General features: G+C 40.2%; 1 protein-coding gene across 1 annotated transcript; it reads left to right on the top strand.

The window, feature by feature from the left end:
* Window positions 1–29,244: 29,244 nt before the first annotated feature.
* Window positions 29,245–142,893, top strand: LOC126234445 (sialin-like). Its single transcript, XM_049943139.1, has 10 exons — window positions 29,245–29,312; window positions 57,968–58,209; window positions 78,080–78,310; window positions 93,472–93,556; window positions 100,356–100,576; window positions 105,042–105,188; window positions 110,084–110,216; window positions 117,993–118,148; window positions 124,763–124,848; window positions 142,004–142,893. Exons 1-10 carry the CDS (start codon window positions 29,300–29,302, stop codon window positions 142,232–142,234), a joined length of 1,545 nt encoding a protein of 514 aa, XP_049799096.1. The 5' UTR covers window positions 29,245–29,299; the 3' UTR covers window positions 142,235–142,893.
* The last annotated feature ends 1,286 nt before the right edge of the window (window positions 142,894–144,179 follow it).

Raw genomic sequence — 144,179 nt, 5'->3', positions numbered from 1 at the left:
ATACTGGTAGCCCTGCGGGATACGATCGGAGACAAAGAGAGGGACGCGAAGAGCTACATTATGTGATCAAAAGTATCCGGACACCCCCCAAAACATACGTTTTTCATGTTATGTTCATTGTGCTACCACCTACTGCCAGGTACTCCATATCAGCGACCTCAATAGTCATTAGACATCGTGAGAGAGCAGAATGGGGCGCTCCGCGGAACTCACGGACTACGAACGTGTTCAGGTGATTGAGTGTCACTTGTGTCATACGTCTGTACGCGAAATTTCCACACTTCTAAACATCCATAGGTCGACTGTTTCCGATGTGATAGTGAAGTAGAAACTTGAAGGGATACGTACAGCACAAAAGCCTACAGGCCGACCTCGTCTATTGACTGACAGAGACCGCCGATAATTGGAGAGGATCCATGTGTAATAGGCAGACATCTATCCAGACCATCACACAGGAATTCCAAACTGCATCAGGATCCACTGCAAGTACTACGATAGTTAGGCGGGAGGTGAGAAAACTAGGATTTCATGGTCGAGCGGCTGCTCATAAGCCACACATCACGCCGGTAAATGCCAAACGACGCGTAGCTTGGTGTAAGGAGCCTAAACATTGGACGATTGCACTGCGAAAAAACGTGTGGAGTGACAAATCACGGTACACAATGTGGTGATCCGATGGCAGGGTATGGGTATGGCAAATGCCCGGTGAATGTCATCTGTCAGCGTGTGTAGGGCCAACAGTAAAATTCGGAGGCGGTGGCGTTATGGTGTGGTCGTGTTTTTCATGGAGAGGGCTTGCACCCCCTGGTTTGCGGGTCGCTATCACAGCACAGGCCTACACTTATGTTTTAAGCACCTTCTTGCTTCCCACTGTTGAAGACGAATTCGGGGATGGCGATTTCATCTTTCAACACGATCGAGCACCTGTTCATAATGCACGGCCTGTGGCGAATTGGTTACACGACAGTAACATCCCTGTAATGGACTGACCTGCACAGAGTCCTGACCTGAATCCTATAGAACACCTATGAGATGTTTTGGTATGCCGATTTCGTGCCAGGCCTCACCGACCGACATCGATACCTTTCCTTAGTGCAGGACTCCGTGAAGAATGGGCTGCCATTCCCCAAGAAACGTTCCAGCTCCTGACTGAACGTAAGCCTGAAAGAGTGGAAGCTGTCATCGAGGGTAAGGGTGGGCAAACACCATATCGAATTCCAGCATAACCGATGGAGGGCGCCACGAACTTGTGTGTCATGTTCAGCCAGATGTCCGGATATTTTGGATCACATAGTGTATTCGTGTCAAAAGGAAACACCACCAGCAAGATAAGATAATCGGTAAGTGAAAAAAAACTACAACAGACAAGAGACAATCAGGACCATGTGTGTATTAATCTGTGCATTGGATCTCTAGTCCTTCGTCATTGTCAGTGTTTCCAAGAAGTAATCGTCATTGATGCTAAATATGGCACGATGAATGCACAAATGATTTTTACTTTCCCCAAGAACTGTGTTCCAATAGGTATAATCAGTGGACTGGAACGTGAAATCTTGTCTTAAGAAAACGATTACGTCGGCCTAAACAAGTGTGCTATGTCGTGAAATCTTTGGACTACAGTTACCGTATTGTCCATTGTCCTCCTGTTACGTCCAGTACTGTTGGAAAGTCTAGATTCTGAGGAGAGGTGGAAGCGTGGGTGACTTTAGGAACTTATGAAAGAGGGAAGAAGATTTTAAAATTGCCATTTTTTATACAATACATTCGGCGAGTGAGAATTTGGCGTGCTGTACAAAAAAAAAAAAAAAAAGATTGACAGGGTATACTCAACTTTTATTGTATCTCAAAGGATTGACTCTTAAAAGGGTAGCATATATCTTTACAACCTCCAATGTAGATCTTTTTACACAATTAATATGGATACTACGTTTTTGATCTAACGATTTGAAAAGACATCATCATGTGACCGAAGCCAACACACCCACTGAGCTGGGAAATGATGCAACAAACTATTCACTAAATATATTTGCATTCATATATCAATGACGATAGATTGACAAATAATATAAAAAATCTTAAACACAAAATAAATTTGACTGATTGTAAAAACCCTGTTCGATATTAACAAAAATTGCTATCAAAAGATACCATCGACTAATGGAGGAAATAAACTTTGAAAAACGATTATTTATCTGTGATAAAACTTCACGTCTGATCAGTTTAACGGATCTATGGCGTTATTTTCATGCTAACCACTTTTTTGTGTTGACCGGTATACTTAAAGCTGGACAAAATGTGTTTTGATTGTCTTGATAGAATACTTTTCTGGGTCATTTGGCTAAAGTGAGACAACAGTCAGTAATCAAACCTCCCGAAATAAAACTGAAATTATCTGGGGCTAGCTTAGGATTGAACAGAAGATTGTCCTTGTCTTCCCAGTTTGACAGGTTATTGTGCAATCATTCGAAATAGACTGCACAGTTCGAGAATGTCTCAGCTCTTGGAGCAGACATCTTTTCAACCTTGAAAATCCAAACTTTTATACTTTTATTCCGTCTTTTCTAAACAAATGCTAAAATACTGCTGTGGCCTCATGGAAATTAGGGGCTGATGTTGGCAGTTAATTGTGGCAATGATTGTTTTATGCTGGGAACTGGCGCCAGAATCCGTATGTCAGGATGTTGGAACGATTCATTCCTACAGCTTCATATGGACTTAACAAAAAAACTATAAAAAAAGGACCGGCGACTCTACTTCCACCATTTTCTGCAATGGTTCGCACCTGCCTTGAGTGAAAAAAATGGTTCAAATGGTTCTGAGCACTATGGGACTTAACTTCTTAGCTCATCAGTCCCATAGAACTTAGAACTACTTAAACCTAACTAACCTAAGGACATCACACACATTCATGCCCGAGGCAGGATTCGAACCCGCGACCTTCACGGTCGCGCGGTTCCAGACTGTAGCGCCTAGAACCGCTCGGCCACTCCGGCCGGCCCTTGAGTGAAGGATAGGGTCAAAATCATCTGCGCGAAAAGGAAACAGTACGATTTCGCGGGAACAGTCTGAAGCCCCACAAACCCATGTTAAACAGCGAGTGTTAAGCAACAGGGTTTCCCATTGCACTCGACAATGTTATATATGCAACGTAGTAGACTCACAGGCAATATTTTCTGGAAACTCGTAAAAATTCTGTAATGAATAGAAAGTCTGTACTAAAGATTCCAGGAGGTGGCAAACGTCCCGTCGTGCAGATGCCAACTGATGGAAGCTATGAAACAATGTGCTCCTCACAAGGAAGTTTACAGGCGTTACAACGACCGAACATATTCTTATGGAGTTATACATCAAAATGCCGAAGAAGCTTAACTGCTCTGGAATCAAGCAGTCACATTTTTTTAAGATCAAGATCCGAAGATGATGTTATTCAACACCACCAACAATGACCACACACATGCAATAATTGATGAGTCCGAGATGATGTTACAAACTTTCATGGATGATAGAGGCGGATAAATGTATCAATTTCAGGTAAGGGTTATACCTTAAGAGCTATGAACATTTGTTTAATAGGTGAGAGGTGAGTCACATTAACGAGTACGAACAAGTGCTTATAGCTCATCAGGTATGCAGTTTAGAGCCCATGTTTAATACACATTTTTTCATGTTTTGGTCCACACCACCACCTCTGAAAGGTGTATACCCCACATTCTTAGCAACAACAGTTCCGATAAATGTATACCCCTGTCAGACAGAGGTACCATAATGATTTTCTCTTGTAACTTTCGGACCGAGCGAGGTGGCGCAGTGGTTAGCACACTGGACTCGCATTCGGGAGGACGATGGTTCAATCCCGTCTCCGGCCATCCTGCTTTAGGTTTTCCGTGATTTCCCTAAATCGCTTCAGGCAAATGCCGGGATGGTTCCTTTGAAAGGGCACGGCCGATTTCCTTCCCCATCCTTCCCTCACCCGAGCTTGTGCTCCGTCTCTAATGACCTCGTTGTCGACGGGACGTTAAACACTAATCTCCTCCTCCCTCCTCCTCCTCTTGTAACTTTCGAAACATTTATGTGTCTACATCATCCTCGAAAGTTTGTAATATGATCACGTAGTCGCACTGTATATACAGGGTGCATCAAAAAAATGTATACACGGTTTCAAGCGTCATAGAAAATTTATTTCCCGTTCTACATTGTTAAATTTATGGTAATGGAAAGCTTAAAGTCCAATTGGAAAAATAAATGTACTTTGCAAATGTGATTAATGTTCAAACAGGTGGCATTCAGCATCAATACATTTCTGAGTACGAGTGACCACTGATTCCCGTACATCGTACCAAAGTGTCCAATGACATTTCTGTGGACACCGCCTGAATCTCATTCCAAAGTGTGTCCAGGTTACGTGGTTTACGTTTGTGCACCTCATCTTTTACTGTGCCCCATAAGAAGAAATCCAGCGGCGTGAGGTCTGGAGAGCGTGCAGGAAACTCGATTGGTCCCCTGCTTCCTATCCACTGGCCTGGCACATTGTGATCCAGGTATGCTCGTACGTCCCTGTGATAGTGCGGCGGGGCGCCATCTTGTTGGAAATAAAACTCATGATTACCGTATAATGCACGAATGGCAGGGAATATGGAGTCAGCAAGCATTGTTAGGTACGTTTCTCCAGTAACAGTACCTTCAAAGCGGAAAGGCCTAATGAGTCCCCTTGCAGACAAACCACACCACACATTTACACCAGGCAAATTCACAGCCTTTTCAACTGTAATGTGAGGATTATGTTCAGCCCAGTACACACAATTGTGCCTATTGACAGTTCCATTGACTTTGAATTGGGCTTCATCCGACGAAATTATGGTACCCATAAATACCGGTTCACATTTCACCATCTCCTGAACCCATTCACAAAGTTCTAACCTTCGATCTGGATCGTCGTCACTTAGCTGTTGCACCAGCCTTGGAAACTTGCCTTTCTTCAGAATGCGTAGCACACTACTAGCACTTACATTACTCTCACGTGCCGCTTGCCTTGGAGATTTTTGAGGCGAACGCTGAAACAGTTCCAAGACCGCAGTTGTGGAATTATCACTTGTAGCTGTACGAGGTCGCCCTGATCGACCTTTATGCACATCACACACTGTTCCATGAATTTCGAATTTGTCTCGTAGACTTGTAATTGTTAACCTTGAAGGTGGTTCTGTACCATACTCACTTCTCCACTGTCCTCGAACTGCAGCTACATTCTCAAACTTCCAGTACCACTTAATTATCTGCTTCCGCACTTCAAAGCTCAAACGCACGTCCGCCATGTTGCAGTTACTTCCTTGCCACTGCTGCCACCTGTTGAAGAAACATAACATTACTTTCTCACAGATATTTAACCTTGTAGAACGGGAAATAAATTGTCTATGACAGTTCAAAGTGTGTATACACTTTTTTGACGCACCCTGTATATACTTACAAGTGTTGGAGCCTATAACTTTACCGCTCTGTAGCGGCCTTGAATGACGTTCCAGGTGTGGTTTCCTATTCAAAATATTGATGTACTCACACCCCTCTACAAGTCCTAGAAGTTCGTTACAGGAATTCCTGAACACATGTATAAATTCTGATAGACACAAACTAAAAATCGTCCTGATCTGAATAGAATATGAGGAAGTCAAAGTTCGACGTTATGGCTACCGCTTGGCACAAGTTCACAATCTAAGTTCCTCAGAAAAATATCAGTGCAAGGACAGCGGGTCCTGGGAAAAGCCAGTGTCGGAGGAGGCGAAGGTTCCAAATCTGACAGTGGCTGCTCAGTGTGGTTGCTGCTGTAGAGTGATCTTCTCTCGTCGCTGCTGGAGCGGCGTCACGGCTTGGTGTAGATACACAGGATGGACTCAGTGGGACGGAGCATATGGGCGTGGCCGGCGTGAGCTCGGCGAGGGCTCCAATGGATGTGGTGCTGGGCAGCCAGTGTAAGTCTGGAGCATGAGCCTAAGCTTCCTGCTGACGACCTGACGGTGCCTTAAATATCTGTCTAGCAGAAGGATATGCACAGAGCGCTCGGTGAGCACGTAACCCACGGATGTCACATGTGACACAGACCAAACGTGTCATGTTGTTAAAGGAAAGGAAGTGTTAGCTGTCCATAGGGCAATCAAGAAACTGAAACATAATTTTTTTTGGGGAACAAAATTATAGTTCATTCGCATCACAATGATTAGAGTTATCTGCAAAATGTAAACTATATGACAGCAAAGTAATTGGCGGGCATTACTTCTCCAACAATTTGATTGCAGCATTACACACATAAAAATAAAGGAAAATTTAATGTCCAGTGCTCTACCAAGACAACGATTGGGAATGGAGGGGGAAGGAGGAGTGGCGGTGGATGATTCGGGGGGAGGGATCAAACAGCGATATTATCGGTCCCATCGAATTAGGGAAGGATGGAGAAGGAAGTCGGCCGTCCACTTTCAAAGGAACCATTCCGGAATTTGCCTGAAGCGATTTAGGGAAATCACGGGAAACCTAAATCAGGATGGCCGGACGCGGATTTGAACCGTCGTCCTCCCGAATGCGAGTCCAGTGTGCCAATCCGCGCGGTAAGGAGGGAGGTGAATTTGAAAACACCGTAGGAGAATGTGGGAAAGTTTAGAATAATGTATCTAGAAGGCTTTAAAGAGGAGAAGGACATAAGCAGTAACTGCAATGACATAAGGAGAAACAAAAATCATAATCATAACTGGAAGTAATTAACTAGTTATGTAGGAACCCATGGAGAAGAAAAAGTTGAACAATATTACAAAGTCATAAGGGAATACGTTTCAGAAGAACTAGGGTTGACAACTGGGAATTATACTTACCAGAGAAGTTTATTGATGTATGTGTATTAGTATAAAAAATGTTTCAGTCATTGTGCGACTCTAAAATGCATTCAAAAAATTCAGAAGAACATATATTGCTGCCAAGAGGGTAAGAGAAAAGCACGTAACATGTAATAGATGCTACTAGGACTACACATGTAATATATGTAAACGAGAAAATAACCCGATCATCTTTTCAGAACTTACCATACTCATCTTTTACTGAAATATAGTTTTAGTTATTATTTCCGAGGAGAAATGGTGGACTCACAGGTACAAGACTTTTTGGGCTTTTATTTTTCAGTGATAACAAAAACTGTCAAATCACAATGTTGCTCAGACCATCAAACTAAGGGAATTTCAGGGTAAGAATTTCAGTAGTGGTCGTGAGTGGTACAAGGAAGCCGTGCCTGGTCGCCTTCGTATTGGAAGCACTGGCACAGCAGGGTATTGAACATCGTTTGTGACCCATTTAATTATTAAGTACCTTTATTAAACATTGCATTCACGCAAGTTAATATATTATATTGATCTTTCCTTTGAAACAGTTACATAAGACATTAACCCTGTTATCGATCGAATATTAAATAGTCACACAAATGCCTGCTTTACAGTAAATTACAACAATATTAATCCTTAATTTAAACCAAATTATTTAAAGAGGTCAATACTTGTTTGAACACATTCTATGAATCTTCTTATTCTTTGACACTCTCTTAAACAATTTTCTGGGTTCATGAAAGTAGGTTCTGTCTATGACAATAAACAAGCCGCCATCGATTAGTTGCAAAGATGGAACATGCCTCCATGCATTTTGAAGCAACTAAGAAACGATGGAAAAAAGAACAAAAATACAAATTTTTCGGGTGTATTTATAGATGTATTTGTACAATGTCGTACTACACACCATTCCTGATTCATATTCCGAAATGTAAAATCCAAAACAAGACGTCGATGTGACTAAGAATAAACTGCTGTAATATGACATTTATGACAGTCTCCAGAACACAGTCAAATATCGTATCATTATTACGAGGTGGAATACAAAATTTTCGGGACTGGTGCTGCCATCTGGAAAAGTGACGAGAGCTGCATATCTGATGAGTCAGAGTGCGGAATTGCATTCAGCTGGCAGGACGTCTTGCGTGTCCACTGTGATTTCCGTAATACTCTGTGTATGGTGTGTGGCGATTTGACGATGGATCTGCGAACAGAACAGTCAAGTGTATCAAATTCTGTGCGAATCTCGGGTAAAGTGCTACGTAGACTCTTCCAATGATTCAACAAGTGTTTGGGGGACAGAGCATGAACCGTACGCGTGTGTTTGAGTGGCATGCTCGGTTCAGGACCGGCTGTACAGTCGTCGAAGATGATGCTCACACTGGAAGGCCCGTTAGCCGCACAACGCCAGACACTGTTGCCAAACTTCAACAATTGGTTCGTGCGAATCGACGTCGAACCATTCAAGACCTTGTGGATGAAGTGGGTATTGGTTATGGGACATGTGAACGAATGTTGACTGATGAATTGGACATGCATTGTGTCGCCACAAAAATTTTGCCAAGGATCTTGACTGCCGATCAGTAGGCACAGCGTGTTGAAGTGTGCACAGACCTTCGTCAGACCGCATCTGATGATCCAACCATCGTGTCACAAGTTATCACTGGCGACGAGAGCTGGATTTACAGTTATGACCCAGAGACAAAGCAACAATCGTCCCAGTGGAAGAGCCCAGGCTCTCCAAGACCCAAAAAAGCGAGACAGGTGAACAGCAAAGTGAAGAGAATGATCATCGTTTTCTTTGATACCAAGGGAATTGTGCACAAAGAATTCGTCCCACCTAACCAAACAGTGAGTTCCACGTACCAGTGTGACGTTTTGCGACAGCTCCATGAAAACATGCTGTGACGACGGCTCGAACTTTGCCATCAAGGGAACTGGCGGCTGCATCACGAAAACGTGCCCTGTCACACGTCCTTTCTCACCAGGACCTTTTTGGCAAAAAACAACATGGCGGTAGTACCCCACCCACCGTACTCGCGAGATTTGGGACCTTGCGACTTCGCGCTATTCCCAAAACTGTAACTCATGTTGAAAGGCCGTCGGTTCGACACTCTAGAGAGGATTCGAGAAGAATCGCTGGAGGTGATAAACACCCTCAAAGAACAGGACTTCGACCAGTGGCAGAAGCGCTGTGACCAGTGTGTACGTGCAGATGGGAACTACTTCGAGGGTGATGGTGACCATTAGTCCAAAGGTAAGGTTTTCAACAGATGGCAGTGCCAGTCCAGAAAATTTTGGATAGCACCTCGTATGAATGCATGGAAACATGCGCTTGGTGAAATTTGAACAGTATTACGTACTGTAAACACACTTTTCGATACTGTGAAGAATAGCATGATTGTGTTTGGGTTCATGCCACTGTGCATAATGCAGTGTTCATGCGCGAATAGGGGCAGATTGCTTTTGATTGGTTGACACGAGGAGAACTGACAACAACGTCTCAGTTTGCTAGAACTGTGTGGCTTCGCTTCTGAAACGCGTACAGAATAACGTGGGGGTTCTCCTTCAAAAATAATGCCACTTGGTGCGCTCGCCTACCGATATGATCGGCAGAGCGGTCGAAAGATACAGAGTAGGCCCCTAGCAATGAACCTCTGGATCCAGAGAATGGGCGCATGCGACTTCAACACAGCCCGACCCGACCGTTACTCTACATCATCGTTAAGCTGTCCTCGTTGTACCAACCTCACTCCAAGCATTTTCACATCCAAGTCCCTTCCCCCCAACGACCATCATCATGGATCAGCCCTCGTGCGAGTTCCCTCTGGTCAAAGATAACCACTCCTGGAATGTGACATGAGGTATCGAAACGTGGCACAGCTGAGCGAGTTCGTTACACTTGAACAAGGATGCCACTTAAAAGTGTTTCAGTCTCTCACAACATCAAAAGAGTTCTGTTTAGTGGAAAATATGCTGACACAAGAAATAGCAGCAACAATAAACATTTAATGTAGAGTAATGAAATTTCGGGAGTTCATTTGTTGCCTAATAGGTAAGTGCGAGATAAGACATTGCAAATATGAAATGCTGGTACATTAACAACCGGTGTAACTTCCGGAATGCTGAATGCAAGCATGTGAGCGTGCGTGTATCGTGGTATGTAAGTGCTGGATGCTAGTTTTTGGGATGGAGTTCCATGCCTGTTGCACTAGGTTCGTCTATACAGGGGTGGGTAATGCTGGTTGCGGATGACGCTGGAGTAGTTCGATGATGTCCTATATGTGCTCGGTTGGAGACAGATCTTGTGATTGAGCAGGCCGAGTCAACATGTGGACATTCTGTAGAGCATGTTGGGAGACAACAGCGGTATGTGTGGACGAGAGTTATACTGTTGGAAAACACCCCCTGAAAAATCATTCATGAATGGCAGCACAACAGGTCGAACACCAGGTTGACGTCCAAAGTTGCAGTTAGGGTGCATGGGATAACCACTTTTGCTGTCATATGAAATCGCACCCTTGACCATAACTCCAGGTGTAGGTCCAGTGTGCCCAGCGCTGTGTGTGCGCGTGTGTGTGTGTGTGTGTGTGGGTGGGTGGGTGGGTGGGTGCGTGTGTGTGTGACAGGTTGGTTGCAGGCCCACAACTAACCTTCACAAACATGCGGCCATCGCTGGCACCGAGGCAGAATCAGCTTTCATGAGAAAACATAACAGACCTCCACCGTGCCCTCCAATGAACTCTCGCTTCACACCAGTGAAATCGTAAATCGTGGTGGTTTTGGGTCAGCGAAATGCACATTACAAGGCTTGTGGCTCTGAGCTGTCCTTGAAGTAACCCATTTGTAACGGTTAGTTGTGCAGTGTGGTGCCAACTGTTGCTCAGATTGCTGCTGCAGATTGCAGATGCAGTAGAATGCGCCAGAGCCACACGCCGAACACGGTGGTCTGCCCTCTCAGTAATGCCACACGGCCGTCTGAAGCCCGGTATTCCTGCGACCACACATTATCGTGACCAGCACTGCGGCAATCATGTACAGTCGCTACATTCGTATCTAGTTTTTCTGCAGTATATCAGGAGGAACGTCCAGCTTCTCGTAGCCCTGTCACACGACCTCCTCGTTCAGACTCAGTGGGATGTTGATAATGGCGTCTCTGTCGCCTTAAAGGCATTGTTGACCAACATCAAATCACCACGTCCAATCTCAAAGGTAACCAACCCTCACAACCGTTACAATGTGTATTTAAACCATACCTGATGGGACACACGCACCTCCCTCCAATATTTAAACAATTAAATATTATGAGTTTAGATTAACCAATACGGAGATAGGAAATCACGGGAGCAACTGAAATAGCGTATCGCTTCACTGCAATTTGCATTTATTGTAACACATGATAACAGATCAAGAAAATGTCGCGTCTTACACTTGACAGATAATAGGACTAGAACAATAATAAACACCTGATTCAGTTTTCTGCACTTTACTTAAGGTTCAACAGGGGAACACACTTCAAGTTCTCCCATAAATATAAATATGCGCATTGGCGCGTTAGAAAACTGGTTATGAAACAGTCACTTATAACATCAAGGCAGGTACATTCCATGTAAAGAGAAAATAATTAGCAAGTTTACACGTTGACTAGAACATTAAAACGAACAACAGGGAAGTGCACCGTCCACAACACCTTATTAGCACACTGGACTCGCATTCGGAAGGACGACGGTTCAATCCCGCGTCCGGCCATCCTGATTTAGGTTTCCGTGATTTCCCTAAATCGCTCCAGGCAAATGCCGGGATGGTTCCTTTGAAAGGGCACGGCCGACTTCCTTCCCCATCCTTCCCTAACCCTATGAGACCGATAACCTCGCTGTTTGGTCTCTTCCCCCAAACAACCAACCAACCAACCACAACACCTTACGGCGACAGTCAATCTCCAATAGGTTCCTTTCTTTACAATATAACATTAAGTACAGCTTAAGAGTAATTAAAAAAATTTAGTCTCCACATATATATATATATATATATATATATATATATATATATATATATATATATATATATACGCGCATAAGCACAATTAAAAACTGGTGGAAAAACAATAAATTGGAAATTGACAAATCTGTACTCAAAGGAGCCGCACTCCATCTAGCACCCCAAAAATGGCAACTTAATGGCTACCTACAGTAACAAATTAAGAATAGCATGCTTATACTGTAGCTTGACTAGAATAACTTAATAAATAACACATTCACGGCTTCTGATGGCCGACAAACCGCGTTGGGCTATTGAGCAGTGATTAATTTAAAATAGTCACAGCATACGCTAACCAGGTTAGCGGCGTATTTAAAGACAAGCGTCGAGGAAGGACCCTGCTCAGAAGGTAATCAAGACTAGCAGAATTCCCTTACACGGCAGACGTGCCAACACATCCGTTCATACCCCAGAATCAACTAGCGCAACAAAAATCATTGACACATTTCAGATAATATTTGTTAACAGGTTAGGCTCTGTTACTGAAGCCACGCAAATGAGGTAGCAAGTTAAGGCCTACAATTCTAATTTGCCATTTAACACGCGTCGTGACCAGGAAAAGGAAGGACCCAGCTAATTAATTGAAAGTCACTACTTGGATCCAGTACTTGACGATGCGCTCAAAATCAACAGAGATGGAGAGTCAAGTTTGCACTCGCAAACAGCAGACGCAGAACACGAGCATAAGGTGAAATGCTCCTTGTTCAGTCATTTACACACCGACGAAACAAATAATCTTTGCTGAATTACTGTAGACGCCGGAATGCCCCGTTGCTTGCAAATAACGCAAAATAATGGTCAAAACGTCTTGCTTTAAGTCCGACGACATCCGTAGGATAGGAGTTCCAATGGACAACCAGGACTCATCTCCTTTGATCCATCTGCGACCAAGACAGTAACACTGGCTGCTATCACGGCCTTAACGATGCATCACACCTGACACGAGTCACGCCAAACATCAACAAAACGGCGTGGCCTCCTGTACGCTCCCAGACGTCAGCAGTTAAAAGAGTTCCTCCTCCAGACCGACGCTCTGTCGCAAACACGGCAGGCAGCCGGTCGCAGCAACGCCACAGCGCCTTCTGGCCTGGGAAAGCAAACAACACAGCGCGAAGCGGGAGTTTTAAAAGGAAGGCGCCTGCAAACGCAGAGAACCAACCGCGACATTTCGTCACGGTTCACCTGATTTGTAACCTCTTAGACGGCTGGCACGAAATATGACGAGACATCATCTTTCAGATGTATAAACACGCCTACCAACTTTCATTTATGTCGCACAACTCCTTCTTGGTGTTGGTATTTTTCCGTCAATATAGTTATCAGAAGCACAGACGTATCAAAAATAATATTAAACAAATTGGAAACGAAAGAAACAAGTCGCTGAGAACGTCCGTCTCGCAAATGCATTTATAGGAGACGCACTATGGCACTGTGTCCCTTTGTGACAGTGGGAGAGAAGGGGACTTGAGCGATAATGTTGTGGCGACTCAAGCGGAAAATAGTTTACCTTTTTTCACAAAGAAAAGTTGTTATGGATACATTCCGTCATTGGTTAACTGAGTGTATTTGATACCAGAGACAGCCTTCGTTTTACACGGTTATTCGCTCTCTGATTAACAGGCAATAAAAGGAACATGGTAAGTACACATTTTGTGTCATGTCAGAACTAGTCCAATAATTTCTAGGAAGGAGAGTTAGAATGTAAATAGCGAGAGTAGATCATTAATATTTGTGACACATATTTACTTGATTACAAATTTATTCTTTGTTACATGTTTCACACGGAGAATGCAATAATTTTAGGTTTTGAATGTCCATGCACTAACGGTAGGAGGCTAAATTTCAGTAACAAGATTATCCAAGTTCTCGTGTAATAATCTCACACAAAACCATTCCTCACTTGCTCGTTTCTTCCTGCCTAGCAGCTGAGGAAGTTCAGCATTTTGGAGGAATCGATGTTGACTCTTTCCACTAACACACAAGACTGATCGGTTGCAGCTATCAAGCCTCTTGTTGTACTCTAAAGAATGAAGATGGAGGCACTCTGGTGAGTTAGCATCACGCAGCAGCTGTTGCTTAAAGTATTCGTTAAGTGAAACTTCATGGCAGTGATTGACACGCAGTACAGCGGAGCATACTCTTTATTTGGATTCCAAATGTTGTGACACTCTCTCCCATTACATAAGGGATGAAGTTAACATTCTGGCGGGATTAAACTGAAGCTAGGAGCGTGAGGCAGCACGAGAGGCCTGCATGTACATGAGAGTAGGGTGGCCGACTTATTCGTGAAATAACACATTCAGTGATTCAACGCTGCTGCTTCCACGTAATAATGGACCCACAAGTTAAAAATAGAGCTGGTTGTTGCTAAAACTATATTAAGCAGAAATAAAGAAAGAGTTGTTTTCTGTATGTAGGTGTAGATTTAGAATTTTTTAAACGTTTCGTACAAGAGTATTTGTTTTCGTAATCTCTCCCACTGCAAAGTATCCAAAAAGGATGCATACAGGGTGCGTCAAAAAAATGTATACACACTTTGAACTGTCATAGACAATTTATTCCCCGTTCTACAAGGTTAAATATCTGTGAGAAAGTAATGTTATGTTTCTTCAACAGGTGGCAGCAGTGACAAGGAAGTACCTGCAACATGGCGGACGTGCGTTTGAACTTTGAAGCGTGGACGCAGATAATTAAGTGGTACTGGAAGTTTGAGAATGTAGCTGCTGTTCGAAGGCAGTGGAGAAGTGAGTATGGTACAGAACCACCTTCAAGGTTAACAATTACACGTCTACGAGACAAATTCGAAATTCATGGAACAGTGTGTGATGTGCATAAAGGTCGATCAGGGCGACCTCGTACAGCTACAAGTGATAATTCCACAACTGCGGTCTTGGAACTGTTTCAGCGTTCGCCTCAAAAATCTCCAAGGCAAGCGGCACATGAGAGTAATGTAAGTGCTAGTAGTGTGCTACGCATTCTGAAGAAAGGCAAGTTTCCAAGGCTGGTGCAACAGCTAAGTGACGACGATCCAGATCGAAGGTTAGAATTTTGTGAATGGGTTCAGGAGATGGTGAGACGTGAACCGGGATTTATGGGTAGCATAATTTGGTCGGATGAAACTCAATGGAACTGTCAATAGGCACAATTGTGTGTATTGGGCTGAAGATAATCCTCACATTACGGTTGAAAAGGCTGTGAATTTGCTTGGTGTAAATGTGTGGTGTGGTTTGTCTGCAAGGGGACTCATTGGGCCTTTCCGCTTTGAAGGTACTGTTACTGGAGAAACGTATCTAACAATGCTTGCTGACTCCATATTCCCTGCCATTCGTGCATTATACGGTAATCATGAGTTTTATTTCCAACAAGATGGCGCCCCGCCGCACTATCACAGGGACGTACAAGCATACCTGGACCACAATGTGCCAGGCCAGTGGATAGGACACAGGGACCCAATCGAGTTTCCTGCACGCTCTCCAGACCTCACGCCGATGGATTTCTTCTTATGGGGCACAGTAAAAGATGAGGTGTACAAATGTAAACCACGTAACCTGGGCACACTTTGGAATGAGATTCAGGTGGTGTGCGCAGAAATGTCATTGGACACTTTGGTACGATTCCGTAATCAGTGGTGACTCGTACTCAGAAATGTATTGATGCTGAATGCCACCAGTTTATACATTAATAACATTTGCAAAGTACATTTATTTTTCCAATTGGACTTTAAGCTTTCCATTTCCAGAAATTTAACATTGTAGAATGGGGAATAAATTTTCTATGACGCTTCAAAGTGTGTATACATTTTTTTGACGCACCCTGTATTTATGATGATCAACATGTATGGGAAGTGGGTAGCTGGATGCCCTTCAAAGGTAGTCTGCAGTATCGCGGGCTTACGCCTACCCACATAACTTCCTAGCTATGCAGACATCTGCTTCCTTACTGACGTCACTTGAGGCCTGCCATGTTACATATGGCTACCAGATAGCGACCGAAGCGCCAGCAGAGGTCGCTGGCCCCAGGAACCTCTTCCCTACGCCAACAGATGTACTTAGGCCGGCCCATGGGCCCTCAGCAAGCAATTCATAGCTTCCTGGGCTAGGTGCCGAATGCTTATGCATTTCTTCATTCAAAAACTCACTTTAGCTGCCGCAACGACGATGCCAATCTTCGTGTTAGTGTTTGTGCGAGTAGTATGAATTCTGTAGTTTGATTTCGTTTGCGATACCTTGAACTTGACTGTCTTAAAGTCATACTGGAACCTTAATATCAGACTGTCCTTGGGGACTTCAAATGAGTTGAAATTAAGAGCAACTTAGCTTGGGACTGTCTGGTAGGTACTTACGTATTCCTCCAGCATGGTGCTTTGCGTAATTACTAGTTAGTAACATTTTCTAAGTGGGTTTGATTTCATTCTAGAGGCATTCTGCATTCGATCATATTTATCTTAATGCTGCCGTATCACCGCCCTTCGGCCGCCGTGAGTATTTTGCGATTAATTTGAGTTCAGAACTCTTTGTCTATTTATAAGTACACTCTAGATTAGAGAAGCGACACACGGAGAAGCAATTATCCGAATTGAACTGAAATCGGTACATGTGGTGTACATGTACAGACAAACAATTTGATTACAATTTCAGAAAAATTGGAACATTTATTCAAAAGAAAGAGTATCACAAATTGCTAAAGTCAGCCGGCTGCGGTCGCCGTGCGGTTCTAGGCGCTCCAGTCCGGAGCCGCACTGCTGCTATGGCCGCAGGTTCGAATCCTGCCTCGGGCATGGGTGTGTGTGATGTCCTTAGGGTAGTTAGGTTTAAGTAGTTCTAAGTTTAGGGGACTGATGACCTCAGCTGTTAAGTCCCATAGTGCTTAGAGCCATTTGAAAAAAAATTTTTTTGAATTTGCTAAAGTCAATAACGTGTTTGTCCACCTGTGGCTCTTCTGCAAGCAGTTATTCGGCTTGGCATTAATTGACAGAGTTGTTGACCGTCCCCTGACAGATGTCGGGCCAAATTCACTCCAATTGGCGTGCTAGAAGCTCGTTGGAGGGCCCTGCCGAATGATGCTCCAAACGTTCTCTACTGTGGAGAGGTCTGGTGACCTTGCAGGTTCAAAATGGTTCAAATGGCTCTGAGTACTATGGGACTTAACATCTGTGGTCATCAGTCCCCTAGAACTTAGAACTACTTAAACCTAACTAACCTAAGGACATCACACACGTCCATGCCCGAGGCAGGATTCGAACCTGCGACCGTAGCAGTCGCGCGGTTCCGGACTGAAGCGCCTAGAAGCGCTTGGCCAGACCTTGTCAGGCCAAGGTAGGATTTCGCAAGTACAAAGACAAGCAGTAGAGAATTTCGCCATGTGCGGGCGGTCGTTACCTTTCTGAAATGCAGGCCCAGGAAGGCTTGCCATGAAGGGCAAGGAAACGGTACATAGAACATCGTCGACGAACCGCTGTGCTGTAAAGATGTCTCGGATGACAACCAAACGGTTCTACTAAGGAAATAAATGGCACGCAGACCATCACTCGTAGTTGTCAGGCCATATGGCGGGCCACAGGTTGGTATCTCACCACTGTCTGGGGCGTCTCCAGACAAGTCTTCACTGGTCACGGGGCTCAGTTCGAAGCAGGATTCGTCAATGAAGACAATTCTGCTCCAGCCAGGCCGAAGACGTGTCGGGGGACGCCCCAGACAGCAGTGGCATACCAACCTCATTGTCGCCTGCAGTAAGGCCTGATAACCAGGAGACTTCGTCTGAGTTGTAATTTCTTTTCATAACAGGACCCCTTTGGTTCTCATCCATGCCACCCTTACAACTCATGCGGTACATTGACGATATTGTATGCCCAGTTTTGTTGCCCTTCGTGGCAAGCCATCCTGAGCTTATATTTCAGCAAGATAACGCCTGCCCGAATACTGCGAGAGTTTCTACTGCTTACATTCGTGCCAGCCAAACCCTGTCTAGGACAGCAGGGTCGCCAGCACAGGATTTTGACCATCTAACGCGCCATTTTAACGGAATTTGGCACCATATCTCTCAGGAGGATGTTCAAAAACTCTATCAGTCAAAGTAAGCCGAATAATTGCTTGACCTGTTTCCAAGACGGGAGATTGTATTCTCTTATTTCAAATGAATTTAGTGTACGTTGTATACTTGGGCCTTTACTTTTTTTAACCACCTACAGTGGATACTTTAGAGTAGAAAATAGGTAGTTGAACGTATGGCAACCCTCGTTTCTTACCCACATGAGTAGCAGTATCCTGCTAGCACTTAGCTCAGACTCAAGTTCCAGCAGCTGCTGTGGCAGTGTTGTGGTAAAGGTGAACGACAGCAGGTTCGAAAAGTCGGGAAGACATCCTGTGGACAGTGATTGCTGTATTAGGCAACAGCGCGTCGCGGAACACGTGAGACTCCTTGTCCAGCATTGGATCACAGTTATTCGCCAGAAACGATAAATAGTTTTGATGCAATGTTAAACTTTAGATCCCTGTTCCCCAGTAGTACTTCTGCGGTATGTTAAGGATCCGCAAGTAGCCGCGGTGGTGTCCAATTGAAAGACTTGCATCAGGTCATGGTTGTTGTTGTTGTTGTTGTGGTCTTCAGTCCTGAGACTGGTTTGATGCTGCTCTCCATGCTACTCTATCCTGTGCAAGCTTCTTCATCTCTCAGTACTTACTGCAACCTACATCCTTCTGAATCTGCCTAGTGTATTCATCACCTGTCCAAAGGTCTTGTCCTCCTGCCACCGAACTTCACTAATTCCCACTGTATCTAACTTTAACCTATCCATTTCCCTTTTTAAATTTTCTAACCTACCTGACCGATTAAGGGATCTGACATTCCACGCTCCGATCCGTAGAACGCCAGTTTTCATTCTCCTGATAACGACGTCCTCTTGAGTAGTCCCCGCCCGGAGATCCGAATGGGGGACTATTTTACCTCCGGAATATTTTACCCAAGAGGACGCCATCATCATTTAACCATACAGTAAAGCTACATGGCCTCGGGAAAAATTACAGATGTAGTTTCCCCTTGAGCAACACGAAATTGTTATTAGCCAGTGAATTCTTCCTCTTTCCTAGAATGAAGAAACCATTACGCGACAGGCATTTACATAAAGACGACGAGATTATTTTCGTGGTTCAACATTTTCTGAATAGCTAGAATATAGAGTTCTAATACCAAGGGCCGGCCGGAGTGGCCGAGCGGATCTAGGCGCTACATTCTAGAACCGCACGACCGCTACGGTCGCAAGTTCGAATCCTGCCTCGTGCATGGATGTGTGTGATGTCCTTAGGTTAGTTAGTTTTAAGTAGTTCTGAGTTCTAGGGGACTGATGACCTCAGATGTTAAGTCCCATAGCGCTCAGAGCCATTTGAACCATTTCTAATCGCTAGGTCTCCATCACGTCATCCATCGTTGGGAAAAATGCACCACATTGAATGGTGAAACTGTAGACAAGGGCCACCATCACCACTAACTCTGATGGTCGCCACTTGAAATTTTTTTCGAGGTGATAATTAAAACATTATGTCTAACCACCACGTGGCATGTCTCCGAAGTAACAACGCTGCACAGCGAACTGTCACCACCGCTTCGTCGCCGTGGTATAAAATGTATTTACTCATTTACTTCTAGAAGATCTACGCTTTTCCAAGTCAGATGAAGAGAGTATAAGAGCATCACAGTATCCGGGTAACATTCTGTTTGTAAAGAAGTTGTCACGAGGAGACTATTGCGTAAGTAACCCAGATAACGAGTGTGACATAGTCCACCGTCTTAAAGCGGGACAGAAAGAGGAAGCAGCCGGGACATGATGTGTACGTGTATGTATGTGTGTGTATGTGTACTCGTGCTTACGTGTCTGGACAGCCACAGCCAACATAACTGATGCCGACTGCTCCGTATTTACTGCATTCCCCAACTGCCCTTTCAGTGACGTGTTTCTCCTACGTACCCTGAGACAGACACTCAGGTGTAAGGCGTAACGTCGAAATTTCTTCCTGTCTGCTATAACAAATTATGGCTGTTTGCCTGCTGTTGGTACTATTGGTAAAAAATGGAGTCGCGTGCTAAATCACACTAGAGATAAGAGACGTTACACAATGAAAAACTGTAGCTACGAGTACATGGCTTATTCCGAGCCTTACGAATCCAATATAATATACACAATACTGGCGATTCGTGGCAGGAATTTCCACAGAAGAAACGCTGAAACACAATTGTGATAAGATATCATCATCATCATCATCGTCGTCGTCATTATCAAAAGCAGCAGGAGTGTCATCATCATCGTCATCATGAGCCACTTGACACCCACTGGTGGATCAAGACATCCTCCAGATTTCTCAATTTATTAACGTCTTGGGCGATGTATATCAATCCTGTTCCGCCATGTCTCTAACGCCATCTTTCAAGCTTCCGTTACGTCACTGTCCCAGTCTTTTCCTATGTTTCTGGCCTCCAGCAAGAAACTTCTGCGCTTCTTGTTCCATCTGTTCGCCTTGCTCATGTCCTGAACACCTCCATTTAATTTTCTTAACAGTTTAAGCTATGTCTTTTAGTCGAGTCCGTCCCCAGATTCACTTGTTTGTTTTCCCGCCTTTTCTGGAAATTCTCAGCTCGCATCTCTCTCTGCTAATCGCTATTTTTGTATGTGTTTTGGTTTAAAAATCCATACCTCAGACAAATTTGAAGCTTCGTTTTGCAAATTTTTTTTAGTTTACGAACAGCTCTCCAGATAATGTTTACTCTTCTTTTTATTTATATCCCACATTCAATCATTGTCTTCAGTTCTCCCAAACACAAAAACTTATCAACTGGTTCTGCGAGCGGATTTTTTTTTGGAAATTTGTGGTAAGGTAATGGGACCAAACTGCTGAGGTCATCGTTCCCTAAGCTTACGCACTGCTTAATCTAACTTTAACTTACGCTACAGACAACACACACACACACCCATGCCCGAGGGAGGACTCGAACCTCCGATGGAAGGAGCCGCGCGGACCGTGACAAGACGCCCTAGACCACGCGGCTGCGATTCGTTGTTAATTTGTACCACTTTTCTGTTTATCTTTCAGTTGCACATTATTTTAATAGTATTATTGTTGATCAGTCGTACTTTCAAACTTACATTATAAAGTTATTACATTAATTGTCGTAGTTTATCTGTACAAGAGGCAAAGTGAACAATGTCATCAGCAAAACGAAGGGGTTCCCTTGTCACTATCGTCGATAGTGTTATCATTCTCCCCGCTGAAAAGAGAAATGCAACGGTTGTTTTGAATGTGACCGACTATCATAGTAAGATTAACGACTTATTAGATCCGCGAACATATAGGAAACTAAGTAAAGACCACACTGATAGACTTCTTGGAAATGTTACGCGATTGATAAAGGAGTACTCTGTCGAACAGAGCATTCAGAAAAGTCTGTTCAACTCAGTTGCGTTCGCACAAAGACTTTATGGATTGCTGAAGGTGCGCAAAGAACTTGTTCCTCTAAGGCGATAGTGAATTCAATTGGTTCGTCCACCTATTCGACTGCTAAGTTCTTGACAACATTATTATGACCGTATGTGGGCCGATCGGATTCGTATATCAAGTATTCGGCACATTTTATCAGTAAATTAAATGACGTAGTGGTACAGCCGGAGGACATATTAGTCAGTTTTGATGTGGTGTCGCTATTCACTATCGTTTCACTCAATGAAGTATTGCAACAGCTGAATCATGTTTTTCCTCCCGATGTTGCAGAACTGTTTAAATATTACCTCAAAACCATTTATTTCAAAGCGAACGAAGGGTTTAATGAACAGACGGATGGTGTCGCTATGGGGAGCCCCTTAAGCCCAATTATAGGGAGCTTCTTTACGGAAAAATTCGAGCAGGAGGCATTGGATACTGCGAACAAGAAACCTAATATTTGCTTCCGTTACGTGGATGATAAGTTTGCTTTGTGGCGGCATGGCAGGGAGGAACTGGATCGTTTTGACAAACCTCAGAACGGAATCAATCCGAAGATTCAGTTTACCACGGAGGAAGAGGCAGGCGGAAGATTAAATTTTCTTTTGACGTGCTAGTTTTCAAGAAAGAAGATGGTAGCTTGGCCTACACGGTTTACCGAAAACCCGCGCACACAGACCGGTACCTACACCGGGATTCGAACCACTACCCACAACGAAAGCGAGCTGTCATAAAAACGTTGGCGGATAGAGCAAGAAAAAATTGTGGACCAGAGAGAATTAAAACATCTTACCACCGCATTACTAAAGAATGGTTCTTGGTTCGCTGAAGTGAAAAGAGCGTTAAGACCAACGCGTAGATATCATAGTGATGCTCAAGCGCCGGTGAAATCGAACGTTTTCCTGCCGTACGTGAAGGACGTGACCGACTGCATAGGAAAAATCTTGAGGAAGCGGAACATCACGGTAACGTACACACCCACACTAAAATCGGCCAAGTGCGTTAGCCAACCGCTGGAAAAAGCTGACATTTATAGGATTCCGTGTAGTTGTGGGGAGGTGTACGTAGGTACTTCAAAAAGAAAAAAGAAAAAAACGACTCGAAGAGCACAGGGGAAGTTGCAGAAGAGGGGAGTCTGACACATCAGCTGTAACGGAACCTGCTTTACAGCCAGGAGGCTACAACGTTTATTTTGACCGGACCCAAGTACAGGCAGCCACAAACGGATACCTCGAAAGGCTATACAGAGGCCATTGAGATTGTGAAGCACCCCAGGAACTTTAATAGGAAGGAGGAGGGCGTGAAACTGAATGAAATTTGGATTCCGGTGCTGAAGAAGGTGTGTAGCAGTCTTCCACCATGGAATAAGAGTAAAAGCGGACGACGGCAGTCGACAATGGCCATTTGCGCTCGCGTATTCAAAATACGTGACGTCACGCCATTTCGCGGAAGCGGAATGTCGCTGTAGTCAGTAGCGAGCCAAGGTGTGTGAATCGGACATTCAACAAAGCTACGATTTCCCTTGAAAATGTTCTCCGCAGATGGGGGTGAAACGTCGGGTTTTGAAGTGAAATTCCTTAGACCACGGCATAATAGCCCGGAATATTTTATTAATTATGTTGTATTTTGGAACTAGTTGGAATGGCTATAAATGCAGATAAAGCGTTTCTAACATTGACTCTGGCACTGTGTTTAAAGTAGAACAAAACAAGACGCTTGGCTAGGGTACTGTTTAAAATGAGAGAGAAATATACATACGAAAATATGTTAATGGAGTTGTTAGACTCAGAACTTGATGATTACATCAACTTTTTGCGGATGGACAGTGAAATGTTTGATACCTTCTTTAGAGTTACTTGGCCACCACATTGAAAAAGAAAACGCAGGCATATGAAAAATTATTCTTCTTGGTCCTCTAATGAAAGTTCACTGAATTAGCAAAGAATTTTGCCAAGAGTAAAAAAATTACATTTAAAGACATTACGCCTCACAAGAAGGAAAGAGAAGCATGAATGTAAAACGTCTTTTATCGAGCTTCTTTACACTGCCTGTGAGTGTTGCAGGAAATTAATCATTGGACTCACCATGATGCGTCGACTGGTGCCAATGGATTAAATGATTCCTTTAGGACTGCTAAATTTATGGTTGCTCTTTTTGTGAGCGGATTTTTATCTAGTAACTCCTTATTGTTAAGCAGATATCTGCGAACAGACGATCTGGATTTGTCAGTTGCAGCAAAGCATTCTCAGATGCTGGAAGAGCAACTGCTGGAAGTAAGAAAAAATGCAAATGGTCATTTTAAGAAACTTTTTCTAAAGTAAAAATAATATGTGAGAAACATAAGCTTCCAGTAATTAGTCCTAGGGAAAATAAACGACAAGTAGTTCGTTCAAGTGTGGATGGTACTGATCCTGAGGCATATTATCAAATTTGTACCTGCTGCCAATTTTGTGGGTTGTATTATTGAAGAAATTACTAGTAGGTTTTCAATCCACGAAGCTATTCTGTCTTCCTTTTCCTGTTTTGTATGTCTCGGGAAACCTCAATGGTTTCGATAAGTTTTATTAGGATGACTTTCTTGAGAACTGTGCTTTAATTTGCACTGAACAATTACATGGTGAATGTTTGTTATGGAAAAGAAGAATGAGTGAATTTACAAATATTGAATTATCTGTCATGGAAACATTAAACAGAAATAAGAAAGAGATGTTTCCGAACATGCATGAGCTTTTAAGAATACCGCAAGTGACACCTCTCACAACAGCTACAACTGGGAGGAACTACTGCACTTTAAGGAGATTAAAGACGTATTTGAGAAAAGCAACGAGACAAGATAGACTTACTACTCCGGCACTCGTGAATGTGTATTTTAATTTTGAAATAAATGTTGATCAAACGTTTGATATATTAGCCTAAAAGAGCCGCCTTACTCATATTATTTTGCACTTTTTATATCTTGTTCTGTTCAGTTTTTAACGTCACCGTATTTTGCTATATTGACACTGAATTTGCTGTAACATTTAACAATGAACGTCTTGTACATACATTTACTTTTCAGTCTTCAAAATATCATTTACATGTTTTCAGCTACCTTAAGCCGATAATAGGTGAACCTTTTGATTGACAGGGTAACTATCATGACTCCTTGGTGATGTTAGTATTACCACTGTGCCCATTTGTTGGTATGCTGTTTAGTCTTTTTTTTTACCTTTTAAAATTTTCCTCTAGATGGCGCTAGCTCGCTGAGTGTTGATACTCAACATTCCAATCTGTGTATACATCTGTAGTTATCGAATTTTGAGAGTCATTTCAGTACAAAATTGACGGTCGATAATTCTGCTACTGTATTTACGTGTGCTGACACCGTGCTACACAAAATTTGTTTACATTCTGTTATTTCATAATTTTTTGTACTATTCTTGTTTAACAACGTTTTGTGCTATTTTTTCTTCGAGTTAGTGAGCCCTGTGTGTTCATTTTGTTTGCTTTCGTATTTTTTTTTAAATGAGTCCAATCCAAGTCCAAGTAGAGAACTTAGACCATAAAATTCATGAAGTATTGGAAAATATTAGCAATAAAGTATTTTAATGAATGTAGCAGCAGTTCAGGAAGTTACTGTGATGTTCTTTCTGACGTTTTAAATGAGTGAAGGTTTCCTTATGCACAAATGTTATATAACACGTAAGTACGTACTTGAGGAAGTCTGTAGTGCACTCTCCAAATATTGTTTATTGTCTCTCTAAAAAGTAATAATAATTACATTTTTCTTTATCATGTCACTCAGAAAATTATCTAAATTTTATGGGGATCCTTCTTAATTAATAAGAAATTGCGACAAAATTTTATGATTCAATAGCTGCTCGTGCAGTAAAATGTAGCAGGAATCAAAAGTAGCAAACGATAAGAGAGCAACGTTCAGAAACCTTACTGCTTGAGACAGTGAAAAGATGTACAGAATGTAAACACGCAGAAAGAGTGATGTTGGAGAAAAAAGACGATAAAAAAAGGAATTGAATAAGCTATTACAAGAATTACTATACAGTAAAGTGCCAGAGCAGTGTAGGCAGGTCACAAAAGTGGTTAGTACCGTAACACATGTGTTTGTGTGTAATTAGAACTTACAGTTATTATTATTTCCTGCACAACATGCAGCCTACATATTCAACAGAAAGTATTTTATTTCTAATGCATTTAGTCGTGCCTAGAAAAGGCATATCAACCAGTCAATGGAAAGGCTGAGAAGTGAAATCAGTGACGGTAAGCGTTTAAGAAACAAATAGTTTCTGTCAGGAGTGCAATGTTCCTACGATGTGGTTTCCTAACTCTGCCGCGAGAGTTTACGTTAAGTCAGACACAAGTGGACATTTCTAGTAATAATGTTACTGGAAAGTAGCCGGCCGAAGTGGCCGCGCGGTTCTGGTGCTGCAGTCTGGAACCGCGAGACCGCTACGGTCGCAGGTTCGAATCCTGCCTCGGGCATGGATGTGTGTGATGTCCTTAGGTTAGTTAGGTTTAACTAGTTCTAAGTTCTAGGGGACTAATGACCTCAGCAGTTGAGTCCCATAGTGCTCAGAGCCATTTGAACCATTTGAACCTGGAAAGTAAAAATGTCCACAACATGAAAAACTCTCAAGATTTCTTTAACATTTCACCTTCTGTACTCCGCAGTCAGAGGTAGATATGATCAAATACACAGCCAGCTGGTTTGGATACTGATAATGGAAAAGGCAAGGTCATCACCATAATGTGGTTACTAAGAGAAAAAAACTGCTGATTACTAGACTTTGTGCCAAAATCCTCTGTTAAATTCCAGACCTCCTAAAGTGCTTTCTGCGTTCTTTTGACTTCAGTATATAATTAAAGATCAGCTTGGTGTTAATGTGTGCGGCCTGTATTTATACCATTGTTTAGTCAACATTCCTGAATAGCATCTAAAAGTTTAGTCTCCGAGCTTGCCTTTATTTGCATAATGCAAAACGTCCGAGGTAGTCGATCCATAACTTTTAAACAGTGTAAAACTCTCATGAATATGCCAGACGGATATGCAGCCGAAATATCGTGAAAAGATGTCATCCGGCTGCAAAGCCGAAACCTCACGGAAAATATTTCAACATTTTTATTTGATAATTTTTCTCACTGTCCATTGGAAATGCCAAAGATCCGGGTAATTTAAATGAAACATCATTGTTTCCAATGTAATTATAAGTCTTTGGAGTCAATTGCGGAGATTAGAACGCATAGAAGTAGTTACTTACTGTCAGTTGACATGAAAACGCTAGCACATCCTTAGTACCTAAATGTTAACATCACCAACGAAAAATTATTAGAAATTGTTGTCTAATTTAAATTAATTTTGGCACTGTTTTGGTTCCCAGAACGAATTGTCACTCTGACCTCTTGATGAGGAGCGTGCACTGGTGTGGAACTCCCCGGGACATTAAAACAGTGTACTGAACCGGAATTCGAACGTACTACTGGTCAGTAGCCATTACGTATTCCGGTTTTGTTCGAACAAGCGTGTGTGGTGGGGCGGGATGTGAGTTAGGGAAGGTTTTTTTGCTGGGAGGAGGGGAGTGAATGGGGGGAGTCGTCTGTTACATTTCCCGTAAATTTGCAGGTCTAATGTACGGTTTTATGATGATGGCATCCTCGTAGGTAAAATATAAAAAACATAAAATAGTTCCCCATTCGTATGTCCGGTCGGGAACTATCCATGAAAATGCTGCTGTCAGGGAAAACAAATCTGGCGTTCCAAGGGTCGGATTGTGGGGTGTTAGACCCCTTTATCAGGTAAATGGGTTAGAGAATTCTAAAAGAGGGAAAGATAGGTTGAAGTGAGTATAACAGAGATTAGTGAAGAGCAGTGGCACGAAAAACGGGCTTTTTGTTCAGCTGTGTACAAGGTTATCAACACAAAATCGAGTAAAAGAGGATTAGTTGAAAACAGTCTTGGTTGCAATTTTAGTTTTTTTATTTATCAATTACGCTTTTCACCTTATTTAGGCATCTTCAGGCTAATCTTAGTTTGGTATTTCTTAGGACGATCCCTTTGACAGTGCAGCTAAAGGGCATCGTCGAGTACATCAGGCCAACATCGCCTTCGTTAACTTCAGTAAATACTTTCTAGATGGTGAGTGACTCCACTGAGATTAACGAAGGCGAAGTTGGCCTGATGTACTCGGCGATGCCCTTTAGCTACACTGTCTAAAGGATCGTCTTAAGAAATACTAAACTAAGATCAGCCTGAAGATGCCTAAATAAGGTGAAACGCGTAGTTGATAAATAAAAAAACTAAAATTGCAACCAAGACTGTTTTCAGTTAATACTATTAAAAACAATGGTTTGCTGATTCATGCCACAGATGGATTGGAAGAATTTCAAGTAAAATAAATGCAGGAGAATATCTAATAACGAATAAGAAAACAGGAGTTCGGGAGAGCAGTGTAATGAGCGCATTACCGTAGCCAAGATAGACAAAAAGCCAATTCCCACCACGGTAGTGCAAGTTTATATGCGTTCTAAATCCGCTGACAATAAGGAGATTGAAAGTATGTATGATGAGATAAAAGAAATGACTGAGACAGCGAAGGGAGGCGAAAATTTGATTACGATGGATGACTGGAATTCAGTAGCATGAAAACGTCGAGGGGAAGAAATAGTAAGAGAACTTGGACTGGGGAAAAGGATGGAAGAGGAAACCGCCTAGTAGAATTTTGCACAAAGAATAATTTAATCATTGCAGTGAATTGGTTTAAGAGTCATGAAAGAAAGTTGTACACCTGAAAGGCACTGGGAGACATCGGAAGGTTCATATAACGCAATGGAAACTAAAGCCTTCTTTGCTGTTTATGCTTCTGCTAATATTCGTTCTATTTATGGTGTTTTTACACGAGTATATTCGAAGCCTGGAACCAGCAAGGCCGAGAGAAAATTTGACAGACAATTTGAGGAAACTACATTTGTTTATTTTTATTTTAGATGTCCGTGTCTTATAATTTTTCACGTGTGCTTTCACGCTAATCATGTTGAATAGCAACATCAGGATTAATTTTATTTATATCGCCTGTCTCATTCACTCATGTATCGAAATAATCAATTCCACTCCCATATAGTAATTCGAGGAATGAAAAAATCAATAAATTTTTTTTGTAGGTGTTCCATACCTTCAGTTTCTTCTTGACTTTCTTGGTGTACATAGTGTCATCCAGGAAGCTTTGCAGAGGCACTCGAATTTTAGTCCTGTTGCTGATTGTTTTTTGAACATACCAGTTACTTTGTACGGAATGTTCTCATCATGCTTCTTTTCATCAGATATCTTACGTTTTGTTGGTACAGCAAACGGCAGTTTTCTGTTCCTTTTGGTGTTTACCGAATAGACAGTAAATCGGGTAGTATAGTCCATGGTGTTGTTGTGAATAATTTACGTAGTCTACATTCAGCAGGTGCTACAAATTAACCCTAAGGCCATTGGAAGAAGAGAGATTGAACTTTTAGCTTCCTGGCGACATCGGGAAAAGGGTGAAATCCGATTTTCATGCAGGTGGGGAAAAGTGGCTGAACCAGCCGGCCATTCACCCAAAGCCACATAGCGAAACCATAGAAAAGGTAAATGAGGATTACGTGACTGGGTTTGAACCCTGCTATTCCCAAAGAGAGCCCAATGTCTTAGGCAGTGCTCCACTTGGCAAGGCGTTTCATCACTAGAGAAGGGTGCGAAGTCGCCCGCGTTTGTGCATATCTGTCTAGGCCGTGGCTGACGGGCTGTGATCCCGGTTATTTATGGCGACGACTTAAGGAGTAATGTTCAACGGAAGAGAACAGACCCTTGCAAATCATTTCTAGAGATTAGAGACGAGCGCGCCACTTTGCTCTGCCACTGGATGTTGGTCTTCAGTTCTGGCTCCCCACTGTTCAGTTCATCTTGCAAGCTCAGAGGCTCATCGCACCATGGCGTCCGAAGGTACGCTCGTCAATCGGATTCCGCTTCGCTTTCTTCCTGTAATGGAATAGTTTAAAGATTATCAGGTTATAACTCATCCACATCGCTAAATTTGTAAGGTTTATCGACTGTGGAACCTAAAATAAGATTCTTTCCTCTAGAATCTGCAAGAAGGAACTGTCCGTCCAGCTGCAGCAAAACGAGAGTAGTAAGGTTGTAATCTAAATGGAGCTGGTCGCAATGAAGACTTCGTCAAACGGGTAGAGCAGTAAAAGGGAAAATAAAGATTTCAGTTGGCTACATCATAACTCGTTTTGCAGATTGATCATAAGGGGACAATATTTACGTAACAAATCATTTTCATTGCTCCCTAATGTGTACATAGGATTATGTCTCATGGTACAGTATATTTTGTGTATAATGGTTCAAATGGCTCTGAGCACTATGGGACTTAACATCTGAGGTCATCAATCCCCTAGAACTTAGCTACTTAAATCTAACCTAAGGACATCACACACATCCATGCCCGAGACAGGATTCGAACCTGCGTCGCGCGGTTCCAGACTGAAGCACCTAGAACCGCTCGTCCACCGTGACCGGCCTCGTGTATAATATTTCCCGTTTTATCAAGAGTCATCCATGTGTTTCAACCTGTTCTTCACCGTTCGTCTCTGCATATCTGTTACAGTAACAAACACTGAGATGACAAAAGTCAAGGGATACCTGCCAACATCGTGTCGGACCTCCTTTCGCCCTACTTAGAGCAGCAGCTTGACGTGCATGGACTCAACAAGTCGTTGGGAGTTCCCTGCAGAAATACTGAGCCGTACTGCCTTTATAGCCGTTCATAATTCCGAAAGTGTTGCCGGTGCAGGATTTTGTGCACAAACTAGCCTCTCGATTATGTCCCATAAATATTCGATGGGATTCATTATGGGCTATATGGGTGACAAATCATTCGCTGGGGGGTCTGTCCAGAATCTTCTTCAAACCAATCGCGAACAATTGTGGCGCATTGTTATCTATAAAAATTCCTTCGTTGTGTGGGAACATGAAGGCCATGAACGACTGTAAATGGTCCCCAAGTAGGCGAAAATAGCCATTTCTAGTCAATGATCGGTTCAGTTGGACCATAGGTCCCAGTCCATTCCATGTAAACATAGCCCACAGCATTATGGAGCGGCCACCAGATAGCACAGTGCCTTGTTGACAACTTGGAGTCTGCGCCACACTCGAACCATACCATTAGCTCTTACCATCTGAAATCGGGACACATCTGACGAGGCCATGGTTTTCCAGTCGTCTAGCGTCCAACCGATGTCACGATTAGCTGGCAGTTCTGACATTAATTTGCTCTTGCCTTGTTTAGCGGCGTAGAGATGATATTTTGCTGGGTGTTTGATTATAAATCTCCTACCTTCTAGATTTTGACATCAGCCTTCTGGCTTTCAGTCTTCCCTTTAATTTTAGTATCTTTTAAGGTGTTTCATAATTACTGCTGTTTCTTTCATAGGGAAATGATTCCTTGTTCCACCACACTCTGACCCCATTGCTGGAGCATACATCCCTTTAAGTTCAGCCGTTTTAGTCCTGTTCTGTGAAAATGCATAATATCTTTTGTACAGAACACATATTTTTAAGTGTCTATCATCCATCTACTCTTTCTTCTGACAAATAGAATCAGTTTTTTCTACGACTTTCTCTTGTACAACCTGTTTAGATGTCACTCTCATTCACTGTGACTTTGTTTCCTGTCCCTGTTGTTGAATTTACTAAAATAACTGCACTGCTAGTTTTTCATCTGATCCCTACATTCCAGAATTTTCTTCTTTCATTGATAAGTTCGTGTATTTCGAGGGGTACCCGTGACGTTTAATGACAGATGTATGTGTCTATTCATACTCGAGTAGGAGGTTCAATGCTGTTCCCAAAGAAAAACATACTATTTCAATCCTGAATGTCTTATTTCTGAAAGGTATTCGCGAAAGAAATGTGCACTAAAATGAGTAATTTAAGAGAAATACTTTCTCATACTGCACCGTTACATTTGTCAGTGGTCTGAGATTAAACTCGTGATTACATTTCACACAATTATTGTGAATCAGCACAATTTTAAGCTAAATTGGTTTTCCGCTGGTGCAATACTGCCATTAGAATTCCCATCAGTGACGATACTCTCGAGCGTCAGTAGTAACAACATACGTTTGCGCTGTTTACTGACGTTAACATGTCAATAAGGTCACAGTGAAATGAACACGAAATATGTTCAATTGTTGGTATACTCTTTTTCTCATTTGCCCATAGAGGTGATTCTGTTTTCAAGCAAAACCTCATTTTGTGCCACTGAAAAATTTTAAAAACGGGTAGTTATGTATAATGAGTCATGGAAACCATTGAATGGATGAGAAGTAAACGTTTCTTGTTGAATTTTCACCTTATGATTAAATCATACCTTGATCTTACTTCTTAATTCGAACAACTGGAAGTAATTCCATTGGCATTTGTCTGTAAATATTGTTGAGGGAAAAGCTTTTTTATTCATTACGGCGCATGTCCAGTTCACTGTGAAAAAATACTGATGACGTCCAAGCTGCAAATAGCACATCCACAGTTTATTCGTTTTCGCTTGTTATTGCATATGAGTAAGAATGGTTTTTCTAGATGAAATGGAAGTGATCTGAAATGTAAAATATCAATACGATATAAGAGAGAGAGGCCTATAGTGCACGAACTTAGACCAAGTACCGGTACACTAAGGTAAACAGAAATGTGGATTATGCTGTAAGAGAACAGTAACCAAACAAAATATTTGTGGCAGTTTTTATCGTTGTTTTCTTAACTTGTTTTATAGAAACAATTCAATTATTCCGGACCAAGTACCGGTACACTAAGGTAAACAGAAATGTGGATTATGCTGTAAGAGAACAGTAACCAAACAAAATATTTGTGGCAGTTTTTATCGTTGTTTTCTTAACTTGTTTTATAGAAACAATTCAATTATTCCGGCGAACACGAGTTATCTTTTTATGATATTTCCTTGCACCAGAATAAACATCTGTGACAATGGAGTGCGCATACATAGTTTAGTTAATACGTCTCCTCTGGAGCGCAGAGTTGTAACATCTTGTATAATTATGTAACAGGGATTGTAGTACGTATGTTAGATAAGCTGTAATTGTGGCGTACTCACAGTAAATGAACACTCAGTGTTGGCATCCCTGATGGTCGTGTATTTTCAAAGAAATGCATTTATAAGAGTGAACAATGACAGAAGACGCAATGCTGCACATTTTTAAAAGAAGCTCATGATCCCATGACCAGGTGTAAGGTTTACCTGACAGTGTGACTCACTAATCAAAGAGACGATTTGTACTTGCTGTGTACAACGGAGGCATACTGACAGTGAAAAACGTCTGATGATGTATTCGATTTGCTGCTGTGGCTAGCAATAAAGTCGTATTATGCTCATTGTGCGACTGAAAATTTGCATAGGAAGTGTGAAGATACCAGAATTTCATCCTGCTGAAACGTACTGTTTTATTACATGTACTTGGCACAACACATTGATTTATTTGTTTGTTCTTTGACAATTTTTTGTATGAATTTCGTGCAGTAGAAAGGCGTGAACTTCGAATAGTATTCACCGTTGTACAAATATTGGTACCAGAAGTACCGTGTTAAAGGAGCGCTGCTTCAGTAAAGAACGGGAACAATAATAATGGCCTGAGTGTTATTCCCCATCGGTCTTAAAAGCTACTTATGCGACAAACGCATGAATACAGCACTCCCATCCGGATACTTCTCTGATTTGCCTTTATCTGAGATCATTAACAACTAAGACAATAAATTTTTGTTATATCGTTGACAATTTTGAGACAAAACAGTTTCCTGTAAATATGTAACCAATTTCCAGCCACGTATACAGTTACATCTTTTTATACACGATTATCAAAAGCATCCAAATAACTTACAGATGTCATTATTAATTGAGAAACAAAGGTATAAAATTCATCATTTGAAATTAAAGCTTTCGTAAATTCCACTATTGAGTTCAGTTCATATTTTGGATCTCTCAGTACAGACAAATATTTATCATTTTGACATTTTAGCACAGGCGAGAGTACTATCATTGATGCTAAAGGCCATTTAGTGTGTTTTGATTGTTTCAACTTTGGATTTTATTCATCTAAAAATGGTTCAAATGGTTCTGAGCACTATGGGACTCAACTGCTGAGGTCATAAGTCCCCTAGAACTTAGAACTACTTAAACCTAACTAACCTAAGGACAACACAAACATCCATGCCCGAGGCAGGATTCGAACCTGCGACCGTAGCGGTCGCGCGGTACCAGACTGTAGCGCCAGAACCGCTCGGCCACCAGCGGCCGGCTTTATTCATCTCTCTATTACAAAAATCTAATCGTGTATGGTCCAGCGTCTTTCGTAGCCAAGGTTAGTCATCGCTTTGGCCATCTTTTAAGAAATGTTACACCTGGATAACATTTCACTCCAGGAGTAGAAAGCGCCTACGATTCATAATGTTGAAGGTGTTTATGCACTCCCATAGAAATTTCCTTCTGTCACAAAGGAAGCTTATTGTACAGAAGCCTGCATATCTGACCTCCTTAAAATGAATCAGTAAAATTACTGCAGTTAAATTTCCGCAGTCTCGTATTTGCAGAGTCTAAAAATGATATGTGGGTTATAGAGAGTCTTCCGACAGTGTGTAATATGAAAAGCATTAATTATCGATTATTAATTAGCAGTCAACATAATTTCGTAATAATGAGTGTTAAAAGGAACTCAATTTTTTATTTATTTGTTGTATTTATTTAGCTTCTAGCTGTCTAACTATTTAACAAATCACATTGTTATTTAATACGTTTACAAATTACGTATTCATCTGTTATGATTACATTTAAGTTTCGATTCATCTTACTCTTTGTTAATTACCTATTATCGCTCCAAATGAAAGAAATACGTAAGGATTGTTATTATTAGTTTTTCTTTTTTGTATGTTATAACAGTTTAATGCTGATGATTTTAATAACTGGCAGTCGTATTTCTCTACTAGTAAGTTTTATGGTATTCATCATTGGAGGTAAAAAATAATAGGTCTAGGGATGAACACTGTGGACAAATAACCAATTACAAGAGTGAATGCAGGCGATTTCTTCCTTCGGCAATCACGTAATGCAGTTTCTGTTGCTCGAAGTCTTCACACCTTGGAATTTAGAGATTAGTGTCTGTCTCTTGTATGTCTGTCTCGGTCTCACATTTTGTAACTACTCTAACCTAAGAGATACATGATGAATGGTACCGATCCTGGCTGTCAGACAGGGTCCGTGATACTGCGTATTGGGCACTGCCCTTTTAGCCATCGTCATTTGCTCAGTAGCACTACCCCGCCACTTTGTACGCATTGCGCCCAAATTTTAACTGTTCGCCACTTCCTGCTGGAATACCGTTTTTTTTTTAACAATTTACGTTCCAGCTTGGGTTTGCCGTCTGATTTATCAGTCGTTTTAGCGAATAACGCGGGGGTTGTCGACCATGTTTTACTTTTTATCAGCAGAAGCAATGTGGCGAAGGCCATTTAATTTTTAGTTTTGGACCTCCATTTTTATATGGTTTTTTTAGCCCTTTCTCTACGTGCCTGTTTTTAGCTGTCTCCTATTCTGTCCATTGGGACTGACGTATAGTTATTTTCCTCCTCTCTCTGTTCGTATTCTATAGTTTTGACTTGGGTGCGTATAAACCCAGCTGTTTTTGCGCCCTAAAACAAAACAAAACAAAACAGTGGGCGAGTTTGACTCCCAGTCGCGAAAGATAGGCTTCGAAAATTAGTGAGGTTTAAACTTGCTATTGTATGAAGCTGTGAAATTTTTAACCTTGATTTCCATGTTATCTTAGGAATGAGTGGTTGAATCTTTGCAAAGTTTTGTGCTCTCGTCATCTGAGAGGTTTTCCAGGATCGGTACCATTCATCATGTATCTCTTAGGTTAGAGTAGTTACAAAATGTGAGACCGAGACAGACATACAAGAGAGGTATTCCTTCCGTGATTCTACTCTTCGGTAACTTGCCAAAAGTTTCGTTCTCTATGGTTCGGGAATATTCTTTGATCCAAAAAGACTTATATGGGGAACTTTCATTGCTGCTTCTGTTAAATCTGCGTTCTTAGAAAGCGTCATTATCAGACGCAGCCGAGAAAAAGTTAACGGGTGAAATTATTGAGCTGAACTAAGTAACAGGTCAGGAGTTCTCATTTGCTGAGCGTGCTCTCGAAGCAGGCCACAGTAATACACAATCGCAACTTTAATTCCTAGCAGCCTAAGAGCAAGCTATAGTTAAGTAACTAAGGATCATCAGGTGCCTTACAAACTTCCGAGAGCAGTTCTTAAATTCACCAAAATTTCGAAAGAGTTCCTGTCCAGTGGTCAGAGCGGCTTTTAACTGTGTAGATACACCAGTACATTTAACCCGTCTTTCAAATACTGGTCACCAAGCCGTGCTCCAAGCGGTATAAAACAGATGTCTTCTTTGGCCGCTGCTAACCCAACGTTACGATATAAGATGAACATCAACAAAAGCAAAACGAGGATAATGGAATGTAGTCGAATTAAATCGGGTGATGCTGAGGGAATCAGATTAAGAAATGAGACGCTTAAAGTAGTAAATGAGTTTTGCTATTTGGGGAGCAAAATAACTGATGATGGTCGAAGTAGAGAGGATATAAAATGTAGACTGGCAATGGCAAGGAAAGCGTTTCTGAAGAAGAGAAATTTGTTAACATCGAGTTTAGATTTAAGTGACAGGAAGTCGTTTCTGAAAGTATTTGTATAGAGTGTAGCCATGTACGGAATTGAAACGTGGACGATAAATAATTTAGACAAGAAGAGAATAGAAGCTTTCGAAATGTGGTGCTTCAGAACAATATTGAAGATTAGACGTGTAGATCACATAACTAATGACGGCTTCCCTCAGACTGTGATAATAGCATTATAGTAATCAGTTTTTAATCGTGTCCTGAACTTCGGGAGCCATTTGTTCTTGGGACTGATGATTATGTCGAAGTGTATTTCATATTATCGGCGCTAATATAGGAATTAACTGGCTTTGTAACTGCATAAGCTCTAGCACACAATAGTCAAACAATAGTGATATAGGTTTTACAGCGGCAAGACAAGCCATCGTGTACGACATTGCAGACATATGTTGCGACCGAGTGAGTTGGGGTCACTTTATGTGCAGGAGGCCGAGCACGGAGTGTGGAAGGGTGGTCCACACTACGCACAGATGCATTAGTGACACAGGGGTATCTGTAATAACGTGTGTCTGCCTAGATAAGTAACAGGGTTATAAGGCTGTCTGAGTGTGTCAGACTGCGGTCGGGCATCAGCGCCAGCTGCAATGAGTTGCTTCTGAGCCCCGTCAGTGAACTGTCAGATCGGAGCTGCAGCTCAATGAGCGGCAGCCGTGTTGTGGAGGCGGCAGTGGGGACAGTTGAACGCCGCCCATCCCTGTTTCTGCGGTACAGCGCGGCCCTTACACCTCAGCGCTGTCACACACACACCACGTCATGCGCTCAGGCGAGGATAGCCGACTGTGTGGTCCAGGTCGTCGGTTGTTGTGAGGACGTCGGTTGTTGTGAGGACGTCGGTTGTTGTGAGGACTAGGCCTTGGTCGACCACTGTGGTTTGACCAAGACTGCAGTAGATGTTCACGTGTTGGCCAGGTGCCTGTGCAAATGCGTCACACCTGGACAGTGTGCAGATGGCAGTTTGCAGATCATCCGCAGTTGACTGTCAATGGGAAGGGTGCTGGCCGCATGCCAGTCTTCCCCTCATCTGCGATGTCCTATAGTAGGCAGCAACATCAGACCGTGGCTATGGTTTTCATCAGGTTTGGATACATATCAATGTTGAAGTCAGCAAGCGAATAGCAAGCGGACCATCATTAGTCAGCTTGTAGTGGTTTCACTCAAACTCAATAGATCATCATTCTATCTCTTCTGGCAACACGTACAGAATGGTGGCACGACCGGATGTTTCTTTGACCTCCGAAAGCTCCATCATTTGAAGAGCCATGACCCGGTGGCTCCGGGTGCATGATCGAACTGGCCCTCGATAACTATAAATAAATGTTCGCCGGGTGCAAATCTTTCGATCTGACTCCACTTCGGCGACTTGCGCGTCGATGGGGATGAAATAATGATAATTAGGACTACACAACACCCAGTCCCTGAGGGGAGAAAATCTCCGACCCAGCCGGAAATCGAACCTGGGCCCGTAGGATTGACATTCTGCCGCACTGACCACACGGCTACCGGGGGTCGACGGCCCGCGATTATTGGTCTCGCCAGTGTTACTTGCCTCTGCGTGTGGTTGTTCAATAATTATTCTGGCTCGCCGAACTCGGGACTTTCAGCAACGTTTGACTATTGCAGTGGCGCTCTGGCGCTTCAAGCTAGAGAGTGCTACGTAATACTGCCCCGCTACGTCGCATTGTGGCGTTTACCCTTTTGCTACCCTCGTTGGGAGATTGTGTGGCAATGCTCACATGGTACCCTGCCTTCCGCTACATGGACAGTACGCCGTGTGGACATTCCAATTGGCACACTGACCCCGAGCTGGCTTCCTCCGCTCTGAGCTTGTGTGGTAGAACTTTAAAAAAATTAGGCTTATACACTGAATTTTTTCTGCGGCGCAACACTCCTCAAATTGTTCAAATGGCTCTGAGAACTATGGGACTTAACATCTGAGAGGTCATCAGTCCCCTAGAACTTACAACTACTTAAATATAACTAACCTAAGGACATCACACACATCCATACCCGAGGCAGGATTCGAACCAGCGACCGTAGCGGTCGCGCGGTTCCAGACTGTAGCGCCTAGAACCGCTCAGTCACACCGGCCGGCCAACACTCCTCCCTTCTTCCAATAATTTCGTCCCAAAGTTTGCCTTTGATCACTCTCTGCAGGGATTTACATATACACGGTGAACATTAATAAAACCGACAAACTGCAGGGGCGGCTTACTGACCGGGAATAGACGAAGAAAGATCCTACGAAGATGTACTCCGAAATGCATCGTTGCCACGGTAGATGACGCTGACGAATGACACTTCCTCGACCATGTGCCGTGTGATCCTTGTGTGTTTCAGGCTATGTAATTGACGCAGCTAACTGCAAGCAGCAGAATCGTCCGGTATTCATATGGAGAGCAAACCGAGATGGTGTTTGTATACAAGCAGTCAGATGGAAACGGTCGAGAGGCAGCATCTAAACAAGTACCCTCATGGACACCAACCCCATCACGCAACATTTAAAGCCCATTTCTAGCGTTTGTGTCATCATGGCTCCTTACAGACAAACGAACGTGCAGGGAGGCTGCGGACTGTGCGTCCGCCAGATTTGGAGGACCGGGTTCTAGAAGATACTGAGACGAACAGGCTCCAGGCAGGTGGGCCGCCAACATGATGTAAGCCAAATTACGATTATGTGTACCCCACTTGACACTGCATCCCTTGGAGGCCACTTTGAACGTATGTTTTGAGGTAGATGCGACAGAGTTCTGAACTGTATTCTAGGACGATTTGTTGTCGTCGTACACACACTGTCCATTTCCGTACAGATGTTCATAGGACTTTTTTCCTCCATTTCCAGTCACGAATACGTCCCCGTATTTCGTCGGTTTTATTAATGTTCACCCTGTATAATTGCACACTGTACTCACTAATATTTTTGCTCATATGATCTGACCAATACGGATCTTTTTTGTTTCCCAATTCTATAGTATATAGTTTTGGTTTACTGAACCCATTTCAAAGTTACACTATATTATTCTTATTTCCGTTACTACGTCCCGTCAGCAATTTACAATTTTCCTTATTCTATGATTTCGGGGTCATGTCAGTTAACCATTCAACAGATACCTGATATGTCAGCAGGTCCAGAGAACAGATACTTCTACACTTGAGACAAATGTAAAGTGCATAAGCCCACCCAGTTAGCTGTGCTGTCTAACGTACTGCTTTCCAGGCAGGAAGGCGTGCCGCCCCCAGCACGAATCCGCCCGGCGGATTAGAGGAGGAGGAGATTAGTGTTTAACGTCCCGTCGACAACGAGGTCATTAGAGACGGAGCGCAAGCTCGGGTGAGGGAAGGATGGGGAAGGAAATCGGCCGTGCCCTTTCAAAGGAACCATCCCGGCATTTGCCTGAAGCGATTTAGGGAAATCACGGAAAACCTAAATCAGGATGGCCGGAGACGGGGCGGATTAGTGTCGAGGTTCGGTGTGTTGGCCCGTCTGTGGATGGTTTTTAAGGCGGCTTTCCATCTGCCTCGGCGAATGCGGGCTGGTTCCTCTTATTCCATCTCAGTTACTCTGTCGGCGATTGCTGGGCAAACACTATCTCCACGTACGCGTACACCAAAATTACTCTACCACGCAAACACTCGTCTGGTGTGAGACGTTCCCGGGAGCGGGGTCCACTGGGGCCAAACCGCACAATAACCCTGGGTTCGGTATGGGGCGCCGCGCGGGATTAGCCGAGCGAGACGGCGCTGCAGTCAGGGACTGTGCGGCTGATCCCGGCGGAGGTTCGAGCCCTCCCTCGGGCATGGTTGTGTGTGTTTGTCCTTAGGATAATTTAGGTTAAGTAGTGTGCAAGCTTAGGGACTGATAACCTTAGCAGTTAAGTCCCATAAGATTTCACACACATTTGAACATTTGGTATGGGGCGGCGGTGGGGTGAGTGGACTGCTGTAACTTGTGGGGTTGTGAACAGCTATGCATGTAGATGCAGACGTAGACTCAGAACTATAATCGAGACAGTCTAAGAAGATCCCTGCCAGCTTGCAGCGCTGTTGCCCACTTTCAACTGCGAAGCACTAACAGCCGCAGGCGGAAACAGTCTACAGAGCGCGGGCAACATTGTGGCGATGTCGTAAGATGTTTACAAAATTGCGTAACGTTATTGGTTAACCTTCTGTGGGCCCGGTGTTTTTCGCAACGAGATCGGGGACGGTGTATCAAATTTATCATGTCGCTTATTCACCTGATTATTTATTGAATTTCATTAACAAAACACACAATAAATTAAAAATATCTTTAAAGAAAGACAGAGTAGACAAAAGAGGCCAACAGCAATGGAAATAGTTTTCATTCAGATTTATTTTCGTCAGTGTTGGACTTGGGTAGCAAATGATAACATCGCCTTTTTATCACTTCTTTATTACATTTCACTAATTAAGCTCGTTATAAATGACAAATATCTTTACAGAAAGGCAAAGATGACATTGTAACACAATAACAATGGTGCCATTACTTATTCAGTTGTGTTATCGTCACTTTTGGACTGTGGTAACATACGAGGATGTTTACCACAGTCAGAACAAAAAAAGTTCAATGTGCATCAAACAGATTGGTTTTTGACACATTTTGCAACATTATTTTGTCACTCTTTTTTTACTGTGCAGGTATTATACCTTTTCCTCTTGATTGCAGTTGTTTTTTCTCCTTTTCTGCTTTCGTCTTATGCTTCATCTTCACACGTTGGCCTATAATGTTGTAGCCTCAGTTGAAGATCCCTGTGAACTTCTGTGGTGTCCAAACTTCTTCGAACCAAGTGAGGTAGAACTAATGTGTAAGATAGTTATTTCAGCAATCCTTTTCTTCTGATACAGTTCTCATGGTTGCCACAATAGATTACTTGTGCATTGATTCCACTCATATTGATCACTGCAAAAAATATAACCGTGGGCCAATGGCGCACGTTTGTTGTAACATTGTACGAAGAGGTCAACTTATCTGTAGTGTCGACTCCACTGCTATTATAAATTGTTACAATCTATGGCTTTTATTGATCTCCACTGTCAGCATCTACTGAATTATCGTCATGCAAACTTGATGCTAGGATCACGCACTTCCCCTTTCTAAGAACTTAGGAAACTACAGTACATCCTTTCTTGAACCCAAAAAGTGAACTGTTGGCAGTCCTTCCTTTATTGGTAGCAAAAACTCCGGAGGAATCTCACGCCTGTCTTTCTTCATAGTTCCATCAAAAGAAAGATTTCTCCTTCGTAACTCTTCTATCGAGCCAGTACTAGTAAACCAGTTGTCTGCGGTCACATTTCGACCTGACTGGTAAATAGATTCACACAGTCACAGAACAACATTGGAAGGTTTATTGCTTACGTGATATAATCGTTCTGGTTGCAACCCAGAGTATATTTCCAAATTATACAGGTAAAATACTTGGGAATCCACAAGAGCATATATCTTAATCCCATATTTGTTTGGTTTGCTAGGTATATATTGGCGAAAACTGCACCTTCTAGTTTCTCATCTACTGTAACATTGTCTCCGAGGGTATAGGATTACTGCCAGTTATGTACAAATACAGAAAACATTTCCCGAATCTCTGTTATCTGGTCTAATCGTCTCCTTTCTTCGCGAGTTGCACGATTGTCAAATCTAAGACACTGAATTTGAAACGTTTTATATTGATTACGAGACGAAATTTCTCAATGTCATACCCATCAGTTCCCCATATATCCTCTAAGCTCTATCTCTTACTTTTGTTACTCCAGCTAAAAATAAGAGACCGATGAAGGCCTTCAGTTCAGTAATGTCTATTTGTTTTACGTCTCTCTCACGCTGGAATGAAGCTTTGACGCTCTCCATGTACTGATTTGTACACAAAACTATAACAGACAAAATTTCATCTCTATGAGGCAATTCCAGCATTCCAAAGGCGTTCTCGCTGCTTTTGCCACACCAGTAGGTCCAGGTAACTTCCGAATAATATTGAGAGCCCTGAATCGTACTCTGTGCGACGGTGGAACTTCATTCCATTTTGTCTCTTTGTCCATTCCAATATAGTTATGGCCGTTTACATCAAGTACTTCCTCTTCATCTTCACTGTCGTCTTCCTCTGTTTCTGAATCTTACGGCCGGACTTCAACTATGTCATCACTATCTGTGTCCACTTCGTCTTCAAAATCCTCTTGAAATTTATTATCATCCTCTTCGAATAGCATCTTGTGGACTTCTGCAACATGATTTGTGTCGAGGAGGTTATATGTCTTACTGTAGCTTGCCATCATGAAGTACATACCACCTAAAATCATAAAATTCCTATAGAAAACGCAATCGGGCGCGGTGTATCAATTTGATACTTGATATTCAGACAACTGTAAAAGACGGCTGAACGCTCCTAAAAGTATATAAGTGCATTTTGCATTCTAAATTAGCTTTCTACTACTTACTAAGTTATGATGATAATCAAAGAAACTACTTGTTGAAATGTAACGGGAACAGGCGCGGTATATCAAACTGAGCAATCAGCAAATATCTCGACAACAGAGCAGTCGCGTTAATACTGGAGCACACAACAATGGAAAGTGGTCGGAGAAGGGAAGCTACTAGCGGGAAGGCGCCAGTGCTGCCAATTGCTGACAAATAATTTACAGCAAATATCGACGTGTATCAATTTGAACAGTCGCGCCCGACGGAAGGGTAAGGAAATTCAGCGAAGCTACTGCAACTGTCAGAAATCAACTTACGCCGCCTCTACTATAATGAGCCCTCGTTCTTCTCGGTGTTAACAGACTATAGAGTGAAGTACAACACTGTTACGCTGCAGCCAACAGTAGCTACCTGACAGCACTATCTGTTGGGTAACGTCGGCTGCAGTAAAAATCTGGTGACTACCAACTGCAGTCTCCCGACGTCCACCGATTCGGAACTACGGAGCTTATCGACCAACTTCAGAGTTAATACACTTCATATATTTCAGTACTTCTCTGACACGTTCACAAACACGACAACAAAAAAATTTGCGGATCGAACTAATACAACAAACAGAACTACGAAGTCCTCACTACTGTCTGAATACACATTGTACACCAATTTCTAGATTTCACAGTTATCTTTCAAAAAACAAAGTAGCCTGGAACGAGTCCGCAGGTAGAGCTGGCAAACCACAGGAAGTTGACTAAGGCAAGACTGAGAGAGACCCTAAAAAGTACGCTGGTACTCAAAAGGAAAGGACTAAAAGGAACAGCATTCCCCTCATCTACATGCTCGTACAGCCATAGTTTGCAGACTAGTGTTCACAGTCGTGTTTGATGAAATATTGGTGATTATGAGTGCACGTTTCGATTTTATTTTGTGTAAATTAAATTCTGAAACTAATTTCATGACACACGTACTTTTCAAATTTTTTGACATATGTTTTCCGAAGGCAATATTTTTCTGAACTGTAGTTCTCGAACGTTATGCTAAAGCAATGCGCCATTCATTGACTGAAACCAATTTTTGTTTCAGCTACCTCTATATCCACATGATTATCGTATTCTGCAATTCACACTTGAGTGTTTGGCAGAGGGTTGAAAGAACCACCTCTTACCATAGTTCCACTCTCGAATAGATGTAGCGGAATTGAACACCTAACCCTATGCGTGTAAGCTTGATTTCTCTTATTTCGTTACGATGGTCGTTTCTCTCCATGCAGGTGGGAGGCAGCAAAACATTTTCGCATTCAGAGGAGAAGACTGGTGATTGAAATTTCGTGAAAAGGTCTCGTTGCAACGATAAACGCCTTGTTCCATAAAATCTTGGAAGAGCTGCCGGGTGTCTGCAACTTGCTGCCACAATATTTCGTCGCAGAGTCTCCCGACTCTCAGTAGGTGAATACTAAAGAAATTGCACAGAGCTCACGTATCAGGACCCCGCTGGCACATGCGTGGTGTATCCAGTTGGCACTGCGCTGCATGAGCTATTGTGCTTCCGCTTGCTAATCGGTGCACTCCGCTGCGCGCTCTTGGTGCTGAAAGCTCGCCTCATCGATATCAAATCGATTTTCTCCTTACAGTAAAATAGTAGAAAGATGTAGGCTACGCAAAGCTCGAAGTTTTTCTACGACAGGATACTATGCAGAGTTTAACTGGAAACCACTGTCTCGATTGATAAGGGACTCAAGATATTCTATTTCCTCTGATTCCCTGGTGATGGAGTTCCATAAGTTTGACGTATGGTCCACAGTTTTTGTTTCACTGTATTTCATCAAATGACCAGTGGAAATACTGTGTTAGGTGAATGTGGATTTATGGCTTGTAGTTGGCTAGTATGACGCTGATGTTTTACAACGCGATCCTGCATATTGCGCGTCGCTTTCTCTACCTAAGATCTGTCGCATTAGTACGGAATCTGTAAACATTTACCTTCCACAGCTCTACGTCTTCTTTAGCAGATCCCAGTAGCGCCGAGATTTTGGAAGGAGGCCAAAATGTTGCTTTAACTTAATGTCTCCTTAATATTCTAGCTATTTTTGCTGAAACATTTCGCATATACGGTATATAAGCGGTCGTTTTGAAGGCCTCGTTCTCTTGTTTGTTCTGTCATTTGTACGTCTGCAGCTCTTTTTGTACTGGCTGTGACGAATAATCTTTATTCATGAATATAGTTTACAGGTGGTCCAGTTCCGTTTGCAGATATTGGCTTCCGAGACGGTATATGCTCAGTGAATGCCCATCGGTTATGCTGGATGGTGGTAACTAGTAGCTCGGAAATACATACATGTGTGGGTGGCTTTCGAAACACCGAATGCACAATGTCATCTCTCATAAGTCGCACTTAGACGTCTAAAAACGGCAAGCAACTATCTTTTATGTTTGGAGTTCACATGTTGAAGGAACTCTCGGAGACTGTCCAAACTATGAGGCCAAACCACAAAAGTGTCATCAACGAGTCGCCGATATGCTGTTCGTTTTACAATTTCCATAAAAAGATTGGCCAGCCGGGGAGACAAAGAACTCCCCACGGCAACACCATCAGATTGTTCAAAAACGATTCACCTAGCCCATACCATGTCGGATGCTAATAATCTGCAAAAGGAAGTGGACCACCTGCAAACTGTCTTCCTAAACAGTGAATGTTCATCTCAGCAAGTACAGAGAGCGCTACAGACGTACCAACGGCAGGACAAGCAAGAGGATGAGGCCTTCAAAATGATTGCTTATATACCTATTTTGGAAATGTTTCAGCAAAAATAGGCAACATAATATTAAGAATATCCGAAGTTAAAGCAATCTTTAGCCCTCCTTCCAAAATCTCGGCACTAATGGGATCTAGAGAGTCGCGCAAGGCGGGTATTTACGAGATTCCGTGGGCATGCTGCGTATGTTACATACGGCAAACAACGCACTCAGTGCAGGGTCGCATTGTCCAACGTCAGCAACATACTCGTCTCCTCCGAGCCAATAAGAGAGCAACCATTAATTACGTGAGCTGAAAATGGGGCGAGGGGTGTGTCTGGCAAAATCTCACCAAATCTCATTTATAGGGGAGGTGGGGGAGGGGGGGGGTGGGGGGAAGATGGGACGAAAATCTCGCTTCAATCTTTTAATCAGAGGATATAAATTATTCATTATTATGACAGGTAACATTTTGTTTTATATATTTAATCCCGAGCATAGACAATCTTTATGGCCTCTCTGAAGTACACGTGTACTTGCCCCGGGATTCCCCGATTTGAAACAAGTGCCACCCACAAGTGCTAGATTTCATTCGGGATGTACTCTGCTGCGCCGGTCTAAATCACTGGGAGTCAGTCGTGATATTCTCAACGGATATAAAGCCGATGCCATTGTGTTCAAAATGAATTTCATCTACATCTGCATCCACATTTATACTCTGTAAATCACACTTAAGTGCCTGGCAGAGGGTTCTCTGTTATTCCAATCTCGAACAACGCGCGGAAAAACGAACACCTACACTATGTGATCAAAAGTATCTGGACACCCTCAAAAACACACGTTTATCATATTAGGTGCATGGTGCTGCCATGTACTGCCAGGTACTCCATACCAGCGACCTCAGTAGTCATTAGACATCGTGAGAGAGCAGAATGGGACGCTCCGCCGAACTCACGGGCTTCAAACGTGGTCGGGTGATTGGGTGTCACTTGTGTCATACGTCTGTACGCGAGATTTCAGTACTCCTAAACATCCCTAGGTGCACTGTCTCCGATGTGATAGTGAAGTGGAAACGTGAAGAGACACGTACAGCACAAAAGCGTACAGGCCGACCTCGTCTGTTGACTGACAGAGACCGCCGACCGTTGTAGAGGGTCGTATTGGACACATATCCAGACCATTACACAGGAACTCCAAACTGCATCAGGATCCACTGCAAGTACTATGACAATTAGGTGGGAGGTGACAAAACTTGGATTTTATGGACGAATGGCTGCTCATAAGCCACACATCACGCCGGTAAATGCCAAACGACGCCTCTCTTGGTGTAAGGAGCGTAGACATTGGACGATTGAACAGCGGAAAAACGTTGTGTGGAGTGACAAATCACGGTACACAAGTGGCGATCCGATGGCAGGGTGTGGTTATGACGAAGGCCCAGTGAACGTCATCTGCCAGAATGTGTAGTGCCAACAGTAAAATTCGGAGGCGGTGGTGTTAAGGTGCGGTCGTGTTTTTCATGCAGGGGCTTTCACCCATCGTTGTTTTGCGTGGCACTATCATAGCACAGGCCTACATTGATGTTTTAAGCCCCTTATTGCTTCCCACTGTTGAAGAGCAATTCAGGGATGGCGATTGCATCTTCAACATGATCGAGCACCTGTTCGTAAAGCACGGCTGTGGCGGATTGGTTACACGACAATAACATCCCTGTAATGGAATGGCCTGCACAGAGTCCTGACCTGAATCCTATAGAACACCTTTGGGATGTTTTGGAACACTGACTTCATGCCCGGCCTCACCAACTGACATCGATACCTCTCCTTAGTGCAGCACTCCGTGAAGAATGACCTGCCAGCGCCTGATTAAACGAATGCCTGGGAGAGTGGAAGCTGTCATCAAGGCTAAGGGTTTGCCAACACCATATTGAAACCAGAATTACCGATGGAGGAGTCCACGCGTAAGTCATTTTCAGCCAGGTGTCCGGATACTTTTGATCACATAGGTTATATCTTTCCGTGCCAGCTCTGATTTCCTTTATTTCATTGTGATGATAGTTTCTCCCGAAGTAGGTCGGCGTCAACAAAATATTTTCGCATTCGGAGTGAGACTGAAATATTGTGAGAAGGTTCCGCCACAAAGAAAAACGCCTTTGTTTTAGTGATGTTCGCCCCAAATCCTGTATCATTTCAGAGACATGCAAAACGTGCTGCCCTTCTTTGAACTTTTTCGATGTACTCTGTCAATCTTGTATGATGAGGATCCCACACCGCCCATATCGCGCAGCAGTACTCCAAAAGAGGACGGACAAGCGCAGTGTTTGCAGTCTCTTTGGTAGATCTGTTACATTTTCTAGGTGTTCTGCCAACAGAAGGCAGTCTTTGTTTTGCCTTCCCCAGAACATTCCCTATGTGTTTTTTTCCAATTTAAATTGTAGTTTCTAAGTAGCTGGTTGAAGTTTCGGCCTTTAGATTGGACTGATTTATCGTGTAATAGAAGTATAACGGATACGTTTTAGCACTCATGTGAATGACTTCACACTTTTCCTTATTTATGGTCAACTGCCAATTTTGTACAGTTAAGCTATCTTTTCTAAATCGATTTGCTCAATTTGTTTTGATCCTCTGATTAATTTACTAGATGATAAACGACAGAATCATCTACAAACAACCTAAGATGGCTGTTCAGATTATCTCCTAAATTGTTTATTTAGATAAGGAACAGCAGAGGGTCTATAACACCACCTTGGGGACGCCAGAAATCACATCTGTTTTACTCGACGACTTTCCGTCAGTTACTATGAACTGTGGCCTTTCTGAAAGGAAAACACGAATCCTGTCATATAGCTGAGACTATTTTCCATAAGCACGAAATTTCACTGCAAGCCGCTTTTGTGGTACAGGGTCAAAAGCGTTTTGGGCATATAGAAAAACGGAATCAACTTAAAATCCCTTGACAATAGCACTCAACATTTTGTGTATGTAAAGAGCTTCTCGTGTTTCACAAGAACGATGTTTTTTAATAATTCTGTACTGAGTGTGTGTCAGTAGACGGTTCTCTTCGATGTAATTGATAATGTTCGAACACAATATATGTTCCAAAATCCTGCTGTATATTGACATCAATGATATGGGCCTGAAATTTAGTGGACTACTACTGCTGCCTTTTCTGGAATATTGGAGTGACCTGTGCAACTTTCCAGTCTTTAGGCACGGATGTTTTGTCGAGCGAACAGTTGTATATGATTGTTGAGTATGGAGCCACTGTATCGGCATACTCTGAAAGCAACCTAATTAGTATGCAATCTGGACCAGAAGACTTGCTTTTATTACGTGATTTAAATTGCTTCACTACTCCCAGGATATCTATTTCTAAGTTACTCATGTTGGCAGCTGTTCTTGACTCGAATTTTGGATTGTTTACTTCGCCTTCTTTGGTGAAGGAATTTCGAAACTTTTAAAAAGGGCATATGTTAAACGGCATGCTGACAAGTCGAAAAAAAGGTCGATCAAGAAGTTAATCATTTGTGGAAGGAAGCTACGCTGAAGTTCACTTACAAGAATTCTCTTATTAATCATATAAATCAAGAGATTGAAAAGCTGCGTAATCATACAGTTCAAAGGAATGTACAAACAATGGTGTCTTTCATCTGAAAAGATAGTAAAGATTCAGTGACATTTAATGTGTAATATACCAATAAAACATCAGTTTCTTAGGGATCCAACAAAACCGTTAATACAGTTTTGGTGACGCCTTCTTGTTCGTCTGTCTGTCTCTGTCTGTCCATCTGAATACTACTCGGGATTAGCATGTTTAAAATAAAGTTTTTTTAATCACATGTTAAAAACACTGTTTAAAACATTTCAGGGGACGCCAAATTCATGTACTTGAAGAAAAAAGCTTTTACAAACTGCCTACCATCCAGCGCACGTTGGTCTATCGATTGTTCATATTATTTTTAATCGCATCCCTGTTGGTTTCTGAACATTTTTGAATACACTGTAATTTGATTTCTGAACGAATCATAAATTGATTTTTTAATGCGTGCATAGTGTACACAAGAGGAATCCCCTTGCACCAAGAAATAAAAAAAAAAAAATTACGCGCAGAGGACAGGACTCTAAGAGCTGAGCCGAATAAACCCGGACCCGTGAATGCCGTCGGCCGGGGTGACCGTGCGGTTCTAGGCGCTGCAGTCCGGAACCGCGAGACTGCTACGGTCGCAGGTTCGAATCCTGCCTCGGGCATGGATGTGTGTGATGTCCTTAGGTTAGTTGGGTTTGGGTGGTTCTAAGTTCTAGGGGACTGATGACCTCAGATGTTAAGTCCCATAGTGCTCAGAGCCATTTTGAACCCGTGAATGCCAATCGCTGTTTGTTTATGTGGTTGATTGGTGTGCGAATGACAACGTTGTTATAGTTACTAGTGAAATACATAGATTCAGATTACCAGAGTGGAAATAAACGACTAACAGGAATAACAGGTAAGAAAGATGACGTATTATCTTCTCGGTGTATCCAAAAAAATGAAATTTTGGCAGAAAATTTTTGCCAGATCGCCTGTTGTATAGTCCCCGGTAGCATCCATTTAAGTTTTATTCCCGGGATAGCGCGGAAAACGTGTTGTACGAACGCGTATAACGAGAATAAACGCGGCATAACTAAACCGGTGATTCTGGTAGGGTAAGTGAAGTTAACCAGAGAATAAGTGTTGACGATGGCAGGAATAGTTACAGAATTAGTGATGACAAGATTGTTTGTTAGAACGAGGAAGGAGGCGAAACGGGGACATAACATAAATTATATGGAAGAATATGACGATTCCAAATTTATATAAAATTTTCTTACTACTGCTGTTGCTTTTGGATCTCATGTTCGAGAAACCGAGCATATGAATGAAATGTAAAACTATTTCCTAATATAAAACGTTTTGCTTGTAATAGGCCTAATAGGTATTTGATATTGGCACTTCTTGATTTATTCTGTCATGTTAATTATATAAATTAAGTAGATAAAAACGACCTTTTGTGTCAAAACAGTGTCGCGTATTTGGCATGTGTTATATTTGCTGCAATATTAGAAAGGCCTATTTCGTTTTATTTAGCAGACAGTGACAAAATAGACGTAATCATATCGAGAAACCACATCACTCTTGGGTACTATTCATATTAACAGCTTTTTCAGTATTAGACAATGGCATTTTGGTTTTTCATGTAGCAAAACGTTTGACGAACAGTGATGAAGTAATAGATTCTGTCGCAGGAAGGAAGGCACGCCGTGTAAAGCGGTAGCAAGATTAGAGAGAAAAAAAGTTCTGGGGCCTAAGGATTGAAGAAATGTGTACAATCTTGATTGCCTTTACTGGTTTTATGTTTCCTATATTTAATTTTATGTCAAACTATAGAGAAAGTTATTAGTTAATAGACAATAATGAGTGCAGATCTTCTAAAGAGTTGTTATTCTCCTGGTCGCAAATAATCCCACCCATTATTAATTTTTGTTTTTTTTTTAAGAGGGGGTAGGATGTCAGACTGGCCGTAGGAGAGGCACCACAGGACATTTTAATTTCCTCTCTCCTGAATGTAGGTATGATGACTTTCATCACAAAATTTACACGCTTGAATTCCACAGAGCGAAATACAGTGACGTGCGATAGACGAATGCTGTGTGAAGAGGCGTGGCACGTGCTATCTCAAACGCTCGAGAGAGAGGTGGGCGTGGGCGGAGAGGGGGGGGGGGGGGCGCCACTATCAAAGTTTATGCCCGAGTTCGAAAATATCGCAGATCCGGGGCTGATGAATGCCACACTTAACTCACTTACTATCAAATGCATGACACTTTCCTCCCATTTCGCTATAATATAAAAAGAACTGCACATCTTTTAACTTTTTCGGTGTCCTCCATCAGTCCTGTCTGGTAAGGATCCCATACTCTGCAGCAGTACTCCAGAAGAAGATGGACAAGCGTGGTGTTGGCAGTCTTTTTATTAGTGTTTTGCATCTTCTAAGTATCTGCTAATGAAATGCAGTGTTTGGTTCTCCTTCCCCGCAAGATTTTCTGTCTGTTTCCAGTTTAAGTTGTTCATAATTGTAATCCCTAGGCACTTAGCTGCACTGACAGCTCTTAAATGATTGTGATTTATTATGTAAGAGGAATTTAATGTTTTTTTAGCACTCATGTGAAGGACCTCGTACGTTTTATTGTTTATAGAGTCGGATGCCATTTTTTGCACCATGCAGATATCTTGTGTACATAATTTTGCAATTTGATCTGATCTTCTGATGTCTTTCCTAAATGGTAAACGACATCATCTGCAGAAAACCTAAGAGGATCGCTCAACTTGTTTCCGAAATCGTTTAAAATAAATTAATAACAATAGAGGGCCTCTAACTCCTTCATGGGGAAATCCAGAATCACCTCTGTTTCAGCAGATAGCTTCCCGTCAGGTAATATAAATTGTGACCTTCCTGACAATAAGTCACAAATCGAGGTACACATCTGACACGATACTCGAAACATGCAGTTTGATTATAAGATGCCTATGAGAAACAGTGTCCCAAACCCACTGAAATCTAGATGTATGGAATAAACTTGAGATCCTCCTTCTATAGCAAACATTACTTTTAGTGCATAAAAAGCCAGTTATATTTCAAAAGAAACATTTTCTGAATCCGTGTTGGTTATGTGTCATACTACGATACTGTAGGGCCTGTATTGTTCAGAAACATGATGCAATGACTGCAGCCATTACGAAATACATACAACAATGTGTGCACAGTTGCGAATATGAACAGCCATCAGTTGTATAACAGAATGACGACAACGAAAATTTGTGGCGAACCAGAACCGAAACTATATATAATTGAATGTCGCTTTTCCGGTTTTGGCAGTTAAATACAATGTTCCTTTGGACATGCATGCATTGCGGCAACTACAGCCGTTTGAGTCATGGGAGCTGCGCACACACGCATGTTTTGCTTTCTTAATTACAACCCAGTATTTTGAGCCACTATCTTTGTTCTTGTAGTTCAATGTCTGTACTAACTCTACTAGTCTGGTCTCTTTACCCGAGAGCTTCCATCTTGTTCTCACAGTTCAATCTCTGTACCACAAACCTGCCATCTTGCTCTGCTGGTTCGATCTCTAGACCTCCTGCTCATCCAGTTTTGTACCTGTAATTCTCTCTCTGACCTCCTGTTCCACCATTTTTGTTCTCGTTGTCCGACCTACATACCCAATGACTTGGTTATATGTAATATTGACACTGTCAATTGATCCTATACTTCAAGATATTTCATAATTTGCAAGAACAGGATACAGTATTTTCGAAAGCCCTACTGGGAAACTGTACGTAGTATGGATCCAATTATATGATTTATCATCATTAAATACATATTCTGAGTGCTAAATGGTACTGTGATGTCAGACTAGTTCTCAAGCTCGCCCCTAACTCATCTTAGTTGAACTAAAACTAATACACCATCTGCCAGAGTCCGATGATCAAGTCGCAGTGTATATCATGATCAAAGCCTGCCTCCCCAGTAAACTGCTGGACACTGCACTTGCAACATGTATGAAACACTCTATACAACACTCATAAGCCAGAGTCCAATGATCAGGGCACTGGGTATGTAGCAGTGTGTATCCTGCCTATTTGCTAGATTTTCTGTTTTTGACATAGGTGTTGTGACCTGTTTCTTCCTAAACATGCAAGTTTTGAGACAAAAAAATGTCTGAATTAGAGCCATTCCCACACCTAAATCAATAATTTGTATTTATTTCACAGTTTGCAAACGTATTTGTGAGTGTAATGCATATAATATAATTTTGCACTGTTCCAAGTAAAACATGCTGAATTTTGATGATAGTCTTGTTTGTGATGTGGGGAATGTGTGTGTGTGTGTGTGTGTGGGGGGGGGGGGAATGGCAACTTCCGTTATTGCAAATAACGTTCAAGGAATGGTGGGTGCAATTTTCATCACCTGATGTTTTTTTAGAAGTTTTCACTAATGCTTCACCTAGCCAAGAACCATTTTAGAAGGGAAGAGGATATTTATTTATTTATTTATCTCTTGTTCTGGTGATCCATGTTGTGACAGTATCATAGGATATGGAACATGTCAATTTTACAAGCTTTTGGCCAGAATTTATGGTAATACATAAAACAAAACAAAAACAGTAAACAGTAACTTAGGTCCCACTACAAAAATACATTTTAGAGAGAGATAAAGATTACAAAACAATAAGTGTTATAGAGAAATAAATATTGCAAAATATATGTTTATCATAAAAATATTCGGTATTACAAATACAAATTTGGGCATAAATTTGCAATTTACAATACAAGAGATGTTAAACACTGTAGTTCAGGAACTCTTCTAATGTATAAAATGATCCTTGCAATAGGAACTGCCTTAAGGTTTTTTTAAACAGGAGATCATCATCTACCAAACACTTAATTCTTGAATGGAGGGCATGTTCCACACTACAAAAATATAATTGAAGTTATTGGCTAGCTTTATATTAGCTGTACTTTGCGAAAGTTCCAACATAGCTTTATGTTTGAACAGGGATGGCTTGTGGTTGCCATAGTGAGGAAATATGTGACATTTACTGATTGCAACTATAGTGCCAGGGCTTTCTAAAAAGTTTACAGATTATATCTCCTTTTCTTTTGATAATCAGTTATTAAATAACACCAAGAACTAACTCCAAGATAAATCTGCTTCCTATTTAGATGCTGATGTCACATTTCCCAACACTTTTGCATAAGGAACCATACAGAAAATGACATGTTCTCCAAAGAACTTTAAATTGCATATTTTCGTAAGGCACAAATATAACTATAAAAAACCACAAAATACAACATGTTACCTACATAAACACATAGATCAACAAGGTGGCTGCATGAACAATTTGCTTCTGTTGTCCAGTCACATAACAGGGCCTGAGATGGCACAGAAACATCACTGTTTCATCATGCAAAATGATAAATGCTACAGATTTTTCCTCATATTCTAGTAGGAACTGTGTATAGAATTATTTTACCACTTTAGCAAACAAATGCTCACTGAATGTAGTTATTCCATCAGGTTTAAACAATACGAATCGCTTTTCTGTTGAAAGATGGAAAATATCGAGATCACCACACTTAGATATTGTTGAGAATATTGTAACTGAGTGTTACTATTAATTCAACCCGAATATCCACAGCAGCAGAAAAGATGTTTACTGACATTGTTCAATGAACTGGGTGGCCACTGGATGCTTGAACTATCAACTGATACACTTACTTGACAGGGCAGCACTATAACAGATACGTGGATATGTGGCAACAAAATAAGGAATAATCAACAACATTCATTCAGAGTGTACCAGATCGCACTTAAATTTGGTGTGGTTTGATGTGTGGCACTTCCATGACCTATACCTAATGCAATGAAGTCTAAATAACTTTTCTGTCTCTTGGCAGTCTATGATATTGTTTCTGTGACTAAAAGTAATGTAGTGGACACTCTTGCATAGTACTAGTTCTCCATAAATAGTAATTGCCAAGTCAGAATGTTGTCTTCAGAGAACTGTACAGAGCTGGCTGCATGTGCTGAACTGAACTGTCTGACTGCTAGATCAAAACTGTGTGAATTTCTACAGCATGTCCTGTTTTAAGCCTGTCAGTGGAAGGATTTTCATCTCTGTCAGTACAAGGTGGAAGCAATGTAGTGTATGGCAGACAGCAACCCCATTGGCAGCTGGCAACACTATCGTGAGCAAGTACACTGCATAGATGGACGCATTGTGGAAGCAGAAAGTGGTCAGAATTTGTGAATGCAGTATGGAGGCCTCTGCTTGGTACTGAGAGGCTGTGTGGTGGCCTGTCATGGTATCTGCTGTGTAACCTGAAGCCTGGTACACAACATATACTACGTAAACATTCTTTTTAAGTTTGGCTTCTTCTCAAGAAACAGTTCATACGTTATTACTTTTTTCCACTTGTCCCAGTTTAATTGAGTGTAAACAGTATATTTCATTACTTCCCCCACACTTCAAGTGGCATACTGACCAAATGAAAAACACTTGTTTCCCATTTCAATAAACTGATTTTCTTTTGGGCTGTATGAAACAGTTTTATGGTGCAAGATGCCATACTGGAAACTCAAACTACCAGCCTCTTGATTGATTTGTGAGACATTCTACATCTTAGTGATACACTCGTAATGTGGATTCATGGAATGCAAAAGGAACAACATAAAAAACAAAATTGCTACTCTAATTGCTTATCAGTCACTGAATCTATATCCCACACGAATGTAACACAGCCACTTTAAAAAAATTTCTCAAACACTAGGCTGCATTTTATTTGTGCTTAATGAAGTGCTTTGTTCTCCATAACTGTATTGTCTTTAAACATCAAAAGGAACATCATTTCCTACATAAATCTGTGTGTACAAGCACATCAATTGATTATAATTTTGTATGAATGGGTGGAATTATTTGGTAGCACTGGATATATGGAAATGTCGTGTGGCTAGGGTCTCCCGTTGGGTAGACTGTTCGCCTACTGCAAGTCTTTTCAGTCGACACAACTTCAACAACTTGCGTTTCGATGGGGATAAGATGGTGATGATAATGACAACACAACACCCTGTTCCTGAGGAGAGAAAATTTCCGACCGAGCTGGGAATCAAACCTTGGCATGACGGTCCATCGCACTGACCCCTCAGCACTCGAAGAAAATGGTAGTATGTGCACTTTACCAATAATGCAGTCTTTACACAGAAAGATCTGATCTTTGAAATCCATCTTGGCATTTGGAAACCAGTTTAATTTCTTTGGTATTCTGGTGTAAAGAACCTTTATTTCACGTGTAAACAGGAAAGATTCAAAAGCATCAGTGTTGCAGCAGCACTTATTATTTGAGATAACATTAAATTTCGAGTCTGGTATGTCTCTCTCTCTCTCTCCTTATACTCTTTAAAAATGTACATATCTTATTATTAGACAGATGTTTCATACCTTTATAAAGGGCTGCACCGAAGGGATCAGGTTATAGGCTACCTCTGGCACATATTGAACCTTGTTAATGTGTTTCTCATTGCACTACTTTTCAGTGTAATTCTAAATACTAGTATCTCCAAATTCAATAGCATGAATACATTTCCTATCACCAGTATGAACAGATAAAGTATCTGGAAATTCTTTTTACAATAGCGAACCATGAAGAAAGACTGGTTTTGCATATCGGTATATATTTACATTGATAATTGTCAAAAGAAAACAATCATCTATATGCTGTACAAACAGAAGCTATTTACATATTCTGATACTAACAAGAACTTTAATTCTTAAATCTAAATAATAAAATGATTTGTAGCAAGAGTGATAAATAAGAATTGATTTTAATTTTCATGTGATAACAGTAATGGATCCCTGGTGGAACAATACATAAAATAAGGGAAAGGCAACTACTTCCCTATAGCAGATTGATGCTTGGAGCACAGTGACATGTAACCAAAAACAGCATTTACACTAGCTTTCGAGCACTGCCTCATTTTTCAGCAATAGTGCACATATTCACACCCACAACCACACAGACACCCAAACACACAATGTGTGTCCTGTTGATTGTCTTTGTGGTTGTGTATGGGCATGTGTACTGTGGCTGGAAAAAGAGGTAGTACTCAAAAGGTAGTGTGAATGTTGTTTCCTGTTATGTGGTACCGTGGCCCACATATTGATCCGCTATAGGTGAGCGATTGCTTGCCCCTTATTTTAAGTAATTCTCATTTGAAAATCTTTGCCTCAGAGTGCAATCCTTACTCTGCACTGTAGACAAGAAAGCGGTTGTGTATATGACAGTTCATTGTTTGTAAAACCCACATCCTTTCGTCTTTCCCTCTCCTTCCCTCTTTCCTGATGAAGCAATCGTGGGTTGCGAAAGCTTGAATTTTGTGTGTGTGTTTGTGTTTATTTGTGTGTCTATCAACATACCAACGCTTTCATTTGGTAAGTTACATAATCTTTGTTTTTAGATATACAGTTCATTGTTTGTATTACAAGTAACATAATATTCAGATGTAAATATACAGGAAACAGGTGCAAAAATTCCAGAATCTTAGATTTGCAGCTGTCCACTCCATGCAGTTTCCTATAGCTCCCATTCACAGAGTAAATTATTTATAGACTTAAGCTGCATTATCCAGTAAAAGAGTTTCATGGTGAATATATCCAAATTAAGTTAGTATATTGTCTGAAGGTCTGTACAATGAGGCACAGTTTGAAGAGCAAACCATTTCAAACAGCTTTGTGATCAGGTGCTCCCATTTTCTCTTTACATCAATTTGGGTCCAAAGAAAAAGACATAAGGTGGTTCACGGAGTGTATTACTATTTGTGTGTGTGTGTGTGTGTGTAAGTCACATGTATTTGTTTACAATTATATAATTAATTTTGCAACATATAATTCTTTAGGGAAGACAGACAGAGCATGAATGCATAACATTTTCTCAGAAAAGTGCATCAATGTGCTGTTGTAGGGTAGCTTCTGAAAGAAATTGAAAATAATACATAAAGTGAAAAATGTACAGGATTAGAGTCTGTTTTGTTTGTTTAGTAATGTAAGAATGTTGTCCATTGTTTGTGGATTCTCAATAAACAGGCATGTCATGCAATACAGGCTGATATTGAATTAATTTTTTCAGGATGCAGTATCAATGCCAGGACAGTTCTTTGGTATTTAATATTTATTGGTACAGCAGTTAATTACATGATCCGCACCAACATCAACATTGCTATAGTAGACATGGTAATCAGGCGGCCATCTAATCCTCTGAGTAATGCTACTAATATTGTTAGTGAGTGTTTCAACCATGATGACATATCTGGTTCAGAATCTGCATCAAACAGCAGCAACTCTTCAACAAACAAAATTGATGATGGACATGTGAGTACACCACTCATATTTCATATTCTATTTACATCAAATGCTACTAGCTCTACAGAAAAAAACCCAGAATGAATCACTTAAGTTATTTGTGTGAAGGCTTTTCTGATGGGCTGATGATATCATTGTTGTTGTTGTTGTTGTGGTCTTCAGTCCTGAGACTGGTTTGATGCAGCTCTCCATGCATACAGTAAAGCTGCATGCCCTCGGGAAAAATTACGGCCGTAGTTTCCCCTTGCTTTCAGCCATTCACAGTACCAGCACAGCAAGGCCGTTTTGGTTATTGTTACAAGGCCAGATCAGTCAATCATCCAGACTGTTGCCCTTGCAACTACTGAAAAGGCTGCTGCCCCTCTTCAGGAACCACATGTTTGTCTGGCCTCTCAACAGATACCCCTCCGTTGTGGTTGTACCTATGGTACGGCTATCTGTATCGCTGAGGCACGCAAGCCTCCCCACCAACAGCAAGGTCCATGGTTCATGGGGGGGGGGGGGGATGATATCATTATTCAGCATTAAATATCCCGTAGTACACATGTCAGCATTGCTGCTTGATGATGCAGTGTGATGAGCTTTATTCCAAGAGACCACATAAGGTGCAGTGATATGGAACATGATTACCACTGTCTTTTAGTAAAACCTTTAAAGTTGGGGCGAAAAGAAGCAGTGATGGTGGGATGTGAACTGTAAATGTGATATCCTGTCAAAAAGCATCCACAACTCTACATTTATTTGCATTTTTGAACCATTTGTTTTGCTTCACGTCACATTACATGTAGAGTGCCTCAGGGCTCAATTCTTGGGCCACTATTATTCCTGATTTTTATAAATGATCTACCATCATGTACAAGCCTGCCGTGTAAATTTCCATTATTTGCTGATGATACCACAATTTTTATGAGCAGTAGAACTGACAACAATCTTGAGGAACTCATTAATCACATACTCTCAGATGTGGTTAATTGGTTCAAGGTGAATGGTCTCTCATTAAATTCCAGTAAGACCAGCTTTATTCAATTCTGTACAAAAACAGAAAAAGAGAGAGAGATAAGTGTGACATGTGGTAATCAACCAATAGTAAGAATGGAAACAACAAAATTTCTTAGAGTGCACATTCACAAGAAAATGAACTGGTCTTCACATATTATTGATCTCTGTAAGAGGCTTAGCTCTGCTATCTATTCTTTACGGGTTGTCACTACATGTGTTGAACCTAACACTGCAAAAGTCGCATACTATGGCTATTTTCATTCTCTCATTGAGTACGGAATTATTTTTTGGGGCAACCAGCCATTAACAAGGAAAGTGTTCATTGCACAGAAGCGAGCTTTAAGAATTATTAGTGGATTGCGCCCAAGAGACTCGTGTAGAAATAGTTTTCATAAACGTAAAATATACACAACTACATGCCAATATATTTTTTTTCTCATGTGTTTTGTTTGTAAAAATATAGAGATATTTCAACCAAACAGTAATTATCATGAGCATAACACAGGGCGGAAGAATGACATACACAGTGAGCTCAGAAATTTGAGCTTGGCATAAAAGGGTGTCCACTACACAGAGCAAAGCTCTTCAATGCTCTTCCTCCCGAAATAAAGACAGAGATTCATAACAAGAGTATGTTTAAGAAAGCACTAAAAATATTTCTGCTAGAAAAAGCTTTTTACAGTCTAGATGAATTTTTAACTAAATAAATTGTAATATTTTAATATTATATAATACAAGTTGACATAATGCCACTAAGAATGTTATTTAACCTGAGCTCTGTATCTGTGTGTGCTCTGTATCTGTTTTGTGTAGTGTTTTAATGATTCTAAGAAAATATGTATTTTCTTTTTCTGTATTGCTGCTCAAAGAATTTACTGTATAAATTTTTATATAATTATATACTCAGATTTCTGTATATGCTATAAGATTATCAGATTGTATTTGTAAAAAACTGACTCGTTCCACATCCTTGTGTATCCAACACAGTTGGACCTATGGAACATGAAATAAATCGAATAAAATCAAATCAAATCAACTAGAAAGCAAGTGCTCAGTTAATAATGTGCCACTTGTAACAACAGCATTACTGACTAATTATTTTGATATCAAATTTGTTGTGTTCAGCTGTGCTGTAGTCATTGATTGTGTGTCACACAATGAGAAATTTTTGCTATTCCTTTCTACAAAGATTGATTAATTATGTCTTTAATCAGCTGTAGCTATTTGAAATGAATAGCTGCAGAGTATATAAATTGTAACTCTTGACAAGTTGATCTGTTTTTGGACAGTGGTTTTACTGGCTGTTAGCTTCCAGCAGTAGTGTGTGACTTTTGCTACTACAAGGTGTGTGAGAAATGTAAAGAGACTGATTTTTTATGTATCAAATTTTTTACTTTTTTCAAACAATAATATTGTCCCTTCAAAGTAGTTCCCTTTGGAATCTATAAGCTGATGGAGTCATTGTTCACAGTGTTGGTAACAGCACTGAAAGGCTTCTGCTGTTAGGTCCTTTAACCTGTTGATCACATTCTATTGAACATTCTTCGGATTCCCAAAATGATGTCCTTTTATCCTATTTCTCAATTTTGGGAAAGGAAAATAGTCACAAGGATTCAATTAGGTGAACAGGGGGACTGTGGAATAACAGGAATGCCTTTTGAGGGCAAAAATACTGTTATGGGGGTGGCCAGCTGAATTGGGGCATTGTCATGATACAGCATCCACTTGAAAGTTTCTTTGGGTTTTTTGCAAGTTCCTAAAATCAACTTTATTAAAATTTCAATGATCCCACTGTTAACCATCTTCAGGAAGATGCTGCTGCTGCTGAGTCCTGCTGAAAACAGATACCAAAGCTGCAGATCGTCATCCTATATAATCCTCCATACCATACTCAGTGCATGCACCACTCGTCACAGTTGCTGGCCTCCAAGACTAAGCAGGTGTCGCCACACTTAGTAGAACACTGGCAGCAATGGTATATCACACTCAAGGATTGTTTTCAAACAGCCAGGCTGGCTGCACCCAAAAAATTCTGTTTTGATGCGAGCTAGTACAGAAGTCCATGTCCTGTGAAGAAGAAAGCCATTGTCTGTATTACTCAAGTTGTCTGGCAATCTAATTTGAATTGCCTCTTTATAAACACTGTTCCAAAAACTGGAACTGTCCAACAATCCAAAAGTGTTGGAAACTACCACAGTCTTGTCAAATTTCATTCCTTGTCCCCCGTTTAAGCAATGTTCTACTACAACCAATTTTTATGGCTGTTGCAGCCTCATATAATGATGATGTTCCATGCACCAGTCCTGAACTGTGTGAATTGAATGGCCGATGTAGCTTTCCCACATTGACATAAAATTTTCTATATGCCATGCTTCCTAGTCCCAAATCATCTTTCACACAGCAAAGTAGTGTCCTATCTTGGAAGGTGAATGGAACACACTCTTAATGTTAAAACTCCTTAAATTCTTCCAGTCTTAAACAATATGTCCCCTAGCATACAGAACAAAGGCAACAGATCTGTGGTCCTCTTAGTGCGCCACCAGGGATGGTCCAAACTCCACAGTATGTGCCGGTATCATCTGGCCTCATCGACATGTTGCTCTCAACATATTTTCTTCAGCTATCTTCATCCCAGCATTAACTTTATCGTGGAGATTGAAAGTGATGGAATGATTCCATTTTTGGACATCATGGCTAACAAAAAACAATATGGTACTTTTGGACACAGGGTTTATTGAAAGCTGACACACATCAAACGGTATCTGCAAGCCATCCACCACACCAATGCAATGACATCCTTAGGACCCTGGTACACAGAGCATATGACATTTGTGATGCAGACAGTTTCACCCAAGAACATGCACATTTGATGGCTGTTTTTGAGGAAAATGGATACTCTGAGAAGCAGATTTGTCAGGCTACAAAGTTTGGACCATCCTCAGAGGTGCATGAAGAAGAGCATAGATCTGTCACCTTTATTCCTTATGCTAGGGTCATATTGTTTAAGATTGGAAAAATTTTAAGGAATTTTAACAGTAAGATTATGTTCCATTCACCTTCCAAGATTAGGACACTACTTGGCTCTGTGAAAGATGATTTAGGGCTAGGAAGCATGGCATACATAAAATTCTGTGTCAAGGTAGGAAGGCTTACATCAGCCATTCATTTGCACAGTTCCGGAAAGGTGAATGTAACATCACCATCATACAAGGCTACAACAGCTGGAAAAATCAGTTGTAGCACAAATTGATTAAATGAGGGACATGGGATGAACTTTGACAAGACTGTGATAGTTGCCTATGCTTCCAGTTTTTGGGACAATGTTTATAAAGAGGCAACTGAAATTAGGTTGGCAGACAATTTGATAAATAAAAACAATGGCTTTCCTCTTAGCAGGTCATGGGACTCTGTACTAGCCTGTACCAAAACAGAACGTTTTTCGGTGCAGCCAACCCAGTGTTTGAAAGTAGTCTTTGAGTGTAATATACCATTGCCGCTGGTGTTCTACTAAGGGCAGTGCCACCTGCCCAGTCTTGAAGGGCAGTGCCACCTGCCCAGTCTTGAAGGGCAGCAGCTGTGATGAGTGGTGCGCGTGCTGTGTATGGTAGGGAGGCCTATATAGGATGATGATCTGCAGCCTGGTATCAGTTTTCAGTGGGACTCAGCAGCAGGAGCAGCAGCATTCTCCTGAAGATGACGAACAGTTAGATCACTGAAATATTGAATCAAGTTGATTCAGTTTTAAAAGAAGACTCCTTTAGTGAGTTTCATTTTTGACAAGTTCTTGGCCTTCAAAAAATGGTTTGTGCCATTGAAAAAATTGTGCTCTTCATAAGGAATGTTCCCCAAAGTTCTACTTCAACTTTCCAAAGTTCACACTCTTGGATTACCCAAGTTTAACAGAAAACGTGATGGTATAACATTCCTCTAAATTCCACTGTTACATTTTTGTAACACACATCAAAAACACAACTTCACTGATAGCGGTCTCAAAATCACATGATGACAGTACAGACCTGAAACTTTGACGGAGCGTCTGGAAGGAAGAAAAGCACTGGTCTACAGAGGCATAACAACACAGCATTTCCATATCACTCACAGTATTGGCAGTCCCATTACTTTTGTCACACAATTCATAATTATACTTGATGTTATTATTTGAGTGAAAATGTTCTCCAATTATTATTCATGTAGAGCTTCCTTATTATGCTATCTATCAAACTGCAGCATTTATTTATTTGTTTATTTGAGGTCACATATGCCTGTACTGATTAGCTGGGATTTAACTCAAAAGTTGTACTCGCTGATGCAGTGAAGCAGAATAATAGTTCCAGCAGGAATTCAGCGACTGAAGGCTGAAGGCTACACTACCTGATCAAAAGCATCTGGGCTCTGGGCTCTCCTATGTAATGTGGAACTGACCAATAGATTTCACAAAGTATAAAAGCAGGTTTTGCCAGTAGAGAAGCAGTAACAACAGAATGGGCTAGTCAGCAGAACTCTGTGATTTCTAATGTGAAGTATTCATTGGACATCAACTGAGTAATTAGTCCATAAGGGACATTTCAACCTTTATGCAGCTTTCCAAGAGAAGTGGAAATGCAGAGTAACAACCACAGGTGAAACAAAACCAGACTGTCCTCATGGACTGACAGACAGGGATGGTTGTAAATGATTGGATTAAATCAGAAGAAGTAATTATTTGTGAATTCAAAAGGGCTCCCAGCAGTCCAGCTGGCATAATGAGCATGTGTCAGGAGTTAAAAAGAATGGAGTACAATGGTTGAGCAATTCCTCATAAGTCCTGACACATCTATATTCAGTGCTAAACGACGCTTGAGGTGGTGTAAGGAGTAGATCCACTGGATAGTGGATACTGGAGTGATGAATCATGCTATACCTTGCGGCAGTCCAATGGAAGGACTTGGGTTTCATGAATACCTGGAGAATGTTACCTACCATCACGTGTAGGGTCAACAGTGAAGTAAAAAGGAGGTGGTGTTGTGGCATGGGGATGCTTTTCATAATTAGCGTGTGGTCCCATTATTGCACTTACAAAAACACTAAATGTAGAAGGCAATTCTGTGTACAGTAGAGGAACAACTCCGAGACTTTAATTGTTTGTATCAGTATGATAATGCACCCTTCAAAACAAGATTTGTGAGCAATGGTTTGTGGACCATAACTGACTTGCCCAGAGTCCCAACCTGAACCCAATGGAACACCTCTGGGTGACTTAAATGTCGACTTAACTCCAGACACCAGTATCCAATATCACTACCATCCCTGGTTTGGCTCTTGAGGTAGAATAGGTGGCAGTTCCTTTGCAGACATTTAGACACTTCACTGAAATCCAGGTTCAAGCAATCATGAAAGTGAAGGGTAGGCATACCCTATTTTAATGTCTGCTGATATGTATCCAAGTACTTTTGATCGGGTAGTGTATTATCAGCTTAACAAATGTATGTTCATGATTTTCTTAGTCTCTGTCAAATTTGTTAGCTAACTGAGAATAATTTCCCACTCTTGTCAGATCACTATTTTCATTAGATGACACACTCACTAGGGATTGTAAAATTAGGATGCATTTAATGTGTTGACCAATTATATCGCTGAAATTGAGTTGACCTAAGTGTGGCCTTATGGCTTCAGTTTTATTTATTATTTCTAGTTATTCTTTCATTTGTTTTACTTTGTAGTTATTCTTTTTATTTGTAACTTTTATCAGTTTGTCTGTTTAAGTCATCTTAATAAAAAGACTATAGTTATCTTTAAAATTTGCAGGAGAGAATACTTTGATCTGTGTGGTTTACATGTAATTGCATTTACTGTGCATACCACCAAATCCTTCCATATCCAGGTCATTCTTCCTCTAAAATTTTGAATGCTCATTTTTTATTAATTTCAGCAAACACTGAATGTAACTTACAGTATGTAAATGAGCTTTCAAAAACTTATGTATTTGTTACTATTTCTCTCCATCTTTATGCTACTTCTGTTTAAAATCACCACAATGATATGTCTAATTTTGTGTTTGCTTCCTCCTGGAATCTGTCTTGATATTACTCATTTTTATTGTATATGATCATTTTTGTCTTTTTTTCTTACATGAAAATGACTGATTAGTTGTGTAGAAGTCTTATTTTCTTTCCTTCAGAGGCTCTGTATTACTTTACATATAGTGGTATTTAGATCTATATGATTTTTTAGTCCGCCATGGTCAAAATTCCTCTAGATCTTATCAGCAAACATATTATTTAAGTCTGAAAAACAAACAAACTGCATTTTTATTCTACTAATCAAAATAAACACAAATTAGTAGAATAAAAAAGCAGTTTATTTGTTTTTCAGCCTTAGATATGAAAGTGTCCTACCAGGAAGTTATGGAAAAATCCATCAATGTATATTAAATATTTCATCTGAAAGAGCTCTATGGTCAGTCACCTTCAGGTTGCTACCATATGGTGTAGCAGTGCCAGAGAATCTAGCATGTAGCATGGGACACCTCAGGTGTCACTTGGTTTGCCCACAGGCTCTTCTTCCGAGGGACCTCCTACTGCACATGACCATATGGATCTGCCCTCACAGCATATGACTGGCAGGAGGTTACGCTTTCACATCGCGTTCAATGTGGAGACTGGCCACCTGGCCTCACCCATTCAACTTTTAAGTGGACTGGTGGTCACTCCTTCAGCAGGGTCTGAGCAGGCACAAGGGGGTAGGAGTTTACTAGTTATCAGGAACTCCAGTGTTAGGCTTGTTTGGAGCCCCTTAGGCAGGTGGCCATGTGCGCTTGGTAAGTCTGCCAAGGAGGCCTCATCTGAGATGTGGAGACGGTCTTGCCTGTGGCTATTGAGCATGCAGGATGCAGTCATCTGCAAGAGCAGAGCTCTCAATATGTTCTGAGAGCTGATCAGGGTCCTTTGGTTTAGATGCATCATGTATCTTGTTTAACAATGAAGCCACATTTACCAATCATTTTCAAGTAAACCACCAAAACATGTACTGTTGGTCTGTTGACAATACCCACTGGCTGTATCAAGTGGAATGTCAGCACCCATGCAGTGTAGATGTGTGGTTCAGGATAGTGAATCATCAGCTCACAGGCCCTGTTGCTACACACTAGTGAAATCAAGGACACAGAAAAATTCTGCTCACACACACCTTTATTCTCACATGTCCATTTTACATTTATAGTTGAAATATATCCGCTGCAGAGGGCAGCACAATGTACAGACTTAACAGAACACCGACAGATGGCGTAGGAGTCTTCATTTCCTGACATCCTCCCCACCCTGGTCCATCTCGAGGGGGATGACCAGCTGGACCGGTCGACAGATCTTCATACCATCTGGCTGGCGGAGGATGATGCACCGTATTTTACTGTCTCTGCCATGCCGCACTTCTTCTACCAGAGCTCTCTTCCACAAGTGCCGTGGTTTGCTGTCTTCTTGGAGCAGAACAACCTCTCCAATTATCGGTTTCCTTTGTGAAGGGTATCCCTTCATCTCATGATATTGTCTTAGCAGCAGGAGGTATTCTGTCTTCCACCTGCGCCAGTTGTCGTCATTGACCTTTTGTCTGAGTCGGAACTCCTTGGCAAGGTCCTTTCTAGTTGCTGGCTCTGGCCCACATGGAATTGTTACTAATTTCCCACTATTTAGAAAGTGGGCTGGCGTCAATGCAGTGTCGCTCTCTCCTTGAGTGATGGGTCGTGAGTTTATTGCGGCTTCTATGCTCATCAAGGTGGTGTTTAGCTCTCTTCATCCACCTGGGAGCGACCAAGAACTTTCCTCAGGCAGCACTTGACTGAGCCTATCATGTGTTCCCACCAGCCTCCCCACCAATCTGCACGTGGTGGTATGAATTTCCAAGTGATTCCATGGTTGGCACAGTAGAGCTGTACGTCAGTATGCTACATAGTTTTGAAAAGCTCTGCCAGTTCTGAGTTGGCTGCATGGAATGTTGTAGCATTGTCTGAGTAGACAGTGACTGGTAGGCTCCTACGTCCTGCAAAGCGTTGCACGGCCATCAAAAATCTGTCAGTTGCAAGTTCAATATGAATGGCCCGTGTTGTTGCACATGTGAATAGGACCATGTAGGACTTTTTTGTTTGATGTCCAGATTTGACATATAATGGTCCGGCAAAATCGATGCCTGTTACTGCAAATGGTCTTGAAGGCTGAACTCTGTCCAGTGGTAGTGGGGCCTCCATCTCTTCATACCGGCGACTGTGTATTATCTTGCATGGTAGGCAAGAGTGAAGAACTCTCCGAACAGCTTGTCGCCCTCGCAGAATCCAAAATTCTTCTCGCAGTTCCCCTAACACAATCTGCACACCGAGATGATGCAGTCTTACCTGTGTGTGTCTGATGAGAAGCTCAGTGAAATGGTCACGTCCATCCAATATAACTGGATGCTTCTCTGAGTGTGACAGTGCAGCACATTGCAGCCTACCACCAAGACGAAGGATGCCATCCGATATAAAGGGATTGTATCGAGCAATCTTTGATTCCTTGGGCAATTGTTCTCCCTTACGCAATGCAGACAGTTCACTAGTGAATAGTTCCTCTTGAACTCTTCTGATCCAGTAGGTGCGGGCATTTTGTAATTCCAAAGCACTAAAACTGCCGGAAATTCTATTTTTGTTTCTTGTTGTGCTGATAAATCGAAATACAAAGGCAGTTACATGCAGTACTCGTCAATATGAACTAAACCTTGCAATGTCCAGTAGTGGTTCAGTGATGCTGATCAGAGTGACATTTGCTCTCGTTTTGGCTTCTGGCATTGATGGAGGTGGGGATGAGATTTCCAGTGGCCAGAACTGCTTGTCTTCTGAAAGCCATGGTGGACCACCCCACCAGATATCAAGAGTGGCTAGCAGATTTGTTTCTAGTCCCCGCGTGAGATGATCTGCAGGATTTTGGCTTCCCGGACAATGCCTCCATTGGCTGGGTGTGGTGTATGTCAATATCTCTGTCACGCGATTACAGATAAATGTTTTCCATTTGTTTGGATCACTCCGTACCCATTCCAAAGTGACTGTCGAGTTGCTCCACAAGGTAGCTCTGTTGGCATCAAACCCTGTTTCCTGACAAAAGTAATGAAGGAGTCGTGATCCGACCAGTGCAGCAAGTAACTCCAACCTGGGTAGAGTTACCTTCTTGATAGGGGCCAGTCTGTTCTTGCTACAGACAAGGTGCACAGTGTATCCAGTTTCAGTAGATGTCCTTATATACAAAACAGTGCCGTAGGCTCTTTCAGATGCATCACAGAATACATGCACCTCCGCAGAGCCACCTGTGCCCAGTGTCCCTATCCATCTAGGAATATGTAGTGATGACAAGTGATGAAGCTTTGAGACCCATGTGTGCCAACGACATGCAAGATCTGTGGGCAAAACTTCCTCCCATGTAAGACCCCTCAGCCATGTGTCTTGGAAAATTATCTTTGAAACGATCCCAACAGGAGTGAACACGCCCAAGGGGTCATAAAACTGAACAGCTGCTCGAAGAACATTTCTCTTGGTAGCCAGTCTGTCCATTAGATTTTCAGCTATCTTCTCGTAGTCACTGCAGATAGAGTCATTTTCTGTGTTCCAATTAATTCCCAAAACTTGGGTTGTGGTCTTTGTTTCAAGGCCTTTGACATCCCATATTGCCTTCAGATCATTCGAATTAGTCGCCCATTTGGACAATGGAAGACTTATCTGCTGGAAAAGTTCTGTCAGTTCATGGTAAACAGTTGCAGCGGTGTCGCTGTCTCTAACACTCGTTACAAAATCGTCCATGAACACTGACTTGTTTACAAGTCCTGAAGATTGTGGATATTTTTCACTATTTAGTGCTGCTAGCTCCCTTATGGCAGCTGACAACAGGAATGGGCTTGATGCAAGTCCAAATGGCAAACGTTTGAAGCGATATTTAATCACGTCATTTGTGGTCATGTAGGCACCACTTCCAGCTTGCTCAACACGATACCAAAGGAACCTTGTGAGGTCTCTGTCTTCTTATTTCAACGTTAACTGCAGGAAAGCTTGGTCCACATCACACACTAAACCCACGGGAAGTGTGCGGAATCGTAGTAAGATTGCTAGAATATCCGGAAGTAAATTTGGTCCCTTTTCAAGGGCATCATTCAGCGATAGAGACTCTGGCTCATGTGAGGATGCATCGAAGACTATTCTGTACTTCACACTTCCACTGATGCATTTCTTCACAATGTGGTGTGGCAGGTAGAACGTGTTTCCAGCAGTACAGTCCTCAGGTGCTACCTCTACCTGGTTCTTCTCAATATATTTCGACATGGTCTCGTGGTAAATGACCTTCAGCTCTTCATTCCCTCGCAGCTTGTTTTGTAAGGAGCGAAGACGCGCTTCAGCAGTTGTGCGGTTGCAGGAGAGAGGCATATCCTTCTTTCGAGGCAGAGATACAACTCTGTGGCCATATTCCACACAGTATGATTCTCGGAATTCCTGATAAATAGGGTGGTCCATGGGTTTTAAAGCTCGCTCTTGATGTCCTGTTATCCCGATTGTCTCCAGGTCCCAAAATCGGCGCACTGACTCATCAGATATATCACTGCAGCTACCCTGAATAAAGTTGACGGTTGCTCTGTTGATGGGGGTACTAGATCTGTTTCCACTGAGAACATATCCAAAGATTGTTGGGAGAAGAACTAATGATGGTGAGCCGGCCGCTGGTGGCCGAGCGGTTCTGGTGCTACAGTCTGGAACCGCGCGACCGCTACGGTCGCAGGTTCGAATCCTGCCTCGGGCATGGATGTGTGTGATGTCCTTAGGTTAGTTAGGTTTAAGTAGTTCTAAGTTCTAGGGGACTTATGACCTCAGAAGTTGAGTCCCATAGTGCTCAGAGCCATTTGAACCATTAATGATGGTGATACCTTGATTGGTTGTTCCAAAGTCACGATTCTCCAGTAATAATCAGCTCCAATCAGGATCTCAATAGATAGATCTTCAGTGTCTCCTTTAGGATCTGCAAGTGGTGTACCACCCCTCAAGGCCATATCTCCTACATCTTGTGGCACTGTTGGTTGCTGTGAAAAATTATTTGTGGTTTCAAAGGCTAATTACTGATATGTGGGAATTAGTGGAGCACCCCATCATATTAAACTGCACCTTCTTCCTTGAGAGTGATGAACTGTAACTGGATTCGAAAGTAGTTATCTCGAGAGTAGTGCTTCCAATGACACTTAGTTGGAGAGATTCGATCAGTGAATGGTGAATGAAACTCGATTGACTCCCTGTGTCCAGAATGGCACGTGTCTGTTTGCTCTTACCAGTGGGTCCTGTGATACACGAGCAGTCTGCAAGTATGTGAAGTTAGAAGTCATAGTTTCAATTTTATTTACTGTTGTGTGGTATGGCTACTACAGATAGAAATGTGATGCTCCCCCTTACATTTCGCACAGGACGCCTTTCCCCATTTGAAACACTGATTTCTGTTGTGGCCACGTCTCAGGAATAGAAAGCAACGGTTCATTGTCTTGAGGGCGTCGATTCTTGCCTGCAAGCTTGCAATCTTTTGGCAGTCTTGGCCCCAGTGCCCTCTTTCGCAGCAATACACACAGAAGGGCTCTGAATTCTGTTGTTTCTTCTTGTCCCTCTACGTTTTAACCTTTACATGGAAGGCAGATGCTGTTGGTACGTAATTTTCGTGTGGAACAGTATCTCCACGAATTTTGCGTGTGTTGATAGCTCCTTCCACCTCTTCATTTAAGAACTCCATAAGGTTGGTGAGGTTCCCTTCTTCAATCTTTTGCCTTAGGGCATGAACAAGCCAATTTTTGCAAATTTCTTCAGAAAAGGCTCGAAGAAGTTTGGGTGCAAGCACTCTCCCATAAGAGTCCACATTTTCTCCTAGTGCTCGTAGTGCTTGAATGCTGTTATGGCACTCAATGTAGGTGGAATTGAGAGCCTCTCGACTGCCTGAAGTCGAAGTGTTAAGATTCTCCAAGAAATCCAGGTGATTTTGGATAATTCTGTTCTTATCTCCATATTTGGATTTCAAAATTTGCTTAGTCTGCTCATATGTATCAGCTGTAACAGCAATCCCATCGACCAAGTCCTTAGGTTCCCCATCAAGGTAACCACGGAGGAATACATGCTTGTTCATTGTTGACACCATCGGATTCTCGTCTATGGAAGCTGTGAATTGCTCCCAAAATCGAGGCCAAGCTTCTATATCCCCCGAGAATGCGTGCAGTTTGATAGTGGGCAATTTTATGTCCATACAGGCGTGTTGTTGAGCCGCTGGCGTCGCGTTTCTGTCTCCTGAGCGCGCTCCTCCTAGAAGGCCTTTCGCCTTTCGGAGGGCGCGTTTGCATTTATCAGTATATTCCTCACAAGCTTCCGTGTCGGCTTCGTATTCAGAGTCATCCAGCAAGTCCTGTATTGTATAGTTGAGTCGGGTCAACTCTTCTAATGCTTCCTGTAGGCGTTCCTGGAAGTGTTCTACTTCTTCTGCAGCTGTAGAACCATCGAAGGCGTTTATTTGGCTGACGAAACGCGTCGCATTCGATCGCAAGGGCCGGTCGCGGTGGTCTCGCGGTTCTAGGCGCGCAGTCCGGAACCGTGCGACTGCTACGGTCGCAGGTTCGAATCCTGCCTCGGGCATGGATGTGTGTGTTGTCCTTAGGTTAGTTAGGTTTAAGTAGTTCTAAGTTCTAGGGGACTGATGACCACAGCAGTTGAGTCCCATAGTGCTCAGAGCCATTTGAATCATCGATCGCAAGGTCGTCCGCTTCCGGCGCAGCCTCCCGAAGTTCGTAGCTACTGCTTCTGCCATGGTGAGTTGGTGGTTTTGCTTTCTGTCGCGAGAGTGCGTTCAAGGATGCTATCACTAAGGGATGGCGCTGTCCTGGAGTGTGAACCGTTAGCAGCCCCCCTAGTGATGTTTGTAGTTCTCAACAGATGACGCGACCGTGCAGTTTTCAACTTCCGCGACCTTTAGTAGTGGTCGCTGTTGCTAACAGATGGCGCTGCAGTCTACCAATACTTTAGCAAGTCCGCTTTGTGCTTTGCAAATAATACGCCAACTGCCCTCTATTGCTCTGCCACCAACAAACATGCACCAAGTAACATCACATACAAATCAATCGCCCCGCAGTGTCCTTTGCTACAGTTTCAGAGCAATGCCGCAACTTATCTGTGTGAGCTGAACGTGGCGTGACGTGACCGGATTTTGAGATTGAAGTCGCTCAAAACCTTCTCCGCCGGCGTCGAGTCCTCTTTAATGTGTAGTAGCACTCTATCTCTTCATGTTCTCCAGGGTTTCGGCACCAAAATGTTGCTACACATTAGTGAAATCAAGGACACAGTAAAACTTCTGCTTACACACACCTTTATTCTCACACGTCCATTTTACAGTTACAGTTGAAATATATCCGCTGCAGAGGGCAGCACAATGTACAGACTTAACAGAATTTCCCGACAGGCCCATTTTACATAGACAGAACGGTGAACGTGCACTAAGCATTGTAGCCCCCTGACAGACCATATTCTATGGATGTCAGAATATGTTACTCTGCAGACTAGGAGGAACCTGTGGAACCAGCATGATTCCTGTGCAGCTTATAGTGCATGAAGTACTACAGCATGTCTTCAAAAATCGTTGGATTGGGTGCAGAGGATGTATACCTTGGCCAGCCCATTCCCAGGATTTTACACCTGTAGACTTTTTTCTGTGGAGAAAGCTGAAAGACAATGTCTACAAGGACATACCAACTAAACTCAATGATATACAATGATGTAACGTTGCAGCCTGGTTTGACATCACTGCTAGAATGTTGGCACGTTTGAAGCAATCGTTCCATATCAGATTGATAGTGTACATTGCCATTGTCAGTGGTCATTTCAAACACAATCTGTGGTGATCAGTTGTCATATTACTCGTCAGAATCCACATAGCTAGTATATGCATTTTTGTAGTTCTTTAGTGTGTGCTATAACAGGTATTGTACAAGTGTTCGTGTGGGAACTTTACAAAATATGATATCTCATAAACGACTCGCAGTAGAATCGTGCAACAGATGCCACTGACATTCTTATTTATCCTAGTTTTAGTTTATGAATGTCAATAGGCATTGTTCCACTTAAAAAGTGTATGTTCACAAAAAAATACTCTTTCTAAGTATTATAACAACATATTGACTGGCTAACAATACGAGCCCCTGACTGTCAATCCATTCTGTGAAAATTGCACTTCAGTAGCAGTTTCCATTTCTGCAATGTGTGTGATCCAAATTTTAGGCGATTCACCCTATCTATTGTGAATAGTAATGGTTCATTGGGATACACCATCCACCCTGATAGCTGAATGGTCAGCGTGATGGACCGCCATCCTCACGGACCCAGGTTCGATTCCCGGCTGGGTCGGGTATTTTCTCCACTCAGGGACTGGGTGTTGTGTTGTCTTCATCATCATATCATCCCCATCCGGTTCACAGGTCACCCAGTGTGGCATCGAATGTAATAAAATGTGCACCAAGGCCGGCCGGACCTGCCCCTAAGGAGCCTCCCGGCCAATTACACCAAACGCTCATTTCCATTTCCATTGGGATACACCCAAAGTTACTTTTACTTCTAAAGATTTCTCTCCATTGAGAATGACATGGTGTGTTCTGTTTGCTAGAAACTCTTCAATCAAATGACACAGCTGATCTAACATTCTATATGCTCATTTTGTTCATTAGGCAGAAGTAAGAAATTACACAAAAAAAATGATGTACTATGAAGAAATTATCTGAATGAGATCAGTAGATGTCACTTACGTGTACAGCCAGACAGATGATGGGCAAATGATTATTATTTCAGAAAAACTTAATAACTTTTCATGAGACTGAGCTCCACAAATGGAGCAAGTCAGTAATGTGTTGGTCCACCTCTGGCTCTTATGCAAGCAGTTATTTGGCTTGACATAGATTGATAGAGTTGTATGCTGGTCAGCTGAGGGATATTGTGCCAACTTATGTCCAATTGGCACATTAGATCATCAAAATTCTGACCAGGCTGGAGGGCCCTGCCCATAATTGGTGAGATATCTGGTGAGCTTGGTGCCCAAAGTAGGGTTCAGCAAGCATGAAGACAAGCTGTAGAAACTCTCACCATCTGTTGGCAGGCATTATCTTGCTGAGCTGTAATCTAAGGGTGGCTTCCCATGTTGTTGTTGTTGTGGTCTACAATCCTGAGACTGGTTTGATGCAGCTCTCCATGCTACCCTATCCTGTGCAAGCTTCTTCATCTCCCAGTACTTAGTGCAACCTACATCCTTCTGAATCTGCTTAGTGTATTCATCTCTTGGTCTCCCTCTACGATTTTTAGCCTCCACGCTGCCCTCCAATGCTAAATTTGTGATCTCTTGATGCCTCAGAACATGTCCTATTAACCGGTCCCTTCTTTTTGTAAAGTTGCGCCACAAACTACTCTTCTCCCCAATTCCATTCAATACTTCATCATTAGTTATGTGATCTACCCATCTAATCTTCAGCATTCTTCTGTAGCACCACATTTCAAAAGCTTCTATTCTCTTCTTGTCTAAACTATTTATCGTCCATGTTTCACTTCCATACATGGCTACACTCCATACAAATACTTTCAGAAACGACTTCCTGACACTTAAGTCTATACTCAATGTTAACAAATTTCTCTTTTTCAAAAACGCTTTCCTTGCCATTGCCAGTCTACATTTTATATCTTCTCTACTTCAACCATCATCAGTTATTTTGCTCCCCAAATAGCAAAACTCCTTTACTACTTTAAGGGTCTTATTTCCTAATCTAATTCCCTCAGCACCACCCGACTTAATTCAACTACATTCCATTATCCTTGTTTTGCTTTTGTTGATGTTCATCTTATATCCTCCTTTCAAGACACTGTCCACTCCATTCAACTGCTCTTCCAAGTCCTTTGCTGTCTCCGATAGAATTACATTGTTGTCGGCGAACCTCAAAGTTTTTATTTCTTCTCCATGGATTTTAATACCTACTCTGAATTTTTCTTTTGTTTCCTTTACTGCTTGCCATGAAGGCAACAAAATGGGGTGAAGAATATCATTGCTGTACCACTGTGCTGTAAGCATGCTATGAATGACAAGCAAAGGGGTCCTGCTACGAAAAGTAATGATAACCCAGATGATGACTCGTGGCTTTTGGGCTGTATGGCAGGTGAAAGTGGTAATCTACCACTGTCTAGGACATCCCCAGACACATGTTAGCTGATAATCAGGACTCAATTTAAAGTGGACTCATCACTGAAGACAATTCTACTCTATTCAGTGAGATACCAGGTCGAAGACATGTCTGGAGACACTCCGAATGGTGGTGGGGTACTAACCTGACTGTTACATGCCACACAGCCCAAAAACCAGGACTGATGGTCTGGGGTACCCACTTCTTTTAGTGGCAGGACCCCGTTTGTAGTCATCAGCAGCACCCTTACAGCACAGCAGTACATCAACGATATTCTACACACCATTTTGTTGCCCTTTATTGAAAGCCATCCTGGGCTTACATTTCAGCCAGCACATGGTGAGAGTGTCTACTGGTTGTCTTTGTGCATGCCAAATCCTACCTCAGCCAGCAATGTCACTGTGTATCTCCCAAATTGAGAATGTTTGGAGCATTGTGGGCAGGGACTTCCAGCTACATAAGGATTCTGATGATCTAACACCCCAATTCGACATAAATTGGCTCAGTATCCCTCAGGATGACATCCCACAAGTCTGTCAATCAATGCCAAGCCAAATAACTGCATGCATGAGGGCTAGAGCTGGATCAATGTGTTATTGACTTGCTCAATTTGTTCAGATCTTTCTCTTGAATAAATCGTCCAATTTTTCTGAAACTGTAACCATTTGTTTGTGTATACATGTACATCACATGTCCTGATTTCCATCCAATTTGGATAATTCCTTCACGGTGTCTCTTTGTTTTTGTATCAGAATGTATATCGAATGCCTTACAGGTGTCGGTGAACATAGCATCAACTGGGGTTGATTTTTAGAAAGCACATTTAGTATTTAGGTCTCCCCGTCATCCTCCATTTCAGTGCCATTATGGCCACAGTGTGCCTGGACAGATTACTTTCATCTGTTTGACTGATTTAACATAAGACCAAAACTTTTAAGGATTTTTCTATCAAATTGGTGGGTAGAATTTTACTTTCTAATCCATTAAACACTTCACACGTGTTCTCTCTACAGTAATTTTGGTTTCATTCAGTTTTTGTTCATCTGTGAGGCTTTGTCTATGTTTAAATTTGTAGTGAAACTCTCTTTGCTTCCGTTGCAGCTTTGTAATGGAGCTGTCAAACGATGGTGGGTCTTTCTCATCCCTCACAACTTTGCTCAGCACATATCTTTCTAAGGAATACTGACAATACTCTTGAATTTTGTCCATTGATGCTCAATGTTGTCAGTGCTGGAGATGAAATTTTCATGTTGACCACTCAGGCAATCTGAAGTCTGTTTCTTGTTACTCTTACTAAGCAGAAATATCTTCTTTCCTTTCTCTCTATTCATATTTACACTCACATTCAATGATGCTGTAATGGCATTAAGGTTGGCGATCCCCTCTTCTATGCTAACTGAGTCTAAAAGTTTAGGTCTGTTGACAACCAGGGGATCTGATATGTTTTTTCATCAGCTGGTTCTCTGTTTACCTGCTGAAGGCATTTAGAACAATTTCGCATGTATCCCTGTCTGTACCACCTATCTTAATCACTTGTGTCTGCCAGTCTATAGCCAGTAAGTTGAAACCTGCGTAATACTATAACATGACCAGCAAATTTTACATGAAATATTGTCCAAGTTTCTTCTTAAATGTTCCGTCATTACTGATAATGCAGCAAGGGGGGAGTGTCTGTAAAAGCATCTGATGAGCATGTTTCATCCACGTTTAATACTTACCTTCACCCAAATTATTTCCTTACTAGATACTGTCAGTATTTTTATGGCTACAAACACATATCCAACACTGGAATTCTACTTATCTTTGAGATATATACTCCATTTAGAACTGAGAATTTCATTGCTGTTTCTGGTTTCAGCCAGCTTTCTGTTCCTAATAATATATGGGGATTGCTATTATTTATGGGCAAGACTAGTGCTGAGACCTTTCCTTAGACACTACTATAGTTAACTATTGCCATGATGAATGCTATGTGCTTTAACTATTGGGGGATAGCATTCTTCCCTGTTGAAATCAGAAATCCTAAAAAAATCCGAAATCCTAAAAAACCCACACGTGCAAGTCACACGTACTCTGCTACACTAGAATCAGCTTTCTGCATGTAGCAAACACCTGACCTAGTAAGTGGAGTCCTACAATTATACACTCGATAGCGGAGGTCAAGAAATCTGCATCCAAGATCACACACAATCACCTGAGCTTCTGGTTTAAGCCTACTTGATTAAACCTATGTGGCATAAAAGTGTTGTGTTAAGCACTATAGTGATAGCTTATTGTTAATACAGTATTCAGATTAAACTTGTTTTCCTAATGTCAGAATATACCTTGCCCATTTTATATCTATGAAGGTTCTCCTTCTCAATGGTTTCTATGGAATATGAATGAGTGAGTGAATGAATGAAATGAAAGAAAAGTGACAAGAAACAAAAGGAAGAACTTACACTAGAACAAATATTTACATTGGTGACATTTTCACTTGCTTGTAAACGAACATTTGTTCAGCAAGTTCAAGATTCAGTATTTTCTTGCACACAACTATTTTGGTATTACTTTTATATAATAATATGGAATGATAAATAGATATTATGTTGTCCACATCATTGTTGGATTCTTCATTTATGAGTATTATTTGATATAAAGCTCTCATGACAGCAAATAAATTCTTATTTTTCAGACTCGGTATGATTGGGATGAGTATCAGCAAGGCATGATCCTTGGAGGCTTTTTTTCTTGTTACTGGTCATCTCAAGTTCTTGGTGGAGTCTTAGCCCAAAAATTTGGAACAAAGAAAGTGTTTGGGCTGTGCACATTGGCTATTTGCCTACTTTCTATATTGATTCCTGTGGCTGCAACCATTGATTATAGAGCTGTTGTAGTAATAAGATGCATGCAGGGATATTTTGGGGTAAGTAACATAACCATTGTATGATATATTACCTAATTTTTTCATCAGGGTATCAGATGTGCTAAATGATTATCTAAGATAACTTTTTACTGCACACATGAAGATAAACTTGAAATTGTATTTAATTATAATTAATATTAACTGATTAATGCTATAATCTCCCATAAAGTTAATTTTTCAAGTCCTGTTGCACTTTTTTCACATCTGTGAGAGCCATTGCATACAATTCATCCTAGGTAATGTAAAGTGTAAAAAGAAGCTAAAAGCTAAAATACAGATAAATGCACAAATATTGTATGACTTTTGATATTAACAACCATTTTATTATTTGGCATGGGAAAAAAACATTCATTCACCATTCAGGGAAGTGTTGAACTGTAGACAGACACTTAAAAAAGATATTTAGTGTTGTGAAACCTTGCTACAATTCCCATCCTCAATTTATTTATTTATTTATTTCGTTTTTCTATAATACAAGTAATACATACACCATAAGTAAATTAAGTTGTTAAATTCTTATCTGTACTGCTATATTTAACTAAACTTTGTAATTCAATGTGCAGTTTTCAGACCACTGACAACATCAGTAAAATTTGAGTTTGAGGAAACAGTTTCTTTCATTAAATATTCTAAATTTGTGTTTCACTGATACCATATACTTTTCAAAATTTGACGTTGTCAATAATTAATTGTTTTTAGGATGACATACATTAACTGAACACCCTCATTCTCCATTTGTCAATGAACATCTTGCTTTGACCAGAAGCTGTTTGTACAAAAAGCTGTTAGTATTCAAAAGTATCATCTTCTGGAATGTCGAAAGCTTATGATGTAATTCTGTTAAAATTTCACTATTATAGTTTTGTAATGCTGATCTTTCTGATTACAAAAATATGTAGCTTTCCTGGAATAACATCCATTTTCAATAAAATTATTGGCAGGCTTTGGAAACCCCAGTGACCATTAAAATTCAGAAAATAGAATGAAACCTATCATTTTGTCTTTTTTAATTATACGGCTTGAAGTTTATCAAGATAATATCATTGTCTAATGTTTTTCTATTTTTAACTTACACCCCATTTTATATTATTATTGAAGATGTAATTACTGAGCAGATTACCATTTTGTAATTCCTCTATTACATGCATCTTTATAATTATATGCATTGTGCACAAAGCTATAGACAGTCAATGTTGAAGATTGAATCAGTACAGTCATTATGTTATTAGTCAGTCAGTAGCAAGTTTTTGACTATTCTCAACTGTATATTAATCCATGCACTCATTTACTTACTAATTATTGCTTAGCATTCAAAGAGTGAAGTTATTATGTTAGTTATGTGAGATGACTGGCAAAGGTACTAACTAAAAGCTGATCATGATATGTTTAAAGCAATAAATACAAAGGAACTTAACAAGTAAAATTTATTGTGTGGTGCTGTGAAGCATTATTTACTTTTCAAAGAACCTATTAATTAGTTACCTGAGCTTTGAAACTTTTGTACTTCATCAGAATGTATCAGAATTAGATGTGAGCATGTGTAATTGATGAATCAGACTGAAACATTTTCTGCTGCGATTCTATGAGATGCTCTTGTAGTTCTTTCAAATTAATTTTACAGTGAACTTCCATATTTTGTGAAGTTGTTTTGCCACAGTGACCCTATTCCAGAAATCAACAAGATCTTCAGTCCCTCATCAAATTTCTAGGTCCATCCTAGAATCTCTCCCCTGAGTCTATCTTTCTCCTCACTCCCACTACTCCCAACTCTCCTACATTATACATGCTTCCTAAAGTACATAAACCCAACCAATCATGACACCTCACTGTGCCTTGCCTCTGCCCTAGGGTCCAGTCCTTCCACCATCAATACTTTTAGTCTGTTACCCTTAAGCTAAACTCTTAAGCAAAAGACACTAACTATTTCCTCTACTGACTCTCCACGCTACCTGTTCCTTTATTATACTGCTCATCATGGTCGATGCCATTTCCCTCTACACTAACATTCCCAATGCCCATGGCCTTGCCGCTATTGAACACTACCATTTCCAGTGTTCCATATAGTCCAAACCTGTAACTTCCTTCCTGGGCACTATGACCAACTGTATCCTCACCCACAATCAGTTAGCCTTTGAAAGCACCTGCTACAAACAAAGCCATGGTACAGTAATGGGCTGGGCATCCACATGTCATCATGCTATACCAAGCTAATGGTAGACCATTTAAAGCAGTGGTTCCCAACATTTCTTAGACCATTACCCTTGAGGAGCAATCACATGTTAGCCAGCACCCCTGCCCCCTCCTGCTGTCTGTTGCCCTCCCTCCTCCCCCCCCCCCCTCCAAGCCCCACATTATCACGAACTTTAGCACCTAAGTAAACTGCAGAATGAAAGACATTCCTTGGAACAGTTTTATTTTTAAAATGATAAAATATGAAGGATATTTTGTGTGTGTGTGTGTGTGTGTGTGTGTGTGTTTGTGTGCATGTGTGTGTGTGTGTGTGTGTGTGTGTGTGTTAGAATGAATGACGAAGGAATTCGTGGTGCATCGCAAGTGCTGCCCACAACTCCTTCTCAGATTAGAAAGCTAACTATCCACAGAGAGGGTAGACATTTGTTACAAAAAATACTTCCCCTGCATTACTCCTCTCCATTGTGGCACTTGCTTGACCTGCACACTGCAACCCCATTTAAAATCAACCAACTTAAAATGTGCGCACTATACTTACTGTTTGTAAACAACTTAATGCTGAACTGGCAGAAATTGGAAGACTTCAGGCAGCTGATGCTTTGTGCTTGACCACAGCCAGTAATAGTAATAATAATAATAATAATGTATTGTAGTAGCCCTTATGTAGTTGCTGCTGTGCCATGCTGTCAATTAATCCAGTTATCTGTTTCAAACTGATAAATAAAGAAATTTCTGGACTGCTGCAGGTATTACCTACAATTTGGAGAAGACATTTTCTTGAGATATTTAGCATTTGTTACGTATAAGTCTCATTTTTACCATCAGTGACGTACAGGACAACATACGTGTGTAGTGGGTGGACTATATGAGGAACTTGTAACCTCCACTGCTTTAATGCCACTAATTGAGAAAATGTAAATATTGATAACCTATGTAATCAATATTAGAGTGTTACAAAACTGTGATAATAGTAATGATCTTTTGAAAATAATTTAGTTTTTTGACTGGAACAAAATCAAATCATCTAGTTTTTTACCCCTCAGGAAATATCATTTTACTGTCAGGGGGTGATTACCCCCAGGCTGGGAACCACTGATCGAGAGGAATTCTTCTTAACCACTCAGAGTGCTAAGCTTCTCACTTGGTTAAGATTCACTAATAAGATCTTCATTATCTGGACCAAGGGTGTGGACACCCTATCCACTTTTCTCCAGAATCTCAAAACCTCCTGCCCCATCCCCTTCCCCTGGTCCTCCTCAGTCACCTTCCTTGATGTTGAGCTCCCTCTCAAGGATGGCTACATCAGTACCTCTATCCACATCAGATCTACCAACTGTAATGGGGAAACCTTGGCACCCAAAAATTGCCAGTAATGATTTTAATGGAAGGACTGGATCCCAGGGTTTTATATTGTTAGTAATATTTGCTGCACGCAAAATGATTAATTCACAAAAAGTTCAAAAATTAAAACAAACAATGAACTTTGCATAAAAATATAAAGGTTCTCCAAACTCAAACAAAGTTTACAATTCTAAAACAACTTGAAAATATAAGCATTTAGATAGAAAAATAATAATTTGATTCAAAGGAACTTCAAAATTTGTTTAAATGACTTCAACAATAACCCCTTAGTGGGAAAGAGATCAGTAAGTGACACTCCATTTCACAGGAACCAATTAATAACAATTTTAGCAATTAACAAATCTTCAAATGAATAATGACAATTCCTAACATTTATTTATAACAGATAACAAGGCCCTAGAAAGAACAGGAGGATGTCAGTAAAGGGCAAGATCTCAGCCCAGGAATATAAGGGGATTACAACTCCTGTAATTAAAATAATTTTGAACAATATGTGATAATTGCCTTTAATGGGTCAAGAGACCCTCATACTCTTAGTGAATACCACAGGTGAAATTCTTCGTGCTCACCAACATTTTTAAGAAAGCATTAACTTATGAATCTTTCCTCTTTTAGAATTATAAAAATTACAACCACAGTAAAAAATATATCAGTCTCAATACGCAGCCTGAAGGTATGGTAATATACAAAATTAAAAACCTTTTCTTTAACATAGACTTTAGTGACCACATGGAGAGCACAAGCTATTAAAGCAAACATTCCAAAATAGTGTAAAAGACTTTGAGGGGTAGTGAAAAACAAATAAAACTTATCTTGTATATGAGTTCTGTGCACAGAGTGTCCTCCGATAACACCATCACACACAACAAACAGTAGATGCAGCTAATGCCTCACTAACGCAACTGCTCAACAGACACCAGAGGGAAAAAAAGTGTACCAATTGACTAAGGGCATGTGAAACAAGGATCACAAGCCTCAACCAGATCTGAACACTCACACTTGTGCACAACAGTACAGGGCCCACAAGCAATCAAGTTTAGCACAGATACCTGAAGTGCGGAGCATGCTTTGGTTCCAGACACTAGGACAAAATTTGAAATAAAAAAATCTTACCAGCATTATCTATAAAAGCTTTGTGCACTGTATGAAATCACAACCCAACAATAGGTTACCCAAAAATTCCTTAACAACCAGTGAACTAATCAGCCGCAAAAACCAACAATACTCAACTTCTTGCACACTTTATCTGCCAGAGGCAACATCTGTCCATTAACAGCCTGACATCTCTGGAGTGAGGCATTTAACAGAAGCATTCTACAGATCGCTATAAATTCAAGATATCACTGATAGTTCAACAAGAAATGCTGCTGTCTGAATCAAGCAAGTTGCACACAAACATAGGGTGGCATCTGACCTACAGTTGATCTAATATGTGCGCAATGCTTGAGTGACCTAGGACTGCTACCTACTTCCCACGTTTTGCTTCACTGGACAATCACACACTAAATGGCCACCATCACTACATCGGTAACAAAATCTGGCTTTAGACTGATTGAGCAAGGTGCTTTGAAACGCCCTCGCATTACTGTAAGGACAAGAAACAAACTCATCAAGTTTCTCATGGCTTTCATCAGCAAATTGCAACCCTTCAATGGTAGGCACCAGGCCATGCAGTTCCACTAGAGTGGTTAGCTGTGCTACAAAAAATTACTCATGAGTGGTCCTTCAGTTTCATATCCTCCAAGATATTCTGAAAGATCTCAACTTTGGTAACCTTGGTAACCTGAAGTTCTAAGGCAAAAGACATGAATCCCTTAAACAATATCAGCCAAATTTTCCTGCAGTGATTGCATACACCAGAATCCTTATGTTCAATCTCTCTTTTAATATGAGGAGGCAATTTAAGCTGGATAATCCATTTCCTCAAATTGTGCAGTGAACCCTGGCTTTGTAATATGTCAGAGAAACCATACTCTACAAACTCTGAGTTAAGGGTTACACCAGTTGGATGATAAGCTACTGTAAAATACATTAGGCATTAGCTTGATATTTGAAATGAACAGTTAACCACAAGAAAAACTCGACATGTGCAAGATGCTCAATAGAAGGTTCAGTAATTTCTTGCAATAAATGAACAAAGATGTTAGGTAACCTAGCAAATTCTTCAACAATTGGCCTACATGCCATCCCCTCTCCTACTTGATCAATGGTCTGTGACAAGTGATTAACAATCCCAGCCTGATCTTTGCTCGCTGGTGTTCCTCATCTAACCAAGGATACCCACGGCTACCTGTAATGCTTTAATCTGATGATTATCCCAATACATAAGTTGGGCCTGCACTCAGTACAGTGTTGTTGAGTGGGTTGACTACCTTCAAGAAATGCTACAATCTGACACAGCTTGACAAGGACTGAGCAACAAACATCAGTTGCTGAATCTACTTCACCAATGCTGTCAGACATGAGGCTCAAGGCCTCAGTGAGAACAAGACATATATGAGTTGCCAGATTAGCACGCCTCTTTCACTAACTTGCCAGCGTATCTTCAGCTCCAACTGCAGTTGGTCACACTTAAGAAAAGATATACCTAGACATGTTTTGGCCTCCATAATTCAAGGTATGTTTCTGAAACAGTGAAATACTAAATAGAATCTTCTACAATGTAATGAGTACAATTCAGGAAGCAATAAACAGTGACTCAAGATATCTACAGGGAAAAGGAAGCCTCCCTCCTCATGGCGGAATATCAGCACCCCAAAATCACCAATAAGGATTTTAGTGGAAGGACTGGACACCACGGTTTTGGATCGTCATTAACATTTATTGCATATAAAATGATTTATTCACAAAAAGTTTCAGAATTAGAATGAACAATCAACTTTACATAAAAATATAAAGATTCTCTAAACTCAAACAAAATTTACAATTTTGAAACAACAATTTGATAATATAAGCTTTCAGATAAAAAAAAAAAACAATAATTTAATTTAATGGAACTTTAAATTTGTTTGAATGACTTTAACAACAACCACATAGTGGGCAAAGTACCTATAAGCAACACTCCATGTTACATGAACTATTTAATAACAATTTAAGAAAGTAAGAAATTGTCAAATGAATAATGACAACTACCAGAATTTATTTACAACAGCTGACAAGCCCCATGAACCAAAAACATTGTGGTCGGGTGTCCTACATGCCTCAGCAATACAGATAGCCATAACACAGGTACAGCCACAACAGAAGGGTATGTGTTGAGAAGCTAGACAAGTGTGTGTTTCCTAGAGGCAACAGCCTTTTCAGTAGTTGCAGGGAAACAGTTTGGATTATTGACTGATCTGGCCTTGCTGTGCTGGTACTGCAAACAGCTGAAAGCATGGAGAAACTACAGCCCTAATTTTTCCTGAGGGCATGCAGCTCTACCATATGGTTAAATGATGATAGTGTCCTCCTGGGTAAAATATTCCAGAGGTGAAATAGTCCCCCATTTTGATCTCTGGGTGAGGACTGCTCAGGTGGATGTCATCATCTGAAGAAATAAGACTGGCATTCTAAGAATCAGAGCAGGTAGGTTAGAAAATTTAAAAAGGAAAATGGATAGGTTGATATTAGATATAGTGGGAATTAGTGAAGTTTTGTGGCAGGAGGAACAGTACTTTTGGTTAGGTGAATATAATTTTATAAATACAAGGTCAAATAGGGGTAATGCATGAATGAGTTTAGCAATCAATAAGAAAATAGGAATACAGATAAGCTACTACGAACAACATTATTGGAGCCAGGATAGACAAGAAGCCCATGCCTACCACAGTGGTACAAGTTTATCTGCCAACTAGCTTGGCACATGATGAAGGGATTGAAGAAATGTAAGATGAGGTAAAAGAAATTATTCAGATAGTTAAAGGAGACAAGAATTTAATTGTGATGGGGGACTGGTATTAGATAGTAAAAAAGGAAGAGAAGGAAAAATAGTAAGTGGATATGGACTAGGGGCAAGGAATGAAAGAGGAAGCCACGTGGTAGAATTTTGCACAGAGCATAATTTAATCAACACTAACACTTGGTTTAAGAATCATAAAAGTAGGTTGTACATGTGGAAGAGACCTGGAAACACTGAAGATTTCATATTGATTATATAATGATTAGACAGAGATTTAGGAACCATATTTTAAACTGTAAGACATTTCCAGGGGCAGATGTGGACTCTACCCAGAATTTTTTGGTTATGAACTGTAGATTAAAACTGAAGAAATTGGAAAAAGATAGGAAATTAAGGATATTGTACCTGGATAAGTTGAAAGAATTGAGATTGTTAAGAGTTTCAAACAGAACATTTGGCAACAGTTGACTAAAGCAGGGGAAAGGAATACAGTAGAAGATGAATGGGACCTTTAGGAGATAAAATGATGAAAGCAGCAAAGATAAATAGGTAAAAAGACAAGGCATAGGGGAAATCCTTGGATAACACAAGAGATATTGAATTTAATTGATGAAAGGAGAAAATTTAAAAATGCAGCAAATAAACAGGCAAAAAGGAATACAAAATTTAAAAAAAAAATGAGACTGACAGTAAGTGGAGGAAAGCTGAGCAGGAATGGCTAGAGGACAAAAACAAGGATTTATTAGCATATTTCACTAGGGGAAAGATAAATCCCACCTACAGGAAAATTGAAAAGGCCTTTGATGAAAGGAGAAGCAGCTGTATGAATATCAAGAGCACAGATAGTAAAACAGTCCTAAGCAAAGAAGGGAAAGCTGAAAGGTGGATGGAGCATATGGAGTGCCTGCACAATGGAGATGAACTTGAAAGCAATATTATAGAAAAGGGAGAGGACTAGATGAAGATATGATACAAGAATTTGACAAAGCTCAGAAAATTCTAAGTCGGGACAAGACTCTGGGGGTAGACGAAATTCTGTCAGAACTACTAATAGCCCTGGAGAGGCAGCCATGACAAAACTCTTACACCTGCTGTGCAAGGTATATGAGACAGGTGAAATACCCTCAGGCTTCAAGAAGAATGCAATAATTCCAATGTCAAAGAAAGCAGTTTCTGACAGGTGTGAAAATTACTGAACTATAAGTTTAATAATTCATTGTTGCAAAATACTAACATGAATTCTTTACAGAAGAATGGAAAAACAGGTAGAAGCTGACCTCGGGGAAGACCAGTTTGGATTGTGGTGAAATGTAGGAACACATGAGGTGGAGGTGACACTGACCTTACAACTTATCTTAGAAGATAGGTTGAGGAGGAGCCAGCCTACATTTATAGGATTTGTAGACTTAGAGAAAGCTTTTGGCAATGTTGACTGGAATACTCTCTTTGACATTCTGAAGGTATCAGGGGTGAAATACAGGGAGCAAAGGGTTATTTATAACTTGTACAGAATCCAGACTGCAATTATAAGAGTCGATAGGCATGAAAGGAAGGCAGTGGTTGAAAAGAGAGTGATGCAGGGTTGCAGCCCATTCCCGATGTTATTCAAAATGTGCATTGAGCAAGCAATAAAAGAAACCAAAGCTCCATGGGGTGGCAACAATACTTATAATAATTTGCCTCTAGAAAGAACAGGATGATGGCACTAAAGGGCAAGAACTCAATCCAAGAAAATGAGAGGATCACAGCCCCTGCTTATTAAAATAATTGTGAACAATACATGATAATCTCTATTAGCTGGGACAAGAGGCCCCCATGCTTGTAGTAGATATCATGGGTGAAGTTCTTCAAGCACACCAACATTTTTAGGAAAGTGTTAACATATGGACCTATTTTATTTTAGAAATTTAAAAAGTACAACCACAGTCTCAATATACAACCTGAAGGTATGGTAATATACAAAATTAAAGCCCTATTCATTAACACAGAATTTAGTGACCGTGTGGAGAGCACAAGCTATTAAAGCAAACATTCCAAAATTGTGTCAAAGACTTTGAGGGGTAGTACAAAATGAATACAACTTATCCTGTATATGAATTCTGTGCATGGAGTTGCACATAGTTGATACACACAGTTAATGCCTTGCTTGCATGACTGCTTGACAGCCACCAGAGGGACAAATAGAATACTAATAGACTATGGGCATGCAAAGTGAGGATCACAAGCCACAACCAAGCTCAAATGTTTATGTTCTTGTATAGCAGTACAAGGCCCACAAGCAATCAAGTTTAGTGCAGATACCTGGTGTACAGAGTTTGCATTAGTAAATATTTAATTATGGACACCCCAAGTCCATCCACATAAGACCAAATTAACACAACTAAGCCCATAACACACCAAGGAATCACTGTGTGATGACACAATTTCAAATGAGTGTAGAGAGTACCAATTATAAACATATAGAGGGTTACAGCCCAAACCAAGTGAACAAAAAATTTTAATCTTAAAACACCTTGGTCAAAACCACATAAAAATTGCCATAAAACTAGTTAGCTAAATATTGAATTATAGATCTACCTTACAGTCGTTGCCCTCCAGAAAATATCTGGTAGAATGAAACTTTGTCAGCAATACACAGTGCTGACTGGAACAGACTAAGAGATGTTAAGACACCAGATATCCACAATGATCACAGATTTTCAAGGTAACAATATCAGTGAAACAACTCAAACCCTAGTGCGGATAACTTGATTTACTATTCAGCACCACTCTGAAATTAATGGAATATAACACTGACCCGCACAGTAAACCATAAGTACGAATTCAGAGTTCTGGAGAAAACAGAAAACTGCACTTGCAACAACTTCAGGATAAACACACCTGTAGATATACAGGCCAAAAAACATGTTCAAATAAAATGTAAGCACAGGAAAATAACCTTCAAATATTTCCAAGAGTCCACATCTGGCAACATAAATCCTCCAGTTGACTGATAAGTGAACCAGGTACACGCTGAAATAGCCATCAATGCCCCCCCCCCCCCCCCCTCCCAAGCATCTTGGCTCCCCATTTAGTCCATAACACAACACAAGCACAGCCAACGGCAGCCAAATCAACGACAACCTCACAAGACACTTGCTAGGCTCATACTTCTCTCACCTCTCTCCAATGACCCCTTTCCTCTCCACCAGAGCACACCACCTCTCATTCAAGCTGTGACTGATGATCAAAGATCAAAACAGAGGCTAACATTCTTCTCATGACAGTATCACCCAGGACTGGAGCAACTGAATCATGTTTCTTGTCACGATTCTGGCTACCTCTCACCATGCTCTGAAACGAGAAATAGCATCCTCACTATCCTCCTCACCCCTCCTACAATGGTATTCTGCCACCCATTTCATGTAGGTTAGGCATTTTAACTGCACTGCCACAATATATACATTCCCAATGAAGTTCATAAATAATCCATCATAATTTGAGAAGAACAGTGATACTGACACCTATAATACTAGAGGAAAAAATGAGCTTTATTGCCCATTAATAATATCTGGTACCCCCGTCTGACAAGCTTGTAATGCATGGACCTAGACGACAACCGATGGGCGATGCTCCTAAAATTTGTGAGTACTGCTGTAGCCACCTCAGCACTATGTGTGAGCCACACCTCCTACAGAAGCCTATCAGATCTCGTGGCTTTGCTATAAATCTAGCAGCACAGGGGCCCGGACCTCAGTCATGTTCCAAATGCACTCTCGTACTGTTTGTTGAATTCATCATTGTTTGGTGCCTGAATTGCTATGACTAGGCCCTCAATTTGGTTAACTCTCTAGACTTGTCATTCTGCCATGTTGTCTTTGTTGTCCATCCACTGCTGTTGTTATCTTTCTGAGTTTTTCAGTGGCTCACGTTCAATGCCCTCCGGCATTTGGCCAGTGTCTCATGGGGCTGCCCGATTATGGTTACTATAATTGGTGACTAAGAAGAAGGTTAACAGTGTCTTCTGGATGCAAAACTCATGCAACTCGTGGAACAGCAAAAGCTGCTCCTGCAACAGAAAATGCAACAGCTGTTCCAACAGCAGTTGCAGCAGCAAACCAACCCGCAACATCAGGAAATTCAGCTTTTGTCAGAATGTCTGCAGGTTCAGGGTTCACAACCCATCCAGTCTGTGGTTGCTTCCCAGGTGGAATCTAGCCACCTGCATTTCCACCACTTAATGACACCAAAGAAAATTTGGGCACATATTTGCAGGCACCACTCTTTGGGTTTCTGATGACACTCTCCAGTGGCTGCTCTTCCTTTCTTGGGCTTCCCGAGAGACATTTTTCTTGCTAAAGAAGTTGGCTCCCTCTCAAATCCAGCTGCACTGGATGCAAACCTCATATACAGATTCCTTGATTCGAGACATGGTAGTCCAATTGGCCCTCAATCTGGACATATGCACTACAGCCCTCTAGCTGGACAGTCCTTCCTTGGATGATATTTTGAAAATCACACACTCTTTTGAGATTGTGCAGGCAGCAAATGAATGCCTTATGGATCATCTGCAGGTAGCAGTTGTTCAATCACCACCAAGGGGATGGAATTCTCTTTAGTCCTTAACCTGCTGTCGATGTCATGATTCGTCACTTTCAGACATGTCAATGGCCTCTGAGCAGCCAGACACACTGCATCGGCATAAGCAGTGTGGTCTCCCATATTGTTCCAACTGTTTCACGACTCTCTAACTTGCAAACTGTCCAGATCACTGGGCATGCTGCACCCATTATGGAAACCAGCTCCAGGCCTGGGCTTGCCTCTCTCATCATTTGTCTGTTGTCTCCAATGTTCTCCTGCTGGATGCAGAGGTGGATATAAACCAAATTGTCATCCCGACTACTTTATGCCCTCATGTCCTGGAAGTCCATAATTGTGGAGATTAGGGTACATCACCTATTAAAGCCCTAGCCAGGCAACATGCCTACTAGCCAGTACTGAACACAGATGTGGAGGTTATGGTGTGCAACTGTTCTGCATGTGCCCAACATCAGGCTACTCCACCTCAGTCTATCAGCCCCTGGCCCACACCCCCGTCACCTCTGGGACTGCATTCATCTGGACTTTGCTGGTCCGTTTCTGGGCTCTCTGTGCATCATTGTCATGGCTGCTTTTTCCAACTAGCCATAAGTGGTTACCATAGCATCCACTGCCACCACACTCAATGTGTTTATCCAGATTCTAACCACTGACAATAGGTCACACGTCATAGTGAAGGCCTCCATACAGTTCTGCAATGCCTATGGCAGTCCCCCATTTAGCCCATTTTTCACCTATCCTCTAGTGGTGAAGTGGAGCAGATGGTGTGAACATTTAAACAACTAATGTTGAAAGCACTGGGTGCATCCACCACCGCAGCAGCACTGATTGTGTCCCTGACCACCTATATGACCACCCACCCTTGTCCATGACCACAGCCCGTGCAGCAGCTCTGTGGGTAACAGCTACATACTCTCCTCCATCATCTCCTGGCACCACAGCCCTCAGACGCTGGACCCAATATGGTGGGTGATACTCCTCCTCCCTCCCCCCTCAGAGGTTCAGCAGTCTGGGAACATTCATATGGAACAATATCTTCACGGATGCCAATTACAGTGGTTGCCATCCCTGGTGGGTCACTCAGAGTTGGAGTGGCTGCCATTGCAAATCCCTCTTCCACATGGATACAATTTGTACTCCAGGGCACTGTCGGCAGTTCCAGTGGATGTGGGTGGGGAGGTAGGGCCCTCACTGCAGCTTTCCTTTAATCAACAGTCATTTCCCTTACTGCCATTTCACAGCACATTGCCTGATGACTGCATTTCTTCTCCTAGCCGACAGGCTACTCTGCTAGGACATGAACTGTGCCAGCAGTTCACCTTCCAAAACATCACCTAGGGTGCTTCAGCCATGTGCACCCATTTCAGGTGGGGGGGAATCTGTCTGGCATCCCAGTCCGATGAACTTGAAAGCCCATCAGAATACGTGGACCTAGACTTCAGCTGCTAGGCAGCACAGCTAAAAATTGTGAGTGCCGCTCTGACCACCTGCTGTGTGTGGACCACATCCGCCCACACCAATGTATCAGTGCTTGCGGCCACACTATAAAGCTGGCAGCATAGGGGCCTGGACCTTAGTCTTGTTCTGACTGCATTCTCATGTTGTTCATCAAACTCATCACTGTTTGGTTCCTGATATTGCTATGTCTAGGGTCTCAATTTGGTCCAGTCTCTGCACTTGTCATTTTGCCATGTTGTCTTTATTGGCTGTCCATCACTGTTGTTGTCTTTCCATGTTTTTGGCAATTCATTGTCAGCGCCCTCAGACAGTTGGTCAGTGTCTCCTGGTAATGTCCAATTGTGGCATGCTGTCAGTGGCTCAGAAGCGAGTTCAACATGCAGCAATGAAAATTTGTGATCATTTGCCCAATAATATAAAATATCTGAGAGGTAACAAAGCAAGTTTTAAATATAACCTAAACTAATTTCTCCTGAACAACTCCTTTTATCCCATGGATGAATTTCTATTTAAAATTAGCAGCTGATAAAAAGAAAAAATCCTTAAGTGTAGTTGCATGAATAGGATTATAAAATAATGTGTTCATTAATGTTAACACTAAGCATGTATACATATTCGGTAACCTGACTTGTCCCATGTCATTTTGATAAAATAATCATTCAAATGACCTGTGGATCATGTAAATAACTAACTAACTGATCCACTCAATCTATGCAATATCCTTGTCCATCCTATTTCACCAATGCATCCAACCCTTGCCCCATGTCTCATATCCTTGTGATACACGTACATGCAGTACCTGTCCCTCGACCATCTAGCCCCATCCTGTCACAGGTATCTCTATCACATCAAAGGGAGGGCCATCTGTGAGAGAAGTAATGTGATCTATCAACTTAGTTGCAACCAATGTGCCATATTCTATGTGGGCACGACCATTAACGAACTGTCTGTCCACATGAACAGCTACTGACAAATGGTGGCCAAGAGGCAGCTGGACCACTCAACTTCAAAGACAGCTTCATAGCTTGTGCCATCCGGATTCTTCCAGCCATTACCAACTTTTCTGAATTGCAGCATATCCTTTGGTCTCATAGCGTACCTAAATATTAGTTTCCCTTCTCTGCTTCTCTCCCCCCCCCCCATCCCCCCACCCCCCACCCCACCAATCACACATGCACGCACATCCACCAGCACAACTAAACTTAACTGCCCACTATCCTGTCCCCATCACACAGTATGCTCCTTCCCACTGCCACAGGCAGCACTAGTATCTTCCCCCATCCTTCTCCTGCTATCCCTCCCTTTCTGTTTCCCATATGTACCCTGTACCCCCACAACCAACCCAAACCAAGATGGTTTTCTCACCTCAGATGCAGTTGCTACTAGGCATTAGTGACCAGAGATGAAAGTGGCTTTGTGTGTGCACAAATTTTGAATGTGTGTGTGTTTTGTTTTGTCCACATCTGATGAACAAGTTATTCCAGTAGCTTTATCATAGCTAGCAGTCTTTTCTCAATGTGCCTGCCTGCCAATCAATGCCTTCTCTACGTGGTGAGCAGCAGTCTATCATTTTCATATTGCTGTAATGTTTCCAAACAGAAATCTTAACCAGAGTACCTTTATAAAACAAAATAGCCTTAAAAATTCTGTTCAACCTGCTTGTTTAATGACCACTTCTGTTCTTGGATTTTAGGGCCATGCACTACCTTCATTGCATTGCATGACTGCTAACTGGATTCCTCCAAATGAAAGAAGCAAGTTTGTCACTGCGTATGTTGGTATGTTAAAATTTCTACATATTTTTTATAGTTATACTAGCTGATTACCAGAGTCATCTGCTATTTATCCCAGTCTTGTAGGGAAAGATAGGGATAGGAATTAAATATGTCTAAAGTGGGAAAACAAACTTAGTTTATTTAAATATGGTGCCATATCCTCACAGTAATTTTTCCCAGGTAGTAAACCATATGTGTATAAAGTTCTGTACAATTATTTTTGCATCTGTCTCCTCTTCCCTCCCCTATTGCCACACCCATCCATAGGCACATATGAAGTCGTACACATACCAAGTTTGGCTATAACTGCCACAAGCATTCCAGAGTTTTGCTTCACATGTTACCTCTTCTTACTGCCACCATCACCCTTAGGGGTTAAATGACAACAGGACTGTCACCTGTTAGCCTAGTAACCCCAAACATTATGGGTTTGATGCTAATGTTATTTGTTTATAAGTAATTTATATCTCACTACCTTCACTACCATACCCATGTATCTGGATGTTAAGTGTGTCTTATTACATCACTATTTTTTTCCCATGTGGTATGTGTTATACATTTCAAGTTTGGGTGAATTATCTCCAGGTGTTCCAGAGCTAAACATACATTGTCAGTACTTTTCTAGCCTCTTCCTCACTCTCACAAATAGATGTATCCTGTCCCTACACTATTTTCTCCTATGAAGTATGCCTAGTAAGCTGTATGTTTACCAAGTTTGGGCAATACAGTATTGCTCCAGACATTCAAACACACACATACCCACACACACACACACACACACACACACACACACACACACACACACACACATCCTTGGGAAATTCTCTCATGTTCCATATCAGTTTCTTTCATTGTTACATTTAACTGTTAAAAGAATTGCATATGTTAAATGCTGTGCAAATATTACTTGCAATACACTAATTTTAGAGGAGGCTCTAAAGAACACTATTCCTAAATTTCAGAATTGTTTGTTCTTTCATCAGGGAGAAAGGAGGGACAGGTTTAGGGAAGTTGGCAAGGAATGACAGGTCTGCAAACTCAAGATTGAGAGGGACCCAGCTGTTGTGTGCATAAGATGAAAGTTAGGAATAGTATTTTCATTTTTAAATGTGTCTCTTTGCAGTGCTGGATTTTGCCCCCTGAGGATAAGGTAAGGTCAGCAATTCTGTCTCCTCCTAATTTTCCAGTTTTCTCAAGTGAATTATGAATTTATCAGTTGATACAACTTTTAGAGGTACAAATGTATGCTCCATTATATTTGGTGTGATGTCTTGGAAGTGGTGTGATGTTTTTAAGCTCTGTTGAAAATGATTTGAATTTTATGCATTAACTACTGGTAGCACATAACCTTTAGTGAAATTTGGTTGTTAATAATTACCACTATTCATCAAGAATCACGGATCATCTTGTTTCATGTGTGTAATTAGCTTTGAAGTACCAAGAGCATTGGTTTCAATAATGGTAATGCCAGAGAAGAGAAAGCAGTGCCAGGCAGTAATTAATTTCCTAAATGTGTGTAGAGACTAACTGTGGTGGAGTGGTGGCAGATCTGGCTGGGATCATGAAGTAAATAACTCCACAGAGCATTTAGTATGGAAGTTTGGCATTGGGAATATTTTAAGGTGAAGTGTCAAAATGTAATTCTCACTCTATATTAGAATTATATTATTGTAAGCTTTTAATAAGAGCACTGTGAGTGATTTAAGGTGTTGGAATAAAAATGAGCCCTCTGAAGAGTGATGATTTGCAGAGTATAAATGCAGATGTGGACTAACAATAGTTCAACAAATGTGTCATTCAACTGGGACACTAATATCACCAAACAAGTTGTTCAGCTGAAGGATCCACATGATAAATGGGTGGCACAGTGGACATCTGCTTGAATAAATGTGATAATGGGATGCATATTTATTACAGATACTGAGAGAATGCCATGTTTGATGTGGAATGGAGCTTTCACACATGGCGCCCATAGTAGAGACTGCTGGTTGTAGCTGTATTACAATGTTATGCCTATTCATACGGAAAGTGTCCACTGAGGGATCTCATTGCAGACTGGGATCATCTGATATTGTTGCATGTCTCCTCAGTTGCTGGTGGTATCTATCAAGATTACAACATATATACTCATTAACATCCTGTGAAGTAATGCTTGAAGAAAACTTTGCAGACTTTGTTAATTATGATTACCATTCAAGCACATCTAATCTTGATGCTGTTGGATATTCTGGGGGTTTCATTGAACAGTATATGTCTTTCGACATTCTATGCACAGTCAATTTACAAAAAAAGCAAATTGGGACTTTGTGTATAAGTGTCCAAGACTGAGCACAAGGACACTATTTATAAAACAAAGGAAAAAATATCCTAGGCTTATACACAGAAAAAGTTGATTACCAATGATACATATAAGGTATACCAAATAAATGCAAGGCTATGTGTGAAGTTGAAGCCCAAGAGATCAAATTGGAAGAAACAAAAACGGTGAGAAATCTCTACCACAATGATATTTCCAAGTCGTAAATGTACTAATATGTTCTAAAATACTAATATTGTTTACATATACTCAGACAAGTCCTACTTTGAGATGCATAATCTTCTTTGTTGGCAGTCAGTTTGGATACCAATGGAGCAACAATGCCAATGTGCCATTTTGCAGGTTACTCATCAAACATAACAGCCTCTGGAAACAAGAATATGGTGGCACTTACATTACTGCACTTATGCAATTAAGCATAATTGACTAAATTCGCTTTGATATCTTAAAAAGCTCCCGGGACAGTATATTAGTCTCCCATACTGGTCCCTGTAGAGTGCTATAGATCTTGTACCAGGTGATTATGTGAATCTCCATTACTTTGTATACCATGACAATGAAATGGTATCTATGTGCCATTTGAATATAAGAAATCAGGACCATAAGATGGCTGGATGAGGGTCAGTAGAATGGCAGAAAGGAGCTACTGTGTTTGGATGTGCCCATGGCCACATCGTAAGTCAAGTTGGCTAATGTGTTGGTATATCATTGTAGACCCTCCAGCGATATCTACAAGGTACTTTTTACCACTCATAGTAATGTAAAAACAGTAGCCGTTAAGAAGATCCTACCTGACAGTGACCAGAAATAGCTGTCACACTTTGTCAATAACAGTCTGTTTTGAACCAGAAAGAAATTGCTGCTGCCAGTGATTACAGGTTCATCTCAACCAGTTTCCAAGTGAATATTACAGAGGGAACTACATACAATGGTCTTTTGGCATCAGGTACTTTGCAAAAGGCCGTTATTCTCAGTGGCACCACATAAAGTCACATTGTCCATTGACCAAATAACATTAATACTGACAGTAGTTGGCTGGAGGTGTGTGTAGTTTGGTGAGTCACAATTTTGCCTCTTTATGCAAGGTGTAGAGTGTACTGACAGCCTAATGAGGCAGTTAATCCATAATATGTGGAGGATTTAGTTAAAGCTGAAAGTAGTCACAGGGGAGAAGGGGTTTCAAAGCACTGTTTGGATCCACTCATTCTGAGTACCATGAAGGTGAACTAGAATGTTCATTTCAACATTTTCAGCAACTGAGTGTTACTCTTTCTTCTACAGCATCATGATGAGTATGGACACTCTGATGTTACGAGATGCAAACAGCAGTGTTCACATGGCCGCACACAAAAGTTTCTGATTTCGCAAACACTGAGACACCCCATTGCAGCTCAACTGCCTTTCTAAATCATCTAATCTTAATGGCATAGATAATGTATGGGACTATCTGGAACAGCATGTGAAATGCAGCAGTCAACGTCCTTGCAATTTGGCAGCTCTGTGTGATTTAATCATCAATGAGTGGCCTCAGCTGTATAAGGCATACCTGATGAAACGTGTGGACTCTTTTCCTCACCAAACTGAGGCCATTGTCATGGACATTTGTGGCGTTACACAATATTAACATGATGTCTTGTGGTGATGACTAGTTTTTTGTGTGATGTTCTCAGCAAATCTGAATTTTTATGGTGTGCATTCTTCTGCATTAGTAGTAACTACAATGACAGGAGGCAGTTTGTGTCAATCAAAAATAAACACTCTTCCTTCACAGAGATTGGTGCTCATGTTCCCCATGGCTGTATCACTGGATCCTTCTTTTTCAATATTGCTGCCTCATTTCATAGATCAGATCAGCAATGTTCTGCTGATAACACATTATCTCACATTAGAACATCTAACTTTGGATAAGCATACACAGGAATTACTCAGACTTCCACTCCACCAATTCTTATAAAATAGATTACTCCATACTCCAGAGAAAACACAACAACTTGTTTTAGGGTTATCCAAGGGGATGGAAATATATCTTTCGAACTTTTACAATGCATATTGATTTCAAATTGGGGTGAAGATTACAATGTGGCTGCAAGAAGACACACTACAACCCTATAAACTGCAACAATTTAGACATGGAGTTTGTAAGAACTGCCTTAGAGCCAAAACACTGATGAGCCAAAATATTATGACTATCTGCTTAATAGTCTGTTGGTCCATCTTTGGAAACCAATACAGCAGTGATTCTGCATGGCATAGATTTGAATAGTACGTCCCAGAAGTAAGTGGCACCAGGTATTTATACAAAAGTTATACAGTTCCTGTAAATTATGGGACAGCAGTTCTTGGGGACAGAGCTGGCATCTGAACCTTGCTAGGCATGTTCCATCAGGCTAAGATAAGGGAAATTTGGTGGCCAAGGCATCAGTGTGAGCTCACTATCATGCTTGACAAACCACCGTAGCTTGAGTCTGGCTTTGTGATGAGGGCAGATATTCTTCTTGAAGATGCCATCACTGTTGGGGAAGTAATGTAGGTAGTCTGCGATAATATTCAAGCAGTCTGCAGCAGTCAAAGTGCTTTCAGTGGGACATGGAAGCCCAGATGAATGACCCTTAAAAACAATACTTTCCCCACCAGCCTGGGTCCACACTGTGGTCTATGTTTCGAGCAACTGTTCACCTCAGTGATGGCATATCCAAACATGACCATCAGTCTAGTGAAACAAGAAATGTTATTAATCCAACAAGGCAACACATTTCCACTGACCCACAGCCCAATCTCTATTATCTGGTGCCCACTGCAATTGTAATTGATGATGTCCCTCGATTAACATGGGAACACATATGGGTTGTCTGCTGTGGAGCACCACGTTAAGCAGTGTCCACTGAGTAGTGTGCTCTGAATCACTTGTGCCTGCATCAGCACTGTATTCTGTCACCATATTTCCCACATATTGCCATCTACCCTGCTTTACAGAATGGGCAAGTCTCCAACCTCCATGTTCTGTGAAGAGGCTTGGTTGCCCAGCACACTGTCACCTTTTAGTTGTTTCGCTTTCCACAGATGCTCACAACAGTAGGCAGCAAATGGCCAACCAGCTTCATGGTTTCTAAGATGCTCATTCCACATGCTGGCCCTTAACAATCTTCTCTTTTCAGAGTCACTCATGTCACTAGATTTCCCCATTTGCAGCCCATATTGTTGCTCGAGTGACTCCCCATTTGTTTCTGCTCTGCTTATATAGTGTCCTTACTGCATCATGTGCCTGCAAAGTCACAAGACAGCATTCAGATTCATAGTGGGTAAATTCATGATGTTTTTTTCTCATCATATTATTTTGGACTCTTCCAGTCACATATTTCATGTGGTCTTCTCGTTTGGGAATACACTTCTCACATTACCAGCATTTTAAAAATACAAAAATGTAATGTTTAAGTCTTGACCCAAGCAGTACTGTTTCCATCTATTTTTAGTAGACTCAGGCTATTGATTGTTGTAAATCTGTACATTGACACCTGTCTCTTTGTCAAAATAAAGGTGTGAAATCTGATGTCATGGAACAGATTTGTGACTACAGTATCAGAACAAGGCAGGCCACAGTATTCAAAGGGACACTTGCAAAAAAGTGGGAATTCATGCAAAGTGAATTATCCCAAAACCCATATCAAAATTGCCATGACATTAAAATGCCTCTAAGATTAAGTAATTCCATTTTATAACGTAAAAGAATTCTATGAACATAACAATGCTGATATCAGTTTTCAGGCTACCACAATAACTGAAGCCGTGGTCTCACTCATTCTTCCAATATAAAGCAGAGTACAGTAATCAGTTTCAGAGGAGCAAAAAGAGTCATAGGAAATATTTTATGAAATTATTCCTATTGCTTTAGCTCCACTTTAATATTTTGACTCTTCAAGTAACAGATTTACAGGACTGAGACAGTTTTTGTTGTGGTGTTTGCATAAAGGTTACAATTTATGGCACTGTTCCAGGAACCAAGTGTGTGTCAATAATTCTTAACTCAGTGCAAGGACTGAATCAGTGACTTTCGTAATTTTGTGACAACACAGATACTGACTTCTTAGATTTGTTCCAAATGGCATTAAACTGCAGGAAATACCTGAATGTGTAAAGGGTACAATACACATCAGAGGTTGTTGCCAGTGTAGCTATGGAATAATTAACTCTCACTGCTCTCAGGATGATCACAGTTGCAGAAGACTCTAAATTAACTGTATCAAATGCAGCTCCCTCTAATTACATCATGGTAAGCTTGTTAGTGACAAACTGCTACTTCCTTTCGCTGTTACTCCCTACCCAAACACTTACTATTACAATTTTTCCAGAACACAACTTCTAGGTCATCAGCAATTTATCTGTTCATTTTACCTATTTAACCTTTTACCCAATTCTTTTAATTTCTGATTACTTTATTATAGTGATTTGTATCTTGTAGATAACTGCATAAATAATTGTTTGCTGCAGGTAGCTCTGTGGGGGCTGCTCTTACCTACCCCGTGTGTGGTCTTCTCATTGGGTGGTTTGGTTGGCCTGCTGCATTCTACAGCACAGGGGGACTAGGGATAGTATGGTTTGTAGCCTGGATGTTCCTTACATATGACACACCTGCCAAACATCCACGTATTAGTGAAGATGAGAGAGAATATATAGCAACAAGTTTAGGGAAGACTATTGTCAAGAGAAAAGTGAGTGTATTTTGTTCATGAAAGTAAGAGACAAACAATATTAGATTTCAAGTAAGAAAATGTCTTTTATTTCTGTTTTATTTGACACTAGCTAATTATTTGGTGTTTTGCAATTAATTATTTATTCCGTTGTCACATTAGATAGTAAAAGAAATGAAATCCATTCATAGTATAAATACAAGTTTAGTTTGCCTGTGTATTTTTAACAGATAAATACTACAACAAATTATAAAGCAAAATATTTTACAAATCCATTTAGGTTTACCTCCAGGGTTTCCCAGATAGTGAGTGATACATGTACAAAGTTTCTTTAAACTGCTCAACCTACTATGCTTTATATGTCATTACACACCCACCTTTGTGGGTCAGTTGTGGTCAGGACTGTCAATAATCAGCCTTGTAACCACAGTAACTATGGATCCGACACTAATACTAACTTCCTTTAGTGTTTTGATAGACTACCTCCTTTCCACCCCTTCTAGAATTGCTAGGGGTGTGCTACTCTCACAGTATTTTTTCCTACATAGTAACTCATATATGTACTAAATTTGATTAAAATTGCTCCATGTTCGCAAACTTATGTTTGTGTGTCACTCCCTTTCTATCAACTCCCATTCCCACCTCTAGGAATGCTAGGTGTGTACTAATCTCATTTTTTTCAGTCAGCTAAGCAACAATAAAACTGTGGATTTGGTGTTAATATAGTTCATTTTTGGTTATTTTTAAATTTCATCTCATTTGCATCCTCACCCCACTCGAAGGGTGCTAGGATGTCTTACCTCACTAATATATTTTTCTAAATAGTAATTCTAGTAGGTACAAAGTTAGGTTGAAATTGATCAACTATACAAATTGGGTGGCTTGGGCTGTCTGACCTATACTGTTATTGTCTGTTACTGCTAAGTCATATTAAGTTTTGTAGAAGTGAGTTCAAGCATTCTACAGTTATGCTTTACAATTCTCCCCTTCCTTTACCCATCCCCACTCACACAGCTAGAGGGGCTAAAAGTCATCAGGATTGTCATCAGCCACTCAAGGATCTCCAAGAACTATTGATTTGACGCTGATATTTTTCATTTTTTATTATTTTTATGTCACCCCCTTTTCTCCTTACCTGTAATGGTGCTAAGTATCTCCATCCCCCACCCTCTCCCGTCACCTCCAGTCACTAATTCATTCACATACTGCATTTTTTTGAAATTGTTCCAAGTCTTAAAGTGACAGAGGGGGGGGGGGAGGGGGGGGCGGGAGAACATATGTAGGAGTAAAGGTAACAACTTACAGAGTAACAAAAGCATTGAGTTGACAACAGGTACTCAAAAAGAATGAAAACTTCACTACCTTGTGGGTATATCCTTCTTCGAGCTAGAGCACACGTGTGTATCTTAACTCAAAAAAGTTTTCACTTTTTTGTGTGCCTGTCAATTACTTAACACTTATGCTATTTGAAGAGTTGGTAACTTCACTGCTACATTATTAACATTCTGCCAGAACCTCCCATTCCATGTACAAGGTATTTGAAAAGGTGGTACACATTCCTAAAGGAGATATTAATTTTAAAAAATAGAAGGAAAGTTCCTGTATTTATATGTCAGGAAACTAATATCTGCCGAGATATGCTTCATTTTAGTTGTGACAAATAATGTGTAGTTTGGTGGTGTAGGCCATCACAACAGATTGCATAGTAAGTTACCACAATAAACATGTGTGGGCAGATGCAAATCCCCAAGCAATCATGGAGATGAGGCATCAGGGTCATTTCAGGATCTGTGTATGGGCATGAAATGTTGGCGAAAAACTCATAGAGCCTTGCACTTTGCCAAACAGATTAACAAATTTTTGCACAGTGAATTACCAGTACAACTGTAAAATGTTACGCTTGTAGAAAGACAATGACTATAGTTTATGCACAATGGGGCACAATCTCATTTTCTGTGTATCATATGACAGTATCTCACCTCAGTGGCTCAACAGTGGTGGATAGGTTGAGGAGGCCCCTAGCATGACCTTCCCATGCAGTGGACCTGAATTCGCTGGTTTTCTGGCTGTGGAGACATTTAAAGGTATATGTGTATGCCCAACTCATTGACAATGTGCAGAAATTACAAAAGTGTGTGACCAATTCATGTGACGCAATTTCAACTGAAGACAGGTGTATTTGAAAGAGTGCATGATTCACTGTGAAGAAGGGCTGAAGGATGTGTCAGGGAGCATGGCAACTACATGCACCCTTGCACCACTGCCTGTGGTGTGTATTTCTGTGTAACAGACAGATAAGATTAAAAGGACAGATGGGCCCATATCTCAACAGGATAAGAACTGTGTGGACAGATGGTAATTAAGTGTGTAGGATGTAATATGTATATGAGGTCTGGCTAAAAAAAAATAATAATAATAAAAATGAAAAAAAGCCAGATTAGGAATATAACATTCTTTATTTTTACCTGTTCATAACTTTAACATTGTCTCCTTCAAACTACCCCCACCCCCAGTCAATACACAGCTCCATGTGAATTTTCCGCTGTTCAAAGCAGTGTTAGTAGTTATCTTCTAAAAACACATACATGGTCTCCATTGCTTTTTCTGTAATGGCTTTAACTGTAACAAATGTTGTTTCAATACAGATTTTGCTTTCATAAACAGAAAAATATTACTTACAAGGGAACCTCCCCATCGCACCCCCCTCAGATTTAGCTATACGTTGGAACAGTGGATAGGCCTTGAAAAACTGAACACAGATCAATCGAGAAAACAGGAAGAAGTTGTGTGGAACTATGAAAAAAATTAGCAAAATATACGAACTGAGTAGTCCACGTGCAACATATGCAACTTCAAGGGCAATGTGCAGGCAGGAGCGCCGTGGTCCTGTGGTTAGCGTGAGCAGCTGTGGAGTGAAAGGTCATTGGTTCAAGTCTTCCCTCAACTGAAAATTTTAATTTTTTGTTTTCAGACAATTATTATCTGTCCGTCTGTCCATCCGATGCGATCACTTTTTTGGGAGTGATAATCACATCCACAAGAAAACCTAAATCGGGCAAGGTAGAAGAATCTTTTTACCCATTCACCAAGTGTACAAGTTAGGTGGGTTGACACCATATTACTGTCATGTGACGCACATGCCGTCAACAGTATTGTATAGAATATATCAGACGTGTTTTCGTGTGGAGGAATCGGTTGACCTATGACCTTGCGATGAAATGTTTTCAGTTCCCATTGGAGAGGCACGTCCTTTCGTCTACTCATTGCACGGTTTTGCGGTGCGGTCGCAAAACACAGACACTAAACTTATTACAGTGAACAGAGACGTCAATGAACGAACAGACAGATCATAACTTTGCGAAAATAAAGAAAGTAAATTTTTCACTCGGGGAGTACTTGAACCATGGACCTCTCATTCCGCAGCTGCTCACTCTAACCACAGGAACACGGCGCTCCTCACTGCACATTACCCTTGTAGTTGCATATGTTGCACGTGGACTACTCAGTTCGTATATTTTGCTAATTTTTTTCATAGTTCCACACAACTTCTTCCTGTTTTCTCGATTGATCTGTGTTCAGTTTTTCAAGGCCTATCCACTCTGCCAACTTATAACTAAATCTGAGGGGGGTGCGATGGGGAGGTTCCCTTGTTACAGCAAGATCTGCTGAGTAGAGCAGATGTTGCAGCACAAGGATCCCATGCTTATCCAAAAACAACTTGACAGGTCCTTGGACACCATTTTTGAAGAAACTTTCCTCCTGTGAAAGTGTTCATATAAACTCTGTCAAACTATTTTTTGTCAGTTCTTGCAATACCAGAAACTGCACAAATACTCAACTGATGGTCCTTTCAGATTAAATCTTCTGTTTTTTCCTATGTTTTAATCCTTTGTTGACATTGAAGGTCACCCTAAACATGACTCATCTTCAGTCTTTTCTCATCCCTCTCTGAACCGTATATATCACTTAAAAATTTAAAATGAAAAATATTTATTGCTGAACCCTTGTTTCAGTAAAGAATGAGCTTCAATGGCAGGATTCCCAGATTTTTCTCAAAATTTCACATTAATCTGTTGCTCTTTCCAAATTTTTCTGATGGGCTGTGAATAGCTAGTCTGACTCAAATGAAGGCCATGGCTTGACTGAGGGGTCAGCAGGTGAATGGGTGGTGGAAATGGTAAGAGGAGATGTCACATGACTTGTCAGTGAAGTGTCTAACCTTGAGGTTTACGCTGCTTGACTACTTAAAAATTAGTCCAGCTATTTTTTAGACAGTTCACCTGTTTATAGAGATCATAATATGGAAAAAATGTAGGATGGTGTCAAAATAGTTAAAATAGTTAAAACACTAAGTGAAATAAAAGAGAAAACAGTTTTTGAAAATACATATGAAGAAATATTATGATTTTATTTTATTACAATTTTTAAAACATTTGTATAATCTGTTTGGATCTTTTAGTAATATATAGCATTATTTCCCTTGCAGCCACCAATTCCATGGGGTAAAATTCTAACATCAAAAGCCTTCATGATGTGTGTTATTGCTCACTGGTCCATTAATTGTGGGCAGTTCACTTTGTTAACTCATGCACCCATATTCTTCAAATACATCTATGGGTGGGATGTAAAGAAGGTAAGTACAGCACTACCCATACAACAAGTTTCACAAAATGAACAGAACTACAGGAAATCAGATGTAAATACAATATGCTGCCTGTAAAGACTGTTAGTTGACTATTATTACACAGTTCTATCACTACATTTCTCATAAAACCTAACTGAGAGTGAGTCAATATATTTAGCCATTTATTAAGGAATGAGTCACTCTGGTGCTCGTTATTTTTTATGAAACTTGAAATTAACAGCAATAAGTTCTACATTTTGTCATCAGTCTTTGTTGTCTATTGAGGAAATTTGCCTTATTTCCAGTATTTAGCTATTGTAAATTAGACACACAATGAAAGATATCAAATATCTCATGAAAACCAACCTAGAAAATTCCGGAGACTTCATGTCAGAACAGTATCTATGAACACTGTATAGCCTTCTTGGTATATATCTCCTATTGACCTTATGAATATGAATTTATACCAACAACAGCTTACCAAATACTAGTACGGTTTAAAGAGACCTAGAATATGCTGAATGGAATGTGATAGTAAATAAATAAAAATGTCACTGTCAATGAAGTAAAATTTTTCCTGTATTAATTAACAAATAAATAATTTGTTGAAGTTCTCTGCTCAATTATACTCCCACTTCCAAGAAGGTATATGTCACATGTTCCCTGGGTAATGTACACAATTCTGAGTGTGTTGAATGTGCAAGGTAAGAGGCAACTGCCTCATGTCTCAAATCCAGGACATTCCAGCAGAGGAAGAAAACTGGTAGAAAATGAGACAGTTCAGGTGACACTGAGATGGTTGATATCAAAACAGTTATTCTTTCCTAAACTGCGCATAGAAGATGTTGATAACAATCTCATTTCATCCACGACTAAAATTGGAAGAATCATAAATATGTGCTATAATAAGAAGACCAGTGTACCAATCCCACATTAGGATTTAATGAGTAGAGATACAAGTGTAATTAAGGCTTTATCTTTATGACAATCTTCTATTTCTGTCACACTTGCAGTCAGTTGATGATAGTTTCCAGCAAACAGGAGCCCATACAGTGGAAAGCTCCAATAATGTCAGATATCAATATGGGGCTTGGAAGTCAGCTACAAAATTAGAATCATGGAACACTGCAAAAATATTTAGTCACTTTAATCTTAGGATGCATAGTTATTAGTAGTTTGTTCTTAAAGAATCTGTGACATATTTGTTCATACGAGGGTGAGTCAAATGTAAATGTTAAATTTGTAATAACAGATAGAAATTTGGCACCGTTATCCTGTAAGTTGGTATGCATGCTACAAACAGCATGCAGAATGGCCTTGAGGTGCCAGCATAGTGCAGATGCACACATACTGTCGCAGTATCAGTATAAAGATAGTCGCCTCACTTGCTACTGGCACCGGGGAAGAACAGCATTCTGTTATTTGGTTTTTGCGTAGTGAAGGTATGAAACCTATTGAAATTCATCGATGAATGAAGGTTCAGTACAGTGATGCATGTTTGTCACAGCAGTGAGTCTACGAATGGAGTAGGAGGTTCGCAAATGGTGTGACTTCAGTGGAAGATGCTCCTCGTCCAGGTCAGGCACAACCAGTTGTGCCTCCACAGAACATTGCAGCAGTTGAAGCCATAGTGAAGGAAAACTGCCAAGTGACACTGAATGACACTGCAGCATGTAAGAACTTCTTCGCCACTTTGAACAAGAGAGTGATGGCTTCCTTGCAAGAATCATTACAGGGGACAAAACCTGGGTTCACTTCCACCAACTGGAAATGAAGAGAGCGAGCAAGGAATGGTGCCATTCCTCATCACCAAAACCAAAGAAGTTTCGAACAGAATCGTCAACAGGAAAGGTTATGCTGACTCTCTTTTGGGATGAAAAAGGCATCATTTACATGTCTCGACGGACCACTGTCACCAGTGCATCATACACAGATCTCCTAAAAAATCATCTGCTCCCTGCAATCAAATCAAAGTAACGTGGATTGCTGTCAGCAGGTGTCCTTTTGCAACATGACAATGCAAGGCCCCACACTGCCCATACAATAGTTGCAACAATCACAGACTTGCATTTTGAGTGTCTTCATCATCCACCATACTCACCAGGCCTTGCTCCAAGTGATTTCCGTATGTTTGGACCACTCAAAGATGCAATGGGAGGAATGAAGTTCCATTCTGATGAAGAGGTATACCACACGGTTCATGAGTGGTTGCGTGGACTACCAAAAGAATTTTTTTCTAAAGGAATTTATTCACTTTGTAAGTGCTGGAGAACTTGCATTGAGCATGGGGGAGATTATGTTGAAAAGTGATACAGCTTTGTACCACTTCTCCACAATAAATAATATTTAAAAATATATTTAAGGTTTCATTTGACTCACCCTCATATAATACTCATCTGTTTAGTCTTTGATAACAGTGGCAAGTGAGGTGTAATAATACCATGATATTGTTACCTAAAATGATAAGAACTGAGAAAATTGACATCTCTGCTGACAATGAAAATGAAGACGATCACAGTGAAAGTGCTCCATATTTAAAACCCATTAGGCATTACTCTAACCAGTAGATATAATTCACCAAGAAGTCTACAAATCTATATACTGTTATTTGAATGGTCTGTGATAAATCATGATCTATTAAAAATGTAATAAATTGCAGTGCGGAAAGAACTGGTCAGTAAGGATGAGGTAATATAGAGAACCAAATTTGATAAGTTATTAAACTGACCAATAACTGAAAGAACATGACTGCTACATAACAAACCACCATGCCTCTGATCATGTGCTCCAGCAACACTGCTTCTTGGAAATCTTAACTTGTGCTTTTTCATGTACTATTAAATAAATATCTTCATGCAGGATGCAAGGGAGGGAACAGAAATTCTGAGTGCTATTGAAGCTACCAACCTCCAAATATCACTTGGCACAAATATCTGCTCCAGATATAAAACAAAAAAATCATATTAACTATCTATGCTCTGAGGATGAAAGAAGGAAAACAATCCACAGCTGAAGATGAAAGTAATAATACTCTAAATATAATGAGGAAATACATTGCCTGATGAAAAAAGTGGAGCACTCAGAGTGGGGATGTAAGCAATATGAAACTCCATTGGCTGAGAGAAAATATGATTCAGTGATTATAAAATTGAGACAAGTTTATAAAAAAAAACCTGACAGTATGAATCCATTTTTCTGTATGATGTTGTGCCCCCTCTGGGCTGGATGCATGAAGTCATTCAGTTGGGAAGTGTGTCATAAAGCTATTATATCGTCTCATCAGGCAAGCTGGCCGACAACTGTTGTAACTGGTACTTCATGTCCTGGATACTGGCACTGAGATGGAGTTGACATCCAAACTCGTTCTGCACATATTCTTTTGGGGACAGATCTGGGAATCTTGTTGGCCATGGAAATACCTGAATATTTTGCATGCACTTCATAGAGACATGTACAATATGTAGTTGAGCATTGTTCTGTTGAAAAAGTCATGATACTGTCACATGAGAGGTAGCATACGAGGATGCAGGACGTCTGTGATGTACTGTAGTGCTCTCAGAAAACCCTTAATCACTACCAGCCTTGACCTGAAGTCTTATCAAATGGCTGTTCACACTATGCTGCCAAAAGTACTACCACTGTGCCTCTCCAAAACATTGGAAGAATAGGGCTTCTCTCCAGGTTGCTGCAATACTCAGTGATTATGGTAACTCTAGGTATTGCAGGACCAGGATTCATCTTTGAACACAATGTAATGCCATTCATCAGCAGTCCATATTTCCAGGTCACCACACCACTTCAAATACAAGCATTTGTGTTGTGGTGTTAATGACAGCATATGCATAGCATGGTAATTCCATGGTCCTGCAACCACTAGATCCTCACCAATGGTGCAGGATGACATAGCAGAGAGTCCATAAGTTGTTCTTGTATAACATTGAAATCAATCAATTTTTGACTAAACATTTTAATTGGATAGATAAAAAATTTACCCACCAAGTGGTGGCAGAAGATACACATAAAAGAATGTTATAATTAGGCAAGCTTTCAGAGCCTGTGCCTTCTTCTTCAGGCAGAGGGTTGAAGGGGAAGGAAGGGAGGTGAAGGAAAAGGAGTGGAGGTGTCTAGGAAAAGGGGTAGATTTCAGAAAAGGCACTCAGAACTGTGCACCAGGGGAGACTTACCAAGTCTAGGTGACTTTCCTGAAATCTACCTGTTTTCCTAGACCTCTCCAGTCCTTTCCTTTCACCCCTCTTCCTTCCCCTTCAACTCTTCTGCCTGAAGAAGGAAGCACAGGCTCTGAAAGCTTGCCTAATTATAACTTACTTTTATGTGTGTATCTGTCACCGCTTGGTGAGTAGATTTTTTATCCATCCAATTAAAAAAAATTGTTCTTGATGGGAGGCACAGATGTGAAGGGGTTATTATGTGCCTGGAGCACAGTACAGCAAGCTTTCCTTTTGGTGGTTAGACATAGTTGATTGGAAACTCTGTCAGGTGATGATTATGTTATCTCACACTAGTATGCAGTGTCTCCAGTCCTTCACAGCCTTCAGTTAAGATGTAATGTTATATCATGCCTCTTAGGTACCCTATGAAATTTACTGAGAATGCTAAATACAAACTTTGGTGGCTGTGCTGTGTCATGGAGCATTACAACTCTATAATCATTCACTTACCCACCAATGGTGTGTACATGTTCTAAGTTACAATGGCATCTGACCACGTCTTCTGGGTGCTTCACTTTTTGTCAGGCAGTGCATTTTATTTTTATGCTTCTTGCAATTTTGAGTATATAGTTTTATGTAAGAATAAGTGTGCTCTTAATTTTTTATATCTATGTATTAAGGAAATAATTGTTGCTTTTAGTTTGTAGTTGTGGATGGCACTACCATCTGTTGCAGGCTGGTGTTCTTTCTGGAGTGCCTCATGCTTGCAGGATGATGTTTGCATTCCTTATTTCTGGCATCTGTGATTACATGTTAGTAAAAGAAGTTACTTCAAGGACAAATGTACGAAAATTTGCAAATTTTGTCTGTAAGTGTCATTTTTCTGCTAATAACATAAATGATAACTGTGTATGACAGTGACAATCCACCCAAAATAAATGTAGCTTTTCTTACATAATCTCTTCCACTTGAAATTTACTTGCAGATTAAAAAATTTTCTACACCAATTATTTGAGAACCTGTAAATTTGGTGAATAAGCACAAAGTTTTGCTTTGATACTATCAGCGGCTTTTTAGAACAGTGAAAAGTCTATACAGATTACACTACACTGAATGGATTTAATAGCATCTGAGCTATGAATTCAACCAATTTCTACTTAAAACCACTGGGTGTGAGAAGAGGCATATGTACTCCCTTTCATTGCTTGAATCTGAAAGCATTAAAAACGACTGATAAGTTTGGAAGATGGAACAGTAATAGACTTTGATCACAGTACTCTATGATTCACTCTAACTGCTTTACCTCTGTCATTATAGTTTATAGCTTAGGCTGAGTTAGAATATGTATTGCTAATTAACTCATTATTAAAATGCAACATTTTTCATTAATTTATTTGATTTATATATTTTAGTACCATAAGACCTTACACTATTTTCTTAAGGACCAAATAAAGAAGATACTTTTCTTTCATCTGGAAGTAAAATATTAGTTATACAGAACTGAAATATGAAACTTGTATATGCCATGTAGTTCCATACATAACAAACATATACAACCACTTGCTTGATGAAAGATCCACACCAAAAGACTGGATAGTTGCACAGGTCACACCAGTATTCAAGAAAGGTGGTCCATATCATTAATGTTGATATACAGCAGAATTGTGGAACATATATTGTGTCAAACATTCTTGGAAAACACAACTAACTCTTTACTCACACAGTGTTGAGTGCTATTGAGTCCATATTTCTAGATGTCCACAAGGTTTTTGACACTGTACCTCACAAGCGGCTTGTAATCAGATTGCATGCTTATGGAATACCATCTCAGTTATGTGACTGGATTCATGATTTCCTCTCAGGGAGGCCACAGTCCTTGGTAATTGATGGAAAGTCATCAAGTAAAACAGAAATGATTTCTGGAATTCTCCAAGGTTGTGTTGTAAGCCCTCTGCTGTTCCTTATCAATATAAATGATTTGGGAGATAATATGAGCAGCTGTCTTACATTGTTTGCAGATGATGCTGTCATTTGTCATCAAGTAAAGTCATCAGAAGATCAAAAGAAATTGCAAAATGATTTAGAAAAGATATCTGTATTGTGCAAAAATTGGCAATTGACCCTAAATAATGAAAAGTGTGTGGTCATCCATATGAGTGCTGAAAGGAATTCATTAAACTTCAGTTACACAATAAATCAGTCAAATTTAAAGGGCATAAATTCAACTAAATACCTAGGAATTACAATTCCAATCAACTTAAACTGAAAAGAACACAGAAAATGTTGTGGGGAAGGTGAACCAAAGACTGTTATTTAGTGGCAGAACACTTATAAGATGCAACAGATCTACTAAAGAGGCTGCCTACACTATACTTGTCCATCCTCTTTTGAGTACTGCTGTGTGGTGTAGGATCCATATAGGATTATCAGAGTATATCAAGAAAGTTCAAAGAAGAATACCATGTTTTGTATTATTGTGAAAGAGTGGAGAGAGTATCACTGACATGATACAGGAATTGGGGTGGACATCTTTAAAACAAAGATGTTTTTCGCTGCAGTGGAATCTTCTCATGAAGTTTCAATCACAGATTTTCTCCTCCAAATGCAAAAATATTTTGTTGATACCAACCTACATAGGGAGAAGCAATCATCATAATAAAATACAATAACTCAGAGCTAGATATAAAGGTGTTAGTTTTTTCCTCATGCTCTTCAAGATTGGAATAACAGAGAATCTATTGTGAAAGTGGTTCAATGAACCCTCTGCCAGGTACTTAAGTGTGATTTGCAGAGTATCCCTGTAGATGTAGATAGACGTATTGCTCCAACCAATCAGAGTGTCTTTGCTTATTCTGCTCACCTTAGCTGCCTTTGTTGCTCCTATTGCCCTTATGACAACCTACATTTCCATGTATCTTAATGTGAACTCATTGATCAATGAGTGTATAGAAATCTACTGTCATAAGGGCATTAGTTTTTTTTTTTTTTTTTTTTTTTTTTTTTTTTTTTTTTTTTTTTTTTTTTTTTACAAATGCCCAAATATACTGTAGAAACTACAAGAGTGCTCTACCTACCATAATGTTTGACACTGATTGCTTTCTACTAGACCAACTACTGACCAGACAGGCCATAAGTAATCTAACCACAAGTAAAACTCTTCTCAAGTGACCAAATGTGAGATTATAAATACCCACTGATTCAAGTTAATTTTAATTGTCTGCATCATGCTGTACATCAATGGCCTTACTGTGCCATATTCCATGTAATAATTATCATTATTTATTACCTGTCTAACATCATGTTCCTACATTATCTCCTGTGTACTTTAGTTGCAGTTACCTCCTGGCAACAACCAGTATTTCCTTACCAAATGTTGTAATTAGATTCAGAGTAGTAGAACATCAAACTACTTCTACATCCACAAGCGCAGTCTTATCACTTACTTTGTTCATGACTATTTTCCTCTGACTTCTCTCTAATTCACAGCTCAGGATTTATTTTTATCTTTGGGTCATCATGCCGATAGATTCTGCAGCATAATTTAGTAAATAATTTTCTCCATGTCTTCTTGAACTGAAATCCATTGCCTCCAGTCAACCACATCAGTTTTATTTCTGTGTTAGGTCATTATACAAAATGTTGGTCTGACTTTGTTTTGCACAGAGTTTGTTTTCATAACTTCTCACATTTGCTCCTATATATTTCTTTCATTGCTACATATTTTTATATTCCATTATCTGAGTCACTATCTTAGTTGCTAGTTGATCCATCTTTTCCTTAATCCCTTGACTTTTCAATTTCTTATTTCCTCTAAATATTAATATATGAATAAAACTGTCACAGATCATATGTTAGTAGTAGTTTATCCTGCAGTGAAATAGAAGTGGATAGTTCCTGTGAATTATTATGGGTGGAGGTTACACTCAACAACCGAGCTAGGTTAATAATTGGCTCCTTTTACCGACCTCCCAACTCAGCAGCATTAGTGGCAGAACAACTGAGAGAAAATCTGGAATACATTTCACATTAATTTCCTCAGCATGTTATAGTCTTAGATGGAGATTTCAATTTACCAGATATAGACTGGGACACTCAGATGTTTAGGACAGGTGGTAGGGACAGAGCATCGAGTGACATTATACTGAGTGCACTATCCGAAAATTACCTCTAACAATTAAACAGAGAACTGACTCAAGATAACATCTTGGACCTACTGATAACAAACAGACCTGAACTTTTCGACTCTGTAAGTGAGGAACAGGGAATCAGTGATCATAAGGCCATTGCAGCATCCCTGAATATGGAAGTAAATAGGAGTATAAAAAAGGGAGGAAGGTTTATCTGTTTAGCAAGAGTAATGAGGCAGATTTCAGACTGCCTAACAGATCAAAACGAAAATTTCTGTTCCGGCATTGACAATGTTGAGTGTTTATGGAAAAAGTTCAAGGCAATCATAAAATGCGTTTTAGACAGGTACATGCCGAGTAAAACTGTGAGGGACGGGAAAACCCCACTGTGGTTCAACAACAAAGTTAGGAAACTACTGCGAAAGCAAAGAGAGCTTCACTGCAAATTTAAACACAGCCAAAACCTCTCAGACAAACAGAAGCTAAACGATGTCAAAGTTAGCGTAAGGAGGGCTATGCGTGAAGCGTTCAGTGAATTTGAAAGTAAAATTCTATGTACTGACTTGACAGAAAATCCTAGGAAGTTCTGGTCTTACATTAAATCAGTAAGTGGATCGAAACAGCATATCCAGATACTCCAGAATGATAATGGCATTGAAACAGAGGATGACACGTGTAAAGCTGAAATACTAAACACCTTTTTCCAAAGCTGTTTCACACAGGAAGACGCACCGCAGTTGCTTCTCTAAATCCTCACCTGTACAAAAAAATGGCTGACATCAAAATAAGTGTCCAAGAAACAGAAAAGCAACTGAAATCACTCAACAGAGGAAAGTCCACTGGACCTGACGGGATACCAATTCGATTCTACACAGAGTACGCGAAAGAACTTGCCCCCCTTCTAACAGCCGTGTACCACAAGTCTCTAGAGGAGCGGAAGGTTCCAAATGATTGGAAAAGAACACAGGTAGTCCCAGTCTTCAAGAAGGGTCGTCGAGCAGATGCGCAAAACTATAGGCCTATATCTCTGACATCGATCTGTTGTAGAATTTTAGAACATGTTTTCTGCTTGCATATCATGTCATTTCTGGAAACCCAGAATCTACTCTGTAGGAATCAACATGGATTCTGGAAACAGCGATCATGTGAGATCCAACTTGCTTTATTTGTTCATGAGACCCAGAAAATATTAGATACAGGCTCCCAGGTAGATGCCATTTTCCTTGACTTCCGGAAGGTGTTCGATACAGTTCTGCACTGTCACCTGATAAACAAAGTAAGAGCCTACGGAATATCAGACCAGCTGAGTGGCTGGATTGAAGAGTTTTTAGCAAACAGAACACAGCATGTTGTTCTCAATGGAGAGATGTCTACAGACATTAAAGTAACCTCTGGCATGCCACAGGGGAGTGTTATGGGACCATTGCTTTTCACAATATATATAAATGACCTAGTAGATAGTGTCGGAAGTTCCATGCAGCTTTTCGCAGATGATGCTGTAGTATACAGAGAAGTTGCAGCATTAGAAAATTGCAGGAAGATGCAGGACGATCTGCAGTGGATAGGCACTTGGTGCAGGGAGTGGCAACTGACCCTTAACATAGACAAATGTAATGTATTGCGAATACATAGAAAGAAGGATCCTTTAGTGTATGATTATATGATAGCAGAACAAACACTGGTAGCAGTTACTTCTGTAAAATATCTGGGAGTATGCGTACAGAACGATTTGAAGTGGAATGATCATATAAAATTAATTGTTGGTAAGGCAGGTGCCAGATTGAGATTCATTAGGAGAGTCCTTAGAAAATGTAGTCCATCAACAAAGGAGGTGGCTTACAAAACACTCGTTCAGCCTATACTTGAGTATTGCTCATCAGTGTGGGATCCGTACCAGGTCGGGTAGACAGAGGAGATAGAGAAGATCCAAAGAAGAGTGGCACATTTCATCACAGGATTATTTGATAAGCGTGATAGCATTACGGAGATGTTTAGCAAACTCAAGTGGCAGACTCTGCAATAGAGACGCTCTGCATCGCGGTGTAGCTTGCTGTCCAGGTTTCGAGAGGGTGCTTTTCTGGATGAGGTATCGAATATATTGCTTCCCCTACTTATACCTCCTGAGGAGATCACTAATGTAAAATTAGAGAGATTCGAGCATGCATGGAGGCTTTCTGGGAGTCGTTCTTCCCACAAACCATACGCGACTGGAACAGAAAAGGGAGGTAATGAAGTGGCACGTAAAATGGATGGCTTGCGGAGTGTAAATGTAGCTGTAGATGTAGATGTAATTTGATTTACTGATTTGTTCTCATCAGATGTGAACATCCTCTGATATTTTGTGCTGTTCTGGCTACATATTACATAAGCACACACGAAGTGTGTTGATTATCATACAAAGTAGTGCTTTAAGCCTTTAATGTGTTGCCATGACAATAAATATCTTAAGATGCCCACGTCTGATCAGCAAAACTAGTCACTAAATCAAGTAATATGAAACTTGGGGTGGTTTTATTTGTACATTAATTACAATAGTCCCTAAGTCCCATGCCGATGATGTCAGCATTTGCTAAGTCTTCTAAGTATTTTGTGTGTTTTTTCAAAGCTAACTGCTTTTGAAGGAAAATGATCTCTACTGACAACCATCTGTAAATTTCAAAAATGGTACTGTTTACCCATTTAGTCACTGCAATTTATTTTTCTGATATCCATAAATTTACAATTTTGTAACTTAGTTGTAAATACCTTTTTCACTATAATTGTCACTTTCATTCCAACATACTTCCTTCAGCCACACTGAAAGAGAGCCAACTTGGACCACTTGTACCATTGTTTGCATGTTGTGATGGAACTGTTTGCTGTGCAGTAAGCAGATATTGCATTGATTTGTTAACTGCTTAATGAAAGGTGAATGTATGCCAAAAAATTTACAAAAACACTTCCAAAATTACCCAGGAGTGTAACTAGAATGATATTTATATGTGAGCTATGCCCTTGCATAGTTGGTAACTGAAGTCAACCACACAACAAGCATATTTATTATTTCAACACATATAGAGCTGCAGGCTCTCAGGCATTTCCTCAATGGAGAAATCACTGCATGAGACTAGATTGAACCCTACTTCTCATCAGTAGCCACTCAGCTATATTCATAATTCTTGTTTATTTGTGAGACATAAAAATATTTGTAAGAGATTCCTTCCACCTCAACAGTAATAGATTCTTGCCCAAAACAGTCACTGTTGCCATTAGGATATTATTGTTGTTATGGTCTTCAGTCTGAAGACTGGTTTGATGCAGCTCACCATGCTTCCATTATGGCATTACTGACACAAAATAAAACTCTTCTTTTTGTTCAAGAAAGTCCGCAGTACCTCAGGTGCATTCTCTCCTCATCTGTTCTCATGTGCACTAGAATAACTAAAGTGTTTTGTCTCAATCTATCCGTTTATAATCTTATTTTTGATACACAGTCGGTATTTTACAAACATCTTACAAAAATTTTCTCTGTCAGTATATTGCTTCTGCCTAATCCTTCTTGTTAGTACACAGCAGTCAGTAGATTCAATTACTTTAACAAGATTCAAATAAACAAGCAAACTTAATTTGGACAATATCTGTATTTACCCAACATTACCCCTCATCAGATGCTATCATAAAATTAACGTGTAATTGTGTGACATTCATCAATCAAATTTACATTCATGAGTTTTTCTGCATTCTTTTATTATCTCTATTCTTCACCCTATTTCAGTTTATTACGCGATAAACACTGACTGTATAAAAATGGAAGTAGATATGTTCAGCTTTGTTATAAATCATATATCTCCTTTGCTGTGATGCTGAAGCAAAAGTGATATGAGAAACAAAGTGAAATGTAAACTGGGTTTCTGTAAACTGCAGAATGTGTTGATCAGCTTTTTGTTAGACAGACGAGAAAGTGAAGAAAAGCGTAAGACATTTCCAAATAGCAAAATGATATGCCAGTTTATAATATTTCAAATATTATGTTATTTGACAGATATTTATGTAAAACATTTTATGTCATAGATATCAATCTAAAGTTAAATGCTAAACAGACTTAAATAATATAGTACTTTTAATGATGCCATTCAAATTACATATTAAAGAATGAAATAGGAATAGTTTTTGTTTTGTCAGAGTATAATATTTAATTTTGTATTTTGAGTTTTTCACATTTTCCTTTCCTGATAATTCTGCTAATGAAAATTTTATGATACAATTATGAAAGATGTAAGTAATTCCAATATTGTGTTGGTATCAGGATCAACAACTCAATGTGTTTGTAATTTATTAAGTAAGGTTTCCATCAGAATTGTAAATAACATTTTTATTAGTGGCTAGTTTTGGACTCTTGTTAATTCCAAACTGTTATGAATATTAGAAGATACAATTTTATTAACAAAACATGAAGTACAACATTTTCAAACATTTTGTGTTTTTTTTAAGCCTCAGTTATTACTAAATGTTGCCAAAATTATGTGTCCTTTTTTCAGCCTGTGCTTGCCAGGGAATTATGATGCTGGCCCTAGCATTTTGTGGATGTAATGCAATTGCTGCAGTTATTTGCATTGCCGCTGCCACAGGCTTTAGTGGTGGACAAAGTTCTGGACCACTTGCTACCTATGTTGACCTATCTCCCAACTATGCAAGTAAGTAATATAATAATTCATACAGTAAATGTCGCACCACCTTAAGACTTATCAATAGACACTACATAGCGAACACATATCTGCCATGCTAGTGAGTTCTCAATGACTAATTTACACCAGTTTTAGCAACAGTGCTTAACTTAAGTGTCAGAAACCAATATACTTCTTTGTCACTCAGTGCTTTAGAATTTTACAATAGACGATTCACTCTAAGTTGCCTGCTTTTTCATGACTTTGATGTATTGAAGTCACACAGGTACAATTCACACTATCATATCATTACTCTGTTCCAGCAGGCCATGTGTGGTTCTCTGTGAGCATCCTCCATGCTGCTTCTTTGATTAATACTTATAGTTCTTATACAAATGGAAGAAAAAAATGGGATCTACATTCCACGGATTATTTGTTCATTAGGGACAGAGTACAAGTTCAGACTAAATAAGGATATGGAAGGAAATCATCTGTGACCTTTTCATAGGAACCATCATAACATTTAGCTTGTGTTACTTACAGGAGCCATGAAAAAATTTTTTTTTCCGGGTGACTGGATGATAATCAAAACCATTATTCTGCCTTATGTGAGTTCAGTGTCTTAGCACTGTTCCAGCTCATGTTGTCTAGTTCATGTATTTTACACCAGGTCATGCCTCTATTATTTATGCCCTTAAAGATTTGCTGAGGTGTTCATCATTGTATCTTCCCAGAATCAAAGTTTGGGACAGACTATTTTCTTTACATGGTGATACTACTGTAATTGTTTTACTTCATAGGCCATCAGCATGCACTGATGACCTTAGAAGTTAAGTCGCATAGTGATCAGAGCCATCAGCCTGCTTCTTCCTGAACTACATGTTGCCAGAGATCTTCATTTTTTTATTTTAACTGGTGTTGACTTTTCTAGGTATCAACATTTAGTTGGCTATGGACAACTCTTTTCTGTTTTAGTTATTACTACTGCCTCCAAACCATACCTCAGTATAATTATAAATTAACATTTTGTACATGCAAAAATCTATTATCTCAATATATATATTATCTCAATATAATATACTACATGTTAGAATTTGGAAACTTTTTGTATTCTGTTGCCAGAGTTGTGGCATATTTTATTATCTGAAGAGACAAAACTACTTATATAGAGAAAAGTATATGCAATTTCTGGCTCTTCAACTGAATTTCTTAGATGACTTTCCATATAGAAGGCAAGCAATTAGAGTCTTCTCAAGCCTGTCCATAATCCAGTGAAATAACAGTATTTCGTTCTTTAGGTGCTCAGGAATTGTTATTATGACTGGGAGTTAACACTTTAGGCACTCCATACAAAATCTGGAAGCTAGTCTGAAAACCAGTAACATTTATTTAACTGTATTTCTCAAAACAAAGTTGCTCATTTCATAGGCAAGAAAACAACAGTCTGAGGAAAGATATTATACACACAAAGAGATATGCTCATAACTGATAACAGGTATTACACATTTATTAAATTGTTTACATTTCTAAGGCAAATAGTAGATTTAGGGTGTTATAGGCTGCAGATATAACACAGACCGCAGTTTCTCTAAGTATGAACGTTCAGATTTGGCAATTTTACTGAATTGAAAAGGAGTTTCAGTGTTAAAACTGCATTGGTTATCCAAATCAGTTTGCTATATGAAAAGGGAGAAAACACAACACAAGAAACACACACTGCAATAGAGAGGCTGGAATGGGTTGTACCTAAAGTTTTTTCCCCAGGAGATTATCAAGTGTTATGGGTTTGCTGATATTTATTACACATATTAAAATATTATTTCACTGATTGCATTCTACTTTATACATTAAAGAGTTATCTGCAAGTGATAGGAAAATTGGTTTTTTGAGTAGGAAATTATACATTATTGTGTTAACATTTATTTTAATGTATTGAGTGTGTCCATGATTGTTGATCAAGCTATCTACATCTGCATACATACTCTGCAATGGACCATATGGCGCGTGGTGGAGGGTCCCCTTGCCGCTATTACTCATTTACTTTCCTATTCCTCTAGTGGAGGAAAAAAACAACTGTCTATGTGCCTTCGTATCAGGCCTAATTCCTTGTCTTGTATCTTAATCTCCCTTACACAAAATGTATGTTGGTGGCAGTAGAATTGTTCTGCAGTCAGCTTCAAATGCCAGCTCTCTAAATTTTCACAATAGTGTTCCTTGAAAAGAATGCGCCTTCCTTTCAGCGATTCCTGTATAAGCTCCCAAAGCAATACTTGTGTGTTGTTTGAATCTACTGATAACAAATCTAGCAGCCCATATCTGAATTGCTTGTATGTCTTCCTTTAATACAATCTATTACAGATCACCTACAAGTCAGTCCTAATGTGTTCTCCTCCACAGATGAACCAAACCTTCCCAAAATTATCCCAATGAATCAAAGTCAACCATTTGCCTTCCCTACCACAATCTTCACATGCTCATTCCATTTCACATCACTTTGCAGCGTTACATCCAGATATTTAAACAATATCATGTGTCAAGCAGGACACTAGTAATATGTATCTGAAAATTATGCATTTGTTTTTATACTCACTCATATTATCTTACATTTTTCTACATTTAGAGCTAGTTGTCATTCAGCACATTAATCAGTAAATTTGTGTAATTCATCTTGTGTCCTCCTACAGTCACTCAACTTCAACACTTTCCCATACACCATAACATCATTAGTAAACAACAACAGATTCAAAAATGGTTCAAATGGCTCTGAGCACTATGGGAGGTCATCAGTCCCCTAGAACTTAGAACTGCTTAAACCTAACTAACATAAGGACATCATACACATCCATGCCCGAGACTGGATTCGAACCTGCGGTTGTGCGGTTCCAGACTGTAGTGCCTAGAACAGCTCGGCCACTCCAGCTGGCTCAACAACAGATTGCTGAGCACACTGTCCACCAGATCATTATGTATATAGAAAATAATAGCATCCCTATCCCACTTCCTTGGAGGACTCTTGACAATACCCTTGTCTCTGATGAGCACTGATCATTGAGGGTGATGAACTGGGTTCTATTACTCAAGAAGTCTTTGGACCACTCACATATCTTGGAGCCCATTCCATATACTTCTGCCTTCATTAACAGCCTGCAGTGGGGGACCATGTCAAATGCTTTTTGGAAATCTAGGAGTGTCAAATCTGCCTGTAGCTGTTCATCTGTAGCTCACAGGATAAAAGGGTAAGCTGAATTTCACACAAGCAATGCTTTCTAAAGAAGTGCTTGTTTATGGACACAAGCATATCTGTCCCGGAGGAAATTTAACACATTTGAATTGAGACTATTTTCAAGTATTCTGCAGCAAGTCAATGTTAAAAATATTGGTCAGTAATTTTTTGGGGCTGTTCTTTTATCCTTCTTATATACAGGAGTCACCTGCACTTTTTCCTAGTTGCTTGGGACTTTGTGCTGGTTGAGATATTCATGATAAATGCAAGCTAAGTAAGTGGCCAGTGCTGTAGAATACTCTTTGGAAAACCGAACTGGGATTCCATCCATACCTTGTGACTTACTTGTTTTCAACACTCTCAGTTGTTTCTCTACACCAGGGATGCTTATTACTATGTTGCCCATATGGTACTGTATGCAACGGTCAAATACTGGTATTTTTCTATGATTCTCCTGTGTGAGCAATTTCATAAACATGAAATTTAAAACTTCAGCTTTCATTCTGATATCTTCAACTGCCACACCAGACCGGTCAATGAGTGACTGGTTGGAAACCTTGGACAAGCTTAGCAATTTGTCATAGGACAAAATTTTCTTGGGTTCTCAGACAGAACTTTCATGAACTATGACAGTTGTAATTGTTGTATGCTTTGTGCTGGGGCCTTTTTACAGATGCAAAAATCACTTCTAACATTAGCCTGTCTTTATTTGCATGTTCTCTTTTGGACCAAGGGTCCACTGCCTTTGCTTCCTACTCATTTTCCAAATTTTGTTGTTAAACCACAGTAGGTCTTTTTCATCCTTTATCTACTTACTGGGTGCATACTTCTCCAGAGCATGATTTTCAATCTGTTTAAACTTTGGCCATAATTCCTCTATGTACATTATACTGGAAATAAATGCTCTTTTTAGCAGAACCACTCTCCTAACCTTCGTGTCTGATTTATTAACTTTTGTAACCATAGTTGCTATGATGACATCATGATCGCTAATCCCTGTCTATATAATGACACCATTGGTAAGGTCTGGGGTGTTTGTAGCTACAAAGTCTAAGATATGTCCATTGCAGTTGGGCTGTCGAACTAGCTGCTAGAATTGTCACAGTAGAATTAGGTGGCCAGTGAAAACATCCAACAATTAACTTATATCTAAAAACAAAGATGCTGTAACTTACCAAACAAAAGCGTTGTTATGTTGATAGAGACAATAACAAACACAAACACACAAACAAATTTCAAAAGTAGGGGCCTATTGCTTTTGCATATACCAGCCTAAACTCTGACTCCTCCTCAATTACAAATCACAGTGTTTTGGAAGGCCAGTGTACATCATTTGCTTTGTTAACTCATTCATTTAACTTAAGACTTGCCACATCATACAACAGGATAGTATTGTAGAAATTATTCACTGCGGAACACATACCACTCACTGAATTGATATCTTCAATCAGCATCATCATTGATTAGGGCATGTAATAATGCATGCTTATACGGCTTCAGATGTAATGTCTTAAACTTCTACTGGAAAATTGTAGTTCCTTAGAAACAGTTCTTGCAGATTTCTTGGGCTATTGAATGAATGTCTATGCAACATGCTGCAGATTTTCATCAGTGGTTACTAATTTTGGGCAGCCACTGTGTGGTAAGTCAGCTACAGAACCTCACATTGAACCTCAAGTTTAATTTGTAGATAGCTTGCTGTCATGGTGGCTGTGTATGCATTTTTCAATGAAAGAGTGTCTTAAATCTTCATAGTCTCAATAACATTTTGACACCTGTGAAAGAGACATACACTGTTCTGTAGACAATTTTCTGTTAATAACCTGCACTTTATGCACTGATAGTGAATTCACAAATGATGTCAAGGCCCAGTGTGTCACTTGTAAATAACAAACTAGTTCAGCCATAACTCTTTAAACAAATTTCACTGCAGGCAGGTTCAGTGATTTTCCATTGTAGGTGATTTTACTTAATTACTTAACTAAAATTTAATCATGGACAGAAATGCACAATTGTTAACTGACTTTTTCTGCACCCATACTGTTGTCATGGTAACTTAAGGGCTTTAAAATGTCTACAAACTTGTGCAAATGAATTTACATGTGGCAACATAGTCAACACTTTATACAGACGTATTTTACATAAATAGTTTTGTAAAATGCAGAGTTTTTCTATGGTAAACTTTGTAAGATGAACCTTTTTAACAACAAATATTTCAATTTGCAAGTTTTCATTAAAAGTAAACTGCCAATGTAATTGTCTACAATAATGGTATCTCCAATGCTACAGCTTTATCATTTTACACAAAACATACTGTTCCAATATGTCCTGAAGACTAGTAAATTGAAGAATGTTTACATTATAAACAAGCTAGTTTGCTGCATTTAGTAAAACTGCATTTAATTGCTTTTCTTTGTACTGTGATTGTTACTCTTCATGTTGTTATGCAATGATTGGTGCAAGTTGAAAATTAGAACATGATCATACATATCTACTTCCATAGTGAAATTGTGATTTTTGTGATGTGTATTGATCATGTGTATCATATTGTTTAATAGGTGAATATCAGTCTGTTACATTACACAGGTAAAGACTGTCATAATAAAACACAGTAAAATTTGCAAGTGTCAAAAGTTCGCTGCATAATATCAAGGAGTCTTGTTATTTGGAATTTGGTGTATTAATATTTTACAATTTGTAATATGGTGCATAGAGGTATATTTTATATGAAGAATGTCAATTTTATGAATGTTGAGTGTTGGAAAATTACACAATAATGACTCTTTGCTTCTCTATCATTAGAAAGTTATCTTAAGTACTGGAATATCTAGCATAATGGCAAGAGAAATGACTAAAGCACTGGATAGAAGTTCATAAATTACGTGATTCATGTCATAAACAGAGAGGTGTTCTTAGGAATTTTCTAATAAATTGTGATTGGTCAGCCTGATGGTTGCTTATTTAGTGCTATTGTAAATTTTTAGTATTTGTTTCACTTCCTGAACATTTCTGAAATATTAAAATTTGGTGAACTACCAGACTGCATATATTACAGATAGGTAACAATTCAGTGCAAAGTAAACAAAGAAAATGTTGAAAATTTTTACTGGCAAACTATACATGAGAGTGACAATTTGTGTAACACTAATGTCATACAGAAAGGGAACAGTCTTTACAAGTTGAACTACTTCGTCAAAGCTTAAAAACACGTACATGCAATTTTTTGTATATTTTCCCAAGTACATACATAGTTATCTATAGATCTATCTCTCTTTCAGATGAAGTACTTATATATTGGTAATTACATTCAACTATTATAACTTGGTTTATGTTTTATTATTTCAATCAGATTAAGATTAATTTTTTCAGTTGTGATGGAGTCACATTTGGCACTACAATTTCTCTGTACTCTGCTTTTTAGGTGTAACATATGGCATAAGCAACATGGTTAGTGCTACTCCAGGATTTTTAGCACCAATAATTGTCAGTACACTTACGTACCAAAATGTAAGTACTTTATAACAAATAATATCTTCTACATATCTGTAGCTTCCTTGTACAAAAACAGAGGAAGATTAGAAATTAATGCTTTAGTAGTGCTGAAGGAGTAGGGGCCAAGCTAAAGTTTTCCAGGCACAAAAATGAGCAATAAGAGTTATATGTAGTGTGAACTCAAGAACATCCTGCAGAAGCCTGTTTAAGGAACTAGGGACACTAACTACTGCTTCCCAATATATTTATTCTTTAATGAAGTTTGTCATTAAAAAATATCACTTTTTCAAACCAACAGCTAAATTCATGGAATCAATACCAGAAATAAAATCACTTACTCTTGTACTGAAAGGTGTGCATTGCATTATTCAGGAACACACATTTTCAATAACTTGCCAGCAGCCATAAAAAGCTTAACAACCAATGCAATACAGTCTAAGAGAAGTCTAAAGGAGTTATTGGTGGCCAACTCCTACTACTCCATTGAAGAATAGTGCACATGTTCATTAAAAAAATGATGTTAATTCCACTTGTGACCTGTAGAAGATACATTAGCTTATTTGTTTCAGTTGTAAATATTTGTCATGTACTATTGTTTCTCTGACATGTTCTACATCCTGGAGGACCTCCTCACTACGGATCAATTGGAATGAAAGTAAATATAGTCTAATCTAATCAACTGTTTTGCATCAAAGACTGTATTACAGAACACACTTCACAATAAGCTGGCTCGGAGATTGTCTTAAGCATTTGGAACGATTACTAACAAATGTAAACACAACACAGTCTGGTTGTAATGGCATCAGTGGAAAGACAGTGAACCAGAGAGATGAGTGTGAATGTGTGCAACTGTAACACTAGTGCTGCGGTGATGGAGGAATGAAATGGTACTTATTTTCCCGACATGCCTCATATCTTCGTTTTTTCATGTTCTGATCAAGAGCCAGTTCACATCTATAGGATGATAGTAGTGATAAAAACACAACTCCATTGCTATTGTGCTTTATTTGACTTGACTGGTTTTTGGATTTGGGCAGCTGCATTATCAGGTTGTTATAATTAATTAATTCAGTCATCATATTCTATAGATCCCATCAAGGAGGAGGACCTACAAGGATGTGGGTAGTCAAAGACATCATAGGAACTTAATCTGTTTAGTGTATTAACAACAAACTATCACTACACTGCTTAATTATATTCAGGGTTGTGCTGTCTAAATTTAATGAAGTAAATTAGTATGAAAGCTGCTACTTTGAAAAAAAGCTGATGTTTATGTGCTGTTAATATCTTAACAATTACCTGATTACAATGGTACTTTCCAAACCAAATTATTTTACATCTATATATCCTGAATGCTATTTATAGTACATTATTACTTGTCTTTTAACTTTGTTAATACTGCTACTTAACATGTAACTAACAGAAATTTTGATTCCCTGAATCTATTTAGACAATTTGTAGAAATATGAGATATGGTTTTAATTTTCTTTTGAACTGTTACGAATTCCCAAATTGTCACTTTATGTTAGACAGGAGCTTGTTGAATGTCTTACCAGCAGAGTACACAACTCCATTCTGAACCCTGGACAAGGAAGCAAGTTAATATGAAAATTATTTTTGTGACATGAATTGTGACTGTGTACATTACAGTTCAGTTGAAACTGATTTCTTATTATCAGCAACAAAAACCATTAAGGAGTAAATATATTGGAGAGTCAGTGTAAGAATTACAGGATCATAAAAAAGGCTTCTGCAAGATGAATGATTATCTGCTTTACACAATATTCTCACTGCTCACTTCTTCTAAACAAACACTTTATTTATCTACTTTATTTACTTATGATTTACTTTATTTATTTACAATGCCACCTCAAAAAACTCTGCACCCTGCTCACTTTCAGCTCCCACTTTGGAGTACCACTGTTCACCACCTCTACAACAACCTCCAAACCTCCCCCACGTCCCCTCGTAGCTGACAAACGCTGTCTCACAGCCTTACTACATTTACCCCACCCTCCAAAACTCCCTCCCACCACCACACATAATCCAGAACCTAAACAGACCCGAAACACTCATGAAACTTTCCTCCAGAAGTCTTAGCCCCAACAGAAATATCAATCCTTTCCAAAGGTCTCATCTTTCGCCCCATTCCTAAATTCAATCATGCAAGACTTGGTAAAGACCTTCTCTCCTTCTTCTGGATCCTACAGTGGAAACACTTTTTCGTCACCAAACATACCAATCAGACTCAACCAAAGACCAATGTTGAACCCTGCCTGACTCAGTTCACTCCTCCATCCAACTGTGATCCACCCCACTGCCCCCAAATCACCCCCTGTTAACTTTCCAGAATTGATTAACCTCAAACTTTGCCTCACCATCATTCCCCAAATCCTTCAGCATGCATACTAACCTGACATCTGCAGAAGAACTGCAGTTCACCATCTACAAAATGATCCCAACCTTATACCTGCAGACAGCGGCTCCACCACTGTTGTTTTGAGCTGCGAGGATTACCTGGCAGAAGGACTCTGCCAGTTGTCAGATACATCCACCTACAAATCTTGCCATGGTGACCCCATTCCAGAAATCCAGCAGGATCTCCAGTCACTCCTCAAATCCTTAGGCCCATCCTAGAACCTCTCTGTGGAGTCCATCTCTCTGCTCACCCCTGTCATTCTCTGCACTTCTACCTTCTACATGCTTCCTAAAGTCCATAAATCCAACCACCCAGGATGCCCCATTGTGTGCCTCCACTACGAGAATCTCTGCTCTCGTATACCAACACCTTCAGCCTATTACCCAGAACTTACTCTCCCATACAAAAGATACCTACCATGTCCTCCACCAACTCTCCACAGTTCCTGTCCCTTTACCACATGGTACCTCATCACTACTGATGCCACCTCCCTTTACACTAACATCCCTAATGCCCATTGCCTTACTGCTATTGAACACTACCTTTCCCAGCGCCCAACTGATTCTATACCAACAACCTCCTTCCTAGTTGCCATGACCAACTATATCCTCACCCACAATTACATGTCCTTTGAAGGTGTTACCTATAAACAAATCTGGGGTACGGCTATGGGCACCTGCATGGCACCATCCTATGCCAACCTATTCATGGGCCATCTGGAGGAATCCCTCCTAAACACCAAAAATCCTAAACCCCTTACCTGGTTCAGATTCACTAATGACATCTTTGTGATCTGGATCGAGGATTAGGGCACCCTATCCACATTCCTCCAGAACCACAAGAGCTTCTCCCCCATTTGCTTCACCGGCCCTATTCAACCCAGTGTTGACCTCCACCTCAGAGGCGATTACATCAGCACCTCTGTCCTTATCAAACCTACTAACCACTAGCAATACTTCCACTTTGACAGCTGCCACCCATTCCATACCAAGAAGCCCCTACCATGCAGCCTAGCCAGTATGGTCATCACATTTGCAGCTACAAACGGCCCCTCTCAAAATACACCGAGAGTCTCACTGAAGCCTTCACAGACTGTAATTATCCTTCCAACCTTGCACAAAAACAAATCTCCCATGCCTTATCTTTCCAGTCTCCTGCCACCTCCCAAAGTCTCACCGTCTGGCCACAAAGGAGCATTCACTCGTAATTCAGTAAAATCCAGGACTGGAGCAACTGAATTACATTCTCCATCAGGGTTTTAACTACCTCTCATCATGTCCTGAAATGAGAAATATTCTGCCCACTATCATTCTCACCCTTCCCGCAGTGGTATTCCACCATCCACCAAATTTACACAATATCCTTATCCAACCCTACACAACCCCCTCTCCCAACCCCTTATCTCATGGCTCATATCTCTGTTATAGACCTAGACACAAGACCTGTCCCATACAACCTACCACCACCACCTACTCCAGTCCAGTCACACACATCACCTATCCCATCAAAGGCAGGGCTACCTGGGAAACCAGTCATTTGATCTACAAGCTAAGCTGCAACCCCTGTGCTGCATTCTATGTGGGCACAATGACCAGCAAGCTGTCTGTCTGCATGAATTCCCACCGACAAACTGTGGCCAAGAAACAAGTGGACCACCCTGTTGCTGAGCACGCCACCCAAAACAACATCTTTCATTTCAGTGACTGCTTCACAGCCTTTTTGCCATATGGATCCTTCCCACCAACACCAGCTTTACTGAATGGCGCAGGTGGGAACTCTCCCTGCAGTATATCTTATGTTCCCGTAACCCTCCTGGCCTCAGCTTTCTTTAGTCACTGTTCTCACCCATCCAGCCCATTCCCTGTTCCCATTGCAGCACTACACAGCCCTCATTCCACCATCGCACCCAGTCTTTTTACTTCTCTCCTTTTTTGCCCTCCCACTTCTCCCCTGCCCTCTGCCTAACCTCTTGACTGCACCTATTGCCCTACCCTCTCTCCACCTTATCGCTGTGTACTCTCCTGCAGCACTTCACTGTCCTCCACCCCTACCCTAATACCCTCCCCCTCCCTGCCTCTCCGCCCCAGCCTTCTCCTTATCCCACCCAGGTGTATGCACACCTGTCGTCTATTTTCGACAAAGGCCTTGTTGGCTGAAAGCTTATTTGTGACAGTCTTTTTGTTGTGACTATCTGCGACTCAGCATCTCCGCTATATGGCATATAGCAACCTTCCTTTTCATAATATCGTTACTTTATTTACTTCAAGTGTATAGTCCCAGAAGACAAATTCATAAGGCAACACAGAGTGAACATATGCAATATAAGCCAATACTCATGTCTTTCAACAAGCACAATGAGAGATGCTCCTAAGGCCATAACATGCTGAACTGTGCTTCTTGATTAGTTTGTCCACACTTTTGACTCGATTTTAACTTATTATCCAGATGGACTATAGTGAACTCAAGATACTGTGCTTCATACAGTGTATGTCTATTAATTTCCACTTATGGTGTTAAAAAGTGATTATTGTTTGCTTGAAACTGAACGATATGAGTCTTTGAGAGGTTAATATTTCAACTGTTTTCTAGCTGCGACCACTTGCAGGCCTGTCCAGCTATCATCTGAACTGTTTCAGCCAGGCTTGAACTTGGACCCTTGATTAGTATATTTGTCAGCGAACATTACAGTTTTTTAACTGCCATTTAAAGTTGTTGGAAGATAATTTAATTGGTTAGAAATAAGAATGGCCCCAGTACTAACCCCTGTGGTACCTCACATGTTATGTTCCTCCAGTTTGAAGTTATTTGTGTGCCTGAGATTGAGTCTGGTAACAAGGGTAAGATTCTGTCTCTGCAGGAGGCATGACATTTTAGTTTGCTAAATCAAATTATGTGACCCACACAATCAAACACTTTGCCAAGGTCACAGAATATATCATCAGGTTAATGTTTCTTGTCTAGCTGTGTCAACACTTCATTCATGAGGCCTTGTACCTTTTTTTGTGTCAATAACTCTTTATGAAAGCCAAACTGAGTTCTGCTTAGTAAAATGAGTCAGTATTCTATCATAGGCCACTTTTCAAAATGCTTTTGAAAAACAGGGAGGAGTCATATAGGCCTGTAATTAGAGATGATTTATGTATCTCCAGTTTTGTAAATAGGTGTTACTAGAGCTTATATGAGTCTGTCATGTAACATGCCATGATTGATTGATTGATTACAAAAATAGCTTAAGGGTAATCCTATAAAGTTGGCACAAAATTTTAATATTCTGTTAGAAACACCATCATAGCCAGCAGAATTATTACTTTTAGTGACCTAATGCATTTGTAATGTCCTTAGTGATTTTATTTTTGAAATTACACACATCAAAAAACGTTTTGCATCACCCCAGTTCCCAGAACTCCTGAAGATAGACATTGACTGTGAATATTGTATCACAGACACAGTCCCTTTGACTGTTCAGACATGTCACAAAACCTGCCCAAAGATGAAAACAACCATGCGTGAACAGTGCCTAGATTTCATTACCACAGTCTGATCGTGCCCGAATTGTTACTTTGTGCCAGGAAGGGCTCTCAACAAGGGAAGTGTCCAGGCATCTTGGAGTGAACCAAAGTGATGTTATTTGGATATGGAGGAGATACAAAGAGACAGTAACTTTTGATGACATGCCTCATTCAGGCCACCCAATCCCTACTACTGCAATGGATGACCGCTACCAATGGATTATGGCTCGGAGGAACCCTGACAGCAACGCCACCCTGTTGAACAATGCTTTTTGTGCAGCCACAGAACGTTGTGTTACAACTCAAACTGTGCACAATAGGCCGCATGATGTGCAACTTCACTCCCGATGTTCATGGCGAGGTCCATCTTCATAATCACGACACCATGCAGTGCAGTACAGATTGGCCCAACAACATGGTGAATGGACTGCTCAGGATTGGCATCACGTTCTCTTCACCGAAGAGTGTCACATATGTCTTCAACCAGACAATCTTTGGAGACCTATTTGGAGGCAACCTGGTCAGGCTGAACGCCTTAGACACACTGTCCAGCAAGTGTAGGAAGGTGGAGGTCCCCTGCTGTTTTGGGGTGGCATTATGTGAGGCCGATGTACACCGCTGATAGTCATGGAAGGCACCATAATGGCTGTACAATATGTGAATGCCATCCTCCAACCGATAGTGCAACCATATCAGCAGCATATTGGTGATGCATTCGTCTTCATGGACGACAGTTCTTCCCCCATCATGCACATCTTGTGAATGACTTCCTTCAAGATAACGACATTGCTCGACTAGAGTGGCCAGCATGTTCTCCAGACATGAACCCCGTCAAACTTGCCTGGGATGAATTGAAAAGGACTATTTGTGGACGGTGTGACCCACCAACCACTCAGGGATCTACGCCGAATCGCCGTTGAGGAGTGGAACAATCTGGACCAACAGTGCCTTGATGAACTTGTGGATAGTATGCCGCGACGAATACAGGCATGCATTAATGCAAGAAGATGTGCTACTGGGTATTAGAGGTACTGGTGTGTACAGCAGTCTGGACCACCACCTCTGAAGGTCTCACTGTATGGTGGTACAACAGGCAATGTGTGGTTTTCATGAGCAATAAAAAGGGCGGAAAATTTTTATGTTGATCTCTATTCCAATTTTCTGTACAGGTTCCGGAACTCTCGGAACCTAGGTGATGCAAAACTTTTTTGAGGTGTGTAATATGTGCTGGTGATACATTCAGTGTCTGCACCAGTAAAACTAAGGCATTTTTATTCCATAGTTTATTACTGGGGATAGTGTTTGCAGCACTTGTGAGGAAATAGTCATTAAATTTGGTGGTCAGTGACTTGAAACTGTCACAATTCCTGTCACTGCTTTTGTTAAATAGTGTCTTTGTTTTATGGAGGGAAAAAAAAGACTTGGTGTAAGGTCTGATCATTACAGACTTATGGCCTTCAACTATTCTTTCATGATAATAACCCTAATCAAGATTCTAACCAATTATGTTCAAGAAATTGCTTATCACAGTAGTGCTGTGTTTTTTATTCCAACTTTGCATAACACCATTTGGACAATGGTACGAAAAGATATTAGCCATGGCCTTATTGATGTGATTAAGAAAGCTATAGAAAACCTTAATTAAAATAGCTAATCATGAATTTCCAGCACACTAGTCTTCAACATGATGCTTGTGCCTTAATCATTATACTACTCTACTCAGTTGTGGACAAGAATTGAAAACCTGATAACTTTCCTTTGCCACCAAGTATCTGGCCAACTGAGTTGTCTTATCTGCCTAAATGCTTCAGCTAACCAGTATCTATCTGAATTATTTTACTTTCTTTAAACAGAACAGATGTGAAACTCATGAGATATACTTGAGTATCTCAGTTGCCCAAAAATCTGGGTTTGTACCCCAGGATAGCTGATATCTGTGTGATAAACATATAATACTGAGTAGACATGCCTATAATGCTCTATGGCAGTTTGAAGTCATGGGATGTTATACAAAGACCTTCAAAACTTTCGTGGAGCGTGTTTAATCTACTTTACATCAGCAATAAATTACAAAAAACTTTCACAGTAGCAGTCCCTGGGAAGGTGCAAAATACTGAATGACACAGTACATGTACAAAAAACTCAGATCTATCTAATATTAGTGACACACATCTATTCCTTCACAAAATATTGCACAATTGCAAGACTGAAGAAAATTTTATGAAAAAAGGAGATAAAATAATTATATTAGAAGAGGCAAATGTATGAGGGCTGTTCAAAAAGGAAGGTGACTTTTCAAATTGCATGGGCAATGTACAGGTGATTATCAATCTTTTTTTTTTTGTTATGTTGGCGCCATGTCCCGAACATATGTTCACAGTTTCAAGTGTACAGTGTACTTCATTTGTTTTTGAGAGATAGAAAGGTTAAATGTGTTTTAGTGTGCTTGACAATTTTCAGTTATTATAAAAAATGGAGCAAAGAATTTGCATCTAATTTTGTGTGAAAAATGGAATCAAGTGCTCTAAAACACTTGAGATGTTGACAGTGGCATATGGTGAGTCTTCTCTAAGTAAAAAAATATGTTTATGAATGGTACACGCTGTTTCAAGATGGCTGAGAAGACACAAGTGATGAACCTAGCTCTGGGCATCCTAGCACATCAACAACAGATGATGATGTCAAAGTTGTGAAGAAAATTGTTTTGGAAAACTGTCGAATTACTGTAAGAGAAACAGCTGAGGATGTTGGCATATGGGTCAGCTCATCTCATGCAATTTTTTTGGGTGTTTGGGCATGAGATGTTTGTCACCCTAATGTATTCCAAAATTTCTCAATTTTGATCAGAAGAAGCATAGCATGAGCATCGCTCAGGAGCTCTTGAATGACATCAATGATGATCCTGATTTGCTCAAAAGGGCCATAACTGGTGACAAAACATGGGTTTACAGTTATGATGTCAAAACCAAACCCCAATCATTCCAATGGAAGCATCCCGGAGAGCCAAGATGTCATGTTCGATCAAACATCAAAGTTTTGCTCACTGTTTCTTTCAATTATCATGGTGCACTGCATCATTAATTTTTGCCTCAAGGTTGTATGGTCGATAAGGGGTATTACCTTGATGTTATGTCCCTTTTGCAAGAAGCAACATGTAAAAAATATCCGGAATTGTGGAGAAACAATTCATGGCTTTTGCATCACGACAATGCACCTGCTCATTCATCATTGCTGTGAGAGATTTTTTGGTGAAAAAAACCATGACAGTCATGCCTCAACCACCATATTCACTGGATTTGGCCCCCTGTGACTTTTTTCTGTTCCCAAAACTGAAGAGACCTATGAAAGGATGAAGATTTTCTATGATTTGGGAAATAAAAACTGCATAGCTGGAAGTACTCAAGGGTATACCAAAAAGTGCTTATGAGAAGTGCTTCAAGGATTAGAAGAAGCATTGGAACAAGTCTATTCTATCTGAGGGGGATTACTTAAAGGGAACAACATGAATATTGATGAATAAATAAATATTTTTTCATAAAAATATAAAGTCACTGTACTTTTTGAACACACCTTGTATAAAGAACTGATAAAGAGAGAGTGCCATCTCCAATGAGAGAAACCTACAGTTGCAGGAAAGTTTCCAGACAGATATCTTGCCTTGCTGAAAGAAGGAATTTGCTCTCCACCAGTGCAGTATTTCTTTTGAGAGCTTTTGAGTCTTTCGTCAAGATTATGTTCTGAAAACTGTAGTTGCATAAATCATAAGTGAATGAAGTCTGACCATACTCACTGTTGCCTTATCACCAGAGAAAAATTAATAAGTCAGGTGTCTCAATAAACCAAGCATAATGATGTAACTACAATTCCATGGATAATTTGGATGATGTTTGGAGGAATTATATTTTGGGAAACAGGCTGCATTTTAATTCACTGCCAAGTTCAAACTGCTCAGTTCCTTGATTGCCATTATCAGGAAGCTATTCATCCTCACCAAGGATGGAAAGTAAGTGACACCACATGAGGAAAGTAAAGCATGATAATTTACCCAGGAGACAAAGGAACAGCACAAAGACCTTATCATACAGTATGTGTATGGGCTCTTAGGAAAAGTATTAGTTCTTGTGAGACACTCCTCAGTAAGAACATAATTATCAGACTCAGAATATAAAATACTGTTGTAGTAATTTTGTATGATTTCTCTATATAATGTAGAAACTGATTTTCACTTCATATAATTATGAAAAATGCTGGTGCTCAAATGACCAAATATTGGAAATGAACATAAAATATACTAAAAACCACAAATAAACATTATTTCAGACGAGCTCATCAGTTACCTTGTGAACCTTTAGTGTATTGAATGAAATAATTTTGTAAGTTCATTTTCTTTTCCTCATGCATGCCACTGAATGGGTCCACTGGAAGCAGTCCAGCATAGAGATGATTACAGTTTGCATCCATGTTGTTTCTTCAATTATTTTCAGAATGGTTTGAAGAACCTCACTGAATTTTTATAGGTTGGAGATCCTTTTTTTTAAGAACATGTTGGGACACATGAAGTTTGATGGATTTTTGCAGTGTTGAGTACAGCTTAAACCAATCACACACTTGGTAATGAATATGCCTGAAATATTGATGACCACTAGAAAACTAGCTGAGTACATGAGTGGACATAGAAGAACTGTACATCTTGGGGACATCCAGTATACAGTTTCTGATGTCTGCTACACACATGGACTATTTGGTTCCTCCCACAGCCCCCCCCCCCCCCTTAACTTATAAACTCAATTAACATTCTCCTAGTTTTCTATTATTTTGCAACATATTTATTTATTTACTCAATCAATTTCTTTATTTCTTTCCGATTACCTTCTCCTCTTCTTACCTTCTCACATCCTCTCTCCCTGCAAGTCTTTCCTTGGTTTTTTCCCATCTTCTTTTTCAGTTTTTAAGTAACTATTCATTTTATTTCTCTTTATCTATCCTTTTTGCTTCTCACTCTGTCTGTACATATCTGGTCTGAAGCTGGTACTGTGCTTACCAGTATGTTATATCTGACCTCCTACCCTTTCTGACATTTCCCTCTTCATCTTTGTTGTTCCCTGTCCTCTCAATAGATGGTTCTCTCATATTATGGCATCTGAGCGATTTGCCACTGTTTTCTAAACTTTCCTATCCTATCTTTCCTTCCTCCCTGAAGAAGGAACTAATAGTTCCATGAGTTAGGATTTTTTTTAAATTTTTCTTTTGGTTCTATCGAAATTTCACCTCTAAAAGGTAAGTACTGGGTAGCCATTCTGCCCCTTTGTAGTTTTAAAGACATTTTTAGTATCAAATCCAGATATGATTCAAACTGTCTTGCTTGCCTTCATGGATAATATTGTTACAGTGCACTTCACAAATCTGTTGCTTAACAGATTTAGTTTTCAAAAAATTAAAACCTGTGAACTCAGATGTATTGATGATAGCCTTGTTTTGTCTGTAACAGATGGCACTTACATCCATTAGTTTAAGTAATGTGGCACAGACCAAAAATCCATTTCAAGAGATCAGTGGTTTCCACAAAGTATCAAAACAATTTTGTTATAAACTGTTATTATCCTGCTCAAGAATACAAAAATGAAGCATTGTTGTTGTTGTTGTGATCTTCAGTCCTGAGACTGGTTTGATGCAGCTCTCCATGCTACTCTATCCTGTGCAAGCTTCATCATCTCCCAGTACCTACTGCAACCTACATCCTTCTGAATCTGCTTAGTGTATTGATCTCTTGGTCTCCCTCTACGATTTTTACCCTCCACACTGCCCTCCAATGCTAAATTTGTGATCCCTTGATGCCTCAAAACATGTCCTACCAACCGATCCCTTCTTCTAGTCAAGTTGTGCCACAAACTTCTCTTCTCCCCAATCCTATTCAATACCTCCTCATTATTTACGTGATCTACCCACCTTATCTTCAGCATTCTTCTGTAGCACCACATTTCAAAAGCTTCTATTCTCTTCTTTTCCAAACTAGTTATCGTCCATGTTTCACTTCCATACATGGCTACACTCCATACAAATACTTTTAGAAACGACTTCCTGACACTTAAATCTATACTCGATGTTAACAAATTTCTCTTCTTCAGAAACGATTTCCTTGCCATTGCCAGTCTACATTTTATATCCTATCTACTTCGACCATCATCAGTTACTTTACTCCCTAAATAGCAAAACTCCTTTACTACTTTAAGTGTCTCATTTCCTAATTTAATTCCCTCAGCATCACCCGATTTAATTTGACTACATTCCATTATCCTCGTTTTGCTTTTGTTGATGTTCATCTTATATCCTCCTTTCAAGACACTGTCCATTCCGTTCAACTGCTCTTCCAAGTCCTTTGCTGTCTCTGACAGAATTACAATGTCATCGGCGAACCTCAAAGTTTTTACTTCTTCTCCATGAATTTTAATACCTACTCCAAATTTTTCTTTTGTTTCCTTAACTGCTTGCTCAATATACAGATTGAATAACATCAGGGAGAGGCTACAACCCTGTCTCACTCCTTTTCTAACCACTGCTTCCCTTTCACGCCCCTCGAATCTTATAACTGCCACCTGGTTTCTGTACAAATTGTAAATAGCCTTTCGCTCCCTGTATTTTACCCCTGCCACCTTCAGAATTTGAAAGAGAGTATTCCAGTTAACGTTGTCAAAAGCTTTCTCTAAGTCTACAAATGCTAGAAACGTAGGTTTGCCTTTTCTTAATCTTCCTTCTAAGATAAGTCGTAAGGTTAGTATTGCCTCACGTGTTCCAACATTTCTACGGAATCCAAACTGATCTTCCCTGAGGTCCGCTTCTACCAGTTTTTCCAATCGTCTGTAAAGAATTTGCGTTAGTATTTTGCAGCCATGACTTATTAAACTGATAGTTCGGTAATTTTCACATCTGTCAACAGCTGCTTTCTTTGGTATTGGAATTATTATATTCTTCTTGAAGTCTGAGGGTATTTCATCTGTCTCATACATCTTGCTCACCAGATGGTAGAGTTTTGTCATGACTGGCTCTCCCAAGGCCATCAGTAGTTCTAATGGAATGTTGTCTATTCCCAGGGCCTTGTTTTGACTCAGGTCTTTCAGTGCTCTGTCAAACTCTTCACGCAGTATCTTATCTCCCATTTCGTCTTCATCTACATCCTCTTCCATTTCCATAATATTGTCCTCAAGTACATCGGCCTTGTATAAACCCTCTATATACTCCTTCCACCTTTTTTTTTTTAGATTAGATTAGATTTACTTTCATTCCAATTGATCCGTAGTGAGGAGGTCCTCCAGGATGTGGAACATGTCAGAAAAACAACAATACATGACAAATATTTACAATTAAAACAAATAAGCTAATGTACCATTCCACAGGTCCCAAGTGGAATGATCGTCATTTTTTAATGAACACTAAGAGTAATTTTACAAATACTAATGCACTGAATTTAAAATAAAAAAGTTTTTTATTTATTTATAAGGTAATACAACTACTGTAATACTTATTTACAATGAACACATTACTGCACTGAAATGGTGCAGAAGTTAGATTATACTAACACACACACACACACAAATTTTCAATGAACACATTACTGCACTGAAATTGTGCAGAAGTTATGTTGTACTTATATACAAATCAGTTGGTTTTACTAAGAAATTCATCAATGGAGTAGAAGGAGTTGGCCACCAATAAATCCTTTAGGCTTCTCTTAAACTGAATTTCATTGGTTGTTAAGCTTTTTATGGCTGCTGGCAAGTTATTGAAAATGTGTGTTCCTGAATAATGCACACCTTTTTGTACAAGACTAAGTGACTTTAAATCCTTGTGAAGATTATTCTTATTTCTAGTATTGATTCCATGAATTGAGCTGTTGGTTCGAAAAAGTGATATATTTTTAATGACAAATTTCATTAAGGAATAAATATATTGGGAAGCAGTAGTTAGTATCCCTAGTTCCCTAAACAGGCTTCTGCAGGATGTTCTTGAGTTCACACCACATATAACTCTCACTGCACGTTTTTGTGCCCGAAAAACTTTAGCTTGGCTTGATGAATTACCCCAAAAAATAATCCCATATGACATTATGGAATGAAAGTAAGCATAGTATGCCAGCTTTTTCATTTTTATATCCCCTACGCCTTCCCTTCTTTGCTTAGAACTGGGTTGCCATCTGAGCTCTTGATATTCATACAAGTGGTTCTCTTCTCTCCAAAGGTCTCTTTAATTTTCCTGTAGGCAGTATCTATCTTACCCCTAGTGAGACAAGCCTCTACATCCTTACATTTGTCCTGTAGCCATCCCTGCTTATCCATTTTGCACTTCCTGTCAATATCATTTTTGAGACGTTTGTATTCCTTTTTGCCTGCTTCATTTACTGCATTTTTATATTTTCTCCTTTCATCAATTACATTCAATATTTCTTCTGTTACCCAAGGATTTCTATTAGCCCTCGTCTTTTTACCTACTTGATCGTCTGCTGCCTTCACTACTTCATCCCTCAGAGCTACCCATTCTTCTTCTACTGTATTTCTTTCCCCCATTCCTGTCAATTGTTCGCTTATGCTCTCCCTGAAACTCTCTACAACCTCTGGTTCTTTCAGTTTATCCAGGTCCCATCTCCTTAAATTCCCACCTTTTTGCAGTTTCTTCAGTTTCAATCTGCAGTTCATAACCAATAGATTGTGGTCAGAGTCCACATCTGCCCCTGGAAATGTCTTACAATTTAAAACCTGGTTCCTAAATCTCTGTCTTACCATTATATAATCTATCTGATTCCTATTAGTATCTCCAGGATTCTTCCAGGTATACAACCTTCTTTTATGATTCTTGAACCAAGTGTTAGCTATGATTAAGTCATGCTCTGTGCAAAATTCTACAAGGCGGCTCCCTCTTTCATTTCTTCCCCCCAATCCATATTCACCTACTATATTTCCTTCTCTCCCTTTTCCTACTGATGAATTCCAGTCACCCATGACTATTAAATTTTCATCTCCCTTCACTACCTGAATAATTTCTTTTATCTCGTCATACATTTCATCTATTTCTTCATCATCTGCAGAGCTAGTTGGCATATAAAATTGTACTACTGTAGTAGGCATGGGCTTTGTGTCTATCTTGGCCACAATAATGTGTTCACTATGCTGTTTGTAGTAGCTAACGCGCACTCCTATTTTTTTATTCATTATTAAACCTACTCCTGCATTACCCCTATTTGATTTTGTATTTATAACCCTGTATTCACCTGACCAAAAGTCTTGTTCCTCCTGCCACCGAACTTCACTAATTCCCACTATATCTAACTTTAACCTATCCATTTCCCTTTTTAAATTTTCTAACCTACCTGCCCGATGAAGGGATCTGACATTCCACGCTCCGATCCATAGAACGCCAGTTTTCTTTCTCCTGATAACGACGTCCTCTTGAGTAGTCCCTGCCCGGAGATCCGAATGGGGGACTATTTTACCTCCAGAATATTTTACCCAAGAGGACGCCATCATAATTTAATCATACAGTAAAGCTGCATGTCCTCGGGAAAAATTACGGCTGTAGTTTCCCCTTCCTTTCAGCCGTTCGCAGTACCAGCACAGCAAGGCCGTTTTGGTTAATGTTACAAGGCCAGATCAGTCAATCATCCAGACTGTTGCCCCTGCAACTACTGAAAAGGCTGCTGCCCCTCTTCAGGAACCACATGTTTGTCTGGCCTCTCAACAGATACCCCTCCGTTGTGGTTGCACCTATGGTACGGCCATCTGTATCGCTGAGGCACGCAAGCCTCCCCACCAACGGCAAGGTCCATGGTTCATGGAGCATTATACATTAGGATCAAAATATGACAAGATAAATCAGTTATAAGCAGCAATAGCAATCTCTGCATACATACAGAAGAGTCAATTAAAGACAGGTATCTTTAACATTATATGCTACTTCTATTGATTATTTAGTGCCACTTGGATTTTTGTGCATTTTATTCATTAAGTAATTGGAAAATCTTATGAGTAAACAACACACTCATAGGTCTAGGGAGATTGTCAGCTCATCTTAAAAAACATAATTTTCACCTTCTTTGGTACAACTATTTTGTTATGTCATGTCAGATATGAAATCATAAAAGTACTTTATGGCAGGTAAGAAGAAGAGGGGCCAGTAAATATAGGAACTCTGATAAAACTCACAGGTGGCTACTCACTATGAAGAGCACAAAACATAACTGTTTTCCAGAAATTAAATAGCAAAAAAGATATTTTGCATATATACATATATATAAGAAGCTATAGAGAGAAACTATTAACTTCAAAATTTTGAATATTGCTATTTCCTACACATTTCTTTGACATCCTGTCAAGCCTGTAACAGACTTTACATTCATTTCTGTCTTGTCTTTTCTATTGTGACTTCACCCTGAATATCTGAAATTTGATTCTGAATTTCCTTTTATTTTTTTCTCAATACTTTTCAGACCTGTGAAATTACTACTAATACTAAATCAAGACTCCCCATGTACTATCTATTTCTAAAATACCTGCAACCATAATTTGTCTTGTCCTAAGGTAATTAATACCATTGCTGCTCCATTAAGTTTCGGGTGTGCAGCTGCAAGAAATGTCCTTCTTCTTAATATTTTGGCTGTATAACATTCAGCCATCTTCAGAGTGAGCTGCAAGACTGCCGCTCCAGTGCTCGCTTTGTCCCTTTATACTGTTGTACCGCGCGACTGCGCATGTGGCCACAGATGCAAATGCGCCAGAGACGTTGGTTGGCGGCAGAGACGTGCATAATGCGTGAGTTGTATCTATGACTCCACAGTTGATCTGTGTTGGCATATCGATATATCATTGTGAGCTGCACTGTGACGATGTCTTTGTGAGTTTATTACAGCAAGTGCCGGATTCCATGATTTATCAAGATTGAAACCACATACAAAGAAATACCATTGCTTTCTCTCTTTCTATCATACCAGTGTAACTGCTTATTTATGTGCATACACTACATCTCTTTAACTTCTTATTTGAGTGTCTCATATTTCAGTTTCCAATTTGTCCTTCCTTTCCTTACATTTTCTCACTGTCAGAGAAAGAAGAAATTTTTGTTTCCAGTTCTTGTAATTGTCTTAATCTTCATCTGAAGATGACGTAGAAAGCCTGATTGATATACTGGTATATATATTAAGCATTATTCTGTAATATTTAGTGTTGTAATGAGAAAATGTATTTTTTATGCATTGCAGCAAACATTTGGTCAGTGGCAGAAGGTGTGGCTGCTGATTGCAATAATCTTGATGATAGCTGGAGTCCTTGCCCTTTTCCTTACTGATGCCACACTTCAGCCTTGGAACACACCTGAGACAGAAGGAGCTGAGCTGAAAAACCTTGACAATCAGTATGATGAGAAAGGGAATCCAATAAATGATGTAAATGTTATTGTGAAAGAAAGGAAAGCTAGTTTAATTGTTGACTGAACATTTGATCTATAACAATTCCGTGAAAAACTGAGGACTGTTTTTCAGTATTGAAATTGTAACCTGTGGTAATTATATTGTAGCATGCCAGTTTTCTGCACTGTGCATTAATGTACTATATCCATGAGCACAATACAGCAAATATTTCCTTTTTTGAGGAAAATGTTTTGTTTTGTATCATCTGTAATGTTTAGGTGCCTACAATAATCATGTGTAAAATGCATCAGTATTGTTTGTTTGTTAGTGTTCAATGTGTCATACTCATTCAGTTTTAAAGGTGTAAGATACCCATGTTCCTACAGTGCTTAGTTCTTTGTTATATGGATAAATACATGTCCTTATTAATGGCTCTCAATACAGATAATTACCAGTTTATTGTTAGTAATATAAATTTTCTGTACTGTGATTGTGTGCATGTATTTTATCCTAACCCTTTCATGCCAAACATAATGAAAGGTACAATAAATAGGGCAGCGCACCCATGAAACATGTGTAGCACACAGTGCTGAATGTTTTGTTTATTGCAGAGTGTCAAAATCAAACACTTCCAACAGCTTCTTCATAAATTTCTAGTTGTTTGAGGGGTTAATGCTTGTTTGTAAACAGATTTCTGCCTATTATAAATCCTTAAAGGCTTTTCTACAATAAATTTGTGGAGTGAGGAGTGCAATATCAGAGTAATTCCACATACAGCTTAATTCGTAGCATTTTTACTTTTAATATAGGTACACATTTTCTTATAGGAAATACTTTTGTTGATAATGATGGAGCAACATTTGAGAAATGTCTCTGCCATAACCTGAATAGATGGTCTTCTTTACTTGTCTAGACATCTCTATCCTCACATCACTATTTGGTGTACATTTGAAATATTTTACCAGTTTCAAGTGAAAATTGGCAGTCAGATGTTTTTGCTGATGACTGACTTGCAGAAAAAGTTGACTTTCAGTGGAGTAAGAAGTTACTTGTATTGCTGATGTTACTGTATCAAAATTATATCAGATTTGTCAATTGACTGCACCTACAGCTTTCTCATTCCCATTTCCCTAACTGAAGAGACTTCCCTTAACCTTGCGAGCATTCAAAATCATTGAAGTTTTCGTTCTTACTACAATTTTTTATCATTACTATTGTAGATGTAGAATAGTTATTTATCACAGTGCAAGATTCTGTTTGATGTGCTAGAAGCCAAAGTGGCACTTTCTCATACGTTAATGGTACCATAATGTGCGAGCAATCAGGTGTGTGTGTGTTTATACATGTGCGGATGTGATGTGCAAGTGGGTGGGTGGATAGTTAGGTGGGTGGCAGGGAGGGTTGGTGTGTGCACGCATGCGTGTGCTGAGTCTGCATCAAACACTACCAAAGGATCTTAAAAATATGTACTACTATACATACTTGTACATAATAACACACAGATTCAGTAAAATCACACAAGTCTGATTAGTGCTGTTTTGTAACAAAAGGTGACACTCCAATTAGATAAAAATAAAGAACAGAGAGTTACAGCTATAATCAGGACAGTATGTCACTATGTTATTTCATCCAAAACATTCACAGCTTCATATATTTTAAAGGCCTAAAACAATTCTTGACACAGTTCTATACCAATTGCTTCATTATGCTGTACATTACAGACTAACTGCTAAAAATAAATGCTCTTTCATGTCACGGATTATTATTTTTTGAAAAAGACAAACTGCCTGCATTCTTCTTTGACAGCAGGCATACGTGTAATTAAACAGATTAGCATTTGATAATACAATGAGCTACATAAGGGAATGAACATAAACAATGAACACTTTATTTTATGAAGTACCAGAAGTGAGAATACCTTCATTCCCATGTATGTAAGATGCAACAACATACAGATTTATTCATCAGAGTTAGTTGTATTTATGAGGGATGAATACTCTATTGATGGTCAAGCATTAGAGAATGTTAA

This window comes from Schistocerca nitens, chromosome 2 (genome assembly GCF_023898315.1).
Source record: "Schistocerca nitens isolate TAMUIC-IGC-003100 chromosome 2, iqSchNite1.1, whole genome shotgun sequence".
NCBI lineage: Eukaryota > Metazoa > Arthropoda > Insecta > Orthoptera > Acrididae > Schistocerca > Schistocerca nitens.
This window is presented reverse-complemented; position numbering and strand designations above follow the sequence as displayed.

Bases quoted from the DNA above. Each gene is read 5' to 3' on its own strand.
- LOC126234445 (XM_049943139.1), top strand. The intron at 93,557-100,355 runs GTATGTTAAAAT...TGTTTGCTGCAG, and splicing joins GTTTGTCACTGCGTATGTTG to GTAGCTCTGTGGGGGCTGCT. The intron at 124,849-142,003 runs GTAAGTACTTTA...TATGCATTGCAG, and splicing joins GTACACTTACGTACCAAAAT to CAAACATTTGGTCAGTGGCA.